The sequence below is a fragment of the Oreochromis aureus genome, linkage group 7 (genome assembly GCF_013358895.1).
Source record: "Oreochromis aureus strain Israel breed Guangdong linkage group 7, ZZ_aureus, whole genome shotgun sequence".
Taxonomy (NCBI): domain Eukaryota; kingdom Metazoa; phylum Chordata; class Actinopteri; order Cichliformes; family Cichlidae; genus Oreochromis; species Oreochromis aureus.
In genome coordinates, this window is record NC_052948.1 from 52,792,110 (window position 1) to 52,934,916 (window position 142,807).

Consider the following 142,807-nt stretch of genomic DNA (forward strand, 5'->3'; position numbering starts at 1 on the left):
CTCAAGTGGCCACTAGAGGAAATCACAAACCCAAAAGTACTAAAAATGGATAATTCTGTACTTTTCATTGGTCATATTGACTTTAAAATAAGAACTGTTAGCTAACGCTTCAAATAGAGTCTGGATTTTGTCCCAATTTGAGGAAGTGACATAAACAATAATGGCACATTTACTAATCTGTGCCCAAACAAATTTGCTTTTTATGCAGTTAAATAAGTACAGTGTTCTGAAATGAATAGTTTAGGTTTAAAAAAGCTACTTCTAGGATTTAGTAGTGTTAAATCCACTTGCAAAACAGCACATTTTTACATATTTATGAATCAATTCTCAAACACGCATTTTTGTTATAAGATTTTCGACATACGTATTTTTAGTTTTAATTTTTTAACGTGCATGAAAATATGTCCTCAAGTCCTAAAGCAATTAATATACCTTGAAAGAATTTTTTTCTTCAATGTATATTAATTAAGTAAACATATAAATGCAGTGGAGTATGAATAAGCATGGGGGGAAAAAAATAAAATGCAAGAAGCAAAAATGTACTTTACTTCATTAGATTTCCCCACTTTTGCACAGGTTTTTAAAGGTTCCTTCACACATCTAATGAACATGTGATCGACTCACTCCACATATTCATCCATCATTCAGGGCTGATTTACCCCTCCTAATACAAGTCAATACATGCCACTGTGAAGTCAGGAGGACTTGCGGAGGAATTGAGATGTGGATCGTCAGGACATTGACTTTGGATTCGGTCGGTTGACCCGAAGATTGACAGACAGGGTTCGGAAGTCATTGGGTAAGTGGTCTTCTCGCTCTTTACCTTGCATGCGACATTGACTTCTCTGTCTGGTTAATGGTTTTCTGTTGAGGCAGGTTGAGTGCAGTTTGTTTCCAGGCCGTGGAAATGTTGCGTGTCACGGTTTGTCATCAGTCATCACGGACGTGTTGATAAGTCCCGTCAGTCTGCCTGCATCTCTTCCAGTTGGCAGGTAGGCTACTTGTTGGCAGATCGTTTTCCCCGCCCTTGTCTTACACTGAGTTACACCACATCAGATGGGTGCCAGTGCTGTTGGTGCAGGTGCACTAAGTATCTCATATATCCACGTGGCAGGCTTAGATAATGTGTTTTGCCTTGTTCGTTTGACCATAAAAATGCTGACCTTTGTAACTGATGATTGGTGCTTCCTCGATGTTTTTCCCTTTTTCATGCTGTTTTTCTGTGCTTGGACACAAAGACCTGCTGTTTGCACTAATCGCGTGCAAATGGAAGCAACTTTTCTGACCTCATTACGGAGATAAGTCAAGTGATGAGGGCCGTGGGGATGCTTCAACAACATGATGCCAAAGTGATAATGGATTTGTGAGTCTGAGGTCTGGAAAGTTCTGTATTAATAGTACAAGTGCTGCATCTCGTTAAAACCAATTAAAATGATATTAAGGTGAGTATGTGATCTTTCATCAACATGCAGCTACGCTCGCTAACCAAAATTTGCTCATATTGCATGTTTTTATATCAGAGAGAGACAACTGGAAAAGGCATGTATATGCTTTTTTTAGTTAACCGGCCATTCAAAGCACATTAGGGCTTTAATGTACAGACTTTAACCTATTTATCCACATCACATCCAAGCCCATTTGAAATCACCACTTAACTGAGCATGAATAGCTTTGGACTGAGGGAGGAAACCAGGAACCCACGCAAGCACAACAGCCACTAGAGGGCAACCCCTGTGGTTGAATAAAGACTTCCAGTCCTATGGAAAACACCCGCATTATGTTATTCTGTTACTGGACACTAATTAGCAAATGTGTGTGTCTGTTAATTGTTTATGAATACAGCCAGCATTAGCTAACGACTTTGACCTCTCCTTTTCAAATGTTAATATCTCTTTTTTTAAAAACCTAGCATTGAAGCTCTAACATTGAAGCTTCAGAATGTAGAGTATAAAGGGGCCTTGACACATTTAGCAATGTCCCAACCAGAGACCATAGAAAGTCTGCAGTGTTCGGTGGCTTGCAACAATGGGCGAAATAAGCACTAGTGATATAAAGTGGCCTAAGTTTACCCCAGCTTTAAAGAGAGGAACTGTAGCGACTACCAGTGACAGCGAAGAATACGGTTGATTGAGTCATGATAGGGCGGTAAACACATTAGAGGAACACAAGCTGTCAAAGCAATAAAGCAATGCACAGTGACTGAATTGCTTCCTATGTGGAAGAACCTTACAACCAACAGGTGATGTCATGGTGCACCTTTATATACAGTTGGTACTTTTAACTTAAATTCAGTGTAGAGCTAGTCTCTCTAGCCCATGATATGAACAGAGCAAAGGTTCGCTGTAATATCAGCCTCTGGTGCGTTTATGATAAAAGACAAGCTCTTCAAATTAAAGACTCTTTGAGTTGATGTGCGTTTGCCTTAGCTACATTGTCGATAAAGATAGAAACACCCACCCCGAAACAATGTCACTGGCATAAAATTTGCATATTGATGTGGCACACACTGTTGGAAAGTATGGTATAGCGTGCCATCCAAGAGCTGTGAGATACCACTGTGGAACTGACATATGCCACCGTGCAGTGACTGACATGCTGCTAGCAGCCTTTCAATCTTGAGGCTTTTTTTTTTAAAGACCATTAATTTTACTGAAAACCACTTTAGTCTTTTTAAATTTAAATCAACTTTTCTGGTTTCCAACAACACATGAGCCCTCCCACCTCTCAGGCCTTTGCTGTCTCTTTCTATAACACATCTTTTAGGTGATGGAGGAAGTCTCTCTGTCACAATGTGCTCGCTATTCCTTCCAGGAGAGGATTGATGTGTCTCCCATCTCTGTGACTGACAGACTACATAAACAGCTAAATGTGTTCCTCAGAGCTGTCTGGCAGAAACCCCCACCCCACCCCACCCTCCACCCCCCTCCTGCACAGGCAGAGGCTGTACTCACACTGATGTCCTGGGGGCCTGTGAGGGACGACGAGGCCGGGGGCTGGCACTGTTCTTAAACGCCTACACCAACCATGTAGATACACAGTGTGCAAGCTGCTATTCTGAGCGCTGCATATAATTTGGCGTTACGTCCTCATGGCATTAACTTGTAATCTTAATTAATTCATGAGCATTTGGACACATTTTGTAAGCATGTGTGATGTTTCCAGCGATATATCACACAGCAAGTGTATAATCGCCGCTTTGTGATGCCCAGAAGGGAGAAAAAAGGGATGAAGCCAAATTATGAAATGCAGTTATACACCTAATTTTATTCTATATTAACTCATTTCCTGAGAGGAACAGAGTGAAACGATACACTTCTTACACTCATTTCTCCTCCATTTTTACATTTTTTCAATTTGCATTTGCTCGAATGCTGTAGGTGAAGGAGCAGGATGCTGCTTCCATCTGCTGGTAACAGTTATGTACATTCATCCGGAAAAGTAATGCAGGACGCCTTTTTTTCCACTGTAATGAGAACACAAGCGCTCTTTTACTGTGCAATCATCTGAATTTGACTTCCTTGACTGTGATATTGTGATGTTTAAGGGCTGAAAGCCATTGCAAAAGCATGCAAATTCAGAGAGCATGTTCACCAAACTGCACGCTACAAATACAGAAAACAGAGTACTAATGAGTGGTGGATGTAAGCAGATTTTCTGACTCCAAACTACATAATGGGGGAATCCAGTTTACAGCTGGATATTTCACAGTGAACCTCTTACTGTCCATGTAGCTGGACTGTGGATTAGAAAGGCCAGAAAACCAAGCCATATTCACAAATGTCACCAGAAAAAGTCGGACATACTAGGTATGACAAAAAAATTCTTAAAAAAGAAAACTTAATTTAATATTGGCTGTCTACACCTTGAAAGTGGTCCTTCTGCTACCCAGCAGAGGCTATTACTAGATTAGGCTGGAAGTCCTGGTCTGACTCTTCGCATGTATGAATTTGCAGTAAAGGCTGGATCTTCTCCAGCGTGCAGGATGGCATGACAACAACCATGGATGGTATAAAAGATGGACTGCACTGTGACGTCACTAATTACTTTGTCAAGTTCTGACTCTTAGAATGACCATAATTGACTAAGTAAATTTGATGTTTTATCATTGATGCATTAAACTTATTAGTAAAGCGCTTACTGAGGTCAGAACAGTCGGGTGTTTTCTACAGGACTGGAAGACTTTATTCAACCGTAGGTGTTCCCCTCTAGTGGCTGGGAGGTGCTTTGCTTTGGCTTCATTTTTCCAGACCTGCAAACTGCTGAAAGCCAGCTTGTTAAATGGCAGCAATTTATCCTTTTTGCTGACTGTCCTCCATCAAACGCCTAACACAATTACAGCAGAACTGTGCTTTGACAGTTTGTGCTTTGACCCTGAGGTACACCACTCTGTGAAAGGCCAGCATACTCCTGGTCCCTCTCCTGACCTCCTGTACCTTCTGGTTCGGTCTTTGCCTGAGAACCAGCTCTGATCATCAGTCCAGGTCCCGGTATGAAAGTCAGTTCAGTTTGAAAAAGATGTTTGACATCCATGATGTAATCAGCCCAGAAGTGCACAAGGAGACAACACTGAAGGGAATGAATGACATTCAAATTTAAGTCCAGTGTGGTTTCTTTGACCGTACTGTGCACTGTGTATTAGGAAATGGCCTCTTTTAATGTATATGCTGATAATTAGTTTTCAAATGCTGGATTAAATGTTTTCTATATGTGATTCTGTTTTTACCTGTTTTTCTAAATTTGAGAATCACCAGTTTAATCACGTAACTATATGATGTGGCTGTGGCTCAGGAGGTAGAGTAGGTCCTCAACTAATTAGAAGGTTGATGGTTTAACCCTCTGCTGGTCCAGTCTGTATGCCAAATTATCCTTGCCAAGACACTAAACCCTGAGTAACTTCCAGTGCATTCACTGGGGTGTCAATGTGAGATACAAAGTGCTAAGGTGAAGAAAAAAAGTGCTTGTATGAATGAATCAGGCTTAAAGCTCCGTATAAGAACCAGTTCACCAATCACGAAAAGGTCTAAGAATTCATTTCTGAGTTTTCCAAGATGAAAACACAGCAGAACACAGAGGGCAGTAAATGCATCTTTTTTTCCAAACTGATTTTATTTTGCACAATCAATTTTTATTTTATTTTGTACAATCAATCTCAGACTTTTTTTTTTAACTTTACAAAGTTAAAAAAAAAAAACAGAATCTGTTTCAAAAAAATAAACTGTTGATTTTTAATATTTAGTTTAAATATTTTTGCATAAAGGAATACACAATAAAATGAGAACTCCAGTACAGTCTAGCTTTCTACTGATCTATTATACCATGTACCACACTTGTTCCTTCACACGTTTCATAATACTATTATTAACACATGGAGACATATATATATGTATGAGTGGGACACATGAGGAGACACATGTCATGCTGTGTTTAGACAACGACCTGTAGAATTTCGACAGTGTTTGTGAGTTTGTGTTGGGGACAGTCTGACTTATTACGGCCTCCTTTCTCTGCTGCGCTCATTTTGTCGCCGTGTTCGGGCTGGCCGCTCTGTTGGTGGCCAAATTCAAAGCTGATCCTGAGCTCTCCCACGTGACAGCGAGGGAGAACGTCTGGGATCCAGTCAATCACAAACGGGCAGGCCTCCTGATCTCCTGCTCCTGCTCCAGAAACAGCAGCGTAAAGACGGCTGTGCAGGCTGACTTCAGGTGTTAAAGAAGAAAAACTAAAGAAAGAAATAAAAGTCACTCACCGACTTTGAGGAAGGTGCGGAGCTCCATTGGTCGTATCGCCTGCGGCCGATCTGACTTGCATCCTTCCAGTGATTCCAACTCAGGCGGAGGCTCGGGGCAGCGAAAATGTGAGTATGAACCGTCTGCGTTTTTCACAAAACTCTGAGTGACCTCCAGCGGCAGCTGTTGGACAAGACAAGAAGTTGTAAGAAGAGGTCTGGGGTCTGCCAAAAACACTAATGAAGACCTTTCATGAAAGAAATGCTGTGTGATGTTTTTTTTTATTTACAGATGCGAGCGTTTACCTCAGGATTGTCAAAGATGCGTTTGACCTGCATCAGATTCGTGATGTGCCAGGTGTACTTGGAGTAAGAGGTCTGAGGAAGCCCATCGTTTCTCACAAATGCTGACATTCACACAAATAAGACAGAGAGAGAGAGACGTATCACATAAGTACGAATTTTTGGGATGTTTAGCTGGAAGTACCCAGATTCACAGGAGACATTCACAGTTACTGCAAAGGGTTACAAGAGGAGTAACGAGGCGATGAAGGCAGAATTACTGCATTTCATTTTTTGAGTATTTTCTCTTTAATGATTTGTGAGATGATAAAAATGACCTCCGTAGGCTTGAAACTTAAAACAATTTGCGAGGTTTTTGTGTGGCAGTATTACGATGGTTCATGAGTCACTAGTTCAATATCTGCCATTGTGCTGTAATTTATAAGATTATCAAGTACTTTCTGGGTGATGAACCAGAACGTCGCTGACATAGTTTGCATCACAATTCACAGGTTACTGCCTGTAAAATGATAATTATGATCTTAAGCACAATTTGGGCAAACACCAGTTACATGATAATTGTGTGCACCTAAATTCTGACATCACTCTGTTCTGAAGTAGCGAATCTTGTGACCTGTGAACAAACGGACACCTCAACATGGGATTAGCTCATTGGTTCTTCTCCAGGATGAGCTACACAAAGCTAGACTCGCATCACCTGGATGCTCAGCTGTGTGGTTCTGATTTCAGAGCTCTGTCTTACTTAAAGCCTAATATGTTCCCACCTGTTGTGAAGTTAGGCAGTCTCCTCTTCTTGGACCCGAGCGACAGACGCTGCTGCAGAGCATTGAAGAACTCCTGAGGAATGTGGTAGACCAGAGGCTCCGGCTTCCCTGATGGGGGGGGGGAAAAAGAAACCATTTTTTGATGTGTGCAGTGAGAAATTTAAAGCCTGTCATGTTGCAGAAAGATGTACTGTGATCAAGTTCCATACCATAACACCACATCACCCCAGTAGATCACTTAGCTCCCAGACTGCAAGCTTACATGTGGTTCGTACAATATTTAAAAGTAGAATGGGAGCCCTTCCCCCATTCTACTTCTTCTCTCTGTTAAAAGGAAGTTCTTCTTCCCTACTGTCGCCAAATGCTTGCTCATTAGGGAGTCGTCCGATTGTTGGGGTTTTCTCTCTCTCTCTTACTGTAGGGTCTTTACCCAAAGTGCCTTTAATTGACTGTTGTTGTGACTTGGCGCTATATAAATAAAAGTGAATTAAACTGTCAATGTAAACACAGTCGATGCAGAGAGTTTATATGTTTTCACTGAAGAAATTAAATAAAAAATAATTAAATCATTAAATTTTGTTTTACAGCTCTGCAATAAGCAATTAGAACCTGATATTTTCATCAAAAGTAGAATAATATTTGTGTTTTGTTACTACAAACTACTGTTTGCTTCCCATCAGGTTCCCATCAATTTAAAATGTGTTAACAGCGTGTTTGCGCTGCCCCCTGGTGGTTAAATACAGCAAGTACAGCATATTTAACAATTAAACGAGTGAACTTTTCCAAATAAAGGTTCTTTGCATCATTAATTTTTAATAATCTGTTATGTTGTTCATGTTGATAACTTGGAAATACATTTTTGCAAGTTGCTGTAATTTGCTACTTACTGATTTATGGTTTCGCTGGATGTAAAGTAACTAAAACAGATATAAATTATGACCAAAAATGTGACAGCTGCAACAGAAGAGCAACATGGAAGACTCAGCGCAATTATTGGTCAAAAAAGTGAAAGGAGGGTGAAAGTGTTTATTAAGTGTTGGTTAAAGTTTCATATAATGAGATAATATCTCTGTATCTGACCTGTATCTCATTGTACATCTGCATACTGACAATAAAGGCATTCTATTAAATAAGCAAACGAATAAGAAGTCTGTGTGAGCCAAAAACTCAGGCTTCAGTCTCCTCCAAACGCCATGTTTCCAGAACTTTTTTTCTACTCGTGGCTCGGTATGATGTCAAACAAGAGGATATTTTCTATGTAAAAGTCTCCATTGAACCACCGGAGACAGGTGACACTACTCTCAAAGACGCAAGATTTCATGGCCTTATTTGTTGAAAATACTTTCGTTTTAGTGCTTGAACCATTAACGCGTTGTTTCAACTTTACCGTCACACTGGTAGTGCATGGCCAGGTGGATCCTCTCTGTGACACTCGCCAGCCACTGATGGAAGCCCATCGTCACCGTATGCTCATCCACGGCCTGAGTGCTCCCTGAGACATACAAATATTTAGTCTTCAAATCAGATTAAAAAAGAATCCAGGCATTTTCCTGAACTAAATGTTAGAATATGCTACAACTGTTATAATATCTTCTGTGTTCTTTTTGAACAGTGGATCACGGTAAGTGCTGCAAGATTAAATGAAATGACAACCACAGAGAGAGACGTCTGAGGAGATGTAAGGTTCTTTAACAGACACACAAAAGAGAGGGGGAAAGGCAGAGACCCAGTGGTGAGACAAGGCAAGGAGGTAGCACCTGGAGCCTTCGGCCCGCCAGCACCAGGGGCTCTCCTGTGACCAGCTTTCCTTGGGCAAGAGGCCGACACTCCTTCCTTCCCCACCCCAGAGAGAGAAGCCACTGAGGCAGCAGGAAATGACAGAGAAAGATAAGACAGGAAGAGAAGTGAGGACAACAGCAGATTTAGAGCAACATTGATGAGCACAATGCTTTGTGCTCAGTCTTTCAGAAAGAATTACGATCAAACCACCAGAGACGGATTCATCCAGGTGAAGCTTCTTGGCTCTGGGATGAGAGCCGACGGGTTCAGCCTGCTGCAGAGGTTTCTCACAGGGACTGATTGTTCTACCTGAAACTTTTTGCTGCAAGCCTGATAGAAAAAACACAATGAGAGGGACATGCTAAGGCATGTGATCAAGCATGAAGGAACAATTGGCTAAGCTGCATTTGTTGCCAAGAGTAAAGCCGTAAGTTCATCATTAAAAGGAGAAGCATTCTTTTCTCTAGGCTGTGGTGCTTTTTATACATCTAGATTGTTTTGGTGTTAGAAACCCAGTTTTGGAGATATCGTCTGTAGAGACGTCTGCTTTCTCTTGACTATGTTTGAGTTAAATGGCACTTGGGAAAAAAAAAAGCATGACAGAGTGGCACAAACATGCCATGTTCAAATGATGCCCAGTTTGAACGTCATCAGCTCATCTTCGCTGAGTCGCTGCCATGTGATTGGCTGATCAGATAGTTTGTGTTATAGAGAAGCTGAACAGGTGTACTTCTGAACAACTGAAATATATGGACATTTCTTCAGTACTACAAGTCAAGCCTTCTGGTTTCATTACATTCAAGAAAGGCAGACATACTAACAGCTCAGGGCAACTCACCCCAAAACAATCAGAATTGATTTAAAAAAAAAAAAAAAAGCACTACAGGTCAGAGAAAAAATGTGTAACTTTGATTTTCGCCAAGTCTCTTAGTAAATATCATGTGCATTTACATTCAATTGCTGTTTTTTTAACAGTATTCCTCTGCAGCCCTCCAAAAGGACAGGTTATTATCACTAATGTATGTATGTATGTTTTTGCTTGTTGAGAAGTTTCATAAATAAAGAGACTGGATTCAGTACTCTTGTCTGACAACACTTGAGTACTAATGTAATCCCAGTCTGCTGCCAGGTTCTTTCAAAACAGGTTGGAATCAGCTGGGTTGCCGTACCGCTGGAGGCGTAGTTGAGGAAAGCTGAAAACTCTGAGGCCAGCTTCTCGTCGCTTGCAAATGCACACACGCAGGCGAAGAAGTGAAGGCACGGCTGCAAAGTGAAAGAGCTGGGAGGCAGGTGAGAGCCGCCTGCTCCATCCACGCCAGCCTTATTTCTTCTCGTGTTAACCTGGCAGGCACAGTGAAAAACGCTTCTCTCGCTCTTCAAAGCCTCTGATGACGGCCCCCCTGCGCCTACAGTCAGATGCAGCAGCCCCAGTGGATGGTGTGAGTCCGTGTGACACTTCACCACCAGCGTGTCTTTAGAAACGCGCTGCACCAGGGGCCCCGGAGACTCCGTGGCCAGCCGCCACAGCTCTTCTTTGACTTGATCTGAGGCCTTCAAACCCTCCAGGACTGAACTTTTGAACGTCAGCGGGGTGGCACGGCTGCGACACTCTATGGCTTGCTTGATGTGGATACAGAGGCTCTCGGAGGACTGTTTGGCTACAGGTGACTCGCCCTGATTCGATCTTTGACCCTGTTTGCAGGAAGGCAAAAAGCAGCGGCCCAGGTTGATGCGGGTGAGCAGGGTGGGCCCGTCCCCAGTGGCGATCGCAGTATCCGTGGGAACGAGTTCCACAAAGCCACACTGTGTGGCTGTGACTCCTCTTCCCCTGTGACATACCGAGAACACCTGCACACATCCGCCTGAGCCACTGCCCAGGACCCCTTGTCCCTCCTGCTCTTTCCCACCTCTCACCTCACTGTCGATTATAACTTTAACCACCTCCACAGCACATTTCCTGCTGCTTCTGCCCGTGGATGAAGCATTCCGGAGGGACACCCCACAGGCCTTGTTCTTGCAGCTGAGCCCACGGGTGCCGTTGTAGACCCCACACTGAGGACACTTGCGAATACCCCGCAGGGTGGCCCTTCCCAGGTTGGAGAGGAAGGCAGGAGTTGCGGCTGAGGACTTTCTGCTGTCTCTCTGTTTTGCTGCCAGGTTGGCCTGACTGGTTAGAGTCTGTGGAGTGGGGGTTGACAGGACGCTTGAAAAGGAGCAAACTTCAGTTTCCATTGTTTTTAGGAGGACATGAAGGGATTCAAGCCTTTAAAAAATAAAAAAAAGAGGGAAAATAAAATATACATGTGCATTAAGAATAAAGGGAGCTGTGACTAAATGGTACCAGTAAAACAGTCTATTTTTGATTTATAATAGTATGAAACTTTAATTGAAATAACACTCAGCATTATTCATTCTACTATCGTTTCAGTGCTTTTTTAAAGTGCTTTATCATATTTCTTTTTAACCGCTACAGCACCTGTCTATAAACAAACCTCCTATCTTACATATGGTCTTTACGTGTGTCAATGTCCAAACTACCTATAATCTGCCTCTTTTGGTCAAATCCAGCTCAACTCAAACCTCCAAAACCGTCTCGACCGTCGCCATTGCTCCTTACATCCCGACACCCGCATTGCGCCTGTAACGACACTCCCCATTGGCCGGAGACGATCACGTGGTGTAGAAAGGCGGGGACAGAGCGGTTGACTGGAGCTCAGGGCTCTGGGAGGGGACGGCCTCTATAAGGAGCATTGGCTCATGGGGGCTGTAGTTATTTTGAACTGTCGGGTGGACGTCTGTGACGCTTGTGTTGACGAGGCTTTTTAAGTTGTTTTCTTAATCATGCTGTTTTCACATGAAATTGAAGGGCGCCAAATATTTATTAAAGTCCACTTAAAAATATATATCAAGTGTATGTTTTATTTTGTTGTATAGCTTTTTTAAATTTTTATATATATATATATATATATATATATATATATATATATATATATATATATATATATATATATATATATATATATATATATATATATATATATATATATATATATATATATATAAGCACATAGAGTTGGCGTGTATGATAAAATGTCAAAATGTCAGAAGGTTTGGGTTTTTGGGGGGTTTGTTGTTTTTTTTAATTGGTCTGACAAAAAAGCCAAGGGAGTTTCCCATGTGGCTTGCAGTTAGTGGGGTTTGGTAAATTGGGGATTCAAAATTGCCCATAGGGATGAGTGCAAATGTACACTGATCAGGCATTACATTATGACCACTGACAGGTGAGATGAATAACACCGATTATGTATTCATTCATTATTAGAGAGCAAGTGAACTTTTTGTCCTCAAATTTTTATGGGGCTAGAAGCAGAAAAAAATGGGTGTCAGGATCTGAGCGAGTTTGACAAGGGCCAAATTGTGATGACTGTAGACGACTGGGTTAGAACGTCTTCAAAACTGCAGCTCTCATGGGGTATTCCCGGTCTGCAGTGGTCAGTATGTATCAAAAGGGCTCCAAGGAACAGTTAATAGCGACAGGGTCATTGGCAAACAAAGCTCACTGATACACGTGTTGTGTATCTATATAAGATCCCATAGTTGACAGTGCATGACACAACACAAAAGAAGACATGAAATCTGAAGAATTGTCTGTAAACCTCTGAGACAAGACTGTATCATGGCACAGATCTGGGGAATGGTACGGAAACATTTCTGAAGTGACTGTTTAGTAAAAGGCACATCATAGTTCAGCTGGAGTTCAACAAGATACCTGAAGGGCTCTCAGATGAGAAACAAAATTCTCCAGTCTGATGAAACACAGATTGCACTCTTTGGCCTGAATGCCAAGCATCATGTCTGGAGTGAACCAGGCACCACTCATCACCTGGTCAATTCCATCCCTACAGTGAAGGTTCATCTTCTAACAGAACGACCTTAATCACACAGTCAAGATAACAAAGGTGTGGATTCCTGATCACTGTGAATGAACTTGAGTGAACCAACTAGAGCCCAAACCTGAACCTGATTTAACATCTCTGGAGAGATCTGAAGATGGCTCAACATCCAACCTGATGGAGCTCAAAATGTTCTGCAAAAAAGACTGAGAGAAACTGCCCAAAAACAGGTGTGCCAAACTTGTAGCATCATCCTTTAATAGACTTGTTAGGCTGCTTGTTTTTTGTTTTATTTAATTTTGGCAATTTTTAATAAATTTGAAAGAATTTCAAGCAAACATGTTTCACTTTGCCATTGTAAGGTATAATGTGTAGAACGTGGCAAAAAATAATTTGATCCATTTTGGAATAAATATGTAACATGACAATATGTGGAACAAGTGAAGCGCTGCGAATACCTTTTGGATGGATTGTATTGGACTGAGATCTGGTGACTGTGAAAGCTGTGTGAATACAGTGAACTCATTGTTACATTAGAGAAACCAGTTTGAGATTATTTGAGCTTGACATGGTGCATCATCCTGCTTGAAGCTACCATCAGAAGATAGACATACATTGCGATGTTGAAGCGATGGACATGATCAGCAAAAATACTAGTGAGACAGTTTTGGCGAGCCTGTGTAAATTATAACCTCAGTTTTCTATTGTTAGCTGACAAGAGTGGCACATGATGTGGTTCTCTGCTGCTGTAATCCATATACTTCAATACTCTGTTGCAAATTCAGATGTTCTTCTGCAAACCTTGATTGTAACATGGGGTTATTCGAGTTGTTGTTGCCCTCCTGTCAGCTCAGAGCAGTCTGACCATTCTCTTCTGACCTCTGTCATCGACACTATAGAGAACTGCCACTCCCTGGGTACCAGATTCCTTCTCAGACCCTTCTCTGTAAACCCTAGCAGTGGTTGTGTGAGAAAATCCCCAGTAGATTAGCAGTTTCTGATATTCTCAGATCCACCCATCTTCCACAATAAGACCATTTTCAAAAACACTTAAAATCACCATTTTCCCCTCATTGAGGCTTAGTTTGATTTTGAGCAGGTTGTCCTGACCACATCTGCATGCCTAAATGCACTGGATTGCTGACATTTCATTGGGTTTGTTAGATATTTGCATTAACAAGCAGAATTAAGAAAGGGGCTTGTGAGTGTATGCCCCCTATTTGTACCACTCTAGTGACATCTTAAAACTGATCTGCCTCTCCTGCAGCAAGTTGTAACAAGGCTACAAATGATTTTCTCCATTTTAGGCTCCACCTGCTGTATAACATAGATGCAAACAACATAAATGTGATCTGCTTTAAGTATCAGCACTTTAATTGGACAACGAACCAAAAAGATTTAATTAAAAATCACAAAGCATGTTACTGGAGCTTTAACAGAACTTGCTTTGGGTTGCAATCATTCTTAGGCACTGCCTACTCTGATGATTTTTGGTTTAATGAAAGGTAGGTCACTGATAAGGCAACACAGCAGGGTTTTTTTTTTTTCACGATTATGTTTAAATGACTGTGGCCGCAGTAAACAAAATCTAATCCTTATGAAGTTGCTTCTGTACCTAAAAACAAACTGTCAGGTAGGAGGAAACAAAATAACTTAAGAACTAGAAGTTTAAAAGCTTTTCCAGCGTGTCCACCAAGCACCTGAAAGATTGAAATGCTGCACCGCCTCTCCAACACCTCCTAGTCAATGCTGCTACTCATTTTTGGAATCCACTTCCCCAACCAGGAGACAAGCACACTTCCTTAGTCATCATGTTGTCTTTATACAGATTCAGTACAGTTGAACAGACTGTTTTGTTATTTACATAAAACAGACTTCCAAATGAAATCACAAATAAACTGGAATGCAAAACAAAACAAACAAAAAAAACCCTCTAATGTTTCAAATTTTGTGACAACTTAAGTATTTGTGCAATATTTGTCTGCCTATAAGTAAGATAAGAGTGGCAGTAATCCCTGCATTTTATTTGAGATCATCTAATTTAAAAAATAAAAGTTGACAGTTGACAGCCACTTCATGTTTTAGAAAGAAAACAGAAGATTTTGCGCATCACATGATTAGATGGTGTCACTTCAACATTTCTTTATAAGACAGAGTCCTGAAATGAAACACAAAAAGGCAAAGGCTCTTTTTACAATAACAGCATTTTAAATTTGCTCAACAAAAAAAAAAAAAAAAAAAAAAAAAAAAAAAAAAAAGAAATGACAGTTCATCTATTAGATTTGTAGCAAAAAAGGGGAAAAAAGAAAAGATGGCATAGTCCTTTCGGTTTCAGGGGAAGATGACCGGGGTATCGTCTTGTGTGTAAAAGCATCAGTTCATGCACACACATAAGCACACACACACACACACACATTTCTTAATCCGCAGATGGGATTCTCTGCCCAGTCCTGTCCGGGATAAAAAGTGAAGTAGCGCTCAAATTTACTTTGATTTTTTTGTTGTTGTTTTTTTGTTTGCATTCGCATCCTTCCCTCAACCTGCCGGCTCCTTCTACTCAGTGATATCCTACATTTCACAGAATGACTTGACAACACCCTGAGAACTCGCTCGGACTTGTGTTTTACTTTAGCAACCGGCTGACAGACGGACAGTGACATCGAGCTCCAACTGAGAGAAAATTAAAAAAAAACCCAAAAACAAAACCCCATACCCTTATTCAAGACACATCTTGTAGCTTCTGTTGCAATTATGCCAACTATTGAGTTCGTCACCTCTTTCGCCCTGGACGATCGTTGAATATTGGTATAAAATCCTGCCCTTGCTCTTTGGCTCTTGGGGGCTGAAAACAAACATTAAAGCAGCTGTTTGAATAGAAATCTAATTCAAGGAACAGGTTCCTTTTAAACTAAACTGTGGCTGAGCTCAAAATATCGTAGGAGAATTTACATTTGGCCAGTAGTACACCAAACAATAAAATGGGCCCAGTAATGCAAGGTGCATTAGCGATAGCTTTAACTGTGTTAAAGTGTGACTAATTATCTTTACACTTGCACATTTGGGCGGTGGGTGAAGTTTGGGGCTGGTATGGTTGATAAAATGGCGTACCAGCTTCACTAACAAAGTAATTTGGTGAGGTGACAGACAGAGCACTTCTACTGCACTCCTTCCCCAGCAGAGTATCATCCTTGTGGCCTCAGAGGCTTAGAGGGAGACGGACGTTGTGATCAGTGAGTGTGGTAGCCAGCAGTACCCATGCCGGCCTGGTTGGTTAGCACCGTCCCATTGACTCCCTGCCCAGCCTCCACCATGCCTCCATTGCTCATGGCACCCACACCTGTCCATCCAGCACCAGCATGTAAATGACTGCAACAGTACACAAAAACAGAACAATCAGAAAAAATGCAAAACACTGGCAACTGCTTGTGCTACCCCTCAGCCTCCTAGCAGAAACACTTATGATATCAACTTCAAAATCCTATGATGCCTTGTTCTCAAGTTCTTGTATTCACGAGATTTTCAGAAAACTTATTTTGACCTTGAGGTCAAGGTCACTGAGGTTCTAAGTCATTCAACATTTTTAGTAGATGCATCTATTCCGTATCAATTCCAAAAGCCTAGGTGACTGCCTTCTTGAGTTATCGCATTCCCAAACTTAAGTGTCCAAGTCGCCTGCCCACCCAGCAGGGTGACGACAATAGCAAATCAACCTTTTATGGCAAAGAGGTAAAAACAAATGCAGCCAAGTAAGACATGAACCAGAGTAAAGATGCACTGATCAGATATCAGCCAATCCTCACATCACTAGTTTGGGTATTGGTGACAACGGGAAAATCTATTCTAATAGTAGACCACTAGATCCAAGCAGGAAATAAGGTAGCAAATTATATGTTGATCCTGCTGCTGTCTTACACATTTAAAATTAATTAATTAATTAATACTGACAGCTGTCAGTGCTACCCCTAAGCCTAGTAAATGCAACTGCAGCATAAATTTTTGGGGTAAAGCACAGACTACAGCTTATTTTTGGTGCATTTACTAGCTGCTGCTATCAGACTGGCACTCCATATCAGCAGAAAATAGCTTTAAAGCTTTACTCATTTCTACTTTCAATTAGAACTTCCTTTGCACATCATTTGAGCTGTTCAGATTCCATCAGATGCAGGAATTTCAATGTATGAATTCCTACATGGGTTATTAAAAGGAATACAAGTTATTCTTATGCCAGCCTTTTTCAATACTTTAACAGTATCCGAATTGAATTAAACGTGGACTTGTGCTGCTCTGCATGTAGCCAAGAAAAACAAAGACAGACTAAAGTCAGACGACAATACCCCATCAGCCTTTTATGAGTGAGGGACTACACTAATACACAGTATAAAATATGGATGTAGCTTCCAGGTCAGAAGAGTGAATGAGCCTTAAAGTTGCATTCTTTATAGCAGGAGATGCTGCTGCAGCAAAAACACTTGTGGTCGTAATAAAGCCTAAAAAGGGAAAACAGCACCTGTCCAGACCTCTGTAAGTACTTTCCTGATGGGTTTGTGGACTCAGTCACTTATTTTGGGTCATGCAGAATAAAACCCTAAGTCAATTTTGGTAATTCTAAGTTTCAGAAAGGTCAATTACCCAGTGTGCATGTTAACTAGCTAACAACTTGTGAAGCTACACTGATTGTGTAACAATGTCCATCCCTTGTTTGTCACTTTTGATTTAAAATACCAAGATGGCAACGACAGAACTGCTCAGCAGTTGGAGCCTGAGGCTTCATAACAGGACGTCACAAACCAGTGGGTGGCAACATCCATATTTCTCACTGTCTTTAACTTTATTTCTGTCTTAAGCAGTCTACTGTTACCTAGGCTTCAATGATGCACTGTGAGTTGTAAAGGCTGGCAGAAATTGTAAAGCATCAAGACAACATGAAACATGTTTAATTCACTGTAATGTAAACAACAGCACCGGCCACAGAAAAGAAACAAGGAACAACCTGCTCACTTCTTTTGACTGTAATCATTTTTGGTACTTACTTGTAGCCCTGCTGATCCCAGGTCTGTCCATAGACGCCGTAGCTCGGCACCTGCCACCCATTGGGCACATACTGGCCAATCTGCTGTGTGTTACTGTACCACTGGCCCCACTGACTGTAGGGCTGCGCTGCGAAGCTCACTGTGTTCTGCTGACATGCAGAGTTATATTTTAGGAGGCAGACTATCACATTGCATCAAAATCACTCACAAGTACAGTCAGTCTCTCATTTGAATGAGTGGGTGTCATTGTAGTTTATCTGTAATACATTCAAAATAAAATCTTTAACAAAAAAAAAAAAAGTTCATACCTGTGCCATCTGTACCTGCTGTATTGGACCCTGGACCATGTCTGTTGTTTCTTTACCCCAGTAACACTTCACAACATAGCCCTCTATGGAAGTGCCATTGACAGAAACAATAGCATGAGCTGCGGCCTCGTGGGAGTTGAACCTGCACACACAAAAAAAAGCGCAGGCATTAGATTGGATAATATTAAGACACCATAAACTTAGATGTGTTTGACAATTTAGACTTAGCAAGCATAACAACTTGCCTCACAAATGAATAGCCTTTCTCCGGGAAAACTCTGATTTCCATTATTTGCCCAAAAGGCGAGAAGGTCTGTCTCATAATTTGTTCTATGAACAGGAAAAACAGTTTTAATGTTGAATGTGTGGGCAGTGCTTGGAGCCCTGCAGCATAAAGGCAAACTGTGACTCACCTGTGAGTCCTGTTGTCACTCCTCCGCAGTAGACTGTGCAGTTGCTGGGGCTTGACTGGTTCACCACCTCATCAAAAGATAGCTGCTTGGTATTGGTTGCTAAAATGAGAAAAAGAAAGACAAGGTTTCTTTTTTAATTAGTTTGGTTATCAAAATGTTTTCTTGGCACATATTTGCTTTGGGCTAGTTTCTTTTTAATTGCATTTATATTCATTTTGAAACAGAACAAACAGAACACAAACCTGCTCCAACTTTTTTTATTAGCCAAACACAGAAGAAACAAATCTGAACATTTCGTAATTTTATATTCTCGGGTCCAGAAAGTCTTTTTTTACCTTTCAAATGGAAGCTTGTTCAGTGTTAAGCCAATAATATCCTTTAAAACAGCCATACTAGTGACTGTGGAAAAATATGCTTAGCAGCAACTTTAATTTAAAAAAAACAAAAAAACAAAACAAGATTCCTATTGAGCAGTACATAAGACCTGGATTGTCTTTGCACTGTTTGCACCAGAATACCCCTTCCCCAACCCTTGTTAAAAAATAGTAGTAGTAAATGGTTCAGTTTTTTTTTTTGTTTTGTTTTTTAATACGGATGGCATTTTAGTATCATGCAAATATTTATTGTTTCCCATATTTAGACAAGTCAAGTGTTGCTTTATCAATAAGCTATGGACAGTTTTACAAGAGCACTTCTACCTGCTGAATCCCTCTCATTTTGTCACACTGCTAGCTGCAGCACTGGCACACCCGCTATGAGTGCTCTTCTTGTAACCTTCTTGTGCATGACCGCACGGCTTCCCTGACTCCTATTTTCAGGTTGCATCTGCATGCAGGAACTCGTAAGGGATGGTCATACATTCAAGAAGTTATTAAACTATATTTACACACTGCCTATTATTATGTAATGAGCTACAACCAGAAGTAGGTGGTGGTAATAAAAGTACAAGCTTTTACCAACCATTAAAAACCAAAACAGAAGAACACCGGACGTGTGGTGCAGGGAAACTACACAATATCATACAAAACCACACACATGGTCTGTGTGGTCTGACACACACATGCACAACTGAACTCTTCAGCTGAAAACTGCTGGTTTGAAGCTGGAGACTGCACTGAAGCACTGAATCTCCATAAGAAACATGTTTCTGGTTAAAATAGAAACTGATGTCTGAGGTGGTGACACAGGTAAGTGCAAGCAGTGAGAAAGGGGCTTTAGGGAGCAATTTAAAAATAGCAGCTATATTGAAAAGCAGTCCAGAGATGCACAAGAGGATTTACTTCAAGAGAAAGAAGAAGGGAAAGAGACAAGAAAATCTCCCAAATCTTCATTCTCACTCACTTTCACTTGTAGTTTTTGGAGCAGGCTTCCTTGTAGCCCAGTTAGTCCTGATCTGCCTCCCTCCCAACCACTGTCCTCCCATCTGCTGAATGGCGTTCTCTGCATCCTGATTACACAAAGCAAGCACAGAAGAAAAAAACAAGACATTTGTAAACATTACCAAATACAACATGGAAATCCTGTCTCTGACTGAAAAATCAGAACCCGTTTCTGACTCCTCTAACACAGTCATAATTGGCACACTTACCCACTTGTTGAAGAAGGAGACAAAGCCATAGCCTTTAGATTTACCTGTGGCCATGTCTTTCACCACCCGACAGTCCCTGCAAACGAATGAAACTCTGTCAAAACAAGCAGCTTGAAAGACTCAGAACTATAGAGAATATATTTTAACTGAATATTACCAAATATTGAACGTGTAAAGCTAGCATTTGCAGCACATTAAATCATTTTCCTACAAGAGTCAGAGCCAACAAGTGTTCACCTGCCCTGATTCATATGGTTTCCAAAAATAAAAATGTATCAAGTGATGTTCCAGCACTAGAACTACTGAGGAATGGGCCTCACATTTTCAGCAATAAATTCCAGCCTATTTCCATAATGCTTTCCTCCTTATGAAAGCACCAGCAGATCTGGTTAGATTAGTGCGGGTTTACAACTATTAAGGTAGTGTTTGCTAATACCTACAATGGCCTTTATACCATATCTATTAATTCATTTCACAAACCAGTGGAAGTCAGGCTGACACAGAAGCGCTGGTTACTAGCACATTCTCGGTTGTGCTGTTTTCAGCTCACAAATTTCCAAAAACTAAATATCACAAGAACACACTTACGATATTTTTCCAAATGGAGCAAAAGCTGCTTTTATGTCATCTGTGGTGATTTCAGGACTTAGATCTCCAACAAAGACATGGAAATGACCTTTAAAAAAAAAACAAAAAAACACACACACACACACAAAAAAACCCCAAACATAACAGTAAAACACAAAATTCATTGATTTATTGACCAATGTTCCCTGTTTAAAAAGCTAAGACGACCCAAGAGAATACTGTGCGACCACATCACCAGTTTTACTTACTGCTTGTGTCTTTCTTTTGACTGGTTGGTGTAGTAGCCCAGTTGACCTTGACTTCCTGCAAGAGAGAAAGATGCAGAAAGCGAGGAAGAGGACAAAGGTGAGACATGTAGCGTGCTTGTGGAAGGAAGGAAGGTTGTTTTTCTGTGATTAGAGGCTTTTTCACACACCACTTTTACTTAGGCCACATTTTGTGATTGAGAACTCTTTTTTTTTTTAATAAATAAGATGATCTCTGTATGTCACATTTGGGTTCTTAAAGCACCAACATAAACTGATTTATCCATTGCTATTTAATTTTATACACCTTTGCAGTAATTAATACACAGTAAAAATACAGTGGCGTACACAGAGGGATATCAAGATTTCACCTTCATAATCAGGAACATTTCACTCTCAGTCTAGTAAAAATTTGGAGCAAAACTGTAGGAAGTAAGGTCCAAATAACAAGGGACTTACAAACAAGTGATTTTTACGAACTTGTTATACTCCTCAAATGGTCCTTCAATACCTGTTGAGGATAAAATATTTTCAACTGAATGTATTTTTCTTGGAAGTAGCTCTTATGTGGATTCTATGTGGAAATAAGTTTGCAAAAGAACACACAGCAGTAAAGATGTAGGGGGACAGAAGAGCATCAATTAAAGGAGATCAGAGAATGTTACATGTTGCATGATTACACAGCAGGGCCACGGTAAATTAATTCATACACAGATGGAAACTCACTTAAGGAACATCGGCATTTAAAAACAGGCACAGCATGGAGCATGAAGTGACAATAAAAAGCAGGACTGTGTTTATACCCACTCACAAACTGGATTTCACTTTCTATGTCAGACACTGTACTGTAACCTACAGAGCCCCTGAAATACCATATGGTGTCTTTCATGAAAAATTTAAAAACCCTCAAGTTTTAGTTATGTATTTATTTTATTTTAACTAAATGTATTTATTAGCCAGGAATTTCTGTACCTTGTATATACGAGACACATTTAATGTTATGGGACTTCAGGAGTTCTGTAATAATTCAATACAGCTGAAAAAAATAAAATAAAATAAAACACTGTATTTAAAGCTTCAGTGACCACATTTATGCAGAAGTCACAAAAAATAAATTTTCATCCTTTTTTCTTTAATCTAAGGTTAAAATTCTAACTCTTCCATTCTATACATGTGCCGTAACTATGGCATTCAACTAAATTGTTACTGGCCTTGAACCAGAATGACAACTTCACCGATCAGTGTGTTCAGACCAAACGTGAAGTAAAGATATATATATAAACACCGTGGAAGCTACAAAGATTTGTGTCAAACAAAGGCAAACACACTAGTTACAAAAATATCTAAACTCTGGCACAAACTTTGCCTTATGCTCCATCACCAAAGCATCAGTCATGGTTTTTCCGGATTACACTAATTAGCAGAAATGGGGGATAAGCCTAAAGTCACAATTTGAGTTAGCCAGAGCTGTAAGATCTGCCTTAACACAGAGACAAAAAAGGGCTTGAAGTAAGGTAAGAAAAGTGACACTACATCCTGGTGAGGTTTGAGATATGTTACTGTGAACTGCATCCATCTGACAGTGATACATTGGACACTTTATTCATGTGAGTCAGGTCAGGAAAACCTCTGCATCGTGTTTGGTCTGAACAAACAATGGTGATGATGTTTTTTGTTTTGTTTTTTTGTTTTTAGAAAAAAAAAACAAATGCTCAACAACATAACTGACACATCAGCTGTTGTCCAACTAAAATTTGATTGCTAGATTTTTTTAATTTTTCATTTATTTTCATTTTATCTGTAAAAAAAAAAAAAAAAATACATTTAAAAAATAAATACATTTTTTTTAAATTGATAAGCTAACTGGTAAAATTACTGAAAAAATATTAACAAAAAGGTCATATCTTTGATGTCTGTATCAACAAAATATCTAATTGAATATTATTTAACTTTTTGAGAATCTCTTAACAAAATGCTCTAAGACTGTTAATCTACCGCAGTGAAGAGAATATGCTATTACGTCATTTTTGCATCTAATTTCTTTGGTTTGCATGATTTGCAGTCACTTCTTGATGTGCAGCAACAGATTTGAGTTAATTCCACACAACCAACAGAGCAGCAAACACACAAAACCAAAAGCCCACACTTTTGAGAATCAAGACTACATATTTTTAGGATTCATAAAGTTCACAACAGTAAGATTACACAGATCAGTGCTTAGTGTTCTCACCCTGGTCATTTCAGACTGTGCACAGATGAATGGTTTGCACAGGGGAATTAAACAAATTAAGTGAAGTGGAGCAGGAACAGGGCAGTGTGATAAGGCTTAACAAGATACAAGTTTCTCCAGACGCTTCATTTCAAATTGTGCCCACCCAGCCTTGACCTAGTTGACTCACCCAGGAGATACGATAGCTTACCTTACCCAGAATTTTCCGACCATTCATGGCTGCGATTGTGGCAGTGGCATGTCTATGCTCATAAAACTCCACAAAGCAGTACGGATCGTGACCTGCTGTCTGGATTGGAGAGGAAACACATAAGTTATGTTACTGTGAGCAATATGAAAGCTTGTATAATTATGGTGTCGTCATTGTTAAGCATTAAATTGGGAAGATGCTACACCAATGCAAAATGGACAAAAAAAAAAAAGGATGAACATTACAAGAGTCAAGCAAGTAGCTAAACCAGGTGGCAAGGGCTGAAAGGGAAAAAAAATGAGAAGAAAAAGAGTTACAGAAAATAGAAAAAACAAAAAACAAACTCACATCTACTATCATTTTGCAGCTTTTGCAGGGTCCGATTTGGCCAAACAACTCCAAGATGAGTGCCTCGGTCACATCCCGGGACAGATTTCCCACATACCTAGATGCACAAAAACAAACAACAGACGAGAGACAGTCAGTGCTGGTTAAGTTTTTCAAATTAGCCACCTATGGCTGGTGCAGATGATCTAACAGGGCAACAGGGTTTCCCTTCTCAAAAGGTTTACCATAGTTAAAATATTAGCCCAGAGAAACAGCTTTCCTAATCCATTTTTATCCTAACTCCAGAAAATGTTTGAAGCATCACGTCAGGACACTGTAAGAAGTTGTTTTTTCCCCCATTTTTAGCACATTCATATCAGTCTCACCCTCATTACTGGAAATACTTTGTTTGGTTTTAGACAAGGGAGGTTTCTGGGTAGGCTGTGCAGGAGGCCAGACACATCATAACAACTTGATAGATGTGAATTCGCTGGACCATTACATGTGTAATTCTTAGACCAGAACAACTCAGCAAATCACAACCACATACCATGCATTCATCCAGTCCAACTGTATAGGACATATGCATTATCGTATGCCCCCCCTTTGGGTAAGGTCTAGAAAATTTCAGACGGGTGGAAGTGATTGCTTTCTTGTAATTTCTTGGAAAAGATTAAAAAAAAAAACAAGGCGGTACACGTTTCCATAAGATGGCAAAGCAGCTGATGTGATCATGTTTCGATAAAATACAATCACTGATTATATTCTGTGTTGGGATAAATATTCAGATAAAATATTGCCACAAGCTAAAATGACAAGTAATTATTATGAAATTAAATTTCTCTACTATGAATGCATTCCAAATCAAATACACTTCAAAATACTGGTGTTTTATTGGTATGATATCTTGGATTAACTCTGTAGCCCAACAAGGTTCAATTTAAAGCTTTTTACACACTGGAAGATAGTTTAATCTCTAAAAATATATCATACTTAATGAGCTGATAGAAGGGTTTGAATTTTAAGAAAATGAATTTGAAATCTTAATCCACTTCTCGCTGTTTTTTAAAATACATTTTACTTAATTACTTAATTTTTTTTACTTAATGACTTATTTAAGATGACGATTTACAGATTAAACAATAAACTGAAAGAAAAAAAAAAAACAGAAAATAAACAAAACAATATCAGCACCAGACACCACTACTAGTCCACTTATAAGGCTCCATTAAATGCAAATCTGAACGCTATTTATGCTTAATGATTCTGTAATTGTAGCATTTAAATGTCAGCCAATGAGTAGGGAGAGGTTTAAATAAAGAAATATCAACCATGTCTTTTAAATAGCATGTTTTAAATAGAATTAATCTTCCCCAGGTAATAAAAATAACCCGTTTTTATAATCAAATCAACATTGGCTGACACCATGTTAACACTTATAGCAGCTGAAAGCATCAAACGCATATATATATGTACAGTTCCCTGGCCTGTACAATGGTGATTCTATCAGGGTGATGGCACGTCGAACTCCACTGAAAAGCCAGCTAGTTTAATGTACTTCTGCTTATTGCAACACTTAACTGCGCTATAGAGAAGTCTATGGTATATTTAGCGAGTCTCCCCCAAGTTACTACTTAAAGTGTCGTTCACGAAGCATACCAACAGTTATTTATTTTAGAAACAATTCAACTTTGACACCGTCTTATTCTCAGCCAGAAACGTGAACGGACACGTTAATTTGAGATTTTTCTGGAACTAGCTAGCAAGCTAGCATTAACCAATGTGTCGACTATACCAGAAATAGACCGCTACCATGTGTTTAGATGTTATAAACGCGTTGTTATGCTACGTTTAACAAAAGCTTACACAAGACATTCAACTATTATTATACAGAGGGGAGCCTCCAATGTGCCTGTCCTAAAGAAACAACCGCTTCGAGACTGGAGTCAGTCCTGGAAACTGCCGCTGAGCATTACGTGACGAACACAAGCGGTTAGCTAACGATAAAGACATGCACTTACAGGGTTTTGGGCTGGTCATCGTCCATTCTGTTTCAGTTCCTGGCCGAAAACAAGTCGCAACCCCGAGAGCAAATCCACGACTGTCGCGGGCAGCTGCCGGTGACACTGTCGAGTTATTTTACTGCGAACTGGTTTATCGCCGTTGTTAGCTCAAGAGTGAACAATGGGCAGCCGACAAAGATGGCGGAGCAATTGGAGGCCGACGCGAGACCCGCATGCGCAGTAGTTCAGCCTAAAGGCAACTTCTAGACAGGTTACAAAATAACCACAAGTGCAAATTAGATGACAAAATGCGCGCTTAATTATTACACGAAAACATGTAAAAGCACGTGTAAATGTTTTTCTCTTCCATAATATATACATTACAAGTAGATCTCTAAGCAATAAAATATGTAAACACCTGTGCGACTTTTAATAGCTTCATCAAATCCCGCTGTTTTTATATTCTCTTTTATGTAAAGTAACTACACTGCACTTTGGAAAACGTGTATCTGAGAATTTATATTTAAGCTGTTTTGGAATTCTCTTTTCTACATTTGAAAGGCAAATATTAAGACATGCAATATATTACACTTTACATTATGTATACACAGATGGATAAAGCTGATGAGCCATACTATAAACAAATGGGAAAGAGTTGTTTAAGCTAGGTTAAGAAAAGAGGTGACAATCAGTGAGCAGCAGTAGGGTATAGAGGGTGGCAGAGGTGCAGGACATGTGAGGACAATGAGACAGTGGTGAGGTGTGCAGTATGAGTCACAGATGGGTTTCCGGTGGGAAGGGAAGAGTTACATCAGGGCTCGGCTCTGACTCCCCTCTTGTTTGCAGTGGTGATGGACAGGTTCACAGATGGGGTTTGGTAGGACTTGGCATGGACTATGATGTTTGCAGAGGACACTGAACTGTAGTGAGAGTAGAGAGCATGTGGAAGATAACCTAGAGAGGTGGAGGTATGCCCTGGAGAGAAAAGTAATGAATAAAGAGAAGAACAGCCAGACTGCTTTGAGCTGATTGAAGGATAGCAGTAAACAGATAATCACTGAGTACAACCAAGGTATGCAGAAGAGCATCTCTGAATTCACAACATGTTGAACCCTGAAGTACATGGGATATCTGCTGCAACATTTAGATAGTAGGACCAGAATTTGGTGTAAACAACAGCAAAATTCTACACAGATTCCTAAAATGACATTTGTTTTTCATTTTATTGATATTGTTTGTGGCATAGAAAAACTGCAATACTTAAACAGCTTTTTGTAACATTCAACAAACACTATTTGGAAGCCTCCAAACACCATTTAGAAAGCTATACATTTATACAATATAGTGCAATTTTCAGTTGTCACTCTTTTTACCAGTGTGTTATTTGTCTTTGGTAGGTTTTGTGTTTATTTCAGTTTATTTTATTATTGTTTTGTGGAAATTGAGATTTTGCTTTCTAAAAATATCAGTGGAATCAGCCCTTCCACATGTGACCCGCTGTATAGCCACATGAATCCAATCACAACAGAACCACAACACGTTTCTAAAAAATTCAAGCTACTGTGATGTAAACAAAGTAAGAAACCTAATTTATTCTTAACTCAGATGCTTCAAGTACAACATTTATTTGTCAGTAATTTACTTAAAATTAATGACAAATACATAAATTATATTTATCAGCATATACAAGTGTTTTTACAAAAAAACAAAAAGGGAAAAAGTCCCCTTATGTCTCATCGTTTCCATGCCTGTACTCTGATCACACAGTCCAACACAGTGCAAACAGCAGGAGAAGCAGAGATGAATCAGGCCTGTCCTCTCTGCTCTGACATGCCCTCATCTGGGGCAGATGCTGTGGTCACTGAGGAGTTTCTCCATCCTCTTTATCTTGCGCTTGTTCTTTGGCATGGGTTTGTCGTACATGCCGTTCTTCAGCAGATGTTCCTTGCTATGATGGATCTGAGCGCCATGCTGAAGCTGGAAGGAGCAGAGTGCTTTCAGGGGCTTGAGCAGAACCTGCACACGCACAGATGGGAACGAAAGGAGAGCGCGATGAAGAACACCAGGCTCTGTGTTTCGACATGATTCATGATAATGAACCTACAAAGAATTACTGCCCAGCTTTTCACGCACTCTTATCTCCAAGCCTCATTTTACCATCCTTTTACCCTTTTCATTTAGCCTACCCACTCATCACCCTCGTTTTAAGAAGGCAGCAGCAAAAAACTCTTTTTATTCTAAAGAGCAGAAATGTCCATTTAGCAACGATCTGCTGAACACAGTCAAGCCTTTAGCATTAAAATCTAGATATTTATCTCAGCAGTTGGTAGAGACCAAACGCGTAGTTAAAAGTAATGCAAATATTAGATTTTAAATGATTACTTTTACATATATTACGATTCAAAATGAATAATACACAGTATTGCCAAAAGTATGGTCTTCTACCTTCACACACATATGAATTTGTGTGACATCCCATTCTTAATCCATAAGGTTTAAATCTGATGTTTAAACCAGAGCCACATGACATTATCTCACAATATTAATGTTACTATTATACTACAGATTTTAGATATTTATTATACTACTATAACTGTTTCGGTATGTTACCTCTTGGATCTCATCATTCCGCTCTAGGATCGACAGAGCGACAGCGGCACATTCCAGAGTAGACAGACAGATGTTGGAAGGTTGTGTGCGGATCACGTATTGACTTGATAAAGTCCTATTGAGCTGCACCTGGTAAACCAAAGCAGACGTGATCAGTAATCACAATGTTGATGTATGAAAAGCAATTAATTTTATAAGAGCTGTAATTCTTATGGAATGCACAACACTGGCAGTTTTTCATTTAGTGCTTTCAGCATTCATCTCTGAGAGGTGTTAAGTTTCAAAGTTCTGGTTTTGTCCATAAACACGTGATCAGAGCTGGAACATCTTCTAATGTTGGTTGTCAACATTACACACAACTTAGAGGCGGACTGACACAGATTCATCTGATATCAGATATATGAGCTAATTTTTTCCCCCCTTTCAGACTTCTGTGTTTCATTTACTTGTTTACGTTCTCCCTCAGTCTGCCTGGAACAGCTGATTGTGTGTTTGTGGCGTTGTATTGACTAATCACGTTTGTGCACATCTGCATGTTATAGCTCTGTGTCAGTCGGACACACAAGTCCAAATTTTACACTAATCTTTATGATAGCACCAAAATCCATAAGTGCTGCCAAATGGACCAGAACTAAAATTTTAACAGCTTAACTAAGATGTGGTATTATTTAAATAACTGCTCCAAAACAAGTTACATAAAAAATGCTCTGGGTAGTGGCTAATATCAGAGTCTTTCTAAAAATATCCTGAAATCATGTGCCTAAACACAAGTACCCCACACAGTGTGTACTCTTCAAATCCAACTGGTCTGTGATGCATTGATCAAAAGTATGTAAACGAGTAGAAATCGTGCACACTAGTCATCTGGCTCCATTCAAGATACATTTACAAGATACAGTTTTTTGGGGGGTGGGGGGGTGGGGGTTCTCCACCCAATTCAGGCTTTAAGACCTTAGAAAGAAAAAAGACTTAGCAGCTGAGAGAACAGAGTTTATATCCTCTACAACGTCCTTTAATATACGCACCTGTTTGGGCAGGTGGAAAAGGCTGTTTTTGAGGAACATGTTTTTGGCTTGGCTCCAGGTGCCATCTATGATGATGACATTATGTTTTGCAGTGCCCACTTCTTGGTATTGCACCAACTCCTCAAGGTTCTCTGATTTAGGTCCTGGGTACAGAATCAGCGTTCTGCTGTCCCGACACACCGCAGCCAGCTCCGGGTGCCTGCACAGAAAATAAATGAAGGCATAAAATAAAAATGCAAATATAACACATATTTAGCTACGCTCAATTAACGCATACTTACTTTTCCTCATTAAATCTCCTCCCAACTATGACATTGCATTTTCCTTGTGGCAAGCAAGCAGCAAGTAGAGGAACTGTGCGGAGTACTCGGCTCTCCTGGAAGAGATCGAAACCTTTAGTCTCTCATGTTAACCTTTTACAAAATGTGTGTTCATTACTGTCATGAAAGCCGCGCATTATAGAGTCCACTGTCAGGAGCAAGACAGTAATCTGATTCCAAAGCATTCAAACACACCCGATGGCGATGTCAGGGTGATACACTAAGAAATGAGACACTGATGTTCTTCTTATTCATCCACTAACTCTCAACACAATATCAGTCTTAGTCTGGTGCAGATATACATGTATGCATCTTTCTGGATATGGGTCAATATCAAAACTTGCCTTTAATGGAAATAAGTCAGCAAAACATGCGTGGAAATGGTGCGATGTAGAAATTGTTCTTTCAGATAGTTTGATTAATAAAATAAGCTATGGTTGTATCAGCTGATACTGGCATCAATGTATATGTTTGCCATCATTATCATTATTACTTATTACAGGAAACAGTTTTTCCAGCAGAGTAGACATCTGTGCCATCATGCAGGATTTTAGATTAGTGAGGTAACTTAACTGTGAATTTTCCGTTTTAGTGCAAAGTACACCTAATGTCACTGTTTGTTTTGAGATCAGCTACTACACATACTATGTATAATGTGTAAATAATTTGTGTAATAAAAACCTATACAGATGCTGATAATCCTGGCAGGTAGTTTAGTTAGTAAGTTTCATCCAGCTTGATCAATGCCTCCAGGAGGAGATAGGGGACATTCATAACGATCATTGTAGTAAGATTATTATAGTCCATAATGTTTGTCTGTACAATTAATACTTTTGGGTGTTTATTTTACGTAAATATTCATTCATATTTAAATCAAATCAATCTTCAACAGTTACAGTCATCTTAGTGTAAAATTCCCTCTCTCTTTGTTAGTTTATCAGCTTTTCTGCTGATTCAAGTTAAAGCCATGTCCTATAATAGTTTATTAGTTATATCCTATTTTTGTCAGCCAGGTCTCAACGTGAAACTCATGCAAGCTCAGTTTGCTAGGCAAAAAATTACCCATAGAAGCTCAAATCAATACATGCATACAACAATACAGCTAACACTGCTAACACTACCACACAACATAAAGTTTAATCTAACAGATTTTAATAAATAATAACAGTGACTTTTGGAGGCTTTTGAAAAACTGCATAACTTTAAATAACATAGATGTATTTTTTGATGCTTCACAAACGCTACATTTAAACAGATCAGGGACTCTGGGTCTTAAAACATGACTTTTGACTCACCTCTGCAGGATGCTGCACTACGTACAGACATGTGGAGACCTCCAGGGGTTGTGGTGGAAGAAAAGGACATAGACACACCTTCTGAGGGCGACTACATGGGAGGAAAGTTGAAGACGTGAGGCTGTGTTTTCCCAGTTACTTCCCAGCCTATAGCCCCCATCTGTGTGTGTTTCAGCTGGTCTTGAGCTTTCTGTAACGACACGGATCTGTTCCCTCATTAAAGCATGCCAGCTACGCGAGGAGACGGGAACATTCATACGCCGCCTGGATCAACCAACTCGGCTAACTACTAGCATGAGCTGCTCTTTAATTCAACTCACCGGCAACGGAAACATGTCGGTCTTCTCTCGCCAGCCTCCACCGGAAGGGCAGCCAGATCCCCAAAAGCGTCAACCAACCCGTCCTCCATCGAGGAAGCGTCGCACATTTCTGGGCCGCTTTGTATCTCTTGAGTGACGGCGGGACAGGGACTGGGAGCGCAGTCCATTGTGGAGTTAGCAAAAAGCTAACCTGTGCGAGTACCCAAACACTGCGCCGTCTTCTGGTGTAGAAGTAGACCGACTAGAGAGAGAAGGCACACGGCGGCGTAATTAAAAGTGTTTCGCAGAGTGCACAGTGCGTGTGAGAGTAAGGTTTTATATTTTGGGTATATACCTCGCCTCTACAATGGTTGAAAAGAGATGAGTACACAATGCACATAACTGCTGGTGACAAATAAAGATTCTCAGTAGGAAATATTTATTACAGGACAGTCCGAGGCTGAATTCGTTTATACAAAGTGTTTCTCTTCTTTTTCTTTTCCTCCCATCTCCTTTGGTAATGCGTATATCACGTAGTATGTTAGATGCATTTAGAGTTGGATGGCTACAATAATTTGTTTCATAATCATAACAGAGACCTTTTCTGGCTACTCTCACCTCGTTTGTGAGGTAAGAGTAATGATCTATGGGGCGACTTCACTTGTTGCTACAAGGTTAACCTGTAAAAAGACTAAAGCTGGATCGATATTATTAACCAGAATCAGCCATTATCACAGGTATATCATTTCTCCCTTTCTCATAAGACTCAAATATACTCTCAGTATGTGTATGTATGCTTTCATGCATCATTGGTAAAAACGCCAATCATATCAGAAACAGAATACTTTTATAATCTCTAAGGAAATTATATATGGTATATAATATATAAATCGGTATATATTCAGTTTGCCATCATATGCAACAAAGAAAAATAATATATTATTGTTTGAAGAGCTTAAAAATAGCAGCTATTTAAAATTTCATTGTCGAAATTGTTTCATTACAATTTTTGCTGTCCTTCTCAGGATGATTACAGATGTTCATAAGCAGTTCATAGGCATAAATATAACAGCAATCATTTTGTTATACTCGTCGTTGTTTTGTTTTGGTTTTCTTTTTCTGTCAGTTAGCTGATGTTGGCTTTTCTAAAACTCAAGTTACCAACACGCACTGACACATCCGTTCTATTTATTGTATTTCTGCGACACAGTTGCTTGTATGTTGTTAGTACGTCATTAACTCAGGGCTGCCACCTGTCGGTGTGGAGGAAAGGGGTTATTTTAAAAGGCACGCTGGATGTCGCCAAAGGCTATTTAATGTAAAAGTAAGGCCGCTTTAAATACTTGAAAACACAGCTTTTGCCCCACGGAAGCAAAATAGTTATGTACACTTAGTTGCCTGTGCATTTTATTCACACATCGTTTATCCATTTGCAAATGGATATCTGTGAGTTTGTTTGTAGTTTGACTTTGAAGGTCAGTCGACACAGGGTCACAGCTGAGGCTCCAGATGGCACCGTTGGATTCAGGACATAAAGCAACTACTGTACAGTGTATCTGCAAACAATGCAGACATGCAGAATACTGTACCCCACAGTGCAAAAATGTGTTTTGCTCATTAAAAAAAAAACCAAAAAAGGTTCTCTGTGTGCATATACTGGGGAATATTTAGTTCATTTTGAGACAGCTGCACTAAAACAGACTAAAACGAGCTAAGTTTGGTTAAGTTGGAGATATCTTTTAGATGATGCAGGAGAAATATATACGTAGCTTTCAAAGTTCCTTTGAATATTTTATGGAAATTTTTAAAAAAAAGCACTCACAAAATGTTATAACATTTGAAGGAGATCTTTAACTATAGGTTATTTTACCAGGGTGCAAAACATCACTCCCCATTTGGCTTAGCGACAGATGCACATTGTCAAGAAGTTTCACGTTCCAAGCACATCTGTGATTAAACAAAGATTTGCAGGGTGGATAATTTGTCAGGAATAACCAGGTGTAAATAGGCTCATCTGCAAGGATAACAGACTCTGTCTTGGATGTTTACAAGCGGTTGTGCGGAACACAGGCTCCCAGTTTAGATAAGGTGTCGAGTTAATGGCCAGAAGGGCTTATTTATAGCTGAAGATGCACCCTGACACCGTACAAACACCGACACATGCACGCTCATCCTTTTTATTTGCACATGTGAACCAAAGCTCATCAATCATGCTATGACTCATGCGCTATTGGCAGAAAGACTGGCTTCACCTGCAGAGACAAAGGATATATGATCAATCTGAAGGCAAATGTTTTAGATAAGACTTTGATTTTATATACAAATCTGAGCTTTAAGAATTTATCTTAGTTTAATGCACTTTACGTTTACTGAGATTTTAAGCCCAAATATGGATATTGATCTGTTACAGCACTTAATACCAAGTTTATTGACTGTAGCTGCACTAAAGTATTGTACACTGTCCTTTGTTTTTGGCTTGCTCAGTTGGAAAAACTGTCGAACTATCTTCTTGTTTCTCAGCATTATTCTCTGTTGGATCTGTTTCTGATGACTTTACATCTGTCTCTAGTTCAGTTTGTTTTGTAACTGTTTCGGTCTGGCTTCTTTCTTCTTCTTCTTCTGGTTTGGCGTCTTCTCCTTCAGTTGGCTTTCCATCTCTCTCATCTCTGGTGGTCACTTCATTCCCGTCCTGTACGCTTTCAGCTTCTGTTTTGGCCACAGCCAACGCATTCTCTTCTCCATCTCCGTCGCCTTCATCAGCAGTCTCTGCCGGCGATGCCGTCTCTTTCTCCTCCTCTCTTTGCTCCTTCCCTCCAGCCTCTTCGTTTTCCTGCACAATGACGTCAACTGGAGTCAGAGGCGTTAGATCTAGACATGTCTTAGGAGGGGATGCTACTTTTCTCCTAGGAGGGGCGACTGGCTTGTCTATTTCTGAATCTTTTTTCCACAAATCCCGAACACAGACATTGCTCTCTTCCAAGGCTGCGGGATGATCATCTATACTTGTCCAGTCTGCTTCCTCTGAGGGAAACTCAAAGCTTGAGATGCTAAGTTGATCGACTGGGATTTCTGTTGGTTTTTCAACTGTTATAGACACACTCCTTACTGTCTTGGATTTACTCTTTTTTGCTGTTTGTGTGTCGTCTTCTTCCAGAAGTCGAGGGAAAGGCTCTATGTCGCATGGAGAAGAATTGGCGCTGGACCTGAAGAAGTCTGTAATATCATCCTCTGAGTTAGGCACCTCGCCTTTTTCAGGCTTGGTCACAAAAACACCAAGGTCATACAAATCCTCAGATATTATCCGAGGTCCTTCCACTGGGCATTTTTCTTTATCTGTTGGTTCCCCTTCCACAACAGGAGTCTCATCTATCAGGACATATTTCTCTAAATACCCCCTGGCCTCTCGGTCCGAATGCCTGCTGTGGAAGGACTTCTCCGAGGTCACACTTTCAGTGTCCTCTTCTTTTATCCGGCTGCCGAGTGCTTCCTCGTAAAGGTCTGTATAAAGGAAGGCCATGGCTTTGGGTTCCTCCAGCAAAATGGGATCGATAATTTTCGAGGGCCCTTCGGGTAGAAAGATTGGTGTGAGGACATCTTCTTGGCTTCCAAACAAATTCGAACCACTCTGTTTTGAGGGAAGCCTAGAGGGTGCACTTTCTGCTGCTCCACCTCCATCTGTTGCCCCTGGACTTTTCAGAAAGTAGTCGTCTGTACCGCCATAAAAGACTTCATCTAAAAGCTCGTCAGCAAGTTCCACCAGACTGATTGTGTCTGACTTGTCGACATCTGCACTTTTGGTGCTGGTGGTTTCTTTAGTCTGCGCATGTTTCTCAGTGTACTGACTCTCAGTAGCAGTCTTTGCCTCTGGTTCCACCTGTCCTTCTGCAGTCACAGCAGGACCTCCTGGAGCCTGAGCATCAATCAGCGCGAATGCCTCAAAGTAGTCCACATTTCCTGCTGCTGCTCTGCTTTGCATTCTGGCCACCGGAGCTCCCGGTGGATCCATGGAATCTAGATCCACAGGAGGGCAAGGGTTGACTCGGTAATCTATTGTTGGGCCTGATTCTACAGAGATCAGCAGCTCATTTTCATGGATCTCCTCACTAGCTTTAGGAACAAGACTTTCCTCCAGGTATGAAAGATTGTCCACCATTTCTTTGCTGACTTCTTCATCCACAGTGGCCAGTTTTTGGGGAACAACAATGTTGAGGATTTCAGAGCCTTCTGACACTAAGCTGAACAGCTGCTGCTCTTTGTCTTCCTGAGGATCAGTTGTTTCCTCTTGGTCTCCTTCTCCTTCACTTTTCAAATTTGGTTGAGAGACTTCCACTAACTCTGGCCGCCCTGAGATGTTCTCAGAACTTTCTGCCAGGACTTCTCGCTTTCTGTCTGCTTTGCTTTTCGGCCCACTTGCCCTCTCCTTGGTTTTCCTGCTTCTTGAGATAAGCTCCTCTTCCATGACAAAAATGATTTTGCCTGCTGGATGAGACCCAGATGTTGCAGGTCGTATTGCAACCGAAGAGCTGAGATCCACAGAGGGGAGTCCACCTTCAGACATCCATGGTGTGGTGCAGCGACTGGGCGTCGTCTCCCATGCGATTCCGCTGTCCTCACCTTGCATAGTTACCATGGAGAAGGAGGAGTCCATCATTAGGCACTGCATCTTAGGCCGGACATTATCATCGTGGACAGCCTCGCGTAAGCTGAAGGCACAGTAATGCACAAATATTGGGAGGTTAAGGGAAAACTATACAAAATATGTCCTAATAACTTTTAAGTTGTGCAGGTGTTCTTTTGCTTTAATACTTTTTGCACTGCGCCTAAAGCGAGAGAAAGAGTCTCAACTTACATTCACTAAAGTCTGATGCATAAAGCATCACATCTATCAACCTTTGAAGATGCTTGTTGTGCTCCATGAGCATTTTTACGTCACACAAGTGTCATTAAGTAGGAAGAAAGAAAGAAATTGCACACTGCAGAACTTCCCATTCTGCTTGACCAGTGCAAACATACGAACATGTGGCATTTCCTCCATAAATCCAGCATATTTTATTACTGTAAAATAAATGTTTCGCCACAGACTCTAATTCATAAATGATCAAAAACTTTCCTCTGTGGTAAAAAACAAAAACAAAATTGCAAAACAAATCTCATTAACATGAAACTTTAACCTGCAGCATAAAGAGCACCTGTTTTGAAGGGTCTCCACTTCATCAGTAACATCAAGGTTTTGTTCTGTAATATCTTCAGATGTCAACACAGTCATCTCAGGGTCAACATCTGACTGTGCAAAATCCTCCATTGCTGTAGCCATTGTTTGCAGTATGGATCTGCTTCAGCCTCTCAGCAAGACTCGATGCTGCTCTTCTGATGACATACGAAGCAAGCGAGCGTGCTCGAGTCGGGTTTTCATGCTCAGCATAATCTTGAAATAGAAAACTTGCCTTCCACTGTTTCATCTGAAACATTTGCAGCATGCAGGGAGAGTAAATCATCACCTGTTCACAATGGTTGAACTCTTGAAATCGCTATATACAAATAACAGGTTAATCTGGGTTAAGCAGATGCAAATAATCTGAACTGTGAAAATGCAGAAACATTAAGTCAGTGTCTCTGTCTTATTTATTTTTGCCAGGTCTATATATAATTTTGTCCTGGCATCATGTATCTGATATCATTAGTCTTTCTGTAAGTGAGTTAGAGGAAAGATTGTTGAAAAGGTTTAAGCTGGGGTTTTTTTTTTATATGCAACAAATCACATTTCAATGAAAAATAGTAAAAGCCAAAATTGTGATTAAAAAGTAAGACTTGTCATGCTTTTCTGTCCCACTAGTGAATATTCTTTGTGGTAACTGGGCAAATAAAATTAATAAAAAAAATATATATCTGCCTTCCTTTCTTTTTGATTGAGCCACCTGCTCGTGTCTGTCACACAGAGTGTCAGAGATGCTATGTGGGAAATGAAAACATGAAGGGGTTGGGGAGGGATTAGTCAACATGTTCTATCTGGGTAAAAGTTCCCCAGTGTAAACTAGTCTGACATACCCTGTGCAAATCATAAAACTTTCCAATGAACATGCCAAACTGAATTTAATATTATATACATTTTGAGGCTCAAATAATCGTTCCCCCCACTGCAAATACAGGAAGTGCATACTGGAATGTGCCATGTAGTGTCACATCCTTGGAGAATGACTGGGATTTTTTGTTTGTTTGCTTTTATTTCATTTCATATTGGATATCATTGTTCTATTCTTGAGTTATGAATTGTAACTATTAAGGGGCTGCTTTTGTTTCTTAGCCAAATTACTAGTGTGTGTTCTACATACGTCTGCTTAATCACTGTTTAAGCTACGCCGTTTTCTCTATAAGGTCTGTTTTTGTTAGTTAATTTTGAGTTTGGTTTTGGTTGTTATTAAAAAAAACTTGCAGTCATTGTAGTGAGCTAATGCAGTCCATCACAAGATTCAAATACTATTTTACAGCATTTCCTTGATATTTTTAATGCTGCAAACTTTTAACATTTTAACATGTTGTACAAGTGTGTATGTGTGTGTATAGATTGTTGGATAATTAGGCAAGAGAATTACAAAGTAACTGAATATCAAATACATAGAAAATATAATTACCACTCAACCTTTAGTGACAGTACATTAATATACATCTATTTTAACTAGAAATACTTTTAAACACACATTATATATGAAATTTCAATATTTACACAGGTCCTTCAAATTCCTTTCAACCCCATAATACCATACCACACACAAACACACATACACAAAATAATGGCACAGAGGGCAAGAAGCAGCAAAGTTGCTGCCAATCAAGCGTGACTGATTAATTGATCATCAGTGAGTGTGAGCGCCTTTATATAAAAGCATAGGTTTTGTCGGTTTGCTGGTCTGGAGCAGTAATTTGTGTTAATTCAATGCCACAATATTCCCAGTTGTGGACATCTCATCAAACACCTGATTCTAACTGTCAAGGTGGAGGGGTAATGGAATGTGCTTGTTTGTGAGTCTGCCACAAACTGCTCTGTATACTAAAATATTTTAAAGTCAAGCCTGAGGCGAACTTTCTGATGACTAAATTTTACCCAAATTTTTGTCATGTGACAGGACAACTCTCTCAAGCATAGCAGGAAATCTATGCCAGAATGGCTGAAAAAGAAATCATTTAAGGTGTTGCAATGGCCCAGTGAAACTGAAAAAAACCCAAACCACGTAAAATGTTGTGGTGGAACCTTAATAGAGCTGTGTATAAAAGAATATCAACAAACCTCGATGAGCTGAAGCAATATTGTAAAGAAGAGTGGGCCGAAATTCCTCTACTTGATGTGAGAGACTGATAATGTCATAGTGAAAACCATTACTTAAAGTTATTGTCGCGTCTTAGCTGGCAGACGTGTAGAGTGGAGAGAGTGAGAGGACACAAACGCAAGCACTGGAGACGGAACGGAACTTGAACTGAAAGTGAGCATTTATTGGTGGCCGGAAACAAACAGAAAAATAAACAATAACACAGAGCTGGAAATAAATGATAATACAGAGCTGGAACTAACAAAAACCTAAGCTGGGAAAACCTGGAATATGAATCATGGAGACATAAAGGAGGTTAACAGACGATCCGACAAAGGGCTTAAAAACAGGGAGGGATAACGAGGGAATGAGACAGGAGGAGAGCACAGCTGGGAGTAATCACACACAGCAAGACAGGGAAGAAGCAAAACTGAAAACAGCAACACAAGAATGTCAAAGTAAAACAGGAAACAAGAAACATTCACAAAGACACAGACTTGACACTGAGATGGAGACATGACTGACTGGGGTAGACACAAGAAATGCACGAACATAGAGACAGTTTACTAGACATGAAATGTGGAACACAGGAAGGCACACTCCAGGAATAACACTAAGTCCAAGAATATAAATTAATCAATAAACACAAAACACTGGGTCACGGAGCCAGGATTAGACATTTATCTCAGGCTGCTGAAAGGTGGCTCTATAAGCTATTGCACCATAGGTTATACTTAGATTGTTAAAGGTCCTGTGGGAAAAAAAAAATGATAAAAGAAACTTTATCTCTAAGATCCAGAGAAGAAAAGTCCCATTATTTTAAAACATATATCATTAATGTCATGAATGCATATCATACTGAAATGTTGATTGTGCCTTCAACCCCATCACCATTTTCAACCCCATAATGCAAAGTTAAGCCCTATTACTTGATAGACTTTTATTAATATTTGATTAATATCAAGAAATATGAGGTTAATGTTAGTTAAACTATGTATACAATTTGAAGGACAATTAAAAGAAATACATCAGATTCTAGCATTATTGCATATTTTTGGGAAAACACGGAAGCCAATGTTAACTAAAGTGCTCTTGGCATGCTCTGGCAATGAAACAGAGTATTTTTGAATGAAAATTACGTGTTTAATAAGTGATCTTGATCATTAAATACCCACCAGAATTTACTACTACTTATCATGATTGTTGGGGTTTTCGCTATTTCCTCTGTATTATTTTAGGGTCTTTACCTTACAATATAAAGCATTTGAGTCAATGCTTGAGTCAGTAGTTGGGATTTGGTGCTATATAAATAAAACTGAACTGAACTTCAGCATGATTTCAAATCATGATCACAATGATCACATGATCATTTTGTCTGTGACAGGGTTGAAATCCAAATGGATTTTAGTGAGATTTAAATGCCTAATAATGACTATGAATTTGTGCCTGATGTGGGAAAAAGTCCACTATCTGATCAAAGTACAAAAAATGTGTTTTTTATACAAAAATATATTTTCTTTATTGTTACTGATATAATATCATAATACTCCGATGTTCTGAGTACCATTGCGTTATTGTTATTGTCCTCTTTTATTTACCGTCAGTTTATTTTACCCTCTACCGGATGTGAGGACATACATACTGCCAATTACGTCAAAACTGCAGGCGTTAACGTAGCGTGATGACGTCGTTGGTTAACGCTTCCCTCTGAGCAGAGGCGGCGGATGGAGCGGAGCTGATGAATGAGATGAGGGGCTAACAGAGGGCAGACGGGCTGATGATGAGAGAGGATGAACCAGCAGCTGAAGGAGCATCAGTGTCCTATTCTCCCACCATCTCAGATCCAGTTTTCGCGAAACAACGCAAACAAAATAAGACGGAGAAATCTGCTCGTTTGTGAATGAAGGAAAATTTTGTGGTGAACATCGACGTCGGTGAAGCAGTTTAGTTTTTTTCCTCTTGGAGGAGGGCAGGACGTGATGATAAAACCCGGAGTGTGCTCCAAGGGCTTTTTTGTGTTGTCTCCAAAAGCAGCGGAGATGAAGCCCCGTCTGGAAAGAAGATGTCTGTCACCACAGAGCGGCGTTAAATGTCTCACTTGCGGCGGTAAAACTCTTTAATATTTCTCCGATTTGAGGATTTTAATGGCACAGAGGACTTCAATCAAGAGCCAGCGACTTAAAGAGGGATTTATGAGTGTCGAAATTGAGGGGTGAATGTTTTTTTTTTTTTTATCCCAACGTCTGCCATCCCTATTCAGATTATACACCAGCCAACGGAGCATTTATAGCAAGCTAACGTCACATTTAGAGACTATAGGAGTTTTATTTGCTAAAACGGGTTAACATTTTTCTCCCTTTCGATCATTTCATTCTGAATTTAAAAGCGCAACACGACCCCTTCGAGTCTAATGTGGTTATAAATCACACCTTCCCTCTGCTGTCAGTTTTTTCTTCTTTTTTTTAATAGCCCGAGTTGAGCTCCATAATCCTGCATTACTGTGGAGTTTGGTTGTGTGTTTTTTTTTTAGCTAACGGCGGCGGCTACTAGAGCCAGAGCAGCGCGCGCGTGTGTTGTCAGTCATCATCATGCGTGCACCGACACGTTCGCTCGGATGAAACCACCACCTAAGCCAAAAATATGATGCACCCAGAGGGCACAACAACACGCCGAGCCATGTCGGACTGAGAACAGCGAGAGTGGGGCTTCGCCGGGCTGTGAGCTCACACAAACAAGCAGAGAGCAGCTTTCAATTGAGAGGGAGAGCGGATAAAAAATAAATAAAAAAACCAAAGCTGCAGCTAGCCTGTCCGCACAGCTCTCAGGAGACCGCTGAGAGGATCATTTTCGACTCAACTTAGAGACCAGAATCCAGCTATAATGGGGTATGTAAAGTGGCGGTTCAGTGGAAGTTGTATTTCTCACTCCGCATGTCATGAGTGTGGCACACTTTGTTGTTGCAGATTTCAACACCCACAGCTGCCAGTCTGCTAGCTAGCCCCCCTTTGCTAACTAAATCAAGCACTTTTGCCATCCCTTCTCCTCTTACATAGAAAAAAAAATACTATAATCCACTAGCCCATCATTATGTGAACCTAAAGTCTCCATACGCTGACATTTCAGCTTACAGAAGCCAATAAGGATGAGGCTGTGATGAAGTAAGCTACTGATGATAGGGAGAGCATATTTAATGTTTTGCCATGAGTAAATGTGAAAAGGAGGGGGGGCTCCATCACTTGGCTGTGGTGCTTGCATGTGGCTGATCCTGCAGATGTGTGGTGATTCTCCTGATCAAGAGCGACCTAGTTCCCACTCCAGATGATGTAGCATGTGATTGGTTTGTTGTCATATTGTAGTTGGGAAGGAGGAGAAGGGGGTTGGTGAATCGCTTGCCTCCTCATCCTCTGTAATTCTCAAGGCCAATGGTTGTAATCCAGTCAACAATCAATTTCTGAGTCGGTCAAAAGAGAGTATGTGTTTACACGGTCTCAATTAGCAATTCTCCCTGTTCTTGTCCTTTTTTTTTTTTTTGCAGTTGTTGATCTTAAAAAGGCTCAAACTTGATCAGTTCAAATGTCACTGGCATGTTTTTGTTTTTTCAGTGGAAACTGAAACATATCTGAAGTTGCAGCAGTGACACACCCCTACCACTGGAATTCAGTTAGGACTTTGTAGTAAACAATAGCAAGCATAGTACATCCAGCAAAAACACAATAAAATCCCTAAAATTACAATTACAAATAGAATGGATTAAAAAAATGTAAATATGTAAAAGTTTTTATTTTTACTGGCTTAAAAATGGGTGAGCAGCTTCAGACAGTTATTCCCATACTGTTATTACAATGAGTCTGTGATATTGTAGAAGTCTGTGCAATTCATGTATTTTATTCTTAAGCGGGTAACCTCTTTGATGTATGCCAACTGAATACTTTTAAATAAAAAAAACATTTACATATGTTGATATTTTTAAGCCTTCGTGCTGATAACAGCTGGACTCTTTTGGGTGCACCTTTGTGTCTACATCCATCTGTCCCATTCCTTTGTAAAGTCACTGCTATTTTCAGGTAGAACTAAAATGATAGTTCAGTGGACAGGCAGGTGTTTTGATGAGCAATTAACCATCAAAGTGATTTGTTTGAGCAATTTTTTAAAAAGCGCTTTCTCAAATAGGAATATTTGACAGGTTTATGGGAAGATTAGTGTGTTTGGGGAAAAACAAGACGTCGTATGCAGAGCTACAGCAATAAATCAGCTGATATTTGCTAATTTTATATGTAGATGGCTCTGTTGGTGTATTTCCCAGATGATAAGGAACAAGAAATAGCCAAAATTTAATGTTTGTTTTTCACATTTATTCCTATTTTTTTTTTTTTTAAAGTGAAGGCAAATGGGTGTCTGAATGTTTTTAAATATTATTATAGGTCAGAATAATATGGGTCTTAAGCTGGCGCTGTGAGCTGTGGCTGATTAATGAAATGTTTTTGTATATAAATTGACATGCTCTCAGCTGCTGTTTTGTGATTTCAGTTGGGTTTCCTCAAGACAAGCCAGTCTTTCATGACTTCTTTCACTTCCTCTATGAGCTTGTGTTATTTTCAGTGTCAAAGAAGAGTCGTTACAGAAGGGCTCGGACTCTCTGAACTTCTTACATTCAGACAAAGAGAGCATCAGTGGAAAAGACACAGGACTTCATTATTGTCATGAGAAATAGTTTGAAAGTGTCAGCCCAGCCGAGTGTCCCACGCTCGCTCTCTCTCTTTTGTCGGCTGCTGAAAGACTAGAGGTCTGTGAGCGGCATATGGGCGTTTGGGACTGGAGGCTTCGCCTTGCCAGGCTCCTGCTGCTTCCCTCTGCGAGTGGGCTAACCCACAGGGATGCTGCGATCGGATTGGGCGAGAGAGCATGTAGGAAGGAGAGGGAGCGACGGAGTTGGAGGATGTTCACAGCTCATGACCACATGGGCAGTTGCCATGACAACGTAGCAGCTAAGTTAGTAATGCGGAGTTATTATTCCTGTGCATAGCAAACACGAACTGCAGCTGTTATTGCTTTCACTCAGTGGAGTTTTGGCTTGTAGTCAGATTTGTTTTCAATATTCGTCTTGATATAGTCCTTCATATATAGTATAGACAGGATAGGTAAAAAATGATTTACGATTTATAAAGAAGAAATAAATTAATCTTCTATAAAATTAGAGATGTAAATATAAAAGAAATTTCAAAGTTCAGCAGCGGATCAAATAATTTTTCCACTGTATACATCTCTTATACCTGTGAACCATGAGGCACAACTTTTACTCTGAAGACAAACCTCCAGTTTGCTTTTTCAAGTTTCACGAAAGCTGAGAGAGTGTTAGCAGATAAGTCAAGTCTTCAATGCTTGCTATGAGAAACCACAGCAATCTGCTAATGACCAATGCAATTACCAAGAGGGTTTTCGTGCAGAGTCCTCTTTGCAACTGATTTTATGTAGCAGCAGCCAAATATAAACCAACCAGTTTGGAAATACGCTTTTTCCCCCCCCTTTGACCGGAGGGTGGCAGGTAGTCGCAGACCAGACTCTAGTGCTGTGTGATTGAGGCCCAATGTGCTCATTGGCTGATATCAGCCAGCAAACCAAACATCAGCCAACACCTTTGTTTGGGTTGTTAGGATTGGATAGTTTGTGATCAATTACCCGAATTGGTGATAGTTGTTGTTTTTGAGGGGAATGGGATTAATTTGCTTATTTAATAGTCTGTTGATTTTAAAAAAGAAAACTACCTTGGTAGATACTATATCGGTAAAACATAAGGACTAATAGGAGCTAGCCATGTTATGCACACTTTAGCAGCACTATTTTTTTCTTCACAAACCATGGCAGAGAGTAAATGTAAAGAAGTCTCCATCTAATGGATTAGTACCGAATAAACAATGTCAATTCATGAAGAAAATGAAAAAACTAGACCTAAAACTGAATGTGTGGTTGTGCACCCTGTTCATTTACTACCGTCTGTTATCCCCACCTGTTCATTCATTTCTTGGCTGCGGGTGAAGGCGCTCTGCATCCGATTGCTTTGTTTAGTTTCTTGCCAGTTTTATCAGTTTTAAAACCCAAATAATCTCAAACAGAAGATTAAATATTCTTTTTGCACAGCTGATTCTTGTGGACTTTTCCTTCTTACGCACATGCACACACACACACACACACACACACAGACACACAGAGCATGCATGCGCACTCATTTGACTGGCGGTGGCTGCTCATAAAAACTTCACCCATCTGTAGTGGATTCCAAGCATTTTCTGATAATTATTTTAAGCCAGACTGGATTAATGAAATGGTAATATATAAATGGTTGCATGAAAATATACAAAATTTTAATGTTTTTTTTTAATAATGACTCTTTTGCACTATTATTGCTGTAAACTTAGAGGATATTACACATACTATGTATTAGTGCAGAAACAATTGGCAAGAAAAAATGAAATTTGCTGGATTCAAGCTCTTAGATGTGAATAGTTCTGTTTGTTTGTTTGTTTGTTTGTTTGTTATATTCATAGATACTTTAATTATAGCCAGTGGTGAAGTTATTAAGATTAATCAGATTAGTTAACACTTCAAGTTAACGTTAGTTGCATCCCGATTCGAATATGTGACCGATTAAGGAAATTGTTTCGCATCAGTCCCCAGACGTCATTAAATGTGTGTTAATGTATCAACAAGCCTCAGTGTCCTGAGTGACTGTGACATGTCCTAATAGACTCATTGTCATTGGAAACTAATCTGAGCATTGTTTCGGTCACAGACAGTCCACATCGTTGTTTGCCACCATTAAAAACACCAGCGCACATGTGTGTCTTCTGCTGCTGTGAATGTTTCTGCTGATCTGACGTCATCTGCACTCAGATTCCCGTCAAAAGTACTTGTCATTGAGACTCGAATGCCTGAATAGGTTTCATTGTGAAAAGGGATTATGGGCTAACAATCGCCACGCTCTCATGGAGACACTCTGCACCGGGGTAGAGTTTGATCTAGGCCACACTGTCAGACTAATGACCTGCACCCACTTCAAGCCCCTGAAAAGCCACGGCTAATTGAGACATTGACACAGTGACCAGCAATGCATTTTATTTGTGTTTAAGAATTAATCAAACGTTGATTATATATGGCTTTTAAATTCATTTTAGCTTTGCATTCAATTCATTTTCAGACTTAATAACTTTACCTTTCTTTTAAATTCTGAAGGGGATAAGACTGATAGAAGTGTAGCCTTTTAAGGTACAGTCAGTCACTTTTTGAGGTTATGTAATAGAGAAAATAAAATTGTATGCATATAGATAGATAGATAGATAGATAGATAGATAGATAGATAGATAGATAGATAGATATAATTGTGTAATTCCATCTTCCAACAAATTGATGCACTCTTATAAACTCTTATAGATGGACATTGCCATTCTACTTGTGGCATTTATGTATGTGGCTAGGAAGGGGTCCGCTTCACTAAAGAAGTAAAGACATGAAGGAAAGAGGCAACCAAAATGGTTTGGGGATTAAACGAGAGATTAAAATAAATAAAATAGTAAATAGTATTGGTACTGGAGCCTTTCCCAGATAGAAGTTACAAAGAGAGAGGGATTTTGAAAGTGATGCCAAAGTCACCTGCTTTCTGCTTGTCAGATAATTCAAGCTGACATCTTTGAGTTTGAAAAAGAGAAAAAGAGTCTTTTTTTATGTGCTTGTTTTACTGCAGCCACGTTAGCTAGGATTATGCGCTTAAATTGGGAAGGGTTAAAAAAACAGAATTCATTTGATCTAGCGGTGAGATTCTTTACACTATGACTTTAAAACCAACCACAAAAGAGTTGAGATTGAACTGAATAATACCTTTATGTGCTCTAGTGGCAATAATTACCTTACCCATTTTTCTATTGGCTTATGGAACTATTTTAAAACCACCTGACTATATATTTGCCTTAAAATCATTAAAAGAAATTGGATAACATTTGTCAGATTACTCAATTCATTCAACTGAGTAGCTACTTACAAGTTAGATTAACAGAGTCCAAGGTATTACATGCAGCAGATAGTTTCAGGATATCTTTCTGTATTTTAGTTTAATACAGGGGAATGTCACTGATACAGTTTATCACCAGTGAATTATTTTGAAAGTGTGTAATTAGCATCCTGCTGGTACTAAACATTATCTGTGTTGGCAGCCACAGTGCTATTGCTTGCAGTGCAGCTGCAAATATTTGTGAGGGGTTTCTTTTTGTTACACAGAGTATTGTTGTTATATGAAAATAGGGATGCACTGATCCAGCTTGATCTGTTTTATTTATCTTATTAATTTGCACTTGTCTCTACAACTCACATTGCCTTCCTCCTTGGTATATTAGCTGTGCACCAGTGTGCTGCAAACAACATGAGACTGAATTCATCTGTCAGGAACATCTGATCTAGGTTTTTGAGTAAGGATCGGAGCGATATCCAAACCAAATATTGCATCACCAGTTGAAACATTAGAAAGTCAGTCAGAGGTGATGTTAGCTTAATTGGCTTGCCTTGACATAGCTTAAAAAACCAGCTCACAATAGTTAAAACATTTCATGAGGCAGTTTGTGCTGTTCTAACTATCTTGTCTGAAACCTTGCTTGTTTTGCATAATATCTCATCGATAACATCTCCTGGTAGATATCAGGGTAGAGCTGCTGTAACCAAATCATGTCAGAGGAAGTCTTTATGGTGAACTCTGACTCGCACGTAACCTCCAAAGCAAAGAGTGCTGTTGCATTCAGTCTCTTCTAGAGCTTTACTTTCATCCAGTAAGCGCTTCTAATGAGTTTATGTCCTGTAGTGTATTTATATGGTTCTTTACTTCCAGCCTGCATGAGCTGATGAAGCCGGTGTGACTCCCATGTACACATCGTTACATCATTAACTGTGTCAGTGTTTAAATAAGCCTCTGCTCCGCTAACTTAATTAACACAGTGAGATGTGACAGGATATTCCCAGAGATGGGAACAATAGCTGGGCTCAGAGGAGTCATGGAACACTTAGCTGCCAGACAAGGAATCATATCTACTTTCCCTAAAAGCCTGGCAGATAGACATTTCAGAACCAGAACTGCATTAAAGAAGTCATGTTGAAATAAAGAGCTTGTTGTAGTACTGAGCTACACACAGAGTTACTAGCTGCAGTTAGATCTGTTGTCTAACTTGAGTAGCTTTTTGACTGATTGTAACTAGACTAAAGCTGCAGTCCTCTCAGGACCATGTTTGTTTTCGTCTAGTAGCCCAGAGCGTGAAAGTCGATCTCTGTCATCCCTGACTTTATCCAGTACGCACTGGAAGTGATACCCATTTTGCATGTTGATATGACAATATCTGTGTCAGATACGGTAACCAAAGCATTTATAGATGTCACTGTCAGCTTTACCCTTTGTTAGCTGTAGCAGCATCAGTTGGTCTGCAAGAAATGTCCCAGCAGTTATTGGTTTTATTTGAATGAAGTATCATACTGTATCTTGACATTCAAGGTAAAATGATGGAGTATTAGGGCCATATTAAGAAAAAAATATTGTTGATTGTTTCAAGAACATTTTAAGATTAGAGTTGAAAATCTATTTTGAGAAAAGTCGAGATTGTATTATATATAGACTCCAGAAAGTCTGGAATTGTGCTTTCACATTTAATGTTTGTTTACATGTATGTTGGTTTTTATTGTTATTTTTGCACTGTTGAGTACAATCTCCATCTTTATGTCTGTCCCTTAAATATTCTAAATATATCTGCTCTTTATTTCCTGTGGATTTCCATCATCACTGTGACCAGTTGCAACCAGAACAGTCAAAGCTTGTTTTTAATCCAAGACCCTGGGAGCTTTTCATCCATAGCAATGTTTGGAAGTCATCCAGCATCTGCTGATCTCTGTATGTTGGCACAGGTGCTTCCAGGTCACCTTAGGCTTCATTTGTTCACCTCATCTCAGTGTGCACCCTGCTGGTCAGGACCAGCCTCACACACTTGCACATAAAAAGTAACAATAATATAACACCATGTCAGTTTTCCGGTCAGAAGTCACTCTGGCTTGTCAGGTAGAGCTGTGGCTGCGATCGGTGCTGCTGGTGTGAAAGAGGCATTTAAAATGAAAGTGACAGCCAAACAGCAGCAATCAGCTCCACATCTGCACCTAACGAACAGATATGGAAGCATACCAAGATTCCTTCAGTATGTGGGCCCACATGATCGTGATAGTCCAATGATAAGCCCGTTTTTCTAACAAGTCTAATCCCTTCTATCTCAGACAAGTTGCTCAGCAGCTTCACCAGCTTTTGCTTGCTGTAGAGCTTTGCTGCCGATGGGTCCTGAGGTCGTCCGATCATCCCTGTTCATGTAGAGATGTGTTTTTTTTGTCTCTGTGTAGACTTTGCTGCATTGTTTACCTCCATTATTTAAGAAGAATTAACTTTTCTCTGCTTCTTTTGCTGCTTGAAAAAAAAATAAAAATGCTTAATTCCAGTCTGATTTTTATCCATGACACAGCCACACAAAAAGAGACCGTAGGATTCAGAAAGACAATAAAAGATGCCTCCCCAGTCAAGCGTAGTTATAGTTGTTGACTGTAAAAATCATTTTCTGGTCCCTGAGACTAAAATATATTTCATTTGTACAGGATAAACACATTTTTCATTATAATTTCTGCTAAGTCTTTACTTAACATGCTGTTCACATTTTGTTGTTTTGTTGTTGTGCAAGTGCAAAATCAGTGTAAGTGAAGCATACCTCATAATGATACAGCTTAAAAGGGATTAATTTAAAAGAGAACTGCCTCAGGGGTTAGATACATGCAGTTAAAGGACCTGCTTTTATCTAATGTGAAATGCATGCTGGACCTAATCTTCTGTGTACATCTTAGTCCGTGTCCAAGGCCTCAACCAGTCATCAAAATCTCCATTTAGTCAAGCAAGCCTAAAAGTCTAGCTAGCTATCGCTTGTCTGGGTTGGTGTGTGGATAAGCACATATTGCTGTGCAGACCACAGAATAATTAAAGGGTTAAATGTAAGCTGGACTAAATTTTGCAAAGGGCAGGATTTGGCACACAGACTTTGATTGAAATATGACATGAAGGATGCCGTATTATGGCTTTCAAAGTTTCCACATTTGTCATTTTTTATTAATTCTTACAAAATCGTTGAAGGTCTTTCATTTTATGTGCTTTCTAGAATATTTTTGTACTGGCAGATGTCTTAATGATTTTGTCTACATCAGTTTGGGTCTGTGTCAGATTATCTTGATATATAATGCAACTGATATCACAATCAAATGCCCATGCATTCCCCTGTTCCAGTTACATTAATGTAATTTAAATCCCTACATTGTGGCTGATTGCATAAGTTGTAGTATGTTCACCTTTGCAGGTAGACACACTTACGCACTTGCTCTCAGTGTGAATGGCTACTGGCTTTTTTTCTTCTTCCACTGTTCAGCATCTGCTAGTTCAACAACAGAGTAGGTCTGTGAATTATGGATGTGCAGGCATGAGAAATGGCGTCTTCTGATTCATTATGTTGTTTGAGACTTCCTTTTCATGGCAGTACAGGACACAGTTGGATATTTCTGTATACATTTATGCTTTAGCTTTGGCAGTGCTGGTAGGTTGGTGCACCACTTTAGTCACTGCAGCTGGGTGGACCACTAGAGAAAAACATTGTTTAAAAATCGTTGTTTAGGATTATCCAGTGAGATATCTCAATATCTACCAGATGGATACAAAATGTCTCTGTAGACGGATAAAATTTGGAACAGACATTTATGCCCCTTTTTGAATGGGGTTGCATTAACTTGTGAACACACTGGGGCCTGAGCTCCACATGTGGCTTAACCTTTTATCCGGATGAGCAGTCCATAGTAATGGAGACAAATATGGGATTTCCTGCTACAGCTCGTAAACAGTTCCGAATGAAATAAAGAAATTACACCACAAGACCTGTGATATGACACAAGCAGCAGGGGATAAAAAGTCACAATTGATGTCCTGCCAGTTGGTCCATGGAGGTAAAACCACCTCTTTATTATCTTAGAAATTCAGCTGATTAATATTCATAGTGAATATTCTGTAATCAAATACCTTTTTTTAAAAAAAATAAAAATCTGTGTTCGCAATCTTTCTCCCACATTGTTGACAGTGTTTTCTGACTAATATACCAGGTGAGCAGAAAAGCCAACATATTTAAAATAGTCTTTTTTGTTCTTTTGTCTTTGGTGTGCTGCTGTTTGCTCTGAATATTAGGGGATAATGGATGAAAGCTCATTATCACAGTGGATAAAGGATGCTACAGTTGATCTGAAACAGACATCTGGTTGACTTTGAATTTCTTTTGTCTTTATAGTTTTCTGTTCAGTTTCTCTTGTTTTCAAATTTGCCCTTTTCAGCTTTATATCACCCTTAACTTTATTTTTTATGATGGTTTATGCAGTATTAGGCTGTGACCTTTTGGGAAGCGAGTGAAAGAATGAGTTGTCAGAAATTAGCTTCCTCTAAAGGGTCTGTGTGCTCTCCCATAGAGGCAGAGTGAGGAGCTCCATCATTCAGGAGGGACTCCTTTCAGTCAGTGACCATAAGAGTACACAACCAATATGGGTGTCAGATATTTTTCATGGCTTTCTGACTGTTTTTTCCTGATCTAGGGCCCTTTGGGAGAAAAGTAAACTAGGATTTTCGTCACCTTTTAAGGAGTAAATACAAACCCGATCAAAAGTTTAAGACCACTCAAAAAATGGAAAAAAATCACATTTTGCAACTTTAACTTTTTGAATGTGGTCAGGTTGTTGAACTGCATAAGCAGGATCTCTTGCAGTGCACCATCGCTGCTGGGGTGGAACGCAGTAAGACAGTCATTTGGAATTTCTTAAATGATCCTGAGGGTTATGGAACAAAAAAGTCAAGTGGAAGACCCAAAAAAAACGTCACCAGCACTGAGCTGGAGGATCCAATTGACTGTCCGTCAAGACAATGGACGATCCTCGACCTAAATTAAGGCTGTTACTGGTGCCGACTGCAGGCCCATAACCATCAGACAGCTTCTGAGATCGAAGGGCTTCAAAAACAAAAAATGTCTTCAAAGGCCTCATCTCCTTGAACGCTGCAGAACTGACTGCTTGGACTTTGCAAGAGAGCACCAAATGTAGGACATTGAAAGGTGGAAGAAAGCTTTATTCTCTGATGAGAAAAAAATATAACCTTGATGGTCCTGATGGATTCAAACGTTACTGACATGACAAGCAGATCCAACCTGAGATGTTTTCTACCGCACCACAGTAGAGGGGTGCCATAATGGTCTGCGGCACTTTTTCCTTCAGTGGAACAATGGAGCTTCAGGAGGTGCAGGAGCGTCGAACAGCCGCTGGCTATGTCCAGATGTTGCAGAGAGCATCCCTCATGACTAAGGGTCCTCGCCTGTGTGGTGACGAGTGGGTTTTTCAACGGGACAACGCCACAGTACACAATGCCTGCAGGACAAGGGACTTCTTCCAGGAGAATAACATCACTCTTTTGGATGATCCTGCATGTTCCTCTGATGTAAATCCAAGTGAGAACCTTTGGTGATGGATGGCAAGGGACGTTTACAAAAATGGACAACAGTTCCACACAGTAGATGCCCTACGTGCTGCTGTCTTCACCACTTGGAGAAATGTTCCCACTCACATCATGGAAACGCTTGCATCAAGCATGCCACAATGAATTTTGAGGGATCAACAATAAAGATGGAGCTACTCATTACATGTTCATGTTTGGAACTTTGATTTCTGTTTTGTGGGAGTGTACAGGTTTTTTTGGAGGTGTGGTCCTAAACCTTTGATCAGCTGTTTCAGTTTAAGCGTTGTTTTCAATAAATTGCATGCAATGTTTTGTCTCAGTCCCATTTCATCTTGTTGCATATTGAAGCTCGGAACTTGGAACCTTGTTAAGATCTAAACGTGCAAAATCTGATTTATTTTTTTTTGCCTTTTTTCAAGTGGTCTTAAACTTTTGATCGGGACTGTATTTCTCTTGTTTTTCCTCTTCCAAACTGCTGTTTAATTGAGTCGAATTAAATCCGAAACTTTCAAACATCCTCATCTGTTTCTTCCTCTCTCTGCGCAGAGAGCAGCCCATCTTCAGTACGCGGGCCCACGTCTTCCAGATCGACCCGAACACCAAGAAGAACTGGGTTCCCACGAGTAAACATGCTGTCACAGTGTCGTATTTCTTCGATAGCACCAGGAATGTATATCGAATCATCAGTCTGGACGGATCCAAGGTGCGTACAAATAAAGCCAGTTCTTAACCCTACCTGGTACAGGATTGCAGTTTTAACCTATGTTTACATGTTTATCTACATCCTTTTGATTTCATCAAACTTCTTTTACGTGCTTTGCTATAGTAACATTACTTGTTCAGCTATCAAATAATTAAGTATTTTTATCTTAGAAATACTTTTTCCACCACACATTCCACCTCCCAAGAATAACTTTTTGGATTTCAGCAAAGTGGAAGTAAAGCACTCTTCCGCAGCGTGTCTTTTGTCCCGTCTCCCCTCCCCTCACCCTCAACCAGTCAGTGAAGATGGCCTTCCCTGAGGCTTGCCCTGCTGGAGGTTTCATCCTGTTGAAAGGGAGTTTTTCCTTCTCACCGGTCAAGTGCTTACTTATACAGGGCAATTTGATTATTGGGGCTTTCTCTGTATTACTTTGCATGTCTTTACATTACAGTGTAAATCACCTTAAGGCGATTGGTGTTGTTTTTGAGGCTATGTAAATAAAACTGAATTGAATTAAAGTTTTAATTGTATATAAATATATTCATATAAATTATTGGAAACACTGGTTTTCCATCAGTGCATATTCTTTGTCACTCCTGTGCCTCAGTCTGGCCTCTCTCCTAGAGCAGTGAAGTTGAACTTATGCCCGTCATATCTATGTGGCAGTGATTATTTTAGTCTTGAGAGAGGTGCAGGGGTGGAGTTAGCATAGTTATGCAAGAGTCTCTATGGGTGACTAGCGGTGCTGTTGTTGAACCAGCAAGTTAGCTGTGCTGTGCTGAAAATAGCAGCAGTCGGGTGGGCTGGTGCCTGGAGGACATTATTATCCAGACAACAAGAAGGATTCTCAGCAGAGACACACAATGACTGGTGTTACTTGCAAAGTTCCAGAAGGAGCAAACTTTTGACATGTTTGACATGTTAGTATGCCCATGGATCCTAGAAATACACAAAAAGTGGTTATAACCTGTTTGTTAATAATAAGAGTTTTCAAAACTTTATGGTGAGTTCATCCATTTTTTGGCTTCTTGGCTGCACATTTACTATTTTGGTTTACTCATTTCAGCAGCAGAAGCAGGCAGATGTTTTCAACAACAGGAAAAAAAAAATCCCTCTCCTACATGCAACCTGCTCCAGCTGCTAGCTGCTGAGCTTTTAACAGCTCAACATACACACTCATGATTACTTATAATGTTTCTCCCTCACTGCTGCTGACTGTGTAAATAAGCAACTGTTTGGAGGATCAATTAAAAAGTTGATTTTATGTCAGTAGTTTCTGCTGCCCCCAAGTGGTTCATGAAATTGATATCACAAACTAAAAACATAGCCACTTGCAAATTGTTGACATTTGTCTACCCGCTGTGTTCAGTTGCTTATTTTGAAAACCATGAATGTTTGTTTCTGCTCTTCCCTTCTGTTAACTTTCTTACAGCCTGTCAAATTTTGGAAACCACTGTTCTGTGTTACTGTAAGTGTATAACTAATGAGAAAGATACATATGTATTTGATAAATCAGCAGTTTTTTCTACCAGGTCAGACTTTTTTTTGGAGGTTTCATGGAGCTTCTGCCCCATGTTGGTCAGCCAATCCACACTGCGCCAGACCCCTCCTGCTGTGGTGGGCTCATGTCACTCTTTTGGTCTATGTGCGGCCATCCCCAACCACCAGGCTTGTGCACTTGGATCAGTTTATTGACAGTCTGATGGAGTCATTTCCTACTGCATAAAGCTCAAGAAAAGCAAGCATGCTGATCTTGAACTGACAGTGATTTTTTTTGCTTTAGCTCTAAACTCTATTTGGCTTGAATAAACTGTTCATGTGTACATTTGATCAGGACGTTCTGTCATGTGCATTTTGTCCCCAACAGGCCATTATCAATAGCACCATCACCCCCAACATGACGTTCACCAAGACATCGCAGAAGTTTGGCCAGTGGGCGGACAGCCGAGCCAACACCGTCTATGGCCTCGGCTTCTCATCAGAGAGCCACCTGGTTAAGGTGAGAAACTGCAGATGCCCTACAGAAACCAAAGGTCGCTGCTCAGTTGCCAGCCGTGCTGTAGTATCAGTTGCTTCTGTTACTTCAGTTTGCAGAGAAGTTTGCAGAGTTCAAGGAGGCGGCACGGTTAGCCAAGGAGAAGTCTCAGGAGAAGATGGAGCTCACCAGCACGCCCTCTCAGGTAACAGACACTAAAAACACTACCACTGCCTCAGACCTAGTACCACCACCACAGGTGATGCAGAAGTGCTGACAACATGTTGTAATACAAACCCAATTCCAAACTGTTGAGACGCTGTGCAAAGTGTAAAAACACAATGCAAGAATTTGCAAATCTTATAATCCCATAGTTATATAACATGAATATTTAAACTGAATATACATATATATATATATATATATATATACATATATATATATATATATATATATATATATATATATATATATATATATATATATATATATACGTATATATATATGTATACATATATATATATATATATGTATATGTATATATATACGTATATATATACGTATATATATATATATATATATATATATATATATATATATATATATATATATATATATATATATATATATATATATATATGTATATATATATAGATATATATATATATATATGTATATATATATATATACATATATATATATATGTATATATATATATATATAAGTATATGTATATAAAAAATATGCAATTTAAAAAGAAATACTGGCTCATGTTCATTTTTGACAAACACATCTCAAAGAAGTTGGAACAGGGCCGTGTTTGTCACTATGTAGCATCTTCTCTTCTGTTAACGACAGTTTGTAACCATCTGGGAACTGAAATATTAGACAATGTAGACAAAGCTCACACGAGTAAATACAAACTGCAGTTTTTAAATGATGATTTTATTTACCAAGAGAAAAAAAGGTATCCAAACCTACTTGCCCCCTCAATGTAATAACTTGTTGTGCCACTCCTGGCAGCAATAACTGGCAATGAGTCTTTCATGTGACTGTGGAGGAATTTTAGCCCACTCTTCTTTGAAACATTGTATTAATGTAGCTCCATTGGTTTTTGTTTTTCTTCTTAGCCTGTTGAGGGTCATGCCAAAGCATTTTAATCAGATTTAAATTTGGATTTTGAGCTGGATACTGAAGGAAAACCTTCATTTAAGGTGGACTTGCTGGTGTGTTTCAGATTATTGTCATGCTGCAAAAACCAAAGTGATCTTGATGGCTGAAAATTCTCCTTCATGATTTTCTTAGTAGACATTAGAAATCGTTGTTCCGTAATTTTTGGCAAGTGTCCCAGGTCCTAAAGCAGCAAAAAAGCCCCAGACCATCACACTACCACCACCATGTTTGACTGTTGGTATGATCTTTTTATGAAATGTTGTGTGAGTTTTACACCAGATGTAATGGGACTCAAACCTACCATCAAGTTAAACTTTTGTCTCATCAGTCCACAGAATATTTTCCCAAAAGTTCCCAAGAAGTTTGTTGCAAATGTGAGATGAGCCCTTGTGTTCTTTTGGTCTGCAATGGAACTCTCCCATGGATGCCATTATTGTCCATTCTCTATCTTATAGTTAACTCATGAATACTGACCTAAACTGAGGCAAGTGAGGCCTGCAGATTTTTAGATGTTGTTCTCCTGGATGAGTCGGATTCAGTGTAATTTTGGTAGGCTGGTCACTTCTGGGAAGGTTCGTGAATAATGGCTCTCAGCGTGGTTAGATGGGGTCTGAAAGCCTGAGTTTCTTTAGATTGTGGCGTGATGTGTTTCTTTTTGAGATCTTTAAACCTACTTTACTTTGTCAGACAGGCAAGTTCGTGAATACAATAACTCAAGAATGAAACGACGCAGGGGTTTCAAATTTCATATCCCAGGTACATCTCCTAAAATTCTCGGATGAGTTCGAATCTCAGTGACCTCAGTTTCAAGGTCAGAGGTTAAGTTGTCTAAACATCTTGTGAATGGATAACTTAAGAAGGAAGTCACCTAGGGTTTTGAAATTGATACCGTAGGTGTATCTACTATGAGGCTGAGGCTTACCGCTGGCTAGTGCCAGTATTTTGGGTAAATTGATGAACCTCTGTCCACCTTTAGTTACAGCTTTACTGAGAATGGCCTCTCTAAGATGCTCTTTTTTTACTCAGTCACGTTACTGTTACTAGTAAACTTAATTTGTTACAACATGTTCCTCCAGCTGTTTCTTTTGAGTACCCTTAATTTTTGCAGTAGTTTTTGTGCCCATCACAACTTTTTTTGAGATGTGTTGTCGAAGTCAAAATGAGCTTATTTTTTCTTTAGATGGTACATTTTAATACAGTCTACCACCATCACACTTTTTCAGATACTTGTAAGCCAGGCACTTTATTCGTTCCCAGATTTCAGACTCAAGCCCTCTACCAGGGCCTACACTATTAGAAACTATCCTACACCTGATCCTGATACTGTACAATATAAAGCGCCTTGAGGCGACTTTTGTTGTGATTTGGCGCTATATAAATAAAATTGAATTGAATTGAATTGAATTGATCACCGTGCTTTGCAATAAAATGTTAAACTCGACACGTACCTCTTCATCCAAACTCAAAACACTATGGGAAGAAGACTTAGACTTAGCTACAGCTAAATGATGTGTTTCTGCTAAAGACTGCTGTTTTAAAGTATATATCCCTAATATAGTCACCTCTGTGAGCACAGAGCCACGCCCATCTACTGTTTAAACCTGCTTAAAAGGGGCAGCCAATCAGAAGATAGTTGACTAAAAGGGTGCAAAAACACCTTTTTTTTTGACACAGGGTGAACTTAGGGACTGCACAAAGGGTCTGTATAAGACAAGATGATTAAGTATTATTGTGAATCATGCAAAGCTATCAATTCTTAGGTATCTCTATGAGGTGAATGAGAAGTTTCTTTCTTGAGATATTACACATTGCATTTGCTAATATTTAAATGCTACCATTCTACTTGGAGAGCCCTAACTGTGGAAATCGCTGCTGTGTTTGCTGTGTTTTGCTTTTTCGTGTTGTTCTCGGCATCATGCCCACGTTATGCTGCTGTAGCCGCTACGCTAACACCTTGTGTGGCCTGTTTTGCCTCCTTTTGCTCTCCCAAACTATTCGTCCTCAGGGTGGCACCGTAAAAAGGAATGTGTTGTCAGTCAACAAACCTGTTATAAAGAAGGTAAAGACAAATGGAAGAAAAATTACTTTCCTGTCTCAGATCTGACGGCACCTTTTCCGAGTCTTCCCCGAGTGTTGACACAAACTGGCGTCTTTGTATTCCCCTTCCTTTTTCCATCACCTTCCACCCCCTAAGCTAAGCTAAGCTAACTTGCCCTTGCTTCTTATTTAGCTCATAGATGTGTGTGGTGTCAGTCTTTTAGTCTGTGTTGAGTTGACTTTTTGTTTTGTTTTGTTTTTTTTCACGTTCACAAACGTGCCAAATCAGGAGTCAGCCCCAGGTGATCTGCAGTCACCTTTGACCTCAGAGAGCATCAACGGTACAGACAATGACAGAGTTACGCCAGATACACCTCAGCACCCCGAAGCCAGAGCAGAGCCTTCCCAGAATGCACTGCCCTTCTCACACAGGTAAACCAAAGCTCACTGGATCGCAGAAACAGTCGCAGTTCTTGTTTAGTAACATGTAACATCACTTTTCAGCACTTTATTTTAAGTTCAAACTAAAGTCAGTTTAATCCAGCTGTCAAGTAGTTAAAAAACTTCATCAGGCATGTAATGGTTACACAGAAAAGTCATCACCAGCTGGGTCTTCATTCATATTAAACAGTCTGGAAGCCTGAAACAAAGAATTATTCATGGTGGTCAGCTCTAGGGGGCACCGAGAGACAAATTGTGTTGGTTTTGTGGGGCACCTTTTTTCACAACACACACACTTGATTGGCAAGATTTATTCTTTATTTTTGAAGCCTCTGTGTAAATGAAAGAAGATGAATTTTGATGGTAACCAAACAGAATCAGCTGTCAAATAATTTTATGTTTTTTTTTACATTTAGCTGTTTTTGCCTGAAATTCCCACATGATCAGCATCTTTGCTCATCCCACCGGAGCATTCCACAGATGCCTTATTAATTCACATTATGGTCACAGTAAGCTGAGAAATACTGCACTTGTACAGCAGCGCACAGTCGAGGTTAATATGGAAAATCTGTTTCCTGATCCAGCCTTTGATTGGCTCTTTGGGACGGGACGAGACAGCCACCATCTTTTCTCTCATAGATTTCTTTTTAGAATAACACGAAGCTAAAAATAAGCATACATGTATACACCTCATGTACAGTAATAATTACAACAAATGCTGCTGAATGTCACTGTGGGCTTAAGAAAATTCTGAAGGGCGTTTATTACCCTTTTCCGGTTATTCCCTTTGCTGCTTTGTCCATTTTCAGTTCATCCAGCATTAATAAGCACTGGGAGGCAGAGCTTGCGGCGCTGAAGGGGAACAATGCCAAACTGACGGCGGCTCTTCTTGAATCTACAGCCAACGTCAAACAGTGGAAGCAGCAGCTGGCAGCCTATCAGGAAGAAGCTGAGAGGCTACACAAACGGGTATCACTCTGTCCCTGCACACAGGAAAGTACTCACTGCGTGATCCCATTTTACCACGTCTGAAAGCTTTTTCTTTTTCTTTTCCTTTTTGGATTGCAGGTGACAGAGCTGGAGTGCGTGAGCGGCCAAACGACGGGGATTAAATCTCAAAAGACTGAACTCAACCGAACAATAGAAGAGCTGGAGTTGGCTTTGAAGGCTAAAGAGGAGGTACAACGAGTGCTTGTCCATCCTACTGGGTTGAAGTCGTGGATTTTGCATGCCCGGACTTTGATTGGTGCTTTTACCATCTGTTCTGAGCTGTTCACTCTGATCATGCTTGCAGGAGTTGGAGAGACTTAAAGCAGAGGTGGAGAGTGCCAACGAGTTTAGGTCTCAAAGAGATTCCCTCACACAGAGGCTACAGGTGAGTATTGCTCAATGATCATGTGTTGCATAAAGATTAATGGAGTCTGTATAGTGAGTAAAAATAGAAAGAGGAAAAAAAGGACTTCATCTATGACCACCCCCAAGTCCAGGAAGTGGTGCCAGATTAGTTGCAGAGTTGCCTTTTCCTCATAATAACATCAACAAATATAATAAAATCAGTCAATTTGTGCATTATATTAATTTTTGTAAAAACTGCTTTACCACACAGTGAGACATGTTAATAAAGCAGTTACAAATATGGTTTTGTCTTTGGAAACCAGGTGAGGGGCAGCCAATCAGAACAGACAAGTGAACTTTTAAAGAAGGAGGAGCTTGTTTCAGACTTTATATTTATATATAAAATATATATATATATAAATATTTCAAATATTCACCATATATGTAAAACATGGATTGTGGACCAGTATTTCGACGTCTTTTGGCGGTTGCTATCTTTTTACAAAACTGTATCTTTTAACCAACCCAGAAATCCCAAAAACTGCAGTTCCTCCATTGGCCACTTAGGTCAGTCCCCATAAAGTATCATGGCTAACTTAACAGCATTAGAAAGAATAATTATAGGCTGGTAGAGATAGAAAGATTTTGCAGTGCATCCAGATGGATGTTGGAGTTGGGGTGTGGCCACAGTGACTGACAGGTTTCCTGATACAGGCAGTTGCAGCTCTATGTCTGCAAGCCCCTTGGCTATATGTGTGGTGGTGTTGTCTTTTGGAGCCGCTTAACCCTAGAACACTATCGCCGGGTAATTTACACCCGGGAAAATACATTTACATGATTTCTCTCTCCTGCAGCTGTTTGCGTGTCGGGGAGCCTGTGCCTTCACCAGGGAAGTCTCAAATTTCCCAGGAATGGGTGGACCAAAGACCAGCTTTCCAGAGTCATTATTTTGTTTTAGGAGGGTTTTTTTTCATTTTGTTAGACATGGCACAGTTGAAAGTAAAAGAAGACCACTCTAATTTGTCATGTGTTGTCATATTTTGATATATTTGATTACTTTTTATTGGTTATATTATATCGGGTAAAAATCACCCGGCACTAGTGATTGTGTTACTATTTATAGCAATAGTGTTCTAGGGTTAATGGCATTATCTGGCCACAAGTGATAATGCCATTACCTGTTTAGTGTTACAGCCTTACTGTGTATGATTCTGGATACTGTAGCTCCTCTGAAAAAGAAAGCCTCTAATCAGAAGTACTCCAGCCCATGTCACAAACATGTGACTTAAAGCAGATAACTCGAAAGTTTGTTGCTCTATAAAACGGGCCTCTGTAAAGCTAGAACGTCTTATTATTCCTCACTGACTGAAGGAAATAAGAACAACCCTGGGTTTCTCTTCAGCACTGTAGCGATGTATTCCTTTAACCTTAATGACTTCATGAATGTCTTCACAAATGAAATTTTAACCATTGGAGAAAACAATTATTTCTAGCCACCCTACAGACGTATCATTATGTACTTTTGTACGTATCTTGACGTATTTTGTACGTATTTTGACGTATCATTATGTACGTATATTATTTCTCTTTCTTTCTGATTGATCCGAGGTAACTTCAATAATTACCTCCTCTGTTTGTAGACCCCATTCCTTCAAGACTTCTCAAAGAAGGCTTTGATCTTAAATATGATCAATCTGTGCAATATAATGTTCATTAATAAAACTTTCATACCGCATTGGTTAAAAAATACTACCAGTGACAGAAAAAATGTGAATGGGTCACGAAGGCTTCATAAAGAGCTTGTTTAAGCTAAACAATGATAAATTACAAATATGAAGCTAAAAATGTGCGTTTTTAAAAAAAACGTTGTGTGTTGTTTCTATCAGGAGACGGAGTTGAGAAACCAGACGCTGGAGGCCCAGCTGAGTGATCTGGAGCACCGTCTGGAGAGCAGCCAGCTGGAGCGGGAAGCCTTTCGCAAAAGCCTGCGCTCCCTGCTGGAGCTGCTGGACAGCAAAATCTTTGAGCTGAACGAGCTGCGGGACGCACTGGCCAAGCTGCTGGAGGGCAGCTAGACGGAGAGAGACGAAGACTGTGCCACCACCTCCAACCACCTCCACCAACACAGCAGCCAGCGCCGAGAATTTTACCGCATGTCGGCACTCACCTGCTCACTGACAACTTGAATTCTCTTTTTTTGTTTTTTTCCTCCCACACGCGTGTAAAAGTTTACACACAACTTTATACTTTAACACACATCCACGCTCAGATCGTTTACAAACCGCCATGTGAAGCCTTCCCCTCCGCTCCACTCTGGAAAAAATCCACAGAAGCTTTTTTTTGGTTTGCTTTCCTCGCTCTACAAAAACATTAAAGGCGAAATTCGCTTTTTCTTTTAAACGTTGCTTTGGTGCGTTCAAATGCAGTCACTCAGAGTCTGTGATTGTTCTTGTTTTCTTTTCTCTTTTTTTTCTTTTTTTCCTCTTTCCGACTTTTTTCCAGGCACAAATCTTTATTAAACCCACGTCACCATCAGCCAAATCAACTCTGAGATCCATTCGGTTATTTGTTGTGTGGACTCGACGCGAAGAGGATCCGGAGGACGTCTAATATTGTCTAATATTCTTCTGAAATATATGAGCAATACAAAAGGGCAGCACCAGAGGGTTTAAAAAAACATTTTCCACTCTCACTTTCAGGTAATTTTACTCCTCTCGGATACGTTTAAGACATCGAGGTGGGATTTTACTCAAACGTCTTTTCTTTCTTTCTATACGCTTTTTTTAAGGATATAACAGATTCATAGTGCACTTGTTCATGTGTGTGTGAGTGAGTCAGATGTTTCGTTTCCCCTCTTTGTTTCTGTTGCGACATGAAGTGCAATGATTGAATCCTTTTTTTTGTTAATTTATTACTGAAATTCGTGATGATGATGATTATTATTATGATGGAAGTTGTACAAAATCAAAGTATCTTTAGTTACATCTCATTTTCACTTATCTTTTTTCATCATGTGGTACGTGAGCGTCAAGATGTTGAAACCTGGCAATATTTTTGAGCTGTTTATCAAAGGAAAAAGGAAAATGCGGCGGGTTGATTGCAGTTTTTGTTTTCTTTTGCCAAATAATGTTTTCCTGTACAGATCTGAATTTTTGCTGATGTTGCCTTTGGTACAGACATGCATCAATGGTAGCTAAGTAGCAGTACTTTTTATTTGGTGGGATTTACTATTGCCAAAAACGAGAGGAATATGATTCAGCGTGTACACCTGAAGAACACTATTTAAGGGCTTGTTGATAGCGCGGGTACATTCGGGACACTTGGATGGATTTTTGTGCTGTAAAGGGAAAAAAAAAGCATTTGAATAAGACTTTGAAATACTGATTAAACCACATGCTTACAGACACAAATTGTAATTTTGAGTTTTTAATAAAAGAAAACCAAATGAAAATGCTGCAGTTGTGTTTTAATGAGTGTACTGCACAGTAAACCAGCCGTGCTGTCATGAACCAGGTTTAAACAAACCTGACTGGTTCAGTTTTAACTTGAGTCATATTTCAAAGCTTGTTCTTTGGACTAATTAAGTACCAGCATCCCGTCACTTTTCCAGGCATTCAGCGAATCAACCTGAACCATTTAAATCCATGAATGTTTTTGTTTTTGCATCTCAACTAGCAGGAAATGTTCCCACAATGTTCTAATGGTGTTTTGAATGGACCTGTCAAACTGAAGGACTCATCTGTTTTGGTTAGCTTGGGACCCTGGAGTTTCGCTCCCCTCACCTTCAACCAGTCGAGGCAGATGGTTACCCCTCCCTGAGCGTAGTTCTGCTGGATTCTTCCTGTTAAATGCAAGCTTTTCCTTCCCACTGTCACCAAGGGCTTGTTCGTAGGAGGCCGTCTGATTGCTGGGGTTTCCTCTGTATTATTGTAGGGTCATATAAAGCACCTTGAGACTAATTATGTTGTGATTAGGTGTTATATGACAAAAACTATTTGAAATAAGGTCTGGGAAGAGTTCATTGAGTTCACTGACAAAGAATTTTGGTCAGGTTTAAAGCGATTCTGGCAAACTAATGCATCTCAGGAGGAAGCAGTACCCACACTGTACAGTGGGGATGGAGTGCTGGTGATTTAGCTACGCTGTGGAAAGAATAGTTTGAGGATCTCCTCAAGCCTCGAAGAAGAAGCAGAGTCTGGGGATGATGGGGAACAGCTCCCTCAGCAGTGTCTACTCTGGATTAGCAGACTGGGTTGGTGGGTCCCCTCTTTAAGAAAGGGGAGCTATTAAAACTGTTAAAAACACAGACGTGTTGTTTAATTGTCTGTCTGTGGGAATAAACCTGAAAACAAGGATTCTCAGGAAGGTGAATAAAAATATGATTTTTGGATTCTGTCAATGGATTATGGACTTTTTTTTAATGGATCTTAGAAGCTGTTTCATTGGAATGCGTGTCCATTAAGAAGGTAATTATACATTACGGCCCTTTTTAGAATCATATTGATTATATTAGTCGATCATAATTGGTTACGATCGCCTGAAGAACATGTTAATTACTTAACATATACAACAAATACTGCTGTGTAATGTTATCTAGAATAATAACAGCATAATATGTGGTGGTTAAACTCTAAAGAAAGATTCAAAAACAACATTTTGGTGCTTCATTTTATTTTGAAAGGAAAAAATATACATATATATAAATGGCCTTTAGAAAGCAGAGAGGAATGTCATGATAGGAAACAAAAAGAAAACCTTAAAGTACATTTACATTTGTACGCTTTAAAAATTCTTTAAAATATGAAGTTTCAATAAATACTTCAATACATTTAGGCATGCGGATATATTTTTCATGATTTACATTTCATTACAGTATCATTCTTAAAAGCCCCCCCCCAATCTTTGTTATTGCACTTACGTTGTAACTGGTTTGTCATCAAACCAGTCACATGCATAAGGTCGTAAAGGTCAAACTGGCAAAGAGTTCAGGGTCGAATTTGAAATCTACCAGAGTTAAAATGGTTTAAAAAAAAACTTAAAAAAAAAATGTAAAAGTTAAAAAAAAGAAAGGAAAAAGGGAGAAAGTCAGATCATCTGCTGCCAAAGGTTTACACTCATACAGATATTTAAAAATCTAAATGGATGAAGAGGAACTGCGTGCAAATTATTCATGATGACTTTAACACTTAGCAGCAGTCTTTTACTCTGACAGTTGACTATTTGTCTTCCTGTTATACAGTATGCAGAAAACATAATGCTACAGTTAGCTTAGCTTAGCATAAAGACTGGAACACAGCCTCAGGAATTTTAGGAGCGATACAGATAAAGATTTTTGATTTTTAAAAATCCAATATTCAGACACATGAAACATAAACACACTTCCCTAGCATTTGCTATGTGTAGTTATTTATTACTTTAAACAAGGCCAAATTCAGGTTTGTCAGAATTTGATGGTCTGTTTAAAATCAGCCAAGTAACAGTCCCGCTTTGACATAGCTGCATCATAAAACAAAACCCAAACAAAACTAACCTCTAAAACTCATGAAGTATCACTTTTAAACAGAGAAGCTAGCTCTGTTTTCAGTCTTTATGCTAAGCTAAGCTGGTGATCATTCAAACACAGCAGCACTGATGTTATCAGTGCAATGTCAGCATATGTGGGAAGAAAAAAGAAGACATACATTTATATATATATAAGCCATGTTGCTCACTCAGTGCATGACTTATCAAACAGGAAAATGTGGGATTAGTTTTTCAGTTAAAAGCAAGTTTTCTCAACAGATATTAAAAACCAAACCAAAACAACAACAACCCCCCCCACACACACACACACACACAAACACACACACATTATCAACACAATCAACAACTCCAGTAAATAAGGTAAGGAAGCAAGCTCGGAAAACGTCTTTCATAAAAGGAGGCAGTGGAAAGAGAGCGCATCTCTCAGGTGAGGAAACTGACAGTAAAAACAACAAATGAGCGCAGCACAATAAATAGAAACGTCACACATACTCCTCAAGCTCCTCTAGGAATCCCTGCCACACCGTGTAAAGCATCTGAATTATTACAAAATAATAAGCTGGTTATTTTCATTGTGTGGAGATAATAGTAAAAGAAAAAACAAAACAAAACTCTAAAATTTAAACATATCGGCCAAATATCATTACACTACCAGCTGATATCGCCCCCTCTTGACTGACGCTACCCAAAAAAACTGAAAAAAAAAGAAGCAAAAAACGATTTTACCGATATTAGTGATCAATATTTTCTGTTTTGCCAGATCAATTTTGCACTGTTGAATTCTTTTTAAAAAAAAAATAGCACGATAAAGAGATTAAAAGGCAGTTATATTTTAGAATTAAGATGCATTTGTTTGCTAGCACAAAAGCAGAAATAAACAGGAAAAAAATGTCAGTCAAACTCTTATTTTAGAGAATGTGAAATTCTAGACCGATAACAATCTGTGGATCCTTATCTAAAGAGCCGAGCTCCATTATAGTGATTCATATCTACTTTTGTTTGCTTTTTGGCTCTGCTATTTGCCAATGATGGCAATCAAGATCAAAGTAATAAATGAAAGGGAATCTGGTCCCAACATTATTTCCATCTGTAAGGTGGACAGTAAACTCTTCCAAACACAGAAAAGCTACATTCAAGAAATCATTTATACTTCAAATGGAGCTAAAATAGAAATGTCATACAGGCATACATCTGTCAAAATACTGACCTGGTGTTAACGGCATCCTTTTAAAAGAAGTGGCGGATGCACAACAACAGATAAAGCTTGTTATGTAAAACCACAGCTCTTTGTGTGCTGATGATTACAGTGTTACAGTGCAACTATGACGGGAACACCAGGGGCCAGATGTGCTACGGGTCTACATCAGCACCAAGCTAAAAGTCGCCGGCGGGTTTTCTTTGTGGCTGGCTTTATCGTTTATGTATTAGATCGATTTTTCAGTTCAGAGTGCAAAGGAGGAAAAAAGCGACACATTTAAGAGAAAAACTCGAAAAATTGTGGCTTTTGTTTCAGTCAAAAAGCATCGCTTTAATTTCCAAGGTTCAGCTGATCTTCTGGGATCAATAACTCATTAGAACAACAACACCTTTTTTCCAGCATGTTCATAAAAAGACACGCAAGTCATGCTCTGACCTGGACTAACAACACAGGGACCGTCTGCAAAGTGTAATGCCGAAGCGTATAATACATACATATCCTGTTAATCAAACCATATGTAAAAGTGTGCTACAATTATGATTCTACAGCCAGCTGCACACAGATACCAGTGCTGACCAGTATGACTTTTAAATGCATGGAGTTGGTTTGGCATGCTTGAAAAAGGCATTGTTGGTGTTCTAATAACATATTTGTATGGCTTATTAGTCCCAGGAGTTCACATATCTGAATTTCTTCTAACTTAATCTGGAAATGTGAAACGACAGATTCCTTTTTCCGAGTTTTATTGTCGTAAATTTGTACTTTTTTTTTTTCCTCGTACATTTGACACTTTTTTCTAATAAATGTACCACATGTCTGTGTAAATATATGAACCACCATGACCCTAATACGCTGTTTAAGTTCAGACATTTTTGAGTTGAATTTATCATTTTATTGAACCTTTTTGAGTCTTTGTCCTGAATAAGAGCAGCCTCACGCAGCATGCAGGAGTGAAACAGAGTGATGAGCACATTTACAGTTACAGTAAATTCGCTAACAGGCAGATGGTTTGGGGTTGGCCTTACTCTGGTCCTGCACTCTGCCTCAGACCATTATCCCAAGAACAGCTGTCCCAAACTCCAAGATCCCACGCAGACTTCATCGAGTTCTAACAGAAGAGTTCGGCTTTGTCTCAAAACATATTGATTCTCCTTCAGCTGCTCGTCCTTGATTTGTATTACCATGCTGTTTTAGAGTGAAAACCTACACTTGCTGGATTACTTGCTTCCTCATCCGCATGTTTTTGACCCACTCGTTTAAACTGCCCTCAGGAGACTGCGATGGTTGAACTCTACATGCGTACAAGTGTGTAGATGTGCACATTATGAGCATTATCAGCACATTCTTGCATTAGTAGCATCACATCGAGTAAATCTGGCCCCAGGTCTGTTATTCTCACACATATTTAGAGCTGAAAAGCAGCAAATCTACAAGTTTGCATTTGTCTTTGATGACCAGCTGAGCTGTCTCATCCTGTGTGAGGTGCAGGTAAACACAGATTTTACACATTTGCAAGATGACTGGATTATTTTCTAACAGCCCTCGGAGTATTTGGGGGCACTTTGTACTGCTCTCACAGTTTTAAACCCCAAAACAGATGCTGGACGTTCAAATTGATTCTGACAAACTGCGTGGGTGATTACACAAAACATCATCTCAAAGTCAAAGTTTGGCGATTTTCTAAATATGAATGTTAATACCACTCTCGTATGTACTCAGTCCAACTATTCCTTTAAACTTGTTAAGATGTACAGTACAAATGCTTGTTTTGTAGTAAAATGTAAACGCTCAGACTGAAGGTTTACCATCACTGTGAGCAAAATTCGTGTCCTCAAACAAACCCGTCACAACAAGCTACAGTACGACTCGGACGTGATGAGAGGTCAGAGGTTGTATCCTCGCCCAGAGAGCCACAGCAATGACATAAAAAAAAGATTAGTGGTCCATCTTTACAAACGGCATACATGAGTATGAAAAAAATCCTCTAATATATATTAAAAAAAGAAAAATCAAGGGTTTTTGTTCAAATTGCACCAAGAAATCTCCAGGTGACTTAACCCTGGCTTGCCTGCTTAACTTGGTTTCACTTTGTTTAAACTCTTTGTGTTAAAAAACCAGAAAGGTGGGGGGTTAAAAGATTGCTTTGATGAACCGCATTAGTTTTCCCAGTCAGTGCAGGGAAGACCTTCATCCTCTGACTCTGACTCAGGAGAGGCCTCCTTGATTCTCCTCAGAGCCTCGTGAATGCTGCGGGTCAGAGCGTCGGCCGAGTGGGGGAAACTTTTGGGATGACGCTGCTGCTCCGGTCTGGTCCGTACCTTCCTAAGCCGGACGCCCTGTCGGATCTGAGCCAGGATATTGTTGCTGTCGTCATCCGGATCCGGGCCCAAGACCCGCAGCTCAGCCTTCCTCAGGTGGAAACTGCCTCGCTTGAGGGAGGCCAGTACCTCATCCATGGGAGAGCTCGCTGCGAACACAAGGCAGAGACAATTAGCCTCACAGTGTTTAGGCTTGGTTCACCGTTTAGCACACGGCCGAACAACCTACTGCTGACACACAACTTAGCTCCAACCTCTGTTTAAATACACCGTTTCCTGTGACTGATAAAATGATTAAATTACCTCATTTAAAAGTAGGTACCGAAAGAGTGTTATGTGCCTTACATTAAACATTTGTAGTATTAACCAACCATGAAGGTTTCTACTGGAATAAAAAGTTTCCTGCCCACCTCTCCTCCACTGCGTCGAGTCCAGAGAAGCCGTCTTCCGCAGCTTCTTCCTCGCCGTTAACAGCTGGCTGCTGTCAAAGAATCGAGGGGAAAATGGAGCCAGCGGGAGCGAGGTTGAGTCAGACTCGCCTTTCTGGTGTTGCAGCGGGACGGCTGTGAGGTTCTTCTGCTGGTCGTCCTCTGAGGTGGGAAGCGGTGGAGGAGGCGGGGGAGGAGGAGGAGGTGGCGGAGGCGGGGGAGGGGGACCCAGTGAAAAGTTTGACGGCGTGGCTGAGAGAGGGGGCAGCGAGAGGAAGGGAGGCGAGGGAGTGAGGCCTTGGAGGTCGACCACAGGTAAAGAGACGCTGTCACAGCCGCACGCGTCCGGTGGGAGAGGAGCAGAGAGTTCTGGGAGATCTGAGATGCAGTCGGTCTGAACGCCAGCAGCCTGGGTGCTGGGCTGCTGCCCAGCACGCCTTCGACTGTGAGTCTGACTCAGGCGCAGGCGGCTTGACTTCAGAGTCACCTGGCCTGGATACCTCTGTGTGGGGAAGCAGCAAGAAAGAAAGTAAAGCTGAAGCCAGAGGACTGAGTGTAGTTTAAGTAACATTACACACATGAATTTGCTTTAATGTATCAAGACTATGTAGATGTCACTACAAGAACATAAAACACTGTGGACAAACACAAAATCATCTTTTAACTAAAAAAAACAAAAATCAAAACAAAAAGCTAATTATTGGTGTTTGAGGAGGATTCAGTGAAGGTTCCTCCTCAGATGACATGTGTGTTTGTGTTAAGTCCTCACCTGTTTGAGGCTGCGAAGCCTGTCAAGTGTCCTCTGCCTCTCCTGACTCACTCTGGCATTTCGCTTAGCTTCATCATCTTCATCTCCCTTTTCACAGAGACAGTAAATGAGATGAATGCATTGTAGCAGGGTGAGGAACAATTGCTGCTTTCACTGCTTTGGAATCGATGGTATCGATATTTGAAATTCATCTCTCAGCAAGTTTGAAATCAAAAACGTTCAATCATTGCTACAGAATATTTGCCATGTCTGTGAGCATTAAAGTGGACTCCCTGTTTTCTTTCACATGCAGATACAGTAACAATGGTCGATGATCACATTAAATGTGGCCAAAGTTTAAAGTCAAAGTGCATACAACTAGCTGCTCTAAATGCTCAGCTTATTCTAGTTTTTATTAAGTTTTAGCTCTCATTGATGTCACAGATATCCCTAATATGGTCATCTCATTTGTTTGGTAGGGGCTGCCAAGAAGAAAGGTTTGTTTAAAGAGAGAGGAAGGAGAGCTAAAACAGCATATTTCACACACTGGATGACTGGAACAGCTTTCCCCAAGAATGGTTTAAGACCAACAAGGCTTACTTTGAAGTTTGCATTTGTTCTTTGCCAAGAATAAACCCTTAGAGATGGAAATAGGGCAACAGGTCCCTGTAAGCAGTCAGAGGTACTCTGATGCACAACTTTTTTGGTTCTGGGACAAATTGCGTGTTTCAATAAGGCTTGTTCAAATTATTTTATCAAAACATTTTCTAACCACATCAACCAAAATACACAATACATATTGATTACGAATAAACGATCTCCCAGTTACACCATGAGAATCTACCTGCAGATGTGAGAGTGACTGATGTGTCCTCTGGGCTTATACGACACCAAATAACAACAAACATCATCAGCCTTTCAAAAGGTTCAGTATACACAACACAATGTGCATTCTGTGTTATCCTCCAGGCACTTACCCTATAGACCCCATCATTAAATTAAACACAACAGGTTTAGTCACAAGATGTGGACACAACATATTCCTGAGCAACACACACTCTCACTCACTCTCTCCCTTCATTCTCCTATTTTTCACTCCCTGTACATTTATGCACCACGCTGCATTGGTTCTGCTGGAGGTTTCTTCCTGTTAAAAGGGAGTTTTTCCTTCCCACTGTCGCCAAGTGCTTGCTCAACTGATTTGTGGTCTTCTTTATATTATTAAAAGGTTTTTATCTTAGAGTAAAAAGTGCCTTAAGTTGTGAGTTGTGCGATTTGGTGCTATAAAAATAAAACTTCATTGAATTAACTGGTAATAGCATCTCTTCATTTACTGATAGAGTAGAACAGTGAATATAGAAATCCCATCCCTTGCAGCCACAGACAGAAGTATCTTACCTGCTGCAGCAGCTCCTGCAGGGATTTGCTGTCAGTATGGCTACCTTGGCGCTGTTGTATCTTCTGGTTGTGATTGATGATGCAGATTTCCTATTTGAGGAAGAACAAAACACAAACATCATGTTATTATAAACAAACCCGTCAAACTGTTAAGACTGCATCACTTTTCAGACTGATCCTTAACCCACAGGAGATAAAGCACATGACCGTGTCTTTAGCCATTAGTGGTTTACCTTCTTATTTTTGAGGTAGACTTTCTTGGCAGTGATGCGGCCCCTGCGGGCCTCGAGCTGCCGGGTCCTCTGCTGCAGGACGCAGAGTTCATCTTCTCTGAGGGGTGACGGTGGGGTCGTGGGGTCTTCTACACCCTTCATGGCATCAGGACTCTCAAAGGTATCGTAGTACACCACCTCATCCTGTCGCTCTGGCAGAAAATCAGAAGACATTGAAGATTTAAATGCTGCTTGTGCAGCTTATACTGCTCGTAACAATGGCTTGAGGATTTGATCTCTGACTATAAGTAGAAGAAAAAGTGGTCCTGAGTGATAAAGTCAAAGCAGGACAGCTGTGGTGCCACGGGATAAGCAAAGGTCTTTTAACTGGGAGAATGAGGTTGGAAACCAATAAGAAGCCAAAACTTTTGGCTTTTCATTGGTTGAAACCCACATTTTTCAGCACTTGTAAGCATCATTCATGAGTCTGACACACTGAGCTATAATGGAAAAAGAAAAGTAAAATACCAACCTGAACCAAACCATCTAAAGAGATGCTCACCTGTCATCTGCCTGCGCAGACTCTGCAGCTGGGCAGTGAGCAGCAGCTCCTCGCAGCGCAGCACCTCGGCCTGAATGTCATACAGCTGCAGCTGTAACTCATAGTACAGCGCCTCCAGCTGGTCCAGGCGAAGCATGGCATCCTCCCCACCCTGTAGACTCTGCATCTAGAACAACAACCACAGAGACTATTTCACAGGCCAAAGGGCATCGTCCACAGGCTGGCCGATTTTCCAAAAGCTCTACCTGAGTGACTGTGCATTTATATTTCACATTAACAGATCCGGTGGAAGCTGAGCCAATGTTTGTGTCTTCTCTAAGTGCTACGCTACAACACACTGACCAGGTACATTTTTAGTTTTAGTGTATTTTCAAATGCACAGCAAACATTTGACCTGACAGTCATTCCCAGTGAGTCATTTCCACTCCTGCAGACCAGGAAGTTGTTCCCTCCATTACAGGATGCCACAGCCATGAGCTCATTTTTCCAACACGGCTATTATCTCGAGTTCGTCTCTTCTGTTGACTTCACTATATCCATGTCCTCTTATTGTGGCTTCTTAAAAACAAACCTGACTGACCACCTTTTCAGAACACACCCAGACAGGCTTCAGAATTTCGATACCGATCTTGGTCCACATGTGTGATTCAGTTTTTCTTTTTTTAGCAGCATCAGCATGTTATGTTTTACCTCCTCCTTCAAGCCATGCTTCCTCTGTTCCAGGCAGATTTCTTTGGCCCTCATGAGCTGCAGAGTTTCTTTGGAAACGGCAAACTGCAGCCGCTCCATGCGTTCAACCGCCGCTGTCCACGCTGACTTTCCAAACTTTCTCTGGTCAGCTCGCATCCTCTCGTACAGAGCTATAACACATACAGTAAAGAAGTAAGTGAAAAGGGCTAGAGCTGCAGCGATTAGTCATTTAGTTATCTGGCAAATGATTAGACATTTAAACAGCTGTTTAATGACCACAATTGTGGTTAATAGTTTTGAATCATTTGGAGCAAAAAGAACATGTGAAAAAAATGGTTTGGCCTAAACGCTATAGTTTATTTCTGGTATAAAAAGAGGAGTGTTAAATGCCTAAAATGGACAAACCAGCAGTTTGACTTGAAATCCGAAGTAAATAAAGCCCATTTGAGGAAAAACATGTTTTTATTCCAATTCATAGCAGAGAAGGTTTGAGGATTAAAATGTGTCACGAGTCAGGGTGGAGTGTATGTTAATGACTTTGGTATGCCAGAGGTTAGAGATGAGAACAGAGCCAGAATGTTTTATTTTCACATGATCTCTAAGCGCTCTCTTATGAAGTAAACATACTTTTATAACGGTTCAAAGGTCACCACAAAAACAACGCCACACATTGTTTTCTGAAGAGAGAAACTGGCCTCCTGTCTGTGTTTACCTTTCTGAGCTCGAGTTGTGGTTTCAAAGAACTTGACAGTCAGGTCTTGAATAGAAAGCACTGCGGCGTGAGCCTTCTTCTGCCACTCCTCGTCCTCTTTTCTCAGGCTCTCCACACGACGAGGGCCGAGTCGCTCAGTCTCCAGAGAAATCTGGCAGGAGTTAAGGCAGCTTGTTAGAACAGCTGAAATGTACAGTATTTACATCAGATCAGGTATCATCACTCCACAGTGAGGTAACAAGAGTTTTTATAGGAAGATTTTGCAACACATATTGGTATTTATGCCTTGGTCTTACTGTTCTTTAATAATGTTTTTTTTAGTCTATCTTTGTTTACATTTTGGCAAACAGGCTCCAATTAAATGATGCCAAACTAGCAGCTATCGGTTCCTGTTTAAAGTTCATGCACTTGTGTATACTGGATTACTTTGAAACTGTAGAAAATTTAAAATATGTGTAAAGCACATTTCAGAGTTAGATGGAGATTCCCAAGCAGTTTTATGACCATCGTAGACTGTATATAAAAGATGGACATGGCTTCCTGGTCTGAAACTTAAAGCAGACGAGGAAGCTCCTATTAGGCCACAGTGTTTTTTCCTGATGAGTTTATGGACTTGATAATTGAGTTTCAAGCAACAAGCAACATTCTTGTGCCAAAAACTTCAGCTATAATGGTGATTTGAGTCAATCCCTTAAGACTCACACATTAGAAAGCCCAACTTCAGGGCATTAGGCATGTTTACACACACACACACACACACACACACACACACACACACACACACACACACACACACACACACACACACACACACACACACACACACACACACACACACACACACACACACACACACACACACACACACACACACACACACACACACACACACACACACACACACACACACACACACACACACACACACACACACACACACACACACGTTTATGTATATATAAATATAAAAGAGAACAATTTTTCAATCCCAGCTGGGCGAATTTGGCCAAAAGAGAAATCCAATGCCTTAACTGCCTCTTTGAGCTCCCTTTTGTTTGAAGAAAAGGGACCTGGGGCACCTGTTCTGATCATTGTATGCCCTGCCTTCCTTTCTCCAAATCCCACCTCACCTCTACCAGTTTGAAAACCACCAGAAAAGCCAATCTGTAGCATTCTGAAATACCAGGAAGTCACAGCAGATGGTGATAACAAAAAGGAAATGGCTTAGGCGCGTCTGTGCACGCTTATACAGTGACACTGACCCAGTATACTTGTGAACAATAAATAAAACGATACATGCACCGAGGTCTTTTTTTTTTTTTCCTCCTGCCATGTAAAAAAAAGAGTAAGAAAAAGAAAAGCGGTGTCACGTGGAGTTGTGTTCTGGGTGTTGAGGGAGAAATACAAAACCCCTCTAAGAGGAGAGGGCAGGGAACAAAATGTACACACAATATAAGCTAAACTCCTTGCGAGGGCCTCCTGTGCATACAGTCGTATTTCAATATCTTGATGCAAAACAGATGTGCGTAGGTGCTCAAAAATAAACAAGACTATAATAATCACAATCAAAGCCCAAAGCCTTTGATTTATGTTAACCAGCATACTCTGTGCTTTTATTCTTGTGCACGTGAGGCACAAGAACAGGGAGTGGTTCGGGGGTGAAGCCGGGAGCAAGCGGGGGAGGAGAGTCTACATCATAAGAAAAAAGAAAAAGTCTGGCAAAAACGAATCTTAGAAAGTATATCATTTATTCACCTAAAAACTACACCAACATGAGGAAACAAGAGCAACGTTGCCTTTTAGCAGGTCAATCCCACCTGTTGGGGATGGATACTGACATTCACCAGCCTCCTTTCTTTTACCTCTTTGCATGCCATCACTGACTTTGTCCCTGCTGACTTCTGCAGCAAATCAAACTGAAGAAAACATCTCTGCATAAAGTTGGCTATTGATTGTCATTCTGTTAGACTGGTTTTATGCAAAGCTGAAATGCATCCAGACAACTGACAAAATGCATCACCTGCTCTACAAGTAAAGCAGGCCAAAGCCCGTTGAAATGTAACACAAACACTAGTATTTGGGGAATTTCCTGAAATGTGCATTGTTAGAATATACTTGGTGTCTGATCAAAATCTCAATAAGTTATGGAAATACAACAAGTACGGTGCAAACAAGTGATGATTCAAACCTGTAAAGCTGCTTTTATTTTTTATTTTATTTAGTTATTTATTTTTTATTTTATTAGTTATTTATTTTTTACAAATAAATAACTGAAAAGTGGGGTGTGCATAATTATTCAGCCCCCTGAGTCAATACTTTGTAGAACCACCTTTTCCTGCAATTACAGCTGCCAGTCTTTTAGGGTGAGTCTCTACCAGCTTTGCACATCTAGAGACTGAAATTCTTGCCCATTATTCTTTGCAAAACAGCTCCACAACTGCTCTGTGATGGCCTCAGAGGTTGTCTAAGAGAATATTGGGAGCAACAACACCATGAAGTCCAAAGAACACACCAGACAGGTCAGGGATAAAGTTATTGAGAAATTTAAAGCAGGCTTAGGCTACAAAAAGATTTCCCAAGCCTTGAACATCCCACAGAGCACTGTTCAAGCGATCATTCAGAAATGGAAGGAGTATGGCACAACTGTAAACCTACCAAGACAAGGCCGCCCACCTAAACTCACAGGCCGAACAAGGAGAGCGCTGATCAGAAATGCAGCCAAGAGGCCCATGGTGACTCTGGACGAGCTACAGAGATCTACAGCTCAGGTGGGGAATCTGTCCATAGGACAACTATTAGTCGTGCACTGCACAAAGTTGGCCTTTATGGAAGAGTGGCAAGAAGACAGCCATTGTTAAAGAAAACCATAAGAAGTCCGTTTGCAGTTTGCCACAAGCCATGTGGGGACACAGCAAACATGTGGAAGAAGGTGCTCTGGTCAGATGAGACCAAATGGAACTTTTGGCCAAAATGCAAAACGCTATGTGTGGCGGAAAACTAACACTGCACATCACTCTGAACACACCATCCCCACTGTCAAATATGGTGGTGGCAGCATCATGCTCTGGGGGTGCTTCTCTTCAGCAGGGACAGGGAAGCTGGTCAGAGTTGATGGGAAGATGGATGGAGCCAAATACAGGGCCATCTTGGAAGAAAACCTCTTGGAGTCTGCAAAAGACTTGAGACTGGGGCGGAGGTTCACCTTCCAGCAGGACAACGACCCTAAACATAAAGCCAGGGCAACAATGCAATGGTTTAAAACAAAACATATCCATGTGTTAGAATGGCCCAGTCAAAGTACAGATCTAAATCCAATCGAGAATCTGTGGCAAGATCTGAAAACTGCTGTTCACAAACGCTGTCCATCTAATCTGACTGAGCTGGAGCTGTTTTGCAAAGAAGAATGGGCAAGAATTTCAGTCTCTAGATGTGCAAAGCTGGTAGAGACATACCCTAAAAGACTGGCAGCTGTAATTGCAGGAAAAGGTGGTTCTACAAAGTATTGACTCAGGGGGCTGAATAATTACGCACACCCCACTTTTCAGTTATTTATTTGTAAAAAATGTTTGGAATCATGTATGATTTTCGTTCCACTTCTCAAGTGTACACCACTTTGTATTGGTCTTTCACCTGGAATTCCAATAAAATTGATTCATGTTTGTGTCTATAATGTGACAAAATGTGGAAAAGTTACTTTTGCAAGCCACTGTACATGTCAGCTTTGAAATGCTTTCTGCATGTTTGGCTGTCTGGAAAACAGGCCAACTAGCCACACAAATAAAATTAGCATCCTTTTTCCCCCAGCCTGCTCCCTTCTAGCTTTTTATCACTCACTTCCTGCATACAGTTTAAAAATACAAAAAAAACAATGGTGGTGGGGGTTGGGGGGGCTGACTGAGTTACATCTGTTAACACCTCTGGTCATGGTGTCATACAGTGATATGTCAGCCCTACTTAAAACAGAGGTGTGACACCATTTCCCACACTAAAGTGCTGGGATTACAGGACGGATGCTGTCATGGTAGTTCTTATCTCATTTGCTTAAAATAGCATGACTGTGGTAGATACGAGGCAGTCTTTATCAAACAATTATTTATAATTATTTGAAAAACCTGCAGTTCCTTCAAAGAGCCAATTTTAAATCGTATCTTGAGGCATTTTGTTACTAGCATCCTGTCGCAAAAACACAGGAGTGAATGTATTAAAAAAAAGATAACACAGCTTTTGGACCAGCAAGGTGATTCTCAATCAGGTATTAGCTGAAAACTTGACATATTTCATCACGGTGTGCAGCGTGTCCTTCACATCTACAGCAGATAAAAAGTATCTAAAAGTCACGTCCTGCAAAGAACTGACACAGGCCTGGGAGATGCATCTGGCCCCACAGTTGATCACACAACTGTTTCCCGAAGCCTTATCAGAGATACTCTCAGTGGAAGGGTGGCCGCCAGGAAGTCAATCTTAAGGATGGGAAACAGGCCAAACTGCACAAGAACTGGATTGAAAATCAGTGCCAACATGTTTTATGAATTACTGGATCAAAATTTTACATTTTTAGTCATCGGTATGTATCGAGGAGGTCAGACAGAAGTACAACAGTGAGTGTCATCTGTAAAACATGGTGGTGGAAGAAGGAAGTCCTTCAATATATTATTTATTTAATTAATTAATTTTGAACTTAAACATTTAGACCACAAAGAAAAAATGAGGACTTCTAGAACTAGTAAAAAACAATTAGATTAATTGCTTAGTCAGCTAATTTATGGGCATTGAAATGTTCTCTCCAAGCCCCTTTCCACTACTACCTACTCGGCTTGGCTCAGTGTTTAGGGGTTTCCATTAGATGGTAGTACCTGCAACCAGGTCAAACTGAAAATGTGATATCAACAGACAGGCTCCATGAGTCATGAGAGGAACTACTTTACGAAAACCGCCATTTTTGAAAATGGCTACACACAAAAAACACAACACTGTGGTCCCCAAGTTTGATGAAAAGCTGTATACCGAGCAGCAGGTATATCATCGCGTCAATGTCCTCCATTGTTGGGTTGTGTGTGTCGCATACAAATGGCATCCCAGGACTTTCAACACCATTGGTTGTAATGACCCCAGGCACATTAGGTGACATTCATGTGTAATGGAAAGCCACCAAAAGCGAGCCAAGTAGAGTCCCTTCGAGTCGAGTTGAGTAGGTAGTAGTGGAAAAGGGCTTTTTAAGTCACAGGAAATTTTAAAAAAAGCTGCCTCGGTGACACACTGAAGTAATCACAAAACAAAGGGTGAGGAAATAAACGTTTTTCAGTGATGCAGGCTGGTGGAGAGGTGGAGCATAGATAAAAGAGCAGAAGAACTTAGCAGAGGTGAATCTAGCTGCCCTTCTAGTTTGCATTCATTTCTGTGATATTTCAACATTGGTGTACAATTTGTCTTCCAAATGGAGGTATGCACAGCAAGTGTAGCATGTTGACAACTGTTACCATGTTATAATGAACTCAATGTGAAACTGTAACTGGAGCTCACCATGGCACAAAACCATCTCTGCCATGCCACAGTGAAACCACATTTTTAATTCATGGCTGCCCTCTGACCTCCTGAGCAACAGGACACCCACACCGGACTGCTCCGACCTGCTACGGGGCAATCCCACAATGCACCATTCACCAAAATGCCTGATGAGAGAACATTCATTCAATTCTCCATCAGCTCTTCGCTGTTTCTGGTAAGCTTAGATGTCTCCAGATGAGAGCGTGAAAACCTTTCGCTAAAAATTCACAGCTGAGCAGCAACAATGGTCAAATCAATGATTATCATGCAGAAACATATTCCCACATCTCAGCTTCTAGTTTGTCAGGAATATTCACTGTTTTCTGACATTTTACAGACTAAACCATTTTAAAGTTAATTTAGAAAAATAGTGATCTCCAAGAAAATTAACCTAACCTTATAATACTCACATGATATATTTTTTGGTATTTAATCTTAATTTAATCCCCAATTCTCTCTAATGTGTAACAGCTGTAGCTGACAAGATTACACCTTACTTAGATTACTTTCAGACAGTCATTTCCTCTTATGTGATTGCATCTGATTATGTTAGCTTCGTATATGAATGGCAGCCTGGTCACTTTTCAGTAAAGGTCAGACATGCATCACTTTAAACTTTCAACACATTCTGAGTTTGAATGCATGTAGTCACATTAACACCATGCACAGAGCTCTCCTCTATATTTAGTTGCTTAGCTCACAAGGAGACAAATTTGTTTTAGAGAAATCATCATCATGATGTCAGGGGCAAAAAAGAAAGGGAAAAAAACTGTTAGACTGTTTATTAAATATTATTAAATATTAAATTAAATATCCGGCTACTTCAACATTTCAGCATCAACACTGATCTATAGTATAAACATCAGAGTGAAAAGACAGTTTGCTTGCTTTTAGTTGCCAGATCCACTCACAGGCCTCTATTCACAATGCCTGACCATTTTTTGTTCAATTTCTCATCTATCACAGATTTAAGACATTATCAAATAAAGCTTTACAATTTCAATAAGGAGAACAGAGTGTGACTAATGAAACTCTTTCTGTTCTTTGGAATCTCATGTACAGAACATTATATACTGCAAGTACTATGCATGGTTACATTACTGTTGCAGGAACGCTTAAATGAAGCCATAAAAGTGACATATGTCTGAATAACAGGACACCACCACTTTAACAGACTGATGAAACCAGCATTGTTGCTTATTTAAAAGGGCTCCGCAATTGACTGTAACCATGCAGCGTGTAGGTCCTTGAAGCACTTTGGTCTTTTCACAATAACCTCATACATGCCATGTGTATTACTGCATTCACACTTGCAGATGAGGTCAGAACAGGTTGTAATACTAGCACCTGTCTGCCTTTTTCCTCCTCGCCTTTACGACAACAAGCAGGATGCAAACTGCATGTAAATGACATTCTCCTATGTGCTGATTCCCTCTTACACCTCTTCCCCTTTCTTCACAAAGGAGAGAATCTCCACAAACGCCTGACTCATCAGTTTGAAAAAAGCCAGCTCCCTTTAGCCTGTGTCAAGGTCTCATTTGCATACAGCTTTGTTTTCAGCCGTTGGATCGCCCTGAAGGGAGCAGGTGGGACAGCTGGAAAAACTTGGGCACATGAAGCACATGGAGAAAATAAAAAAGGTTTGAGGTAGAAGTTGATCTCTGAAATAGTTGCATTCATTAGACACTACATTAAAGTTCAGGTTTAACATCACACCACACACAGACTAGCGAAATAAATGCTTAAGGATTTGTTTTCGGCAATGTAGCAGATCTATAAACCCAGGGGAATTACAAGAAAGTAACAGAAAGTCTGACTCTCAGACCAAATAAAGCATGGCTGGTTGTGAAACACCTTCAGAAGAAAGAAAGAAAAGTAATCTTAGGAAAACATTTTGATGTTTACCTGTTTTTATTTATCTATTTTATTTACAATAACAAATTCTCTATTTCGTATTTCAACAATTAAAGCAATATTATAAGTATTTCTATGTAGTATATAAAAATGCTATCATGGGCTAAGCTTGCCACATACTGGACTACATTTCCCATAATGCAATTCATAAGCTCAACAAAACGCCATGCTCTTAAAGCCCCACCTACCCACCCACAGCACACCAGTTTGTGTTGCAGCATCGTAGTAATCTACACAAAAATGTACAAAATCTGAGTGAAGGCTTCACACTTTGCACAATTTATCAAAAACGTATTGGTTATTTCTTCTGATTTTTTTTCCCCCACAGCATAAACAAGACTGCTAATCTTAAAACATAAGACTGCCAACACAGCTTAAAGGATTAGTTAATCGGCATTAATGGGTTACACAATTTCTAAGCAAAAAATATTCAAACCACAGTTTATGTTTGACTCAGTTCCACTAAGTGCAACAGTTCAACTCACTGATGTGTTTTTGATATATCTGACAACAGTGGAGATTTGCATAACAGCGAGTAGAAAAATGGACTAACACTTAAAATTTAGATTTCTTTTTTCCTTTTTTTCCTAACTATTGCCAATATTTAGACTTCTCCTTTAAAAAAAAGTGCAAAGGGGCAAACAGTGAAATATCTCACTTAACATCAGCACCCGCCCAAGAACCATCATAACACACACACTCAGAAATCACACCCAAGATACATACAAACACACACACACACACACACACACACACACACACACACACACACACACACACACACACACACACACACACACACACACACACAGGCACTTGTGTTGTTAGTGACAAGATGCCGAATAAGCATGCTGTGAAAGGCATGTTGACAATGTCAAATACTCACAGCCCAACTGTGTGTGAAAGACTGAGACAGTCTATGAAAGAGAGAACAAAAGACAGGTAGAGAGATAGTAATAGGGACTGTATGGGACATTATTTCTACTGTCCATTAAATTAATGTACATGTACTTCTTATTTATCAGTCTTTCATTTACTTCAGCTATAGGAACTCTGATGGCAAGTTTAAAACCCTTAACTTTAAGCCTAAACAAATCCAAACAGGTGCACTAGAATCTAAAGGTGGATTTAATTACGTTAAGCTGGCCGTTGCTGCAGGACAGCGATTTAACTGCAAAATCGACGAAGGCGCTTGGCAACCTTGCTTTTATTTAGGAATATAACCAGAATGCAAACAGCTGGAAACCAGTGGAGTCGAGTCTCCTATTGCAAAGAGACATGCCTAACATGCGTTGTGCTTATCAGTGTAGACCGACTCCGTTTAGAAATTAATGGCAATTATTTACAAACATTCACCAATCTGTCTGACAGTGTTTGCAATCAGTCTGAGCTGGACTACAACTATTTGGATACGGGATGGCTCCCAAGAGACAACCCATGCAGTCGCCTTGTGATCAAAGTCAGGGGTGCTGCATGCCCAATATGTGGCCGATCAGGTGATCACTCCGACCACTTGCAATTTGTGGCAGAATGCAAAAAAATTCAGTGCAATCACAGCAACCTGACCTAGTTGCAAGCTGTTGTTGTCCTATTTTTACTCTAGTGTGACATTAGCTAACTTCTAGTCTTATTGTCTTGGTTGAAAATACGAACTATCACAGTAGTGAGAAATCAGCTGACTTATCCAATTTTCTATTGAATTTCAATGTTATGTATATCACTTCCTATCCGCTGAGCTTTTGGACAAGTGTACGAGAAGCAGCTAGAACTCTGACCTACTGACTGAGCAGGCATGTGTTAAGTCTGAACTCCTCTCCATGAAGTCTGTGAGACAGTAGGGATTAGTCTGTGGATTTACTTCCCTTTCCAAGCCTAATGAAGAAAAGCAACAAAGACAGAGCAGAGAAAGAGAGTGGGAAACAGAAGGCTGTGCTGAGGCTGCAGAATTACTGAGTGGTTTAGTGACTGCTGCAATAATACTTATGCTGGTTAAGCTGCTCTGGGCTGGGGGAAAGCCTCTCTGCTGATCCTCTGACCTCCACAGCCCCCAGTAGCAAATGCATAGCACAGACCGGCTACTACCCAACCATCAATACCACTGCACCCAGCCTAAACACCTAACACTGCTGGTCAATGCACTTGGCTTAGAAGTGTAGGGTCACCACACAGCGGTTCAGGGATCGTTTTCCAGCACTAATCAAACCATAGCGACAGCACTTTAACTGCTAACATGCACCGCTGTAGAGCACACCGACCAGTTAGTCGCCAATAGCTAGTGCTAAACCTACTTAAATCAAGCCCCTGAAACAGATGGTATTTGTATCAGTGTGCCTGTGTGTATTACCTTAATCTGCTGTCGGCGCAACATTGCCAGTTCCCTCATGTCCCTGAAGGGCTGAAGCAGGTAGTGATAGAGCTGAGTTGTGGCTTCCAGCAGCTCTCCATACGCTTCGTCCTCCTCCGGGTACACCTGCAGCAGCTCCACCATGCTGTCCATCGCTTTGTGTTTATCCAGAACCTAGAGACAAAACGTGCATTGAACAGTATAGTCAGACAAACAGTCCACACAGGGAAACATGCACTTGAGTAAAAGGTTGCTGATGTGAGAAATCTCTTCAATAAATTCCACAATAATAATCCAAAAGACTAAACATTTCAGGCTTTATCTACTTCCCACAAAGCCCTAGTGGTTGTCAGTAAAGACCAAAATCTAGACCAAAAGTGCCACAAATAATAGTTGTATAGTTTTTACAGGCTTGTTAACCACTAATTACTGTACTCTGTAGCTTTTAGCAGGGTGTAAATATAGTTAAATCAATGGTTAGTCAATCAGCAACACTTTTAATGATTAATAATAACTTAATGTTCAAGTCTTTTTTATGTAAAATGCTATTAGTTCACTGGTTTCGGTTAAGGTGAATATTTGCTGGTTTTCTGATAGTAAACTGACTCTTTGGGGCCTTTACCTCTATTACAGATCATCCAAAATACCTGAGAAAGTATCAGGCAGATTTATTAGTAATGACATTGTTAGTCATCCCTAATTTTCAGCAAGCATCACTCAAACATGAGTACATGGTGTATTTGTATTTGTTGAGGATCTTAAGCTGTTTATCTGGTGCATGTAATTGGCTGAAAACAGCACCAGGACAGTGTATGAAAAATATCACCAGTGGGTTTTTTTTAAATGACTGGACATGTGACCCATCAAATCAGCATGTGTATTAAATGGAGCAGGAGAAACCTGGTTATTCACATCTCTCTTTACATAGTAGATTTCTGATATTCTGTGTGCACCCATGTGTTGACTTCTCACCATCACAACCACTATCTTATTCACCCACAGAGACAGATCGGAACCAAGGATAAGAAGTTAATTATTCACTGTGTCCTGGTCCCGATTAGTACTACAAGTAACATCGGCATGTTTCTGAACAGCAGAACGTGTACGTGTCTGCATGTTAGTCATAATTAGGCATCTCATTTTGAATCTTTAGAGATATTTTGGTCTAAGTATTTTGAGTACAGAATTATTATGCAGCTACAGTACTGTGCCAAGGTCTCAAATGACCTTTATTTCTGTATATTTTGCTAGGAGAATGGGAAATTGATGCAAACATACATGGAAATACAGTACAGAAGCAAATCAGAGTTTGTAAAATTCTAACAAGCTTGAAAATCGATATTGTGTGACCATCTTTATTCAACATAGACTGAACTCGCTTATGCAAGCCTTCATGTAATGTCTTCAAGTAGTCTTCAAGAAATAGTTCTCTAGGCTTCTTGAAGGACATCCAAATCTCTTCTTTGGATGTTGACTGTCTTTTGTTGTGTTCAGAGCTGTGCAGCCAGTCAGACACTTTGCAGATAGTACTGCATGGTTTGATCAAAATATGGCACTTTTCAATATTTATAAAAACCTGCAGCTACTGATTTTCAGTTCTTATGCAATTTCGCTTATCTCAGCCTTTCCTTCTCATTTACCTTAAGAAGGGCTTCTTTCTGATTTGTGATTTTCTGTTCTCCAAGTTCTCTTTGGGAATCGTTGTTTTGGTGCAAAAAAGCTATTTTACACCTGCCAATTTGTATTATCTTTGGCATTTTCCATACATTGAACTTAAGAACTGGGAACAAATTCTGTGTTTTTGTGACAGTGTGCTTGTAACAAAGTGCCTAAATTTACAGTTTGAAATTGGCTCTTTGCTAGGTTATCTGTTATGTGTAGATAAAACAGTCTGAAGGACTCACAGATAAATGTAAAGTGGCTTAATAAACCAAGACAAAAGAAAAACACTTCTCTGAAGTGGTCAAGTGCAAGGGCTGGACTGAAAAGAAGTGACAAATCAGACATTGTCCAAGGAAAAACTTTGAAAGACCTTCAAAAAACCGGTAAAACTTTGCTCGAGAATACTCAACCTTCCTCTTGTGTTAGGGTCGGCAGTGGCCCTGTTTTTAGGTTTTAAATGCATAAAAGTGCCTTTTAAATTAGTTTATTTCAGCAAGACTTTTTGACTTTGTCAGGAATCTGTATTTAAGCAAAACATTGAATTTCACTAAATTATAAAATGCTCTGGTGAAAATGATGACCTTTGTGTTGTTGGGGTCGGTTTCGACCCAGTTATAATATAAGACTATAAAACTAAAAAGTTTTATGATTTCAGTTTTAGTGCTAAAACTGAAATCACAAACACACTCTGAGCTCACCCACACTGTCAGAGAGAGAGTACACATCTCCAGTTTGTAGCATACAATAAGAAGATTTACAATAAGCCAAACTCTGGATCGTATCTTTGCTGAAGATGAGGCAGAAGACACAAAAAAGCATAGCAATATGGATGACCATCCTTCTGAGGACAATAGATTATCAACCAGAGGACAAAGATACATCTGATGAGTCTGATGAGGAGGTGCTAGAGCTGCTCTCACTTCTGCTGAAACATACAAATCCAAAAGTGGTGACATCTCTTGGAGTCCAGTAACTCTTGGCTTACATGGCAGGGCAATTGCTGCACATGTCATCAAAGTGATGCCTGGGATTACCAGGTTTGCTGTGACAAGAATAAGAGACATCAAGACACGTTTTGATCCGTTTATGCCATTGTCATTTTTTGAAGGAAAAAAAGTCCATGGCAACATTTGGAATGGCATTGATGAGAATACCTGGATGCCTATAATGGTGTTCTTCTTGCTGGTGTGTACAGATCCAGCAAGGAGAACACTGACAGTCTTTTGGACACATCAACAGGCAGAACTATTTTCCAGACTACAATGTCACTTCAGACCTTTGGAATAACATCAAGGGTCCTCAGATTTTACAACAGCGATACTAGAGCAACATCTGACAAGCTTGCTCCCATTAGGAACAGATGTAGGTCCTTCCACTGACTGATGTTCAACCCAGGGCCCAGGTGACAGTAGATGAACATTTTGCCCCTTCCCGTGAAAAATGCACCTTCTGGCAATACATGCCCAGTAAGTCAGGTAAATACGACATTTTGTGATGTGATGCAAAAACCAGCTATGCATAGAACTGCAGAAGACTGGATTTGGAAAAGGAAAACCAGTGAGTGGCATCCCTGAGAAAATTCAAGGAAAACATCTAATCTTTGATATGATAACTAGACTGCAGGGGTCACAATGTGACAAATTCTTTACTATCTATGATACTGGACAAGAACTATCTGCCACAGATAAAAACAGTACAGATATAAAAGCTACTTTTGGATGCTTCTTTATTCACCAGGGGTGGCCACAGTAGGTAGCTCCCCATGTTTGACTTGGCAGATGTTTATGCCAAATGCCCTTTCTGACACAACTCCCAAGGGATTTGGGTTTCCCCTTGGAACAAAATTAGTATAGGTATGATTAACACTAAGAGAGCCATTGAAAAGAAAAAAAAATCCCTCTATAAAATGTAATGCGGGTCATAAATGATACTGCTTCATCATTGTAGTTACTAAAATAGTGTTGTCAGTTGAGGCTTATTGATTTCTGGAGCTGCACAATTACACTGCACGTTAAAAGAAAACAAAAACAAAAAAACACCGTTGGTTTTAATTTGTTGACTTAAAATTGAAACACATCCTCAGAAGCTTTTGCATAGCTGACATTCAGACTTCAAAATGCATGGCGGGGGATCCTATTACTATGCGTGCTGGTTCACCGTCAGGGCATACTGGGACACTTGGTGGAACTGGGTCATTATTAACATTAGTAACTCCACCCATGTTTCCCTTCTGTCCGGAATATGTGATGTGAAAAAGGTCTACACTGTGGCTTATTCCATGACAACGTGAACCTTTGATTTTTTTTACTAGAAACTATTGCCAAGGTAATTCTGTTATCTGTAGAAAAGGGCTAATGTTGCAACGCTGGAGTCACTTGCTGCACCAACTGTGGGTCTAATTCTGATTCATGATTACAGTCAGGTCCAAACAAAAGCCCTTTCAAAGCGCAAAGAAAAAAATCCTAGCAATCATGTGTAAGAGCAGGCACACTAGTGTGCGTGGTCAGGAATGATGCCATAAAATACATTGTTTAAGTGCAGTACAAGACGAATAAATTGGCTTCTACTGTTGCTGATTCATACCATATGTCCAAGCGTCCACAGACGCTTCATTGTTCCAGAGAAAATAACCATTAAAACAACTATTGTTCACAGGAAATACAATTCACCTCCCAGCTCTCAGAAGCCAGCAGCTTCAATTCACACAGCATAATGCTTCTCCTTCACGTCTGCCTCAGATAATATTGAAATGTACCACCACACCAATCGTCATCCAAAGTAGTGAATAAAGTGATCTCGCTCCGCAGAAACAGATAGATATGAATAGAGACTCTTATATTAACTGTGGGCTGATTTTCCAAAGCCCTCCACAGTGGGGACTGGGGTAGACACTACACGATTCAGCTCCAACACTGCTCCTACTGTTTACTTTAGCTCTGCGTAGCCCTGGAAACCAGTGCCCAGCCGTACACCCCCTGCAGCCACTGCTAGCCAGGAAAGCCCCTGAGCTAAATGAGCCGACTCTAATTCAGACTGGAGAATTTTAGAATAAATCGCTGAAGCTGGACTTGCACATTTTTCTTTTACAATTCCCATTTTCATAATGCAACAATTTCACTTCCTGCAGTAATGTCATTTAAATGGTCTGATATATTTGTTGGGAACAGTATAAGGCAAAGAGCTGCTGCTCTTGCCCTCCATAGCCAATTGTATTACTTGTCTTAATTAGTTTTTGGGTAATTATCAATTAATCAATAAGCTAATGAACAGAAAAATAAATGGGCAGCTATTTTAATAATTGATTTTTCATCATTCATCATCAGACGCATCACAATCCTAGAATTAGGATTGTGATGCTAGATTTAGGATTGTGATGCCTATTTTTACCATAAGTGACATTATATCGATGATGAACTGAATGTTGTCAGGTGTGGGGCTGTGTTAAGCTTTTTTTTTTTTTCTTGTATTTTTTTTAAATTGGGACCAGTTAAACAGTATACTGTGGAAGGTGGTTGGCCTGCTGCTGGCCTGTTTGGTGACTAATAGAAAAAAAAAAAAAGTAGGTAAACTGACAGATCTTAAGATTACTTGAGCTAAGAGCTGCAACCCCATTGCTTTCTAGTAGACATGCCTGTAGCATGCAGGGATAAGTCTAATGCTTATTTTATGGTACGGCACATGTGTCCTTAATTACCTATAGTGAGCCTACCAAGAGCTGTTGTCAACCTACACAATCATGCTCCGGTGCAGTCCTCTAAAAACCCAACAGCATGTAGCTCAGGTGTCCTTATTGAGCGCTATCTGTTTCACTTCAGCTCTTTGTGTGTTATAACTTCTCCACAGCTGACTGAAGGATCAAAAACAGCAAAAGCTAAAGCAGCTCGCAGACTGATTGTACCACATACTTTGGTGACTGCTTCCATCTGGCAACAGACACTTTCTGCAGGTAGACATGCTGTCCGTAGCTTCCTACGGCCTGCCAACACACCACCAACGGAAAGCCATGTTCACCCCATAAAAAAGGGAGACAACATTTACCGGACTGCATTTAGTTTTAAGTTTTTGTTACCATGTTTTTTGCAGATACAGTTTTATAATCTGAAATATAAATCAACTAATAAATTATGCTACGTTCTTGCAGATTATGCCACCAGTATAACATAATTACACATTTATAATGTAATTAAATGGGACTTTTTTGTGGGGCAATAAATGGACTGTTAATCGTATAACTACCACTCAAGTTGACCACTCAAAGCACTTTCTACTACAAGTCTCACTCACCCTATCTCACACACATTGATACAGCGCTATTATCTATGCCTCTAAGTGCTTTATCTAACATTCTCTCTCTCTCTCTCACACACACACACACACACACACACACACACACACACACACACACACACACACACACACACACACACACACACACCAACCGCTCTACCACCCGAGCATGCCCGCCACAATAAAAGCATGAACTACTGCTCCTGTGGGGAAAATAAATTAAGCTGAAAACTGCACAAATGAACTGGACTATTCGTTTGAACATCAGTCTGATATTGCCTAGTGTGATGTTGAGCATTTAGAATCCCCATGCACCACATCCAAAAGGTCATCATTTCAGAACAATCCTATTAACTTTCATTAAAACTGTACTCAACTGCTGCGATCATATTTTTTTGTTGTTTGACAAATTTAAAAGCTAACAATTATTATTTCACATTGTAAGACAAAATTACTGTAACCCCTGCTTGGTCCATTTTATTGTGTACCCAGACATCAAGCACACAGCTGACAGCACCATCCAGGATCTCAGGCATTGCTCTCTTTTAAGTGCCTCTTATTATTATTCTGACTAGTTTACATATCATTTGCTTATGCCTCATTTGTGTTCTGCTCTTATTCTTGGTTTTCTATACCAGTCTCACACTAAGAGTATATTGTGTGCATGTTTGCTTGTCTGCTATGGATAAATATGCATGTTTTAAAGCCGTTTGCAAATGAATAAACATAAAACCTATGTTAAGCCTTGCTGTTAAACAGAAGGCCTTCCAATGTGAAATGAGTACATAATAATTACAGGGACATTCCTGGTAATATGCACTACAGTATAGCTGCAGTATACCAGCCCTGTCATCAGGACTTACTCTTGCTGCTGCTACATCTGCTCAGTCTTGCTGAAGCAGTTTGCCTTCTGCCTTTTAATTGAGATGTGAGGCAGGAAGAGAACGCCCTGACTGAGCAGAGACTGGATTTTAAAGCTCATCTGAAACTGAATGCTGTTCAGGAGTCGTCAATCAACAGACCTCAGGCCTAAATCTTTCAGGCAACTTGATTGGTTCTGGCGCTCTCGGCACAAAAGTTTCATGTAGTGATAGAAGAAAATAGTAATGCCACCTGTAACCAACAGAGGTAACGTCAACTGGTTAAGCACAACATTTAAGATACCCTTTTATTATTAATTAATTCGCATATTGTGACTGTTATTTTACTTATTTTTGAGGAGTTGCTCTGACAAAAAATTGTCAGAAAAGTACAGCTTCAGCTCTATGTGTTCCCATTTTTAGCTCCAACAAGACAATACCAGCAGGCAAAAAAGCAATTGTTGTGAACGCATCAGTTTATGTACAACTAAAAAGATGTGATTGACACAAAATATAAAATACCCCTATACATAAATGTGAATGAAGTAAACTGCTCCGTTCAGTAACTGTACAGCAGACTAACAACACAGCTGTGCCTGAGGCAAACATGCAGACTCACCATAACAAACAAACTGTGGGCGTAGAAGCCATGTTAACCTTCAACATTCAAAGGTCAAGAGGTCGCCCAGCAAGGAGACAGAGAAACTTGATTATTGTACACATTTAGGCCTGACTTTCAAACCACATAGAGAAGTAGTTTAACTGTCAGAAACACACAATGGTTGTACAGATTTAAACGTCACTGAGCGAACGATTACAAAATGCAAACATGCAGCTTTTTCATATATATCACAACTGTAATATATGCGATACATATATTTGTATTCATTCCAATGATAAGCATGTTGATTGCCCGATTCCTTCTTGACTGTTTTATCAGACTACCAAACGTTATATAGACATTGGCAACTTGGGCTTACAGGACCACACACATGAAACGAGCTACTAATGTCTTTTTCATTATGCTTTATTGTTTTGCTATATTTATTTGTACACATGAAAAACATTACATCAGTATTTATGTCTTTAATTCCTCGAAATATAATATAATCTAAACCTGACTTGTAAAACTATTATTTTCTATGTTATAATTAGAGTACCATCTATAAACAACAGTGTAATTTCGATTGCATCATCTACTGATATTTTTGCTTTTATGGAAGAAATGGGCATATTTTCCTAATCCTACATAGAAGTTTTTCGTTTTGTTTTTTTCATTTTGGTGACTACATATGGCTACATGGTTTTATTTTGAATTATTGTCAAATATAACAATTTACAATTCAGGAAATACTACATTTTTAAGCATCTGAGAGGCCAGTGAAAATTTAAAGGTTTCATCTTTACTAGTTTTTGAGATAGTCATGTTCAAATTGAAAAAAAACAAACATACTGGAAGTGGGTCAATACACCTTTTTCCAAAAATTAAATAAGTAAAACCTTTAAATGATTTGATATATGGAGCTATAAATTCACAGCCTTATATATGTGCAAATTTTAAACCATACAATTTCCAGGCAAATCAGAAGTGGTTGAGCAGAAAATGTTCTGATCTGAGATAGAATGTATCTAATATGATACCTGTGGCTTAGATTTTATAGTAAACACTATAGTGTGATTTTTTGAGTCTGCTTTCACTTTAATCTCTCTGCGCTACAATTTTAGTTAACCTCCCATCACCTTTTGTTCGCTTTGTCATCGCAGAACAACAAAAAGATGTTAAAATGTAACTATTAACTTGCAACATGTCAGTTCCCCTGGCAATAAGCTGGATTTCATATGGCATCAGGCCACAGATAAGGAAAAACTGGGAAAGTGTCAAAGTACAATGATTAACAGCCTTGATTTTCAGTCTGAAGCTTTTCCAGACAAACCAAACAATCAGGACAGGCTATTCAGTATTTATGCCAAATCAGAAAAAAATGACATAAACTGGCATTTTAAAGGGCTCTACGTAATGCAGGCAAGTCATTCATTTACTATACAGGTCAAAAGGCCAAAATATTGTTTTATCTGATGAAAATTATCATTCTTGGCAAGGATTAAAAAGTAAAGTTTTCTCTGTTTCTGCTGCTTGGATAGAGCAACATAGTAGAGTTCCGAAGCATATTACTATAAAATTAAAAAACTGTAAACTTTACCTGAGGTAAAATGATATGCTCTTTTTTTCTTCCAATATCATCATGCAATTAAACCAACTACAGCCCTGAAAGTGTTGGAACCAGGTCAGCATACTTAAAGTCAAAGTTCATCATGACTGAACCTGGAAACTTGGGAACAAGTACAATCCAGTCAAACAGAGTAAATATTACATCTGTTGTTGACACTATAGTGTTCCAACTTGAGGCTGCAGCTTATGATTTGAGCTAGATTACATTTTATTATTATGTATTAGTAATTGAGGAGTTCTTCCACATGAGTGTGGATAAAATAACATAAATAAACACTGGATAAAATAACATATAACACTAATTACACATCAAAGGAAGACAGTCATCTTTGCTGCTATTGAGAGCTGCCCCATCTTTCACTTTGTTCCATTATCAATTAAACTAACAATTGTTTTCCCGACTAGATTTTAAACACCTTGAGAGCTGTATGTAATGTCTGCTGCTCTTTTTATAAAACAAGTTCAAACAAACTCATCACTGTTTCCTCTGAATATGTGCCCTGTCACATATGAATCACTAAAGTAATTAAGTATTCCCTGTTCCTTGTTAACCAGCTGTTTACTGGTTTGGTGCATCAGTCAGTTAAAACACTCTGGAGGTTAAAGCGTTTTTTCCTGAGGCTACAATTATGACCATAACTTACACCTTTATAGAGTATTTCTTGCTTTGCCACTCACATCAAGCTACAGACATGAAATATAGCAACATAGCTGGGCTAAATATACACCTTCATCTGTCTAGGATTACACTGAAGCAATCTCGACAGCTGTGGTGACACATCATTCCTGTAACTCCACCTCTTTTTGTTCTCCTGTTTTTCTATGCAACTCCCTTCCAATGGTTCAGCCAACTGGAGTGTAATGTCTGGCCAGACCAGATCATATTACTGGCTTGTGAATGTGCAGCAACAGATGGTAGATCATGGGAGGGAGGAGAGGGGTACAAAGGAAGAGGAGGGAAGAGAACAAGCAGCCCATGACTTAAAATTATACCAAAATTGCCCCGTTTATCAAAGACACCCCAAAAAAACCCCCCAGCCTTTCCATATAATGTCAGCCTGCCATTAAGAGTGTACTCATCAAATCTCATATCATCAAGTACTAAAAAGCTTGATTCCCAGCTTTTACTTAAAAAGCAAGTCAGACTTCATGACAACTGAATTAGTTACTTCACCTCTTGCATGCGTCTTTTGGCCCTCTCCAGAGCATCTTCATAACCTTTCTGCCTCAGCTCACTCAGGCTCTCGTAGTACTCCTCGGTGTCGTCGCTCTCTGAGAAAAGCACCTGTGAGAGGATCTTCCAGCCGCAGGTGTCCAAGGCATGACCCAGGTACACCTGCAACTGATAGCACAGGGCGTCCGTCTCCCGCTGTGACATCCCGGGCGGACCGAAAAGGACAGTCCACACGCCGGACTGCTCCTCTGGAAAAGAGGGCAAACAAGGCTCTAGGTCCGAGTTGACGGCGCATAGCTGGAGGTGGGCTGCTCTCAGTTCCTGGAAGGAGAACAGTCCAGCCCAGCTGAAGTCTTCGCGGTTACTGGCCTCGATGTCACCTGGGTCTGCATCATCCGGAGACAGCATGACATCCACTGGCTCCAGGATCTCCATATCCGTTATCTTGGGTGTCACAACGTCCCATGACCCTAAAGTGTGACTTACGCACTCATATGACTTTGAACTACCGGCTTTTAAAGTCTTCCTGTCTGCGTTAGCATTTGTTGCGGCTTTCCCTTTGGGGACAGAGTGCGGTCTAACTTTACCCACTTGGCAGACTCCATCTTTCTTCGCTGTGACGGGACTTTTTGTGTGTTTTTCAGCCACGCAGGCACCGGTGGCAGGAAGCCCAGCGTTTGGGCTACAGTCGACGTCCAGTAAAGTGCTCCGTCTCTGCACGGTTCTGTTGTGGCAGGTTATGGCGAACTTTCCCTCGACGTCGTTCCAGGCCACAATGAAAACAAATTTATGTCTCTCTTTTTCGTCGAAGACTTTGGGCCGGACAGACACCCATCCGGACTCCAAGTTATCCTCCATGATGAATGACATCTCATCCAGCCAGTAAAAAAAGACACTTAGATAAACGTTAGCCAGAAAAAAAAATCTTCCCTGATGTCGAGGCTAAATGCTACTCGTAGCCACCGACAGCAGACCCCACATTTAAAAAAACATAAAGTAAGATTTGGCGGAGCTACAGCGAACAAACCGACGAGCTAGATTAGGAGATGACACAAAGGTTTTCTTGCTTTGTTAACCCGCTGTCTATTGCGTGTGAGCGGCCGAAAACGCAGCCAACGTCGTTGTCCCTCCTCCAAATGGTCGGATTTGGGATTCCGACATGAAGAAGTTCAAGCGGCCAAACGCACTCGGACACCGCGGTCTAATCGAAGGAGAGAGGTCGGCTTCATATTGCGGCAGCTAATGTCCGTTGCCATGACACCTGGCCGCTCACCTGCCCGATGCTCGAGCTGTCTGAATGTGCAGCTCTTTGTCCGCTCTCAGACAATGCCGTCGCGCGACGCACATCGGCTCTCGGTGTCACGTGTGAGCTTCTGTTTACAAGCAGAAGGTGCGTGCGTGTTTGTCCGGGGAGGGATTTAACTGGTGAAACCCCCCCTTTCGGTGTTGCATTCAATCTCCACGATGAAATGGTAAATATGATGCGCCTAGAAAATGTCGATACCGTACTGACATGCAAAACGATCTTTGAACAAATTGTTAGTTAGTTGACTAATATTTCTTTTGCTCTTCAAAACTATCCCAAGAGTAATATGCAATTTTAAAATACGTTTAATGATGCATAAAATGTACAAGATGCTAATGCTAGTTAACTATATCCGCTAGTCTCTCTTTATACCATGCGAGCGTGAAATATATCAATTTATCATTAAAAAGTAATGCAAAGCCTAATATTTTATCAGTTGGATTAAGCGTGACATGTCTTTCTATCACAAACTTTTATTCTCATCCTTAAATTGTTTTGTTCATTACATTAAAGTGTTTAACGTTTTTATTACACGTACACTTTTTCCACATGAACCTTTGAAGGCAACATAACAGTCCGTTACTTTTAACAGCTTAATAGACCAAACGCCACACAAAGACAGAAAAGTGATCCAAGCAAACTACTTTATAATTCAGTAACTTCACGTGGTTAATTTTTTTTAAAGCGTTAATTAGGATTTGTACTGTTTTTTGTTTTGTTTTTTTTATCTCTATTCCTCTGTCTCGTTTCCTCACTTGCATACGTGCACGAGGAGCATAAACATCTGCACGTGGGCAAATCCATGACGCAAATACGTACAGAACGTGCTTAGTGCCAGACTGCGTACGGTAAGCGAACTGGGTCAAAACAGGTTTATGCACCATTTATTGTCTAACAAAGTTAATGTTCGTATGCAACTTTAAAAACAATCTAACAACTGGAAAAAACAAAAAAATAAAACGTAGAGTGGGACAAAGATTACCCTAATGGCGCTTTTAGCGCTACTAGAAAAAAACAAACCTGTATGTAGTACCAAGTAGGTTAGTTTAACAAGGCCCTTTCCAAAATCTTGCTGGGGCTTGCCTTAATATCTTCATATTATATTTACAATCTTTTCTTCAACTTTTGATTTCCTGTGAGTGCAAACTTCAGTTCTGTTAGTCACTGCAGAGTATTTGTAGACATATGCCAGCCTTTGTTGACCGTAAGCTTGAGATGGAAGATGTACGAGGAGGCAAATCTCAAACGTGAATATGAATGTAAAATACAATTAACGCCACAAATATTGGCGTTGATGTATTTTTTGTTAGTTTAGTTGTTTTATCATTATTTTTATTATATTTGAGGGGAAAACAGAATCTGAAAATAAATCCGTTTCCTGCCTTTTAATTTCTGCCTCTTCTGGTAAATCATGTGAAAGCACAGTGAAAAGACATTTCAATGTAGTTCACCAGGTGAAGGTCATGCATTATGACCATTAAAATTTGGATCAGTTGAGTCAGTGTGCGGAAAGAATACTTCAGCCTAATAAACACAGGAAACCAGAACTCCCTTTGGATTTCCAGGGTTTAAAAACACATAAGCTCTACAGGGCTAGATTGTTCCCTTATATGGAAATAGGCACATTGATGTCTGAGTAATAATTTTTTAAATATACTCGATGTTTCGCATTTGGTCTCACCCACTAAGGCATATTCTCTTTCCAATAAAATAGCACCTCTCGTACACTGCCACAGTCCCTGTTTTGACCTCACTCTATTTACTGCTCATTAATTTCTATAGTTAAGGTGTAAAACAAACAGAAAAACTTGTAATATTCCATTTTGAGATCTGTTGCATAATTTATCCTCTTGGAAAAGTAAGATTATGTAAAATATAGTTTTTAAACAACAAATAAATAGCCCTGCACCAACTTTGCACTTTGTCCTTGTTTTGTTGGTTCGTACTGAAGTTATTAACTGTTAAACTAAACTGATAAAACGTCTGAATTTTACTTCAAACTCTGAATTCAAAATTTATGTGTATGTCAGAAATGGTGAAAAAGTACTTTAATTGCAACATAGCAACTTCAGACATTAAATTTGCACTATGGGAAGAAGGCAAGCCAACAGTGGCAGTGTGATGCTTTGGGTAATGTTCTGCTGGGAAACCTTGGGTCCTGCCATCCATGTGGATGTTACTTGCAGAACATATACACCCTTTCATGGAAAATGTACTCCCTGATGGCTGTGGAATCTTTCAGCAGGATAATATGTCCTGCCACAAAGGGGAAAAAAAATGTTTAGGAATGGATGAACAACAATGAATTTAAGGATTGATTGGGCCTCTGAATTCTTCAGACCTCAATCTAGTTGAGCATCTATGTGATGTGCTGGACAAACAAGACCGAGCCATGGAGGCTCCACCTTGCAAGTGTCAAGAGTTAGAGGGTCTGTTGCTTAAGACAATATTTTGAATTAAATTTTTCTGTATTCTTAATAAAAACAAACAAAAAACCTATTTTAGTTGATAAGCAATACATCATTTCTTGAAGTTTGACTTTTATAGGTAAATGACCCTTCCAAGGAACAAAACCACCAGTGTTGATTTCTTTGTTGCCATTTGTCGTTTATTGCTGCCCACATCATTGAGACATTACTTGGGTGCATTCACAAACAACTGCACATTTGTAGTTACAGTAATTTCACTTTTTCTTTGAACAGTTGCGATGGTCATAATAACACTCTGTGATGGTTCAGTCTGGAAAGCCAATTTCAAAGGTTAAGCATGTGATGCCAGTCTTTCACAGAGTAAAAATGGTCCTAAAAAAGAAAGAACTTCAGCATTTCGATCTTTTTTGGTACATAAACTTTGGGGAATGTTCACACATTGGCGTGAGAAGGCATACTCACGTATGCCTTCTCACGCCACCCCTTTGCTTCTCCTCGTCAAAGGCCTCAGACAGGAGCTCAGTGGCCTTGGCCGGCCTTATCAAACAGAGCCTCCAGCTGCTCCTTGGAGGTAGCCTCCTTTTGCTGCATCAGGTCAGCGTGGCCTTTGGTGACTCCCCAGCTATCAGGTGTGGACATGGAGGGGCAGAAGGGGCGGCCAGAGGCGGGCTTCAGCTTCTCCCAGTAGTCACGGCGGGCCCTAAAAAGAGAAATGGCAAGCTGTCTTGGAAAAATCAGTGGCTATAATCTTGAGGTACTTTGAGAAAACTGAAATAACATCTACCTAGCTCTAACCCAAGGCTTGGTGTGCAATGACAGGGCACTACCCCAGCTGCCATGCTTCTCAGATCCAGCAGGAGGACAACCTCGCTCAGCTTCCAGCTCCTCAGCCAAGGCACGGATGTGATACGGTTCAAATCCACAGCAGCCTCCAATGTAGCGAATCCCAGCATTATACGCTTCCCGGGCATATTTATGCATGTCCATTCTGGTCAGGATCCTTGGCTCCAGACCTGTTGGAAGAGGAGGTTATTTTTGAGGATTTCTTCAATTTTTTTATGCGGATTGAGAATTTTTTATTTGTTTTAATTTTTTTAAAGTAGGTAAAGACCAAACGGGAATTCCGGCAGGTCGATGAATCCCTGGCGGCCGCAGTCCGGAGTATGAAAGGCCAGCGGCTGGGACATGTAGTGAGCCTTCAGCCCAGCCTTCTCCACACCCTCCTTCATCAGTTTCACAGTCTTCACACAGGTCTCTGGGTCAAAGTGGCAGTTAATGCCAACAATATCAGCACCTAGAGAGAAGATTTGCAGAACGGATCAGAACTGAGGCAATAAATTGTTGAGATTATGTGGAAAATTCTTGTGAGAACTGGTAGCAATCCATGCTGGTTTCAGCTCAATGCTGGATGCGTTGTATCAGTGCACATGGCTGATTGCTTCAGTATCTGTTCATACCACCACTGGATGGCAGCAAAAATCTGATCTACACAGTGGCTTTAACAGAAAATCTAATGACTGAACATTAACACAGGCTAAGATGTCAGATGAATACAGACTGTGTGCATGAAGTTGAAGATGTCAGGTCCATACCACTAACACGCTAAAAATGCTTTCTTGGTGTATTTGGAGAATGTGACAAATGAAGTTTTGGACCACAAAAGCAACACCAGGAGTCAAGATATTTTGAAACGTAGACATTTTGCAGACCTTGCACGTCTTGATTTTTGACAAAACACCCACATTTAGTTTTGCAGTGCTGTTGCGTAATCATCTATGTAGTTGCATGACACATCCATGGTAGGCCTGATTGCATTGCTAGATATATATGCCATATGACATAGGATCTGCACAGTTGATAAACCAACTAAAATGAGTCTTCTGGAAACGTGTAGATCAGCCAAATGTGAGCAAAAGATTGCTAGCATCTGATGTAGGCGACAAGAAAGACTGGCGTACAGCTTCCACATGTGCCAATGGGAAAATTATACTGAATCCCACATGTCAGCTGAAGATAGCAGGTCGAAAAACAAGCTTGAGCATAATGTAGCACTAAAACAGGGTGAACAGTTTCCCAGGAGGGTAAACAAGTGCAATGGATAATATTAATTACAGACCCACTGTGTCTCTCCAGTGTGCAGCATGCACTACACCCTGACTGGTCCATCTACACAGAACAAGCCCAGTTCATTTTAAACTGCTTGACCTGAATTTACCATGGTGTGACAAAAAAGCAGCTGTGAAGAGAGTCCATTATGAGGTGCACTCAGCTCTGAATACGACATTGAGGCCCCATTAAGATACTGAATACACTGTATGTTTTCCACATGGTTCACCGTACCAGGAGGTGTGCGGACCACAAATGTGGGTTCTTACCAGGCAGGGAGAGGCAAATGAAAGATGCTATAGAGTTTACAGGAAACAACTTTAAGCACACAGGCTTTCTTTACAGAAGACACATCGTAATACTCTAGACCAAGTTACCAGGAGAAGTATGGAGTACGAACACACCAGCCTTAAGTTTATAAGAGACATTTCAACATAGTTCATAGTTATTCATAGGCAGAACTGTGTGCAGCTGTTTGCGCTATGAAGTCGTGATAATGAATTTGAAGTCTACTTTTATCAAACCTGATCCAAGAGCTTCAAGGACATGCAACACGGTTTGCATCATTTAGATAACAAGACATCCTGCAATTGTGACCACTGATGGATGCATCTATTGCTCTGCAGTTACACTACCAAAACATTAGTTGTCAGGTAGTTTCACTAAACTCTGCTGAGTTTCTTCATATACATCAAACAATGGCGCCAAACTGAAATAATATTGTTGCTTAAACATTTTTTTTAAGTTATCTTTTCTTAAATTCCTGTAACTCAACGTGCGGGAAATTGTCGTACCAGCTTTAACAAGTCTGACTGCACAGTCTCCGGGGCTGACGCCGTTCAGGTCCCCTTCAGGTCCAATACACAGAGTCGCAGCCACTGGCTTACCGGAAGACTTCAAAACCTGGACTGCCCACTCAGCCTCTTCCACGTGCTCAAAGTACTACAAGGAAGCACAAAACGTAAAGAGTGCTGAATTACTAAACCAGTTTACAGCTGCTGTGGGAGCTCTTTGGTACCCCTCAGCTCTACAGATACCTGCAGCTTTTCTTGGTTAATCTTTTTGGTTTTCTGGTCAAGTAAATACAAAAAAAAAACAAAGGAAAAGAAAGAAAGGAAAAGGGGTAAGAAACCATCAACAGCTGGTCAACAACAACTTAATATCTCACTGTTGACCGGGTCAGTACTGCTCAGGTCCAAAAAATGCTACAGTATTGCAAAGCATCCCTGAAATGTCAGAATGAGATCGTTGTGCACCTGAATTCAACATGCCAGTCCATAAAGGTATGAGTACAGTACAGAGTCATGAGAAACGCGTTCAAATACATTTTGTTTTTTTAGGATACACTTATCTCAGTTACTTGTGCTATTTAAGCAAACAGAAGGGGCGTGTCTGCAACCAAGGGAGGTGACTTTGCTACTCACAGGGACTACTTTCTTTCTAAAGTCTAAGTGAAAAAAATATATAAAGTGGTCATTAGTAAACCTGGGCTCCAGCATTTAGACACTGAAATGTGAGCAGTTGCACAATGACATGGTGTAACACCCCCTCCAGACTTCTTGAGGGTTGTTACGCACCTTACGATAGAATTACATGAATATATAGACAAAACATATATGAATAAATGAATTTCTAATTGCAAAGATGCCCAAGCTGAAAATGTTTCATTATTAATAAAGTCATTCAGAGACAGGAGGAGAATAGATGATATTCTAACCTGCTGCAATGGTTTTGTTAACTTTGCTTTACCCCCAAATCTGCACCGAGACAGTTCTAGTTCTAGTTCAGGGTCATCTCTTTAAATGTTGACCTAAGTGATCTCTTATCAAAAGTTGCTTTAAGTTTCCAGAGGGGAAATGTTTAAGTTTATGGCATACCTCTGCAATCAAGAAGTCGACATTTTTCTGGACAAAGACATCGATCTGTTTCATGAAGATGGCCTTGACCTCCTCCTCGGTCTTGCCGCTGAGGTATGCCGGGGTCTGAGAGACTCCACCTGCCACCAGAGCATCACCCTCATTGGCCACCTCCCTGGCCAGGTCACAAGCTGCTTCGTTTATTTGGCGTCCCTGTGGGTGAAAGGAAATGTTTTTTTGAAACCAAATCAGTTTAACTTTCACGTCTTGAGTCCGTTTAAACCCCTCTACATGACTGACGAGAGCTCAGAGCAGCTGCACATGAAAACAAACTCACGGTGAAGCTCAGAGATTGGCCCCTGTTCTCCAGTTTGTCATCGCTTGCGTAGAAAGTGAACGTCTGCATGACATTGGAGCCAGCTCTCAGAAACTCCCTGTGCAGCTGCCGCACTGCAACCACAACACCCCACATTCAGCACCCACAAAACTGGAACTTCAACATTTAAGCTTTAAATGGAGACAAAGCAGAGTCCTACCCGATTCGGGGTGCTCGGCAGCAGCTTCAGGTGTCCACGGTCCGGCTTTTACATAACCCCTCTTCTCGAGGGCGAAGACAAAGCCTCCGTCCCCAATAACGACCTCTCCTGCATCCAGGCGCTCCAAAATGTTCTGCCGTGAAGTTAACACGCAAATCAAAACAAGGAACACACACAGAGCTGCACAACAGCCATTTCCTTTTGCATGAAGCGCGCACAAGCTGCTTCAAGTTCAGAGCGCACTTTACATTTTTTAATCATGCAACATGAAGAGAAACTTAAAAACAAACAAACAAACAAAAAAAAAACAAAAAACAAAAAACGTGTGCAGCGCAATCATCATCCAGGACTGATCGGAGTGCACTCCTACCTTCTTTTCTCCCGCTGGTGCCATGATTATTGCAGCAGTGACCGCCTAACACTTCGGGTCTTGAGTTTGGAAAAGGCTCGCTTACGGAATCCATGCTGCATTTATAATCCAAAATGGGTGTGGAGCTCCTGATGTCACCCGAAGACCACCTCCCTCTTCCACTTCTGATCTTGTTGTTGTTGGTGACGGCGCAGAATCCGTAAAATCTCGGCTCTGTGCAGAGGTGTTGTTTGATCACGTTTGAGGAATAAAAGTACAGCATCTAACTTTTATGGGAAGTTTGAAACCATTACCTATGAAAAACCCCCCAAAACAATTCTAACATGATTTTTCACAGTGAGTGTTTGTATCAGGACAGGCCAGGTAAGTGAACACACAGAGTCAGGCAGCACTGCCTAATTTCTCTGTTTGTAGGTCAGTTCTGCCTAAGAAAGAGCTGAATGAATTGTGTGTGTATGCTCATTGATGATGTTATGTCAACTGGGGAAAACAATGATGTGGTTATCAGGAGCGACACCAAGGGGGGCAGGAATGGCACTACCCATCCCCCCCAAATTTGCTGCCATTCCAGTGGCCCGCCCTGGCAAGGCTGTTCTTCTATGTTGGTAATAATTCTAATAAACATGAGCACGAGAGAGAGGAAGACTCCCTAGGCTTATAATTCTTTTCGTTCTCCCTTCTTTGGTCATATTTTTCAAGTAACTTATATGTGACAGCATCATAATAAAACTGGAAATTCTGTTTCTGGTGTGCCACCATAATATTTTTAGTGGCCCCCATATGGCCACCCCTATGTAAAAATTCTGGAGGCACCCCTAGTGGTTACACCTTACAAACCAGTAAGGTGTTGGTTGTGTGAGGGTGGGTGTGACAGGGGTGAATATATAAAACAGTGGTGTAAACTGGGGTCAAATCCTCTGATTTAGGTATTTGGCTCAAGTCTTCATTTGCCACACAACTGCCATGGTAACTGAGACTCTGTTCATCCAGCAGGCCATGTTTTTTAGGGTCCTGCACCGTTTTCTCTACTCTAATATGTAGTATTATATGAAAAGTGGCACTCCACCGTAGCCCAACGGTTTAGCAAAGTGATGAAAGTAGTATTCAAATCCTTTACTTATGTAAAATAAGCAATAATACATTTGAATTTGGATTAAAATTTAAATTTTTGCTCTAAAGGACTGAACCTAGATGTCCAAATCGTTAATTGGGGCTATGTCCAGAGTGAAAACATATATTATATGCGAGGCTACTAATAAAACGTATAGGAGGCAGAGACAGGAAAGAACAAGCATCAAAGGTTAACAGCTTTTATTGCATTTCAGAGAGCAGCTAGTTACAAACAGTTTGCCTAACTATGTCTGCATCAAGTGTATTTAAAAAAGAGCTTGAGTTTTATGATAAGGTTGACAAAGCCAGTCAGTTTAATTCAGATTTATTTATATAGTGCCAAATCACAGCAAAATCACCTCAAGGTGTTTATACTGCAAAGCACAGATCCTATTTTTTATCCTTATTTGCGAGAAAAACGCAAACAGCCACATTCCCCATGAGCAAGTGCTTGGAGATGGTGGGAAAGAAAAATTCAGTTTTAACAGGAAGAGACATACAGAAGAAATGCTCAGGGTGTCACAGTGGAAGTCCAGTAGCAGTCTTGAGCATGTGGCAGCATGATTAAGGGATAGTTCAGGGTCACATGATCTGGCCCTAATGAGAAATGTTAAAACAATAAAGTTTAATTCCAGTTAAATAAACTTGTGGACAAATGGTGGAAAAATATGTCCACATATATCTGGGAGATTTTGAAATTGGAAACTATTGTTCTGTAAAGGCAGATAACTAATATTAGGGTGTAAATGATCAAAGAGATGATACTGTATGTGGGGGGTGTAGACTTAGGTGTGGTAGCTGGGTGGGGTTGCTGTTCAGCTACAGGAGAAGAGGTGGAGCAGGTGATTAAGGGACCAGCAAGAGTGAGGTTGAAGAGCAATAGAGCAAATGCCTGTAAAAGCAAGAAATTACTGTTCCACCGATATAAAGAAAAACAGTAAATTGAGGATATGGATCAGTTACCAAAGTTATGGTATAGGTCTGCTATTTCACGATGATTTCTAGCCCTGGTTGCTATGGGTCTGGTGCTAGAGGAGCTTATCTGTGTATGTTTGCATGTAGTAGAGTGGAGCCATCCTTCCAGATCCAAAAAATAAAAAATAAAATAACAATGGGAGGCAGCAACTCATAGACTTTGTCATATTGACCTGACTAAAACCTATACGAATCTCTTCAGTCATTCAGCAGAATGATGTGTAATTGCTGTGCAGTGTGTGTTGCTTGGCAATTAGTCACTAAATTTAAGAGCAGCCTCACTGAAAAGTTGACAAAACCTCAAATCACAGGAAAAAAAAGAAAATGTCTGGCGCTACCACTGCACTTGGCTTTTCTATTATTGTCTTTACAATAGAATCTGACCATAAAATAAACCCACCAGACATGGAGTTAGAGACTGAGACAGTTGGTATTCTCCTAGAGACAATTCTCTGGGTTTCTCAAGCCTTTAATTAACCTTCTCGTGCTCTTCAAATACCTGGCAAGTCCGTCTTCTATCTTGTCTCACTTTCCCATGCTGCATTTATGGCACTGATCCCACATGCCTAGCTTATCTGATTGGCTTGTTGAGAGGAGTTGCCTGAGACTGAGGCTCAACAGTGTGTGAGGCACAACCAGAGGTCTGCTTCTCTCTTACCTTAACCCAGGAGATGCAGAAAGTATTTGGCTAACCTTTCTATGAAAAACATGTGACTAAACACCGTCTCCCCCTCTGCATCTTTCATGGGATTCCATCATATTCTGTCTCTATAAAATGCATCTTTCATGTCATAAGTCTGGAAGACGTTTCATTTAGCCCTATGAGCCTCATACTGTATGTTCTCTCTTCTCGTTACCATCCTCATTCCTAAAGCTAACCAGGAGATGAGGACTGCCCTTTGATAATCCTTCCACCTTGAGTTCTCAGCTGCCCTGCCAACCTAATGTCTCCTCAAGTATTTCTCCTTTTTTATTCTTTCTTGGCTAGCAATCCTCCTCTACAGGGGTAAAAATTAGCTGTTGCATCAGCTAAACCTGCATACATACATACAAAAGCACAGGAAATGAGCCTGCACTGCCCGTCTCATCTCCTCCATGGGGATCCAGAATCAAGCTAACTGCTGTTATATGCCTGACCCCAGTTACAGACCAAAAGGTGCACATTCAAAAAGGACCAAAAGAGACAATCCATTTTTTTCTAGTTGTCCTTGTATTTTTTTTTAATTTTTTTTATTTTTTAGGTCCTGTGATATGAAATCAGAGTTGTCCCTTGGAATTCACCCCAACAATTCCCACATCCGTATTGTTTGTGTGTCCTTGTGGAGCTGAGCCACAGGAGGTGGACAGGAGGTGGCTGAGGCCATCAGCTTCTGCTGGGCTGCAACTTCTGCAGCCACAGCCACAAGTCTCTACCTCAGCAGACTGCCAGATTGTGTTTTACCACTCTAATATCTTTTTCATTTCTTCCTACTCATCAGCTCAACTCTGAGCTCAGCTGCCCAGCCTTTCCTGCCTGATTAGACTCTCTCCCCTGCCTGCAAAGTTTAAAAGAAAGAGATGAAATTATTACTTTTTATATGTAAATAAAAGACAAGACATTTATTTAGTCACAAGCAAAACCAAAACTGCACAAAAAAATTTAGGTTAGTGCAGATCTCCATGGCACTCCTCTGGCAAACCAGCCCAGACTAACACAAAAGTCAACGAGGCCAAACAACCAGTGGAATGTTAATTCTGAGGGTGGCAGAGCAGACTTGTCATTATGAACTGAAGACAAACCACACACAGGGAGAAATATATTTATATAATTTTCACTGTGTACAGATAACCATATAACATTTATCAAACACAAAAATCGCATGGATATGATATCTGACCTCATATTTACTCAATATATACAACTCAGGCACAGCGGGGGCCACAAGCCAGGTACTCCTAATGCCGATCCCTAGATCGGATAAATGGGGAGGGTTGCATCAGGAAGTGCATCCAGCGTAAAATCCTTGCTAAATAAAACATGTGGATCATCATTAATGAGATTTCCATACTGGAAAATTTGTTAGAGGGCACCAAGAGAGAAGGACAGACAGGAGTGTGATGGTGAGAGCAAAGATTTTAAATCTAGGGACTTTGACTGGTAAAGGGACCGAGCTGGCTGATATGGAGAATTTTGGTGAAGATGCATCACAGATATATTGTGTGTGCAGGAGACCAGATGAAAGGGAAGCAAGGCTGTGAGTACTGGAGGTGGATTCAAACTGTTATGTTGATGGAAAGGCAAGTGGAGTAGGGGTAGTCTTGAAGGAAGAAATGTGGAGATTGTTGTAAAGGTGAAGAGAGAGCCTGGAAGTCAAAGGTGTGATGCTGAACACTGTCTGCCTTGTTGTCTGCCCCACAAGTTGGATGTTAGTCAGAAGAGAAAGAATTATGAAGTAAGTTGAACTAAGTGGTAGAGAGTGTAGCCATGAGGGAGAGACTGGCAAAGCAGACTTAAATGGATATGTAGGTAAAGGGATGATGAGGAGGTAGTGTTAAGGAGAAGATAAGAAAGGTAGATGGTGGTGGTTTTTTTGCAAAAAGAATGGAAATGGCTGTGGTGAACACAGACTTGAAAAATATGGAGGAACATGGAGTAATAATGTATAAAAATGGAGGAAGGTGCGCACAAGATGACTATAGCCTATGCAGATGATGCAATCTGAAAGACACAGGAAGCTGGTCTGTAGGGCAGCTTTTGAAATGAAGAAGTGGAAGTAAGTGAAGGCAGATGCAAGGATTAAATGGTGCAGGTTGAAGATGGAGGAATATTGCACAGAGTTCAAGGAAGAGTTGAGACAGGCTCTGGATGGTTTGGAAGTTATCAGATGACTGGGAAAGTGGAGCTGTAGTTCTGTGGGAAACTGCCAAGAAGGTGTTTGATGTATCCTCTGAACAGGGGAAGGAAAACAAGGAGATTTGGAGGTATAATGAGGAATTGCAGGAAAGCATTTAAAGAAGGAGGTTAACAAAGATGTGGGGCAGTCAGGGAGATGAAAAAAGTAGGGAGGAGTACTGGGAGTTTAATTGTTTTAGACTATGTGATGTAAGAGTTTTGTAAAATGAAAATAACCTCCACTGCTGTATACTCAGGGAAAAATAAATAAAATAAAATTTAAAAATCGAAAGGAGCCAGTTGAGGTGGTTCGGGCATCTGACAAGGATGCCTCCTGGATGTGTGTGTGTGTGTGTGTGTGTGTGCCACACAGAAATTGGAAAACTATTACATCACAGCATTATGATTGGTCACTTGCTGAACCTGGACCAACATTAATTATAATGATGGGAATATCAGATTGTGCTGCAAACTTTAAACAGAAAGCTCCCAGGGTGAGTGAATGAAATAAAATTTGGTAAACTGGCAGTTTTAAATACTACTGTATTATTTTACCATGTTGCCTCACAGCAAGAAGTTTCTGTGTTTGAATCCAACATCCGGCCAGGGCCTTTCTGTATAGAGTTTGCATGTTCTCCTTAGTTTGAATGGGTTTTTTCTGGGTACTCCAGCTTCCTCCCACAGTCCAAAGACAGTGGGCATTTACTGGGTTTAGGTTAACTGGTGATTCTAAACTGCCCATATGTGTGAACGTGATTGTGAATGGTTTTCTGGCTTTCTAGTAAGTAAAGTTTACTTATATACTACTTTTTAAGACAAGAAGCTATTACAGAGTGCTTCACATGGGAATATAAAAGCATATCAAACAAACAATATAACAATATAAAGGAAGTATAAAAGCATTATCCCTGCGTTGTCCCTGTGACAGCCTCTAAATCTGGTGATCTTAGAATGAAAATCAGCTCTGGAAAATTTTGTATTATATATTTTTTTTTACAAGAGTTTTAGGCCTTCTATTGTTATATTTAACCATAATTTGATACTAAGTGCAAAAGTGTACTTGGAATTTTTCAATGTCTATTGAAAAGTATAAGTGTTAGTTTCCACCCAGACAACGCAGTCATTAAGTTTGCAGATGATACCACCGTGGTGGGGCTCATCTCTGGGGGAGACGAGACGGCGTACAGAGCTGAGGTTCAGAGGCTGTCGGATTAGTGTGCAGACAACAACCTGGACCTCAATACAACCAAGACAAAAGAACTGGTAATCGACTTCAGAAGGACGAAGTCTGAGCTGCAGCCTGTCAGCATCAACGGGGAGTGTGTTTAAAGGGTGTCCAGTTTCTCGTTCCTGGGTGTGCACATAGACACACACCTCCAATGGAGCTCAAACACCTCTGCGGTTTTGAAGAAGGCCCAACAACCACTCCACTTTCTGAGAATCCTCAGAAAAATGGACCTGAAGAAGGAGCTGCTGATCGTCTTCTACCGCTGCTCCATTGAAAGTGTGTTGACATATTGCATCGGTGTGTGGTTCTCCAGCTGCACCACGGCACACAAAAAGGCACTTCAGAGGGTTATTAATACGGCCCCAAAAAATCATTGGACATCCTCTTCCCTCCCTGAAGGACCTGTACAGCATTCGCTGTCTTAAGAGGACATGCAGCATCCTATGGCACACACACCCAGGACACCGGGTGTTTAAGCTGCTGCCGTCTGGCAGGAGGTTCAGGCTGCTGAGGTCCCGGACAAATAGACTCAAGGACAGCTTTACAACAGGGCAATAGCCCTAATCAATACAAACAGCTGACCTGATGCTACCTCCCTGGACCTTTTTTGGGGGGTAACAACAATAAAAATAATTATATTTATATTTATAACAAGGCGCAATAATAAATAATGTTCAATAATAACAGTGTGTAATACACATACACTTATTTTTCATTTTATTACTAAGTTAAGTTACTGTGTTGTGATGTGTCGTGTCGTGTTGTACGTAGTGCCGACGTGGGACAGTTTTCCAATTTCATTGTACTATTGTACTATGTATGTATGACTGTGCAATGACAATAAAGAGTTATCTTGTCTTATCTTTTCTTTTCTTATCTTAGCTTAGTTTTTAGATTAGCATGTTAACCTAATAATGCTAAATGCTAATGATGACATGCTTTTTTTTTTTAGCTGTTTACCTGTTAATGATGATAGAATACAGTACAGGTTATTCAGGTTAGTCAGGACAGAAAACAGATGAAAGCAGGAAGAAGAGGTTTTGCAATGGGATATTATTAAAGTGCAGAACATTACAGCCCAAACAGAAGCTGGCAGCCTATATACTGCTACAGTTTTTCCTTCAGCACCGTGTGATGATGCTGTTCCAAATTTTTTAACCCCACACTCCAAAAATATTCATGCCCAAAATCCAGCTTTGAACTGATTTGATTACATGCACATTTCCATTGAGATTTTCTACATGAGCACATTTATTGAAATCTGAACAAATGGAATTTACCTGATTGGTATACATTCACTTTATAGTTAACATATTTTAATTAGTGTTTCCTTAGTTTCCTTCATTATTTGAATAAATAAACCTTTGAATTTTTATATTTCAATTGCGTTTTACTGAGAATTACTACTTCATGTTTATGAGAGTCAATGATCTTTACTCTGTATTTGTTCCATACAGGCTCATAAGTACAACAGTGTCTGCACATGAATTTTTAACTGATCAAGTCCTGTTTCTAGTCCATGTTTGAGTTAATAATTAGTCCAGCAACAGTGGTGCCGTTTCTTTGTTGTTGTTATTTTGCAATTGTTTGTGTAAAATTATATATTTTTCCTCCACATGCATTTGCGTAGTCTCTGGGTTTTCTTTTTTGTGAGCTTAACTATTACATGCACAACACGAATCAGTACTGTAGTGAATATCCTTTCTTCATTTCTGTGTTTATATAAAGCAGTTATCAGCACCCAGTTCTAACCTGCTGCAGCTGTCCTGCTTGGGTTAAAGGCTCAAGGGCTACCCAGAGATAAATGCTTCTGAATGGATTGTTCAAACTGGATCTGACAGACATTTGTGAGTCGATTCTATTGACACAAGAAAACTGGTGATACAAACAACTGGTGCAAGGCTTTCTGTGAAAAACAGTGTTACTGCACTGCACTATGAATCAAAAAGTTATACATATTTTTGTATGTTTTATATCTCCCTAGAATCAGCAGCATTATAAGCATAATTTTTGCATGGCATGTTTTTGTGCCTCAAAGCGCTGCTGTCATTATGGCAGACCACAGGACTCTGTCACATTCTGTCAAATCAACTCAGCCAATAGTTTGGGGGGGGGGGTTTGGTTTTGTTTTTTTCTAATTTTTGAAAATAGGAACCCTGATGTCCTGGAGCAATTAAACCCCATTTTGGACCCCCAGACCATGACCATTAATCACCGTTTCTGCAGAGCTTATGTAACCTGTGATTCTGTTGTCTTCCTGTTCATAAAATAAACACATGGCACTGCTACATTTTTTAGATGTTGCTGAAACAAACTGATCAAATGCTCACATTTTTTTTTAAAGTTTCATCAGTTTTTGTGCTAAATAGACATCCCTGTATAAATATAAAAAACAATCCTGCAACAGTTTTAACACCTACAAAATCTCAGTGTGTGTGTTCAGAAACCAGTTACTGCAAAAACAAATACAGACTCTTACAGAATGTTAATGAGGGTTTGCTCTGACAGCACATTAGTTTAACCCTCAACAAAGTTTTTTTCTTCTTCTTTCTTCCTTTTTTTTTTTTTTTTTTTTTTTTATATCAGCCTAGCTGACCTACATTTGAAGTCTCAGCACACAAAGCGTTAACTGCGTTAAACCTTCGTCCTGACTTGGTTCGCGAACTGTGGGCGTGCCAAAGCGGCTGTCAGTGCAAAAGTGGGATATTTGTACACGACAGTACAGGGACTCCGAGAGAGGGGGGCTGGTCATGCTTTGGGGCATTGGTAGTTTTTTAAACATCAGTACTATTACTCAGTCATGGCTCGGATACTAAACCTCATCAGAGTTCAGTTGCGCAGAGATTTAGCCTCGTGTCGAGGCGTCGCTGGGCAGCCTCTGAGAACCATCAGCTGCACCTCAAGAAAACAAGCAGAGGAGAGGTGAGACAGTTTAGTTTGAATCATTTTTAAGGATTCTTCTCATGCAGCCAGTTATGGTCAGGGTAACGACCACAAATGAGGCTTTAAAAGTGCCATGAAAGTGATCGATTTGTGCAGCAAAACTTAACGTGATATGCAAGCTTCACACAAAACTTGCACTTAACACAGTTAAGTCTTATCTGACCTTAAAGTCTCAACTTGCTGACCTCAGTACATCATTATAAAGCTACATTTGTAATCTGTGCATGTTGCATGGCGCTGTAGTTTGTTTACCTGCAGTTAAATTGCTTCCTGTCCTGGCAGTGATGCATCTTCAGTTTTGGGAAAGCGGTGGAAGGACACTGCAGAAACTGTCATCATTGGTGGAGGGTGTGTGGGCGTCAGCTTGGCCTATCACCTGGCCAAAGCTGGGATGAAGGATGTGGTGCTGCTTGAGAAGACTGAGCTGACAGCTGGATCTACCTGGCATGCTGTAAGTCTACAAAACTGGGCCAAAGACCCTACAGGGATCTACAGGGTCATGAATGTGAAACCAGAGAAAGGCCAGGGTCACACAGTATCCTTGCAGCACCTTTTATTTCCATGTTGCTTTGCGACCATTATTAACTTCATTAACAATGAAAGGACCAAAGCCCAAAGTCAATAAACCACTGCTCCCATTAAACTTGAATTTTACATCAGTTATATAAAGAAATCTTTACATTTGCTTCATTTCCTTGAGTTGAATTGTAATCTGACAGTTGGAGTTTTGCATAAGACAGAGAAACTAGCAAATGGTCAAAAATAAGAGACTGGAAAGAGGGTATATTTGGTATTTGCGCTTGGAAAATGAGAAACTTTTTTTTTTTTCAAATTGCCTTTAGTTTTATATTCTCTGAATGATCTTTCTTAGCTTAATACTTAAGAAAAATTTAATAAAATGACTCAATTTTGGGTCTTGGGTCAGTGATGTGATGTGGTGTAATGATAAGCATAAAATGTCTCCAGAACAATTTGAGGGCACTAAGCCTTTAATACTGCTAGAAAATTAAAGTTTGGCTCTTCCTTGACAGTGAAAGTGTTTAGAGCCAGTACTGGCTGTCATCCAGTTGTTACTCCCTTTCCACTGAGAGCAACTGTTAAGTTTTCAAGGTACTTGAGGTCCTGATCCTCTTGCTCCTTACACTCCATGTTATTCATTTACAAAAACGCAACACCCCTATACTATTAATAGACATTTCACATGTCAGAGGGGAAACTTGCTCTTCACTTACTCGCCTCATTGGATGGGATGGGATGGGAGAGGGGGGTGGGGGGCTAGAGCCTATCCCAATGGACACTGGGTGAGGAAGTAGGGTAGCTGCTGGAGGAAACGGTTTACAAATACTGACTTATAATTGCCAACCAATATATGTAATTCGAATCAGAATCAGAATACTTTATTGATCCCTAGGGGAAATTATGTTGGTTACAGTGCTCCAGTACAAACAGTAACAAAAACAGACAATACAAGAAGTAAGAAATAGCACAATATATACATATATATATATATATAAGTCACTTACTAATACATTTCTGAATAAGAAAGAAGAGCATGTGCAAAAAGTGTGTAGCTATAGCACTATACTGTGTGTTAGGTGGATCAGTTGTACAGGGAGGTGGCCACAGGCAGGAATGATTTCCTGTGTCGTTCAGTGCTGCTTTTTGGTAATCTCAGTCTCTCACTGAACGTGCTCCTGTGGCTAGCCAACATGTCATGGATTGGGTTGGAGGAATTATCCAACATTGTCTTTATCCTGGATAACATTTGCCTCTCCATCACCACCCTAAGAGAGTCCAGCTCCATCCCCACAACATTGCTGGCCTTGCGGATCAGTTTATTGAGTCTGTTAGCATCAGCAACCTTCAGGACTTCTTTTTTAATGCTTAGTTGTGGTATAATGAAGAGCGGTATTAGGGGTTCAGATGATGTATATTGCTTTAAGGAGTATTTTAGTGTTTTGGCTCATTGATTTTTTGCTGCCCCCAAGTGGCCAAAAAGCAGTTTTTGCAGCTTTAAGTTGGAATATGTAAAAGCCGTATCTTGGTGGGTGTATTTTCCAATCATTTTAATGGTGTGTTCGTATTTCAGGCTGGCTTGACAACATATTACCATCCAGGCATCAACCTCAAGAAAATCCACTATGACAGCATAAAATTATATGAGACCCTGGAGGCTGAAACTGGACAGGTGAGGTACTTTGCTTAGCTTTCGTAGCTTTTACAAGCATAACTGTATGTGTATATTTGTATACCTTTTATATTGACTTTCTCTGCAGGCAGTGGGCTTGCACCAGCCTGGCAGCATTCGTATTGCTTCAACACCAATTCGAGTGGATGAAATGAAGTACCAGATGACTCGCACACACTGGCATGTGACAGAACAGTACCTCATCGGACCAGAAAAAATCCAAGAACTCTTCCCTCTGCTTAATATGGATAAGGTCTGTATGCCCTTGTGGATTAGTCACATTAATGACTTCTGATAGCAAGAAGTCATTAATTCGATTGTTGTCAAACTTGTTCCTGCTCAATCTTTTTTATTGTCTTGAAACAGACATTAGAAACTGTGAAGAGGTACAGTGTTTATCTGAATCTTGACAGATGTGTTTTTGGTATTCAGGTGATTGTTGTCAGGTGTGTGGGCCAAGGGCGGGAGCCCACAGTGAGCTCCGCCCAGGCAGAGAGAGAGAGAGAGAGAGAGAGAGAGAGAGAGAGAGAGAGAGAGAGAACCGAAACAGCAAATGTAGCCTTGTGGGGCCGGCCGGGCAGGCACGGAGACCATGACACAAACTATGTGGCATTTCTAAATGACTCTCTGCATCTTTTATTTGTAGCATGGTTTTGTAAACAAACTAATTCCATCTAGTTCAGACATTTCAGACAATCATGTCAGTATTTATGTATCGCTGATCTATTTCTGTATATCTATTTTTAATTATTAAATTAGGTCTGTAGACCCTACAAAAATAGAGAGAAAACCCCAACAGTAAGATGAGCAAACACTTGGTGACAGTGGGAAGGAAAAACTCCCTTTTAACAGAAAGAAACCTCTGGCTCGGGGAAGGCCAGCCATCTGTCATGACCGGTTGGGGGTAATCAAAATCGAGAAATATGTAAAAAATTATTACTTTATATAAGTTTTAAACATGAGTAGAAATTTTGCTGAAATATGGATGAGCTATTAAATTTCAAAATGAATTTAGAAATAATTTTATTATTATTTTGTTGCTGAAACATGTCATTATATGTTCCTGGTTTTGTGCTCTTGGCTCTGTCCAAAGTTCACAGTTTAGCATTAGAGCCAAAGCAAAACATCTTGACGAGTGTCGTAAAGTTGGGCTTTAAAGTTGACCTGATCCAGCGCTCCTCAAATTTATCAAACACAGTTATGATAAGGGAATAATTAGTTGATCTAATATTAGGTTATTTGGTATGACATCAGCTTAGAAAGGTAAAACCCACAAATCTCTTAAGTTAAAAGACCCAAAGAATGAGACATTTGTTGAAATGTTGTTGACCCCCCGTCTGCTTATGTGCTTAGAATCGTTGATATTATGTGTAGTTATTGAAAGCTTTAAGTATCTAAGCGTATTTCACTGTTACCAATACATCTTCATGGAGCTGCTTGATCAGCTCAGTATTAAGTTTATTATTATTGGATCACCATTTTGAATTTGTTGTGTGAAGGTTTCTGTTTAATCTTAGGTGTTGGCAGGTCTTTACACCCCAGGAGACGGCCACATCGACCCTTACTCTCTGACTATGGCTCTGGCTGCTGGAGCTCGTATGTATGGTGCCCAAATTTATAATAATGCCCCCGTGACGAGCCTCAAGCCAACGTCTGATGGCAAGTGGGACGTGCAGACCTCTCATGGAACAATTCGGGCAAACTGCATTGTCAACACAGCAGGTGAATATTCATAATCTCTATACGCATTTATTCAAAAGATAATAGGAGCGGTGATCCTGATAGTTTAGATGACAACACTATATCCATGCAGATGATGTAAGGAAAAGTACAAGGGAATAAGTGCAGTCCAAAACGCACATGTGACTACGTTCAAGTCCAGATTTTTCCAAGTTTCTTCAAATATAGAAACTTGAATAGTTTTTGTTTCATTTGTTTCTTTTTTGTGGGAAAAGGATAGATCTTGGATTTCAGAGCACAGTAAAACATCTTATCTATCAATAGATACTCTGGTAGGTGACCTTTGCCCACCCAGAACACTGGCTGAAAAGTTTAGAAAACAGAGTTTTTGGTCTGAACCGGGTCATACCAGTTCTTGGGGGATTTTGTTGGCCGCGACTCCTTGCTGCTGTTGCCTGTTTTTCTGGCAGAAGTTCAAGAATGTGCTTCACTCTCTTTCTCCTGTCTGTGCTCCCCTGTGGAGTCATGCATTTCATTAGTCACCCTTTTTTAATGTAATGCAAAAACTTAGAAACAAATGGCAAATGAAACAGCGACTATAGTCAAAAAACCACCTCCGAGTTTCAAAGATATGCATGGTTTAAAATGAACAAACTGTCCATAGAAACAAAACTATGTCTGTGCATGTGTTTTGGAGCACACACAAAGGCGTAAAGAAGCTGAAAATAGCAAATACTTAGCAGCAGAGCAAATGTTTTACTGCTTCATTCACATTTTCTTCCTTTCATATTTTCTTTACTCTGGTTGAATCCAGTTATGTTGAGACCTTGCTGGCATTTCGCTATCACTGTAACAGCCAATCGACTTAGGGCAACAGGTCAGATTTCATCCAATCTTGAAGCAGCAGCACATGTAATCCTCCTCCTGCTCCTGACATGCAGTTCTAAGCCTTTCACAGCTGCGCTGCTGCTCCTTGTTGCATGCAGGGACCTTGGGTTTGTGGTTTAGCTTTAACAACTTTAAATTCATTCGATTAATATAGTTTTTTGTGGTTCTTGAGTTACTTCTGCTTCATGGGCAGTCTCACATAGCGTGGCAAAAAACACCTTTACATTCTCAAACTCTGTGCTTCTACAGTAAACATCTGTTTGTTGAAAACATCTCACAGTTGAAAGTGTGGTCTGCAGTACAGCCTGTAAGTCCTCTTCCTATCGAAGCATCCTCCTTACCAAAGAGGGGCTCAGTTGAAGCCAAAGCTCGTAATTGCCATGTGAACCTAATGTACGAGGCAATCGTTTGATTATCTTCAGTGTTTTTTAACTGTTTCTGTCTGAAGTGCTAGAGTCTGTTCATCATGTAAAATATGTGTGTACAGGCTGGTTTGGTTCTACTTGGAATTTCATGTGATGTTTCAAAGATTTTTGCATTTATTCATCTGCTTCCCCATTGCATAACCTTTGATCAGTTATTAATAAAAACTGTTTCTAATACTTCACTAGTTATCATTTTTAGCTCTTACTTAATCGTTAGTCTTAAAAACTATTTATTAGCTTTAAATCAGAAACTTGTAGCTCACCATTTCATTTCCTTGTCCATCCTTATTATAGCAGATTGCATGACGAAATAGTGTAAGTGTATGGCCAAACTAGCAAAGTTAAAACCTTGCTTTAGTTCATTGAGGTTTAAGCATTTGTTTTTGCACCACTCACTTAAGGTCCCGCCCACAGCATTTCAGTCAGGCTAGAGTTTTGACTTTGATTGGGCCATTGCAGCAACTTGATTATTTTCTTTTTCAGTCATTCTGTTGCAGATTTTCTTATGTGCTTGGGATCACTGTCTTGTTGTATGACATAAATTTCAGCCAAGCACTAGCTGTTGGACAGATTGCCTCATGTTTGACTGTAGAAACTGCAACATGCAGAAGAATTCATGGTCGACTCAGGGACTGCAAGGTGCCCATGTCCTTTGGTTGCAAAACAAGCCTAAATCATCATCACCAATCCACCGTGTTGACAGTTGTTATGAGATGTTTATGCTGTGCATACACTTTGTCTGTCCAAAGGACATTGTTGCAGAGGTCTTGTGGTTTGCTCAGATGAGAAGAGAAGAGGCTTTCTTCTGGCAACCCTTCCAAACAAGTGATACCTGCTCAGTGTTTTTTTTTTTGTTTTTTGTTTTTTTTGTACTGTACTGTCATTAATTTTCAAATTTAGCATGCTAACCAAGCCCTGTACAGTCTGAGATGTAGCTTTTGCAGGGGGGGTTTCTTTTGCAGTCTATGCGAACATTGTAAATGGGCTGGTTCTTATATCTACACTCAGAGCACTTCTGTTTAACTTGGCTTATTCACTCATTCACACAAGCACTTTTTCAATGCTTTTCCTATGTAAGTACTTTCTATCTAGCATTCACACACACTCATACTGCAATGGATGCACTGGAGAGCGCCTTAGTATCTTGACCAGTATATTTTGCATGCAGAGTGGAACAGAGAGACATCAAACCACCAACCATCTAATTAATAAGGGACCTGCTCTACTTCCCGAGCCACAGCCACCCCAAATTGTACAATCTGACGTTGCAACAACTGTGGCTTTGTGTTGACACAACCCTGAATCTTCCAGACCAGCAAAATGCCAAAACTATATACATTGTTCACACTTTCTAATGATCTATAAATTAAGTGCATTTTTAGCAGCACCTGGCTGCTACTTGCCCTCTGAATTCCTGTGAAAGCAGTAAGTGTGATTTGGCAGTTTTGCATTATGTTATCCTTTATATTTAGCTAATTATATAAACTATAATCCATCACTTCTGGATATCTCTTCTGACCATTCAGTGCCTCACATTGTAACATATAAACTGGGTAAAGCATTTTTTGTTTTGAATCGTTGAAGTATTACTTCTGGCTAACTTGAATAAACTGGGTTTCTTCAAAGTTGTTTTATGCATACCACAGTTGACTAGGAGTACCCGCTGAACTAGACGTATTCTGAGCATGTGGCAAACAGCTGTTTCAGCCTCTGATTTTACAGTAAATTGGTCTGACTATTATAATTCTCAGAGAAACAATTTAGCAGAATTTTTTTTGTTTGGCTTCTTTACTCTTAAAGTATACATTGAATAATGTAGAGCTGTGAACCCTGAGGGTAACTTCTGATTCAAGTCTGGTGTCTTCTCTCATGTGATTTTTATAGTGTGACTTGTATTTCTGTTTGAGATCCTCAGATTTTATTCTTTTTTTTTGCTTGTAATGCTCATACATTAGATTAGCGATAGGGCTCTTAAACTAGTTCCTCGTGGTTTCTATTGAAGGAGCAGTCAGTGTTTTCACTTCTGAAATTCTATTAGAAATCCAGCTTGCATCAGTACTAGCACACCTTGCCTCCTTTTACCTTGGTGGCATATTTTCAAAAATTGACCTCAGAGGTCAGTGCTCACATTGTAGCATCACATAGTTGGTGTAGATTTGTCAGCTGCACATCCTTTATACGAATTTCCCATTCTACCACATCCCATTGTTCTATTAGATTGAGATCTGGTGACTGTGGCGTACAATGAAATCATTGTCATGTTCAAGAAACCAGTTAGAGATGGACTTTCAGCCTTGTGACCTTGTGTGTTATCCTGCTGAAAGCAGCCATCAGAAGATGGGTACAAATGTGATCATGATGGGATAGATGTGATCAGCAGCAATACTCAGGTAGACTGTGCCATTAAAAAAATGCTTATTTGGTACCAAAGTGCCAAATGTGTGCCAAGGAAATATTCCAGGAACCATTACACCACCACTAGCATCAACCATTGGTTGATATAAAGCAGGATACATCCTTGTTTTCATGTTGTTTATGCAAAATTCAGATCTTACCCTCCAAATGTTGCAGCACTTCTATTGTTGTGGCAGCCAGACTCCTCCTGCTGCTGTAGCTCATGTGCTTCAGGTTTAGACATAATGAGCATTCAGAGCTGCTCTTCTGCATATCTTGGTTGTAACAAATCATTATTTGACTTGCTGTTACCTTCTTATCAGCTCGAAGCACTCGGGCCATTTTTCTTTAATCTTTGGCATGAACATGGGATTTTCACCCAAAGAACTGTTGCTCACTAGATATTCTTTCTTTTCTGGATTATTGTCTGTAAACCCTAAAGATGGTTGTGTTAAGAAGACAGTTCTAAACAAATATTTGTCAAAGGTGCATTTAGAGATCGAGAGCGAGCCAACTCTATCTGTTGGCTGACTTCACCTCTTCAGCTGAATTGACTGCATCTAATTTGTTTTCAGGTTTCTGGGCCCGGGAGGTTGGCAAGATGATTGGGTTTGAACACCCTACTATTCCAGTGCATCACCAGTACGTTGTGACAGCAACAATACCGGAGGTGAAGGCTCTGAAGAAGGAGCTGGCGGTCATCAGGGACCTGGAGGCGTCTTATTACCTGCGTCAGGAAAGAGATGGCCTGCTGTTTGGCCCCTATGAGAAGATGGAAAAGATGGTTTTACAGGACTCCTGGGTGAGAGATGGAGTACCACCAGGTCTGTCTGCCACATGAGATTTTTGAATCCAAATATTTCTACAAAGTTTTCATCTTCCTGTGCCTGACTGTTTCTATCTGCCCACAGGTTTTGGTAAGGAGCTGTTTGAGTCTGACTTGGACAGGATAATGGAGCATGTTGAAAAGGCCATGGAGATGGTCCCTGTACTAAAGAAAGCTGACATCATTAACATTGTTTCTGGACCAATCACATACACTCCTGACCTCCTGCCTATGGTTGGACCACACTGTGGAGTTCGCAACTACTGGACAGCGATTGGCTTTGGGTGTGTGTTTAGTCAGGTGTTGCTGAACCGTTTCTGGCTAAAATACTGCTAAGAGGTGAAAGACAGAAAAAATAGCTGATCTAGTATGAGTCATTGATTTGGCTAGCATTACAACATGCAGTTGGAGTTGCATCCCAACTATATGTAACTTACAAATGTGATGCACATATTTTTAGATGCAGTGTGACTTAAACCTCTAGAAGACTTTGATTTTCTTTGAAAAGCTTTATTTTTTTTCTTAAAATCCATCAAAGCCAATCCATAATACTTAAAGCTCGGATTTAATATTTGTTCAGGTATGGTATTATTCATGCTGGTGGCATTGGCAAGTTCCTGAGTGAATGGATCATGAACGGAGAACCTCCATACGACCTGATCGAATGCGACCCCAACCGCTATGGCAAGTGGACTGATGTACCCTTCATGTGTGCCAAAGCTCGAGAATCCTATGGCTTCAACAATGTGGGTAAGAAGAACATGGGTCAGCGGCACAGCATTTGTGGAACAGAGCCTTCTATTATATTGTTACTAAAAGCCTGCTGTGTCCTCCTCATGCTGTTGGTCACTGCAGTTGGTTACCCCAAGGAGGAGCGTTTTGCTGGCCGACCAACCTGCCGAACTAGTGGTGTTTATGAGCTGCTGAAAGACAAAGGATCTATGGGCTTTCATGCTGGCTGGGAGCAACCTCACTGGTTCTACAAACCTGGAGACGACATTGGATACAAGTAAGGTTTCTCTGTAAATTTCTAACAGTGTCTTTTTTTTATGGAAAATCTGAATGCTAATTTTTTCCACTTGAATCCACTGTGCATTACAGCACCACATCCACCACCCTTCAAGCTCTTTCAGTTAGTACAGGTACAAGTTCGCCTGAGATCATCTAACAGGCTTTCTGATGATATTAGCACAAGAGGACCATTTAAATTCCCCACTGAAATTGAACAGCTGCTACTGTTCAAGAACACATGGAGCAGATGAACAAGTCTCTTTTACAAACCCACATGTTGATGAGCCTTTGGGTTGTCCAAACCTCAAACATATCCAGTTGGCCTTCTTGGCAGTTGCATATTTGGTTCTTTCTGGGACATAGTTATTTTAGTTTGTATGGAAGCTAAAAGCTGTGGTTATAATCTTGCAAAACAATTACTGTGTCTTGCAATGCAACTTTCCGCTAGCTAGTTTTGCACAATAAAATATTTATTTTTAGCCATGCTAACAGCAGTGTTGGTCAGTACTTCCTCCATTCGGGTCCAGACTGAATATCTCAAATAGTTGGACAGACATTTTTTATAGGCACTCTGGGTAATCTCATGATATCTCATGTAGAGCCTGACCGATCAGCCAGTTGATCCGAGCAGTCGGATCAGCTATAACATGGGAGTCTTTTAAAACATTATCTCTTTATCTGAATTGAGTGTAAATGAGTAAATGGATAACTACACATGAGAAATGTTATGGAAAAAATATCAGCCTGTATATTGGAATACTCAGTCTTTAAAAGACCAAATATTGGTACTGGTATGAGTTTGTTTTGCTCAGGCTCTGTTCTCTAGTGTCAGCATGAGGTTATCATCAGTTATAGGGGGTCGGGTTCTGTTTTGGACAACATTTTGGACAACTTCTCTGATTTCATCCATACTTCCACCCATTTATTTTCTTTAACACTTATCCAGTGGAGTGTAGTAGGGAGGTCAAAGATGTCACATGTCAAGACCATCTCAGCCTTTCCTTTCTTTCTTTGTCTCCAAATTGCTTAACCTGAGCTTTCCTGTTGATATATTCATTTCTAATGCTGTCGATCCTGGTCACTCCCAATGAAAATCTGAGCATCTTCAACTCCACCTGTGTCCACCTGTGTGCCCCCGTGCTCCACTCTTATATGTCACCCTATGTTCTTCCCTCTTCTTGAAACATACACACCGCAGCTATTTCCATCCTTTTTGCAAAATCCACCACCATCCATATTCAACCACTACCCTTCCACATTTCTTTCCTGACGCCTACCCAGCACCTCATGCTCTCTGTTCCTGGCACCTACATGTCCAGTGAATCTCTTGTCAGTCTCTCCTCCATGGGAACACTCTATCACTAAATCCAACTTACTCCAGAATTCCTGTTTCTCTTCCAACTATCCAACCTTTGGGGGATAAACACATTCAACATTACCCCTTTGATTTCTAGTTTCAAACTCATGATCCTGTCTTGCACTCTCTTCACCTTTACAACCCTAAACACATAATCTAACTTCAAAATTATCCCTACTTCATTTCTCTTCCCATCCATGTTAGAAAGGTTTGAATCCACCTCCAATGCTTCTGGCCTTGCTTCCCTTCCCCATAGTCCCCAGTCTTCATTTTCTCCATCATATCAGCCAGCTCTCTCTTTACCAGTCATAGTCCCTCCATTTAAAGTACTTACTCTCTCTGCCACACTCCTGCATTTCCTTCTCTTTCGCTGCCTCCAAACATGCCTTCCCGCTTTCCTTCTCTTTTATCTTCAGCCAACAGTAGCACAGTTTCCGCCGGCACCCTGTTGGCCAACAGCACTGCATGTGATTGTTGTTAAACTGGGCCTCAATCCATCCACTATGGTTTGATCTGCCAATGATTTACCATTGGATGCCCTTCTTGATGGAACCATCTCATTTATCCAGTCTTGGGGACAGCACTGTGTTGGCTTGTGTCAATTCTAACTAGAACCGCTTAAAAAGATTGTTGAATTTGCTCCAAAATAAGCTTTGAACATTTTTTATGCAATAGCAATGGATAGTGTTGCTTTGTTTGATGTTACAGAATGCAGTGCCTGCACAGGTGTTGGCATGTCTGCAAAACTTTAAAACTTTTATCAGTGTTTTCTCTTTGTCTTCTGGTCTTGTTAATATTTCATTCCCATTGGAACAATATTCACTCAGTGCACTGCCCTTTTACAGTGAACTTATAACACTTTCAAATAGAAAAAGTAATAAAATAAGGAAATCACTGGTCAATAAAATACAGAGTTAACTGATTTTGTGTTGTGCTCAGACCCAGCTTCCAACGCACCAACTGGTTTGGACCAGTTGGAAGAGAGTGTAAGCTGGTGATGGAGAAGGTGGGAGTAATAGACCTGACACCTTTTGGCAAGTTCATAGTAAAGGGGAAGGACTCACACAAGCTTCTGGATCGCCTCTTTGCCAACACCATGCCCAAGGTAGAAGACTTAATGTAAACTGTTCAGCTCATAAAAGTGATGATTGTGTTGGTCACATATCCAGTGCGCAGTACTGATACACAAACAGTCCTGACCACACAGCTTTCTCAAACTCCATAACCTGTTTTCAGGTGGGCATGACCAACATCAGCCACATGCTGACACCCTCTGGGAAAGTATACGCTGAGGTTACCATCACCCAGCTGGCACTAGGAGAGTTTCTGCTTGTCACAGGTTCCGGTTCGGAGCTGCACGACCTCAGGTGAAATGCATCAAACCCTTTAAACTTGTGCTATCTCACTCAAATTCAGCCATAGATAATTTAGCAGCAATAATTGTCCTGAATAGTTTCTTTAAATAAAAAATAAAAATTAAATTAAAAAGAATATTTTAAAACATTATGTCTTCATGCAGCTTCAGTGAACCTGGGCTCAATAGATTTTCCAGGCTGGGTTCCTTATTACAGTCTTACTTAGAAAAATAAGGTGTTTTGTTGCATAGTACAGAAAAACACAGAGCTCTATGTTAAGGTAGATACTTTAGATTTTTTCCAAGTTTGTGTTTTTCTTTCAGTTCGCTTTGGGTCGAAATACACCAATACCCATGAATCTCAGTTACTGAAGTGAGTTGCCCAGATGGGATTTAATATTGAAAATGAGTTAACTAATTAGCTCATCAAATAAAAATAACTCTGAAACTCTTTAAATTAATCCCCCAGGAGTATTGCATCATACTAAAAGTTTTCATGCAGTATTTTTATGCAGTGTGGCAGAACTGAATCAGTGCCGCATATCTAAAACTCCACACACATATTGATTTGGACTACATTTCAATATCTCAGTCCCTGCACAGTGCTCCTACTGTTAGCAGTTAAGCAAACACTGTTTTGCTCTCTGTCCTGCGCCCATGTCAAGCTGTGCTAGCTTGCTGTCAGTTTTGTACTGCAGAAACTTAAAACCTATCGGCAGCTGTTAACACAACGCCCCTCGAGCTCCTCCAATCATGAGGCAGAATCATAAACCATTTATTTTCATTCCTTCACTGTAATCAACTCTCTACCACAGTTTAAAAAAAGGCTATGAAGTTTTTTTTTTTTTATGCCATGTAGCGACATCTAGTGGTAATTCACATATTTGCAAAGCCCATAAAATTTGTCTAGTCTATAAATGTACTAACGGCTCTTTGCTTTGTGGATTTGCACTTGCTACAGGTGGATAGAAACTGAAGTTGCACAAGGTGGATATGACGTTGACATTACAAATGTGACAGAAGACATAGGTGTGCTGGGCATTGCCGGACCAAACTCTCGCAAAGTTCTCCAGAAACTGACAAATGAGGATATGAGTGAAGCTGGATTTAAGTTTCTCCACTGCAAGTCCATCCAGCTTGCCGGCAAGCCTGTCCGTGCCATCAGGATCTCCTACACCGGTAGTGCAAGGCAGTTCATTTATTGCGTCTTGCAATGCAACTCTCCCTAGCTAGCTTTGCACAATAATATATATTTTTAGCCATGCCTAACAGCAGTGTTGGTCAGTGCTTCCTCCATACTGGTCCAGACCGAATATTTCAAATAGTGAAAAGAGTGAAATTTTCTACAGGCACTCTAGGTGATCCCCTGACATCTCATCTTTTGTGTCTAAACACAAAAGATAAGAAATTCAAAAACATCAGTTTAGTGAATATAAAAAAATACGGAGGCTCATTTATCCCAAGAAAAGAAAACTCCACATGGATTTCAAGATACTTAGAATTATGAGATACCGAGTGAACATTTTTCACTTACTTTGACAAAAATGCAAGATTCTAATAAAATACTAAGTCAAATAATAAGTCATTATTATCTTTCAGGGGAAAAAGAACAATGTCAAGTATTAAATATAAAATCAATATTATGAATTACTCAGACAAACCTATACCAAAACAAAAATTCTGACTTAATAACTCAAACTTTAGCCTAATTTTTAAAATAAAATGCAAACTATGACTTATTACGAACAAAGTTTAGACATCAATTAAATATTATGACTTGCTAATGCAAAATTCTGAAATATTCATTAAGAGATTTTAGATGCAAACTCAATACGAGGACTTATTATTTTTTGTAATAATAATAATTATTATTATTAGTAGTAGTAGTAAAATTATGATAAGTCAAAATGATGGTTATTGGGTTAAAAGTAGAATTATGAGTTACTGAGATGTTTTATTTAAGAAAAATGTGAGATGTTAAATAAAAATTTGAATTTACTCATTCAAAATTATGCAGAAACCAAACCAAAATCTTTCTTCAACTATTTCAACTACTTTAATTTTCATGTGTCTAGATTTTTATTTCATTAATTTTCATTTTATTTTTATAAAACATGTACACTCCATGGTCTCAGTTCACGGTCTATGGATATTTTCTTTTATTTTTGTGAATCTTTTACAGTGTGCATAGTCTTATAGTTTAGAGTTTATGACTGCCCTCATTCTTTTGTCTTTTCCTTTCAGTGACATAGTTTTCAGTGCTGAGTATCGACATGCTCTGAGGTGTAAGTGTGTTTGTGTGTAGGTGAGCTTGGCTGGGAGCTGTACATTGACCAGAAGGACATGGCAGCTGTGTACCTGGCCATGATGGAAGCAGGAAAAGACGAGGGCATTGACAATTTCGGCACCTATGCCATGGCCTCGCTCCGACTGGAGAAGGGCTTCAGAGGCTGGGGAGCTGAGGTACATACATATATGCATGAAGAAGAAAAAAAAAGTACTTGTTTAAATGTGAAGCAGCATATTACGCAGTAACAGGGAGACAGAGGAAATGAAAACGTCACCTCTTGATAGCTGCGTCTTCCACAAAATCAGCTTCAGCAGGAAACTTTGAGTGTCATATTGCAACTTTTTATAACAATTTTGAATACGTTTCTTGAAAGTATTCAACTGGTATAAAATATGCATCGCAAAAAAGCAAGTCCTTGCAGCCATTCTGCATCCTGTAATTCTGCTGTGAATCAAAGAGGCTTCGGTGTGGTAAGGCAGGCCACGCGTGATGCTTTCTTCAGTATGAAGGCTGTCAAACTGTCGGGGATTCAGATCTTTGGCTGGGATGAAAATTACAGTTCACAAAACCTCACTCATGAATTCATCCACTTTTAAGGACAAAACGGCAACACAAACAAACTACTTGTTGTGACAAAATTCAAGAGAAAAATACAGGCTGCAAATGGAGGGATGCATTTTTTAGACTTTTCATAATGTTTTGGACGACAGCTGTCTTTTTTTGAAGTCAGGAGGGTGCTGCATCACCATCCAGGCTGATTCAAAAAACACAAATCTTGTGGTTTTTCTCCACGATCTGTCTCATAGTGGTACTTTAATATTATATTCCATCAGCGATGAAAACACCAAACACACAGCTTCCCTTTTAGCCCAGTGAAAAACTATGAACTATGGTCCATTTTTTTCTCGCCAAACCCCAAACTGTGTCAATTTCTTCCTTTTCTGATAAAGATATTTTCAAAAGAGGCCTCAAATAAACAGCAGCATATGCTTCACAGTCTAACTTGTAGTGTTTATATTAGAATATCAGCCTTTGGCCTTGATACTGTCATTAGGAGAGTGTGAAACCCAGTGGACCTATCAGGAATAGCATTGTATTGGAAGGGTTAGGGTTTTCACACTTTGCAAAGCCATCATGAGGGCTGGATTTCACTGTTCACTGGGGCCTTGGGTCATAAGATTGAAACCCCTGGATTAGAGGAACATCTGCAAAGCAATGGAGATGAAAGAAAGATGTCTTTGTGTGACTTTGGAAAAGAATCTAAATCTTACAGAGTTGAATTTTTGAGAGAGATGATGTTTCTTCTCTTATCTTTTTCACCTAGTCTGTATATGGTATACACTCCAAACACCTTTTATTAGACCCGTGAAGTTGCATTTCACTGTTTTTAATTTACAACAAATGACACAATTATATTGGTGAAAATTTTACTTTATAAAGTACAGCTTATGACTTCTTTTTTTTTTTTTTATTGATCTTTACAGATGAACTGTGACACCAACCCTCTGGAGGCAGGACTGGATTATTTTATTAAACTAAACAAGGTAACGTTGTTTCCTGCATGCATTCATATTCCAGTTTCAGTCATGCATTTCCTCTTTAACTGTTTGTGTCTGTGGTCCTGCAGCCTGCTGACTTCATCGGCAAAGCAGCTCTCCAGGAGATCAAAGCCAAGGGCCTGAAAAGGAAGCTGTCCTACATTGCTGTGAACACAGATGATATCGACCCCGAAGGCAACGAGACTGTCTGGTACAATGGCAAGGTTAGCGACAACAGAAGATCAAAACTTAATTTCCAATTTAGTTTAAAGATTTGATGATCATTCACACGACGCTGATGTCCCTTGACCTTCTCTTCAGGTGGTTGGCAACACAACCTCTGGAGCCTACAGCTACAGCAGCCAGCAGAGCCTGGCATTCGCTTATCTACCTCTGGAATTAAGCACTTTGGGCCAGAAGGTGGAGGTGGAACTGCTTGGGAAGAAGTACCCTGCCAACATCATCCAAGAGCCCTTAATCCACACTGAGCCCACGCGGACCCGGCTGCAGAAGAAAGCTCAGAGCAAAGCATAAACACAGGCCGTCCTCTCATCAGTTTCCCACCAGTGAATGAAGAACAATCTTGCTGTGAACAAGAGTCAGGGTGGTTCACATCCTGAGTTGCTTGTGTTCACGTCTGTGGCCAGTTCAGGACAACTTTATCCCGTTTTCTTACAAGGAACAAGTCTGAAACAGGCGTGCGAAAGCTCAGCACAGTCTTATAAACTGGGGTGTTCCTGCACCACAGTGTCTTGCATTGTTGACAGAGTAATTTCATTTTTGTAATTTCATGAATGGTTGTCAAATGTTTACGCATCAGCTGTTGTCTCTCTTATGAAGAAGAACTCATTTTCAGATTGAATGGTGCCCAAATAAGTCTTGACTTTTGTGCTTAAAAAAAGATCAGTGTTTGCAAAGCTGTACAAAGATTTAACCAAATGTGTTTTCTGTAAGTATAATTAAATGGATATACATTGATAATTAAAGCACTCACTGTGTTCCCACTCCTTCCCTCTTCCATTTAGTAGTTTACACAGTCAGCCGTGTATACTAACATTGTATTACTGCATACTTTTAAGTATATAAAAATAAAAGTACATCATAGTGAAGCATGTAAAATAAAATCATGATAAGTAATAATCGATTTTTAAATAGTAGCTCCATAGCAAAGTGGTTTACGCATCTGAACAACAAGTGAAAGACCCCGGGTTTGATCTGAGGAAAAGACACTGATACCTTCTGGGTTGAGTCAGGAGAGACATCCAGTGTAAAAACTGCCAACTCAAACATGTTGTGGTGACCCCTTGTGACAGATGAGCACCAAAAAGTAGCTTCTAATAGATAATTATAGTCCTATACCTGATATAAACCAATGCCAAATAATGGTTGATTTACTGCTAGTTAATAAACACAATGCAAATGCAGTACAAATTTTAAATTCAGCAGGAATTGAAAAACAAAACAAAAAATGGGTATGTAGTTCTACAATCAAATAATCAACATTTAATATATTTCTACAGTGAAGTGGAACAGAGAAAATATATGAAATATATTTAGAAACTTGCTCTTAGAAACCACTTAGAAAACACACAATTATTTACAAGTCACAATTATCAGACAGGAACAACTAATATATACAAAATAAATGTCCATCCATTCTCTTCTGCGTTTCCTTTTTCGGGGGGTCGCCAGTCTGTCGCAGGGCTAACACGTAGGAACAGACAACCATTCTCACTCACATTCACACCTGTGGGAAATTTAGAGTTACTAATTAACCTGATCCACTAACTGTCTTTCTAGTTTCACTCCCCCGTCTCCTTAGGTCTCATTCCTCCCAGCTGTATTCCCCTTCTGTCTCTAATTTCTTGATGACTTCCTCAGTGTATTTAAGCCCAGTGTTTCTTTGTGTCAGTGTAGTGTCGTACCCTCAGATTGTACCTGTGCGTTTCTGTTCTCAGTATTCATTGTTCAGTTCATGTTTTGTTTTCTGCCAGCAATAAAGCTGAGGTTTTTGAGTTGCATTCAGTCTCCGAGTCCTGCATTTGGATCCTCACCTCCGCCAGCCTGCACACGGAGCCGTGATGCTGTGTGAGGTCCAGGTGGACGGATTTGCTTTACTTTTTGCACCTTTGTGGTCCAGCTACCCAATTTCGCTGTGCAAGAAACCGCACAAAGCTTCTGCTGATGCATCAGGCTCTGTGCTACCCTAAGCCTGTACCTGTTGAATTTTAGAACAAAATTAAAGGCTGAGCAACACACATCTGCTCTGTGTGTGTGTGTGTGTGTGTGTGTGTGTTTGTGTGTGTGTGGTGGACAGCAAAAGGCTGTCATTTAAATATTTCTGTCATGGTTTGCCGTGTGGCAGGCAGGATGCAAGACTCACACGGTAAATGTAACTGAGTGGCAGCTTTATTGTTGGAAATGACTACTATAAATACAAAACAACTCGAAAGTAGAAATAGGAAAACTCAAAGTAAGCCAGGAACCAGGAATTAATTAGAACACGGAGGGAAGAAACAGCATAGTGAGGATACGATGAGACCACCAACAGAGAGACACACAGCTCTTAAGCAATGTCAGAAATCTTTCACTACACAAATTTGTGTGTTTGTATTTTTCCATGCACACGTTCAAACACAGTCGCTGTAATTCTTTTTGTCTGTTTAGCCCCACCACACTGTCTTTACCCTAATTGTCTTGATTGTTCTCACTTGTCTATATTGCAGTAAGATAAAGTATTTGTGTGTCACAGACATGAAGGATGTATACTGCAAAAAAAAGCACTAAAAACCAAGCACACCTAACAGAGAATCACATCATTGTCCCTCAGTGCTTGTTTTCGAGTCACCGTGCTTGCAGGTATAAAGGACTTCATGTTTGAGTTGTGTGGAAAGACTTTCAGTGAGAGGACCACACTGGAGACTCACAAGCTCATCCACACAGGTATTTCATGTCACTGTGTCATCATAAAACCAGACGGCTGTGCATTACTCAGTTATATTGATTATTACAAGCCTGTTACAAGCTGAACATGAAACTCTTTCATCTGAATCTACTTTCCTGCTACATTTAAATCAGAACATTGTAAACAAGAGTGGATCAAAGCCCTTCATAATGAAATGAGAGGCTGATAAAGTCACACAGAAAGCAACTTATTGCTTATAATCTTCAAATGTAATGCAATATGTAGTAATGTAATATCTTGTGATTTTACCCAAAATAATTTAACTCTTAATGTTAACTGTTGTGGTATGAAAATGTAAGTTAGCTCTTATTAGTTGTTGATGAATAGAGGAAAGAGGAACTTTTGTTTGATTCCAAAAATGAGAAGGTTGACTTAAGTTAGCATAAAGGCTAAAAACGTGTGGTTACAGCTAGGCAGTTTGGTCCAAAAGTAAACTTGCCAAAAAGCCTGTGACATGCAGCTGCTGCCAGGACCTTATGATTTAAGAAGCATGTTGTATCCTTTCATGTAAACGCCTGCTATTTTTGGACTGAGACAAATACTAGCGTAATGTTAGCTACATGGTGCTAACTAAGCAGTAGTTTCAAGTTCTATTGTCATGTACGGAGAAACAGTGTAGCCACATTTACCCATAATGAAATTCTTTGGCTCATGCTCCTCAGCTTTACATGAACATGTAGAAAGTGTGCTGTTATATTAAGAAGAAAATAACAGAAAATAGCAATAATAATAATGATAATAATAATAATAATAATAATGATAAAAGAGAAAAAGAGAGAGAAAAAATTCTCTAAATATTTAAAAGTTAAGGCAAGTTGGTATTTACATGTTGTGCAAAACGTGTGCAATGAGCATTTAAGTGGCATTTGTTGAAGTGACAGTGTGTAGAGTCCTGTAGTTGTAGTGAGTGTGTAATGGTGTGTGCAGAACGTCAGCAGCTCAAAAGCCTGGTGGCTTGTGGGTAGAAACTGTCTCTGTGTCTGCTAGCGCGGGTCTGAATGCTCCTGAACCGCCTGCTGGACGGCAGGAGTGAGAAAAGTCTGTGTCTGGGATTGGAGAGGATCCGCTGCGTCTTCCTCATGCAGCGCTGTCTGTAGAGATCCTGCATGGCTGTGCTGTCCTCACCACCCTCTGCACAGCTTTGTGGTCCAGAGCATTACAGCTGCCGTACCAGGTGGTGATGCAGCCAGTCAGAATAGTATGAAGCATGAACTATGAAGCAAAGTTACAAACAACTTTTAGGAAAATGTGTTTTCTTTCTTAAACAAAAGTTTAATAAGACAGGGAAGGACTTGGAGATTTAGCAACTGAGATTAATACATTATTGAGCAAAGTTGTGATGGAGTAAATCATTTGTTACACTACTCGTTACATTACTTTTGCTTCATAAATTGACCTGAAACACATTCACATAATTACCAGTTCTGCTGTTCTACACACCAACATATATCCCTATCAAAGTCAGAACACACATGTGATCTTTCATATGTATGAACACAAATCCAACAACACAAAGCAAAGATGCTTTGGAGTGCATTACACACAACACTGAATATGATAGAGTTTAATTTGGGGCTTCATACTAGCTGATGCTGTTGAGCTGACCTCCTCTCCTTCTCTGCTGCTGCAGTGGGTAAGACGTGGACATGTCCCACATGCGATAAGAAATATCTGACCGAGTACATGCTGCAGAAGCACCCTGTTCTGTCCCTCCACTGCTGAAGCAGCTGCCTGTGGTCATAAGGCGGTGATGATGATCCCTGAAGCACATGGTGGACACTGGAGGTGAAAGAGGAGATCAGGTTGGGTTAAGTGGGACTCGAGAGGCGGCTGACGGACACCGACCAGAGTGTCAGTCTGACTGTAGATGATACAGAGACTGGGGTGGGGGAGGGTTTGCTGAGTCAGTGTTTATGTCAGATGACCGGAGAGGGAAAGTGGTATTTACTCACATGGTGTATGGTGTGGATGGGTGCTGCGGACTTCTACTGAGGACACAGTCGGGCGGTGGAGGGAATACTTCTACATCAGCGGTCCTCAACCCCCGGGCCACGGACTGGTACCAGTCTGTGAGTCGTTTGGTACCGGGCCGAGAGAGTTGAGGCTCGGGTGTGAAATTTATGGTTTTCAGAGTTTTTATCATTATTTTTTGTCATTTTTTCGTTAAACTGGTTTCCCTGGGTCTTTTCTTGTGTGTTATGAATAAATCTTCTTTTTTTTGGTACCAGTACTGGTTTTATTTTGCTGCATTTATCTGCGACACCTTAAAGGCCGGTCTGTGAAATTAAAACTGGTCTGTGGTGCAGAAAAGGTTGGGTAGTGCTGGTGTAAATGACATGCCCTCTGTAGAGGAAGCTGTCTGTGGACAGTGGGAGAGCTCACACATCAGCACAGGTGAGGTGATGAAACAGAGTCCATGATGTGCTGAATGAAATTAATCCAATATTCCTGAGGTTGTCTTATGGAGGGGGGGTTTTCCAAATTCTAACCTTCCATCAAAAGTCTGCAATATACCATTTTATTAAACAAATATATAGAAACATTTTAAACCACAACAATTAATCCTCTTGTGTGCAAATGTTATTGATGTGCAACTCTATGCTTAAAGTGCGACGCTAAACAAAGTGCTAGTTAAAGTGCTTTTAATAAAGTGCAAGGGTGCTCCTAAAGTGCTGTACAAGTTATAATACAAATAATAAGGGAGTCCTCTTCCTTACAATGTAGATATAGATGGATATAGATATATACACACACCTGTTCAAAACACTTGAACCTGTTAAAGTGGCTCAGAGTGTAAATATAAACCACTGATTTTCTAATTGAGTGAGTTAGTGGTACAGTAGATGGCAGCATACTGACATAATGGACTTGGAAGGTAAGTATTTTGTAGTGATGGGAATAAAGGGACCAAGGGCACCAATATCGAGCTGGTTCTAAAATACTTTGTTTGATTTGCTATCTGTAAATGTGCTGATATCGAAGACTCTGGTGACCAGCTGAATTATTACATAAAAGATCAATCATAAAAGATATAGTGAGAAACAAAAGGAGAGCAGCTGTCTCTAAGTATGATCGCTAAAGAGTTATGAAACTATTTTCTGCTTGTTTTTAAAACAAAGTTTAAAGATGTCATGCCAGTGTCTTTCCAAGGCCTGTTTGGCATGTGAAGGCGACTGAGCCTTGCCATTAGTAGGTATAACCTGCTTTACAGCGGAGTCAGAACAGGCTGCAGAGAACACAGGACTTCTTTTTGTATAAAATCACCTCACATTAGAGCTAAGAAGTTTAAAAATGTGCGTTGTGCAGTCTCAGGATTGTGTTCAGTACAGATTTAGGAAGCAGAGGGAGACGGACAGCTGAGCTTTCTTGCAGCACTTGTTAACACAGTCACACAGTGTTATCAGCCTGACAGCAACTTTCAGATATATGAGGCAACATAAACATAAACATTAGAATAAAATGAACAGTATAATTATCCGTCTGCAGCAGCTGGATTCCCAACCAGGAAAAGCAGATACTAAGCCAGACCAGACCAAATGTTATTAGATATTCTTTTGGACTCGATTCAGAACAACTCCTATGTGGTAGCTAAAATGTCAGTCTTCTTTTTGTGTAACTTCAAGGCTCATCTCAAGATGAACTCAAACACAGGACTCGATTTAAAGGCCAGATGTATTACAGAGAGGTCTGATCACAGGTTATGCAGTTTAGGAACATGCCACACAAGGTGAGACTAGGCAGGCAGGTAACGACTGGACAGGTTTAAAAAGTCGCTTCACCAAAATGCGACTGCAGCTTCTACCTTGTGATAGAAATGTTCATGATAGATGAGAAATATGTTTGACAGATTTTAGGCCAACAAGTCTTTTACAACAGTTTAGATACCAGAAAACACTTTTTGGCTGGTAGGTAGGAGAGCTTTATCTGTAGCTGTAGGAAGTTTAGGCAGGGCCACGTTGCGGACGATGGCGACAGACCGATGACAAAGTCAAGGCGATATTTTTGACTAAGGCCATCTGGAAGAAGGTAGAGGTCTTTGTAAACCCATAGGTGGAGCATCTGGGGCGCAGACAAAGCAGGCAGGCACATATTCACACACATCTTTGACTAAGATGAGCCCTGAAAGAGGACGAAACATTAAACGTAAAAAAGCAAATTAAATGTAAAAACTGGAAAGCCCATTCCCAGGGTCGGGTTCATTTAGCGAACATCGCAAACTACACACTCTGTTTCTCGTGTGAAGGATTTGGCCACATGATGATGAAAGTAGTTGCAATTCTGTATCCATTTAGATGACAAAGTATCAATTGAAATTGATTGTCCTGAATGGATGTGCTTGTCGACCCCTGCTTCATATCACACATACAAACCAGCATAAGTGTTTTTTCAATGATTTGCCCTCTTTGTGCTTTCTTTTAGGCAAAGCCATGATTTTACTGTGTCTTTGGCTCTTTCAGGGATCAGTCTGGGTGTTGTGGTCAGAGAGTACGCATCACTGTCACATCTCTACAAGCAGTACTTTGGCTTCCCAGGAGAGATCCTGATGCGAATGCTGAAGCTGGTCATTCTTCCCTGATCATTTCAAGCATGATAACAGGTAACAGAGGCCTGCCTGTGCAGTCAAGCAGTTTGTCCCATCCAGTTATCTCTGAGGTTAACCCCGAGCTTTCTGTACTACAAAGGTGGTTCACTTCTTACTAACACTAACCTGTTAAGGAGCAGGTTATGTTCACAGATTAGAGTTCATCAGGTTTTATATTTAACCATGACCCTCAAACCGACTGCAGATGAAGGAATAAAAATAAAACATGTCAGGACAGGTTGTGGTTCAAGCTGGAAATGCCACATTTTCAGGGATTCTCTCGTTTAAAACATGTTTGAACTGTAGCATAGATTCTCTGCTGGGCTGTATGTTTTATATGGGCAGCTTGCTGAGCCATATCTAAGAAGCTTGGAAGGAACAGCTTCAGATCATTTCCTCAGGGATTATTAAAGTATTCGGATACTTTCAGTCCTCTTTCAAACCATCAAACCGTGTGCTCTCTGTCCAAACTGTGAACACTGGCATCCTCCAAATCTGATCAGGGTAAAGCTGCTTCTGTTTCCTCGGTAACTGTCCTGCTGTAGTTGTTTTCTGACAGTCTCCACTGTCTCAGTTGTCGGTGTGCAAGTGTAGAGTGAGACCACATCAAAGCGACACGATGGTTTCATCTGGATCTGGTGTTTCTGGACCTTGTTGGTGAAGTCGGTGGAGTTTTTGATGTGAGTGTGTTCCCCACAAGGGGAGCTAGGATGGTGGCTGAGTTTGTGCTGCTAACACTGGGTCTGAGTGGGACTGCTTCTTTGTGGACTGTATATGTGTAAGGTTGTCTTCTTCTGAAGTCCACATATATACGGGGTACAGGGTACACGCGCCCCTGGGTACAGACGGTGGCATGTAGAGCGGTAACTGATGACTTTATTGTTGTGTAGTTGTTCGTGGGGTCTCATCTTAAAGCTTCATAGGTGCTGTTGTCACTGAGGGTGTAGTAATCTCTGTAGGACAGTGTTTAGAACAACAGTGCACCTCCCTTGTCAGCTGGTAACATGGTGGCTCTGTGCTCAGGGATGTGACAGCCTGCTTTTCTTGTATTGTGAGGTTAGATGGAGGAACTTACGCACTGAGAGGCTGAAACCTTCATGCTGATTGGCTCTGCTTCAGGTTTTGTTCCGTGGCTGTGATAAGATCACTGTGGGCAGCTGTTGTGGAGAAACTGAGTCCATCTTTTCAAGTTCAGTAAGGTTCCTGTCTCAGAAGGTCTTCACCCACTGCTCATGACTGTGGTGTCTCCCTGTTCTTGTCTGTATGGTCTAGAAATCAACTTGAAATGACACGTTTTTGTTTGCAGTGTCTAGAATTTGTAAGGTTGTCTTTCTTTTCCTTTAATGGGCCTGCTGAGCCTCGTCCTCAAACTTAGGCTACGTTCACACTGCAGGCAAAAGCGCATCAAATCCGATTTTTTTGACCCCATGCGACCCATGTCCGATCATGGTATGACAGTGTGAACGGCACAAATCCGATATTTTCAAATCCGATCTGGGTCACTTTCGTATGTGGTACTGAATCCGATACATATCCGATGTTTTAGAAAGCGACTGCTGTTTGAACGGTCATGACGCATTAAATCCGTCTTTTACGTCACTGACACAAGACAGACGCCAATTTTCAGCGCCGGAGAAGCGCCCGAGAAGACATCGCGAATGCTTCCTGGCCATCCAGTGTAGATGTCAGTGAAACTGTTGGGAAGACAACGTGAACATTTTATTTGTACTGTATAATCTGCAGATTCTGACAGAAATCTGCAACTATCCTTTGAAGCACCGCTCCTCTCTAAAACAGCAATAAGGATCATTATTAGGTTATTTACATTATTATGTAAATAACAAAATAACTTAAAGCAAAAATTGGGAAAGCGTAAAGTCCGAAGTCTTTATATTAAGGACCATCAGTCAAACAATACTGTTTGCTCTGGGTCTAAACAGAGCGTTGTGTGTGTGACGTCTTCTTTTTGCGCATGTGGGCTGCTTTGAGGGTTCACACTAGAGCGCGTCTGCTGTCGCATTTTATTTGTAGTGTGAACAAGCAGACAAAAAAATCGGATTTGATCAAAAAATCGGAATTGAGCGTTAAGACCTGCAGTGTGAACGTAGCCTTAGAAGCTTCTTCTAAAATAGGGAGGGTGGGAGTGTTTTGAGTTCCTGCAGAGTCTGAGCTCATTCTGCAGGGCATCTGTAATGAAACACACCTGTCTTATCCTCACACTTAGAAGTTGGCTTTGTGCTCTCCATAACATAAACTCTGCTCTGTGTCCTCTGACTGTGAATCCACGGCACAAACTCTTGGGAACAAGTCTGCTATGTCTTAGGTTGAAGTGCAGGTGGTTTCTATAATCTGCTAGTTGATTCCCTGTCATTCTGTCACAGTCCTGGGTGGGTGATCCAGTGTTTTGGTTTTTGTATTATTGATCTTTGTTTTTATCTGGGGTTTCACTGCTAGTGTCATGTTTCTGTTTTGTATTTCTAGTTCTTAGGTTTTGGTCCTTGTACTCCGTGTTCTGTGTTTCCTGTTTTACTTTGAAGGTCCATGTCTTGTATTCGTTTTGCTTCCTCCCTGTCTTGTCATGTTTAATTGGGTTCAGCTGTGTCTCCCTCCTGTGTGCCATTTCCTTGTTACCTTGTGTGTATATTTAGAGTGCTATGTTCCCATAAAGGCTGCCTTATCTCATGAATCGTGTTGCATCTTCACACACTGCTCAAAGAATCTATCTCTGTTACTGCATCACACAGGCCTTTGAGGAGACACTAAATAACCCATGACTTAAACAGCCATGAATTGGCACAGCTCTCCTAGCTATAGGCTATCTCCAACCTTCCTTTTATCACAAAAAGTCTTAAAGAGTAGTTGTCAACAGCTAACTGAGGAGGAATGGCTTATTTGAAGAGTTTCATAACCACAGAAACAGCATTAGTAGCCTCTGACAGGACGTTTGTCACTGCACTGTCTGGTACTGCTGACTGTAATATGGGGATTTGACTCTATCTGTTTCCAAGTTACCTTCAGTAATCACTTCCTCCAAATTCCTACTGCTGCTCCAAGAAGTCTTACCATTAATAAATGTTTTACATTGATCAGCCTTTCTGTATTAATGGGGACGTACCTCAGACCTTTAAGGTGGCAATAATTAAACAAGTACTTAAAAAGCCCAGCTGTTTTTGGGAGACACGCCCTCTCTGCTTTAGATTAGGCTTAAAACGTTCTGTTTTGATAAAGGTTATAGTTAGGGCTGGATCAGGTGACACTGGTGTAGACTGCTGGGGACTTTACATGATGCCTTCTTCACTCACTGTGTTTATACACCACTCTGCATTTAATCATAAGCTTTAATGTCACTAAGCAGTGACAGCACTTTCTCATGATAATCTGTCTGACGTAGCAAAAGTGTACACCTACCTTTGTCTGCTGTTTCACTAAGCTGATGCCGAGTTGTCTGTGAGGCAGATTTTTTCACCCACTTGTCCACATCCTCACTGTGACACGTTTGAGTTATTTAAATAGTGATTGGTAAGATAACATACAAAAAATGTTTCAGAGGAACTGACCGGCAGTCTGGCAGGTGCATTAATATCCACAGAGCAATAGAGTTAGAAAGATGATGAGTATAGATTTTATTCTATCAGCTATCAAACTGTTTTTAGATTTGATCCTGTCTAGATCATTTTGGATCTGTTCAGTTGGGAAATCATTTTGTCTCAACACATTCTGTAATTGTAAACATTCAATTCCGTACAATTTTTTATTTTAAATTTTTTATTCTACACATTCGCCCAAAATATCCAAAAATCTCAAATCTAATTTATTTGATTCCGTTGCCTCGTCTTCTGTGATTACTTTCAGATGTGTTCCCCTGGTGTTTCCCATGTTCCCCGGTCATCTTGTGCGTATTCTTGGCCTCCCCACAGTTCTCTGTCATCTCATACCGTTTGCCTGTGTGTGCATTTTCCACATATATCCCGTTTTGGAATCTGTTTCCTTTCAGTTATTTGGTTTGATATTTTTTTCAGGTCAGTTTTTGTTTATTCACTCCAACATCTGAGTCTGCAAAGGTGGTCTCTATTCCCAAACATGCGACCATACAATGGACCCCGACTCAGAAAAGACTCTGAAAAAACTGAGACCTGGGGTCACCACACCAATCCTGTCAGTGGCCAAGGGAAGGTACACAGGTGACAAACCGCAGGAGAAATGCATGAGGAAAATCTAGAAACAACAACAACAGCAGCAGCCAACTCAGTAACTAATGAACAGTGGAACAATATTTTAAGATGCAAAGTGTGATAGTTATAAAGAAGCTGTGCTCAGCTGAAATCACTGTTTCAGAGGCAAAATCAATCTAATGTAGATGTGAAATATTTTGTCTTCTTTTCATTCATTTCATGTATGAGCTACAAGACTGAGCTATTTATTCATCCACTTCACCAGGGAGCCGTGATATAACGCCGTGAACACAGTGAAAAGATTAGTCAGAGAACTCATTCTTCTACAGTCACCAGGGTTTCTTACTGAGGTGACTTAACCTTTTTACTGAAAGTGGAAAATTCAATTCAGTTTTATTTATATGGTGTCAAATCACAGCCACAGTCACCTCAAGGTGCTTTGTACTGTAAGGTAAAGGCACTACAATAATACAGAGGAAGGAGCAAGCACTTTGGTGACAGTGGGAAGGAAAAACTCCCCTTTAACAGGAACAAACTTCCAGCAGAACCAGGCTCAGGGAGGGGCGGGGCTACCCGCTGTGATTGGTTGGGGGTGAGGGGAGGGAGACAGGACAAAAGACATACAGTGAAAGAGAGCCAAAAATTAATAATAACCAATGATTAAATGCAGAGTGGTGTATAAACACAGTGAGTGAAGAAGGCATCATGTAAAGTCCCCAGCAGTCTACACCAGTGTCACCTGATCCAGCCCTAACTATAACCTTTATCAAAACAGAACGTTTTAAGCCTAATCTAAAGCAGAGAGGGCGTGTCTCCCAAAAACAGCTGGGCTTTTTAAGTACTTGTTTAATTATTGCCACCTTAAAGGTCTGAGGTACGTCCCCATTAATACAGAAAGGCTGATCAATGTAAAACATTTATTAATGGTAAGACTTCTTGGAGCAGCAGTAGGAATTTGGAGGAAGTGATTACTGAAGGTAACTTGGAAACAGATAGGAGTCAAATCCCCCATATTACAGTCAGCAGTACCAGACAGTGCAGTGACAAACGTCCTGTCAGAGGCTACTAATGCTGTTTCTGTGGTTATGAAACTCTTCAAATAAGCCATTCCTCCTCAGTTAGCTGTTGACAACTACTCTTTAAGACTTTTTGTGATAAAAGGAAGGTTGGAGATAGCCTATAGCTAGGAGAGCTGTGCCAATTCATGGCTGTTTAAGTCATGGGTTATTTAGTGTCTCCTCAAAGGCCTGTGTGATGCAGTAACAGAGATAGATTCTTTGAGCAGTGTGTGAAGATGCAACACGATTCATGAGATAATCAGCCTTTATGGGAACATAGCACTCTAAATATACACACAAGGTAACAAGGAAATGGCACACAGGAGGGAGACACAGCTGAACCCAATTAAACATGACAAGACAGGGAGGAAGCAAAACGAATACAAGACATGGACCTTCAAAGTAAAACAGGAAACACAGAACACGGAGTACAAGGACCAAAACCTAAGAACTAGAAATACAAAACAGAAACATGACACTAGCAGTGAAACCCCAGATAAAAACAAAGATCAATAATACAAAAACCAAAACACTGGATCACCCACCCAGGACTGTGACAGAATGACAGGGAATCAACTAGCAGATTATAGAAACCACCTGCACTTCAACCTAAGACATAGCAGACTTGTTCCCAAGAGTTTGTGCCGTGGATTCACAGTCAGAGGACACAGAGCAGAGTTTATGTTATGGAGAGCACAAAGCCAACTTCTAAGTGTGAGGATAAGACAGGTGTGTTTCATTACAGATGCCCTGCAGAATGAGCTCAGACTCTGCAGGAACTCAAAACACTCCCACCCTCCCCTATTTTAGAAGAAGCTTCTAAGGCTACGTTCACACTGCAGGTCTTAACGCTCAATTCCGATTTTTTGATCAAATCCGATTTTTTTGTCTGCTTGTTCACACTACAAATAAAATGCGACAGCAGACGCGCTCTAGTGTGAACCCTCAAAGCAGCCCACATGCGCAAAAGAAGACGTCACACACAACGCGCTCTGTTTAGACCCAGAGCAAACAGTATTGTTTGACTGATGGTCCTTAATATAAAGACTTCGGACTTTACGTTTCCCAATTTTTGCTTTAAGTTATTTTGTTATTTACATAATAATGTAAATAACCTAATAATGATCCTTATTGCTGTTTTAGAGAGGAGCGGTGCTTCAAAGGATAGTTGCAGATTTCTGTCAGAATCTGCAGATTATACAGTACAAATAAAATGTTCACGTTGTCTTCCCAACAGTTTCACTGACATCTACACTGGATGGCCAGGAAGCATTCGCGATGTCTTCTCGGGCGCTTCTCCGGCGCTGAAAATTGGCGTCTGTCTTGTGTCAGTGACGTAAAAGACGGATTTAATGCGACATGACCGTTCAAACAGCAGTCGCTTTCTAAAACATCGGATATGTATCGGATTCAGTACCACATACAAAAGTGACCCAGATCGGATTTGAAAATATCGGATTTGTGCCGTTCACACTGTCATACCATGATCGGACATGGGTCGCATGGGGTCAAAAAAATCGGATTTGATGCGCTTTTGCCTGCAGTGTGAACGTAGCCTAAGTTTGAGGACGAGGCTCAGCAGGCCCATTAAAGGAAAAGAAAGACAACCTTACAAATTCTAGACACTGCAAACAAAAACGTGTCATTTCAAGTTGATTTCTAGACCATACAGACAAGAACAGGGAGACACCACAGTCATGAGCAGTGGGTGAAGACCTTCTGAGACAGGAACCTTACTGAACTTGAAAAGATGGACTCAGTTTCTCCACAACAGCTGCCCACAGTGATCTTATCACAGCCACGGAACAAAACCTGAAGCAGAGCCAATCAGCATGAAGGTTTCAGCCTCTCCAGTGCGTAAGTTCCTCCATCTAACCTCACAATACAAGAAAAGCAGGCTGTCACATCCCTGAGCACAGAGCCACCATGTTACCAGCTGACAAGGGGAGGTGCACTGTTGTTCTAAACACTGTCCTACAGAGATTACTACACTCCTCAGTGACAACAGCACCTATGAAGCTTTAAGATGAGACCCCACGAACAACTACACAACAATAAAGTCATCAGTTACCGCTCTACATGCCACCGTCTGTACCCAGGGGGCGCCGTACCCTGTACCCCGTATATGTGGACTTCAGAAGAAGACAACCTTACACATATACAGTCCACAAAGAAGCAGTCCCACTCAGACCCAGTGTTAGCAGCACAAACTCAGCCACCATCCTAGCTCCCCTTGTGGGGAACACACTCACATCAAAAACTCCACCGACTTCACCAACAAGGTCCAGAAACACCAGATCCAGATGAAACCATCGTGTCGTTTGATGTGGTCTCACTCTACACTTGCACACCGACAACTGAGACAGTGGAGACTGTCAGAAAACAACTACAGCAGGACAGTTACCGAGGAAACAGAAGCAGCTTTACCCTGATCAGATTTGGAGGATGCCAGTGTTCACAGTTTGGACAGAGAGCACACGGTTTGATGGTTTGAAAGAGGACTGAAAGTATCCGAATACTTTAATAATCCCTGAGGAAATGATCTGAAGCTGTTCCTTCCAAGCTTCTTAGATATGGCTCAGCAAGCTGCCCATATAAAACATACAGCCCAGCAGAGAATCTATGCTACAGTTCAAACATGTTTTAAACGAGAGAATCCCTGAAAATGTGGCATTTCCAGCTTGAACCACAACCTGTCCTGACATGTTTTATTTTTATTCCTTCATCTGCAGTCGGTTTGAGGGTCATGGTTAAATATAAAACCGGATGAACTCTAATCTGTGAACATAACCTGCTCCTTAACAGGTTAGTGTTAGTAAGAAGTGAACCACCTTTGTAGTACAGAAAGCTCGGGGTTAACCTCAGAGATAACTGGATGGGACAAACTGCTTGACTGCACAGGCAGGCCTCTGTTACCTGTTATCATGCTTGAAATGATCAGGGGAAGAATGACCAGCTTCAGCATTCGCATCAGGATCTCTCCTGGGAAGCCAAAGTACTGCTTGTAGAGATGTGACAGTGATGCGTACTCTCTGACCACAACACCCAGACTGATCCCTGAA

The 142,807-nt window shown here is 40.3% G+C and overlaps 8 protein-coding genes across 14 annotated transcripts; 2 read left to right on the forward strand and 6 right to left on the reverse strand.

Moving 5' to 3' along the window:
- Positions 1-5,179: 5,179 nt before the first annotated feature.
- Positions 5,180-11,300, reverse strand: c7h2orf42 (chromosome 7 C2orf42 homolog). Of its 4 annotated transcripts, none has more exons than XM_039614187.1 (9): positions 11,110-11,300; positions 9,741-10,834; positions 8,782-8,901; positions 8,550-8,651; positions 8,180-8,284; positions 6,793-6,900; positions 6,032-6,132; positions 5,747-5,909; positions 5,180-5,657 (listed from the first exon to the last, which is right to left on the reverse strand). In XM_039614187.1, the coding sequence occupies exons 2-9, from the start codon at positions 10,801-10,803 to the stop codon at positions 5,425-5,427; spliced, it is 1,995 nt and encodes a 664-aa protein (XP_039470121.1). In that variant the 5' UTR covers positions 10,804-10,834; positions 11,110-11,300; the 3' UTR covers positions 5,180-5,424. The 4 variants fall into 4 exon arrangements, with proteins under 4 accessions (XP_039470121.1, XP_031589857.1, XP_039470123.1 ...); XM_039614188.1 differs by having other exon boundaries at positions 5,181-5,654; positions 11,110-11,296; XM_031733997.2 differs by lacking the exon at positions 8,550-8,651 and having other exon boundaries at positions 11,110-11,298.
- Positions 11,301-14,266: 2,966 nt separating this feature from the next.
- Positions 14,267-25,611, reverse strand: LOC116315619 (nucleolysin TIA-1-like). Of its 3 annotated transcripts, none has more exons than XM_031733971.2 (12): positions 25,405-25,611; positions 23,405-23,501; positions 23,057-23,155; positions 20,640-20,694; positions 20,392-20,479; positions 19,804-19,879; positions 19,557-19,662; positions 18,216-18,314; positions 18,048-18,132; positions 17,803-17,944; positions 17,495-17,640; positions 14,267-15,830 (listed from the first exon to the last, which is right to left on the reverse strand). In XM_031733971.2, exons 1-12 carry the CDS (start codon positions 25,428-25,430, stop codon positions 15,692-15,694), a joined length of 1,158 nt encoding a protein of 385 aa, XP_031589831.2. In that variant the 5' UTR covers positions 25,431-25,611; the 3' UTR covers positions 14,267-15,691. The 3 variants fall into 3 exon arrangements, with proteins under 3 accessions (XP_031589831.2, XP_031589824.2, XP_039470914.1); XM_031733964.2 differs by having other exon boundaries at positions 17,495-17,643; XM_039614980.1 differs by lacking the exon at positions 25,405-25,611 and adding an exon at positions 21,096-21,147 and having other exon boundaries at positions 17,495-17,643; positions 20,392-20,694; positions 23,405-23,421.
- A 970-nt stretch (positions 25,612-26,581) lies between these two features.
- dtwd2 (DTW domain containing 2) lies at positions 26,582-31,188 on the reverse strand. The gene is made up of 6 exons (XM_031733952.2): positions 30,957-31,188; positions 30,637-30,727; positions 29,303-29,397; positions 29,022-29,220; positions 27,997-28,125; positions 26,582-27,402 (listed from the first exon to the last, which is right to left on the reverse strand). Exons 1-6 carry the CDS (start codon positions 31,121-31,123, stop codon positions 27,223-27,225), a joined length of 861 nt encoding a protein of 286 aa, XP_031589812.1. The 5' UTR covers positions 31,124-31,188; the 3' UTR covers positions 26,582-27,222.
- A 1,623-nt stretch (positions 31,189-32,811) lies between these two features.
- Positions 32,812-38,336, reverse strand: si:ch1073-398f15.1 (cardiomyopathy-associated protein 5). The gene is made up of 3 exons (XM_031733898.2): positions 38,218-38,336; positions 36,125-36,394; positions 32,812-35,638 (listed from the first exon to the last, which is right to left on the reverse strand). Exons 2-3 carry the CDS (start codon positions 36,247-36,249, stop codon positions 33,379-33,381), a joined length of 2,385 nt encoding a protein of 794 aa, XP_031589758.1. The 5' UTR covers positions 36,250-36,394; positions 38,218-38,336; the 3' UTR covers positions 32,812-33,378.
- Positions 38,337-39,954: 1,618 nt separating this feature from the next.
- Positions 39,955-62,933, forward strand: LOC116315601 (homer protein homolog 1). Of its 2 annotated transcripts, none has more exons than XM_039614284.1 (9): positions 39,955-41,121; positions 52,365-52,521; positions 54,389-54,520; positions 54,609-54,701; positions 57,996-58,138; positions 58,957-59,116; positions 59,216-59,326; positions 59,442-59,522; positions 61,369-62,933. In XM_039614284.1, exons 1-9 carry the CDS (start codon positions 41,117-41,119, stop codon positions 61,555-61,557), a joined length of 1,071 nt encoding a protein of 356 aa, XP_039470218.1. In that variant the 5' UTR covers positions 39,955-41,116; the 3' UTR covers positions 61,558-62,933. The 2 variants fall into 2 exon arrangements, with proteins under 2 accessions (XP_039470218.1, XP_031589801.1); XM_031733941.2 differs by having other exon boundaries at positions 39,955-40,448.
- Positions 62,934-64,145: 1,212 nt separating this feature from the next.
- Positions 64,146-94,665, reverse strand: jmy (junction mediating and regulatory protein, p53 cofactor). Its single transcript, XM_031733930.2, has 10 exons — positions 93,287-94,665; positions 83,074-83,247; positions 73,272-73,422; positions 72,560-72,729; positions 71,870-72,035; positions 71,329-71,519; positions 71,096-71,185; positions 69,719-69,805; positions 68,932-69,451; positions 64,146-68,670 (listed from the first exon to the last, which is right to left on the reverse strand). Exons 1-10 carry the CDS (start codon positions 94,154-94,156, stop codon positions 68,360-68,362), a joined length of 2,730 nt encoding a protein of 909 aa, XP_031589790.1. The 5' UTR covers positions 94,157-94,665; the 3' UTR covers positions 64,146-68,359.
- Positions 94,666-97,174: 2,509 nt separating this feature from the next.
- On the reverse strand, positions 97,175-102,000 carry LOC116315584 (betaine--homocysteine S-methyltransferase 1-like). The gene is made up of 8 exons (XM_031733921.2): positions 101,890-102,000; positions 101,520-101,652; positions 101,321-101,433; positions 101,005-101,196; positions 99,922-100,069; positions 98,133-98,315; positions 97,806-98,034; positions 97,175-97,721 (listed from the first exon to the last, which is right to left on the reverse strand). The coding sequence occupies exons 1-8, from the start codon at positions 101,911-101,913 to the stop codon at positions 97,541-97,543; spliced, it is 1,203 nt and encodes a 400-aa protein (XP_031589781.1). The 5' UTR covers positions 101,914-102,000; the 3' UTR covers positions 97,175-97,540.
- Positions 102,001-110,757: 8,757 nt separating this feature from the next.
- Positions 110,758-127,973, forward strand: dmgdh (dimethylglycine dehydrogenase). The gene is made up of 16 exons (XM_031733909.2): positions 110,758-110,996; positions 111,300-111,468; positions 113,107-113,205; positions 113,294-113,458; positions 114,723-114,927; positions 119,168-119,416; positions 119,504-119,702; positions 119,999-120,168; positions 120,274-120,427; positions 122,726-122,891; positions 123,023-123,153; positions 124,102-124,319; positions 125,446-125,603; positions 126,915-126,974; positions 127,058-127,192; positions 127,290-127,973. The coding sequence occupies exons 1-16, from the start codon at positions 110,875-110,877 to the stop codon at positions 127,500-127,502; spliced, it is 2,613 nt and encodes an 870-aa protein (XP_031589769.1). The 5' UTR covers positions 110,758-110,874; the 3' UTR covers positions 127,503-127,973.
- Positions 127,974-142,807: the final 14,834 nt, after the last annotated feature.

What these genes read in the sequence shown, in the direction of transcription:
- si:ch1073-398f15.1 (XM_031733898.2), bottom strand. Translation starts at nt 36,249, where the DNA reads ATGGCTACAGCAATGGAGGATTTTGCACAGTCAGATGTTGACCCTGAG. An exon ending in GTGGAGACCCTTCAAAACAG is followed by an intron (nt 35,639 to 36,124) that starts GTGCTCTTTATG and finishes CTGTGCCTTCAG; the next exon opens with CTTACGCGAGGCTGTCCACG.
- jmy (XM_031733930.2), bottom strand. Translation starts at nt 94,156, where the DNA reads ATGTCATTCATCATGGAGGATAACTTGGAGTCCGGATGGGTGTCTGTC. An exon ending in TCTACCTCAAAAATAAGAAG is followed by an intron (nt 71,186 to 71,328) that starts GTAAACCACTAA and finishes TTCCTCAAATAG; the next exon opens with GAAATCTGCATCATCAATCA. An exon ending in GGCTTCGCAGCCTCAAACAG is followed by an intron (nt 69,452 to 69,718) that starts GTGAGGACTTAA and finishes TTCCCCACACAG; the next exon opens with AGGTATCCAGGCCAGGTGAC.
- dmgdh (XM_031733909.2), top strand. Translation starts at nt 110,875, where the DNA reads ATGGCTCGGATACTAAACCTCATCAGAGTTCAGTTGCGCAGAGATTTA. An exon ending in GGAGACGACATTGGATACAA is followed by an intron (nt 120,428 to 122,725) that starts GTAAGGTTTCTC and finishes TGTTGTGCTCAG; the next exon opens with ACCCAGCTTCCAACGCACCA. An exon ending in TCGGAGCTGCACGACCTCAG is followed by an intron (nt 123,154 to 124,101) that starts GTGAAATGCATC and finishes CACTTGCTACAG; the next exon opens with GTGGATAGAAACTGAAGTTG.
- LOC116315601 (XM_031733941.2), top strand. Translation starts at nt 40,381, where the DNA reads ATGGCACAGAGGACTTCAATCAAGAGCCAGCGACTTAAAGAGGGATTT. An exon ending in ATGAGTGTCGAAATTGAGGG is followed by an intron (nt 40,449 to 52,364) that starts GTGAATGTTTTT and finishes CTCTCTGCGCAG; the next exon opens with AGAGCAGCCCATCTTCAGTA. An exon ending in CCCTCACACAGAGGCTACAG is followed by an intron (nt 59,523 to 61,368) that starts GTGAGTATTGCT and finishes TGTTTCTATCAG; the next exon opens with GAGACGGAGTTGAGAAACCA.
- LOC116315584 (XM_031733921.2), bottom strand. Translation starts at nt 101,913, where the DNA reads ATGGCACCAGCGGGAGAAAAGAAG. An exon ending in CACCAGCGGGAGAAAAGAAG is followed by an intron (nt 101,653 to 101,889) that starts GTAGGAGTGCAC and finishes ACTTCACGGCAG; the next exon opens with AACATTTTGGAGCGCCTGGA. An exon ending in CCTGCCGGAATTCCCGTTTG is followed by an intron (nt 98,035 to 98,132) that starts GTCTTTACCTAC and finishes CTCTTCCAACAG; the next exon opens with GTCTGGAGCCAAGGATCCTG.
- LOC116315619 (XM_031733964.2), bottom strand. Translation starts at nt 25,430, where the DNA reads ATGGACGATGACCAGCCCAAAACCCT. An exon ending in TCAAAAGAAAGACACAAGCA is followed by an intron (nt 20,480 to 20,639) that starts GTAAGTAAAACT and finishes TTTTTTTTAAAG; the next exon opens with GTCATTTCCATGTCTTTGTT. An exon ending in TCCAAAAACTACAAGTGAAA is followed by an intron (nt 18,315 to 19,556) that starts GTGAGTGAGAAT and finishes TTCTCATTTTAG; the next exon opens with CAACCAATACCAAGCAGCTA.
- c7h2orf42 (XM_039614187.1), bottom strand. Translation starts at nt 10,803, where the DNA reads ATGGAAACTGAAGTTTGCTCCTTTTCAAGCGTCCTGTCAACCCCCACT. An exon ending in CCTGGATGAATCCGTCTCTG is followed by an intron (nt 8,652 to 8,781) that starts GTGGTTTGATCG and finishes CTGCTGCCTCAG; the next exon opens with TGGCTTCTCTCTCTGGGGTG. An exon ending in CATGCACTACCAGTGTGACG is followed by an intron (nt 6,901 to 8,179) that starts GTAAAGTTGAAA and finishes CCCCCCCATCAG; the next exon opens with GGAAGCCGGAGCCTCTGGTC.
- dtwd2 (XM_031733952.2), bottom strand. Translation starts at nt 31,123, where the DNA reads ATGGACTGCGCTCCCAGTCCCTGTCCCGCCGTCACTCAAGAGATACAA. An exon ending in AGGAGATTTAATGAGGAAAA is followed by an intron (nt 29,221 to 29,302) that starts GTAAGTATGCGT and finishes TTTTCTGTGCAG; the next exon opens with GCACCCGGAGCTGGCTGCGG. An exon ending in TTTTCCACCTGCCCAAACAG is followed by an intron (nt 28,126 to 29,021) that starts GTGCGTATATTA and finishes TTGGTTTACCAG; the next exon opens with GTGCAGCTCAATAGGACTTT.